Here is a 120,539-nt window from a genome sequence, read left to right on the forward strand (position 1 = left end):
TCGAAACGTTAATAAAATCATTTTTAGGTAAAATTGTGGCTTATTTCCCATTTGAATATACTTAATTATAAACACAGCATATCAGAAACTACGGAACAAATAATAGGACCCCAAGAAAATAAAAAATCGACAGCATGGGTTGATTAAAAGTCAACTAAAAAGCTCGCCAGAAATAATGGATGGCAGGAACAACTAGAAAAATACCAAACCGCAAGAAACTGCGAAACTCTTTAGAAAGAAGAAAGAGCCATGGATCTCTCAACAAATGCAGGTTAGAAATAGATAATAAGGACAACAAGAAACTGCTCGAATATAGATAAAACAACAATAATATTGTATAGTCCCAAACAAATAAATAAAAAAGATTGGGACAAACATAAATTTTAATATTATCCAAGACGAGGAGTTTCTCACTGCCTCTTATACTCTTTTGTATTCCCTGAATACTTCATAATTTTTTTAAAAATTGTTGAGTAATTTTTAACTGCTTCTACAGAAGAATTTACTCATTTAGAAAGTATGAAAAACATGGTGATTAGCGGTCAGTAGAAATCATTAGTATAAGTTTATATTAGTTTGTTTTTCAGTGTATACTGAATTATGTTATACCAAAACATATGGTCGTGAAGTAAAACTTTCAATTGGGTAGTACATTTTTTACTAAATATTGACTTTTTTTGACAACTGGATATGCATCTCATTGCCACTATTCACCAATGGATTGTCAATCATAGGGAAAAATAACTATTTTTAGCGCAGACATATCACAAAGTTGGTATAAGTGGTATAACTATATAAAAAAGTGACTTGGAGCAAAATCTGAACAAAATGACGGATAGATTACCAAATTGGTGATATTTCTGGAAGCACTAAAATAACATTTTGTTTGAATCGATGGGAACGGTATTGGTTTTAAGTGGTCAAATCTCATTAGAGCTCAAAATTCCTGTAAATTTCAATGTGCATTAAGTGAAATAAACGATAAAAATATTTTTTATTTAATACATAATTAAATAAATATAATGCATATTTATCACTCCTAGCTTCTAGCGGACTCGAACACATTATACCACACCACATCTTTTTCCAGATTAACAACGACCTCGTTATGCTTGTTTTCATGAACTCTTTTATGTACGGATAATTGCCCAGACTGCGAATAGCTGTTTCCGCAAATATTACAAAGATACGGTTTTTCTCCGGTGTGTATTCTATAGTGACCCTTCAACGTTCTGGGGTCCCCAAACGCTTTACCGCACGTAGAACAAATGTAGTTTTTGATACCTAGATGCGTTCGTTTATGGGCGGCTAAGTTACTGGAAGTGATGTAGCGTTTGTCGCATTGGTCGCAAGCGTAAGGCTTTTCACCTAAAAAATAAATATTGCATGTATAAAATAACTGACTATTCACTGTACACTTATTGTATGTATAAAATTCATAGGTACTATCTATTCAGTAGGCTAAAGTTGGATTTATAGTTTGACGTAGCGTAGACGTAGACGCAACGGAGACGGAAGAAACGGACTGGAGACGTAAGAAAATAATATGCCAATTTATAAATCGACGTAGCGGAATTTTTGCGCATGAGTAGAAAGAGTAAACAATGACTTAATTCTAATTCAACAACATAGCCTATAAATTATATAACAGTAAACAAACTTTGTGTTTATTTATTTATACTTATACTATTATTTATTATAACATTTATCTGTTTTGTGTGTTACATGGATTAGGAAATAAACGAAGGTATGCTCCTTGGTGCCGCATGCCGTGGGATTTCCAACTATTTTGTTTTATTTCCTGGTCTTTAAAATGTTTATTGGATTTACCTATCGTATAATATGTGTGGATAACCCCGAATTAGGATAATAAACAATTCATATTTATATGAAATATTAAAATGACTCTATGATATATATTATTTTTATTAAATTAATAACTTAACATCCATTGTATTAACAAATAATTAACAAAATTCGAATACTGTTGATAAACAACTTCTTTACAAAATTGATGAGGGCGTGTCCACTTTGGGTGACAGAACAAAATTCTTCCACTTTTGATTGGCCAGACGTAAGAAACGTACTGTAAAAGATGAAAGTTGGTGAACTCTTCCGTTCCGTTACGTTTCTCTTACGTTCCGTCAGGCGCTTGCGTTCATTTATAAACACGAGTACACAAAATTCGGTGTTGATCTTTTCCAGTGCGTCTCCGTTGCGTCTACGTCTACGCTACGTCAAACTATAAATCCAACTTTACACCGGTCACGGATTAAGAAAGAAATGAACGAATTGACTGGTCCGCTGTAGTTTGACTATTTACACATGGGCGCAGTAATTTTTTATTTGACGGGGTTCTTATATAAATCAAATAATTTTAAATTTTACGTGTTTGTATAGCCTCAGAAGCCTAAACGATATAATTTCATGATTCTATATAACAGTTCATTATCCGTAGCCAAAAATCAATATACCTAATATTAATTGTTGCATGAATATCAATATAATAAAAATAAAACAAACGATAACTTATAAAAGGTAGAAGGCTAAACGTTGCTGTATTGTTGATGTTTTAATTTAATCTCTAAAATGGTTTTATATAAAGTCACAATCAATTCAAGTGATATATTAAAGCGGCCGCAATGCAGCCTATATTTAGTCAATAAGTTGGATATTTTCAAATTAAAGTCAATTGACGCGTGTAAAAAGATTATTATTTTGATACTATACAGTATGGTGCAAATGAAAGGAATAATTATTTCGTAAACCGGCGACTTTAAGGAAAAATCCTGAAACAGGTCGATTTTTATTTTTAAATTATGATATTTTGCCATAAATGTCATACTAGTGACGTCATCCATATGGTCGTGATGAAGTAATCGATGATTTTTTTAAATGAGAATAGTTGCCGTGTGCTAGCTCATTTGAAAGATCCTTCAATTCTCTATTTATTAATAGAGAAATTTATTTACATAATTGTTTATACAGGGTGCCCAAAATTTTTTTTTTAATTTAAATTATTTGACAAAAAAAAAGAAGAATTTATATAATTTATTTAATTCAAAATACATTTTATGGCTGTTAGAAATCCGTAAAAAACTGTTTATATCACAAATAAACATTGCTTTTCGCTTAAATTAAATGTTCAAACTTCCTAAGAGGCAGGTGGCTGGCGGGAGCTGGCTTGAACATTGAATTTAATCGAAAAGTAATGTTTATTTTTGAATTAAACATTTTTTTCTGTTTCTGGGCAACAGTAAAACGTATTTTGAATTAAATAAACTACATACATTCTTCTTTTTTTTGGACACCCTGTACAAATAATTGTGTATTATATTACTAAATAGAGAATTTAATGACCTTTCAAATGAGCTATCACTCAACCTCTATTCTCATTTAAAAAAAATAATCGATTACGTCATCACGCCCAGATGAATGACGACACTAGTATGATATGTATGCCAAAATATCATAATTTAAAAACAAAAATCGACCTGTTTCGGGATTTTCCCTAATGTCATCGGTTTACGAAATAACGAATTTATTCCTTTCATTTGCACCATACTGTATATACGAGTAGATGCAAAATTTACTGAATGCATTAACATTATTTAGTGGTGGCCGCATATCGAAATAACTACTCTGTGATAGACCACATAACGAATTAGCTACTCTGCGGTAGACCGCATATTGGATGGTAGACCGCTAATCGAATCGGCACTAATCTATATATTTTTTCGTATTTAAAATATTACTTGCGGGTAAATCCTAATTGTTCTTTTAGTCAAGGAAGTCAAGCATCCGCTCGGGAAAATATTCTAGTCGGGTGTTTTGCATGATCTTACTCCTAAGTTACTTAGTATTAAGTTTTTGCTAAGAAAGTTATTTCTAACAAGGGTGCATTGTATTTTATTATCCATCTTATTATTTTTCCTTACGTTATCTTGTTTATTAAATTTTAATCAAAAAATTACTAAAAATTTAATAATTAAATAGATATTGGCCCTCTACGCACCCGAGGTCTACGCTTATGTTACTGGTATACCTAAAATATTACAATCGACCTGCCGATTCGTTTGTTTCTTTATTAATCTCCAACCGTTGTGAGTCAACCGAATAGACAGTACACATAAAAAGTAACATAACTATACGACCAGTGCCCCTCCTGTCAAACCAAGCTCGGGCGGTGAGTTGATGCGACGATGTCATTTAATATTTTTCTGTAGCTTTTTTTACGTGTCATCTTAAAGCAATTTACTATTTTTATTGGGAATAAGCCAGACCTTGACTTTAAAGTAAGTTTATTAAATTTGACGTTTGTATTCGCTCGCAAAATACAAAACATTAATAAATTTTATTTAATGTTTTGTACTTTGAAAACGATTTCCCAAGTGGAAATCAAAACTTTAAAATAAACTTATTTTAAAGTAAAATTGTGGCTTATATCCAATAAAAATAATAACCTGCCATTTAAATCTAGTCGCCCACAGGGTACCCCCATTAAGATAGCCAAATGCCCGCACTCCCAGAATTCAATTTTTTACTTTCTTATGTGATTAAAGATTAATACTCAGCTCGATTTTAACCCTATACCTACTTCCTTCTCCATCACCGTCAAAATGGGATGCAATCAATTTAAAAATTTCAAAAAATGCTCACGCATAGTTAGACTAAGCTGTATCGTCGCCCCCGTTAGGTAAATTATTCCGATTAGTTTTTTTTTGCGCAAACTAACTCAAAAAGAGGTCGTTATAACAAATCCGCAGGGTGCCGGGAGGTGCCGCGGTCGGAAAATTATTGTTTAAATAAACAATTTTTTCAAACAAATTCAAAAAATCAATTTTTTGACTTCGTAGAAATGTTTTTTTAGATTTTTTGGGTCATTGTGAGCAAAAAAGGCATCTTGTGATTTTTCTCTAAAATTGATTGTTGTCGAGTTATACGCGACCCAAGTAGCACAATAAAAACATTTTAGTTTTATTTTAGATGTATAAAGGTTTTATTGTGGTAAATAAGAAGATAATGGTTTTAAAGTTACCTTGTAGACATACTGCCAGAACTTTAAAACTGTTAAGCATTTGTCACTAGTTTTAAAGTATCTAATAAGAGTATCAAATAAGACTAATTAATCTTAATAGATAATTTGTCTTATTGTAGTTTTAAAATGGTTTATTCTCAGTTCACTTTAAAACTAATCAGTTTTATAAAGAACTTCCGGACTGTTTGATTTTATTAGATTCTTGTTTGTTACCTTTTAGTTTTAAAGCAGTTTTACAGATTCTTCTAAAATGACTAATAAAAGCTATTATTAAAACTACTTAATCTCGAGATTATTATGTCAGTAAAACATATGCCTTAAAACTATTTTTGTAGTTGTCTTTAAAGTTGCTTTCATAAAAGCAATTAGTAGGCTATATTAAAACCAAACGCTCTTAACTGAATAAATTTGGTTATCGTATAGACTAAACTATGCTTCTTATTAGAAACACTAAAACTAAACCCATCCCCTCTTCTTTCATGTCCAAAATGGTCGGCCATTTGTTTTAGAGCGAAACAGTAGTGTAGTGTGTTGCAAAAAGTGGAATTACAGTTAGTATGGAAAAAATACGTCGCAAGTACTTAAAATATAAACGAACTGGTCATTTTAAAAGAAAAATACAACACACACAGCACTACGACGCGCGACGCCTCGATTTTAGGTTAGATTCACATTAAAACCGAGTGGCATTATTGACAGCAGCATTAAAACTAAACGGTTTTAATTCCAAGGCAACCTTGCTTTTATGTAGGATATACGCTCTTGGCAAGATATAAAATAAAACCATTTGATCTTATCAATTCTCTGTCGATAGACCAAATAGTTTTATTTGGATTTCGGCCATATTGCTTTCTGGAGATGCTGAAAGCCATGATAGATTACAATATAAGGCTTACATAAAAATTATAAATAATCGACTTAAAGACATAAATTCGATTTATTTTAACATTTAAATATTAAAATTGTAGATAAAATTAATTTTCTTTCAAATTAATATTTTTCGGATTTAAGTTTTTTTTAATATTTTTATTCTTTAGTCGCCAAAAGTCAGAAATTTTAGGGCGCGTGAGTTATTTAGACCTCTTTTTGTTAACATTATCAATAAAGTTGGGTGCGCAAGTGTTTTTCTACCTTGACAGTTCGAAATAACCAAGCACTTTTTATTATTTTATGATTACAAATGCGTATGTACCTATCATAACATAACACATGTAAAAATTTGTTGGCCTATATGGAGTATATGGGTTTAAACAATCATTTAATATGGTAAATCGTCTTTAAAAGTCTCCATTTACGAAACCTTTTTAAGTTTGCTATAAAACTGTCTGCACTTAAAGTGTCTTTTAACATGGCTTTAAAAGCACCTTCACAGCAGCTTTAAAACCAGTTGCTTAAGAAAACAAAGTTTTAAGAAGGTTTTTATTTTTGGTTTTATTGACCTCTTTCAAGGTGGCCCTTTTATGCTGAAAGCGGTTTTATTGCAACCTTAAGGTTTACTTAAAAACCAAATGGTTTTAATTTTAGTTTTATTTTATAGTTTTAAAGCATCCTTAAAAGACTTAATAAACCCGTTCGGTGCTACTTGGGGATTTAAAAGTTGAAAAAGGCGAAAATGGCTATTTTAAAACTCGGTTAAAAAATATTATTATGAAAGTAAGAAAGTGACTAAATCAAAGTTTAAACCCCCCCCCCCTACATGATCCTGAAGAAATTTGTATCATTAATTTATTACTAAAGCTGTTATTTTTAATTGGACTACCGGAAGCGATTTTACAAAACATACCCGCTCTCAGCACAAACTCCGCCTACTACGCATACGTCATTCAGAACTGTAAGTATCCCTAACCGATATCAACACATTTTACTAAATTTACCCAAAGAGGAAATTTCGGAGGGAATAATAATGCAGTTTTATGGTTTGATAAATGTTATATTCTTTAACCCTTTAACCCGCTTTAAAGCGTGCACTAAAACTTACAGATAAAAAATAATTTTAGTGGGTAGGCGCAAAATTTGCTTACAATGTTCTTTAAATGATTTAATTTTTTTCGAACCCCGAGAAAACTAATTAGTATTTTTGAAAAATTTAAACGCAGAATAAAAGATTACATTACCGAGGTCCCTGAAAACTTATATAATGTTTATTTTAATAAGTTACAGGGGTAAAAAAAGAGAAAATTGAGTCTAATTTTTAATTTCAAATATCGTATTTGTATCGGAGCTTGTGCTGAGAGCGGGTATATTTTGTATAATCACCTGCCGGAATGATGCATCTCTTTCGCACTCACATTAACGGCTGCCTCAATACGCTGTTAGTGCTCACTGTTATTAATTAAAAATAACAGCTTAGTAATAAATTAATGACACAAATTTCTTCAGGATTATGTAGGAAAGGGCTTTAAACTTTGATTTAGCCACTTCTATACTTATATATATATAATCATATCCCTTCTACCATACAATGGTGTAGGGTTATACAATGGTGTAGGGTTGCTATACTTTCATAATAATAATTTTTAACCGAGTTATTAAGTCTTGAAAATAGCCATTTTCGCTTTTTTCAAATTTAAAATCGATGTCAAACTAACGTCAGAACGTGTATGTATCGATCTGTAAATTGGTGCCGAAATGTGTAATTATTACTGTAAATACTACATAGTTATCAAATTTAGTTTTCGCTCAAATAGTGACTAATAACAATTGTGTTACGTGTTAATCATCAAGAACAAGCTGTAACTTCGGTCAGTAAGAGATGTTTTACTTAATAATCTTCCAACTTAAACACATCCAGTGTCAAACTGTCAATAGTTTTTCACTGTTGCTATCCCGTCCCAACGGACGCCAACGGTTAGGCAACCAGTATTGCAGTGATGTATCCAAGGTTATCACTTATTTCCAGACATCCAAAGCGTAAATATAAACAAATTCAAGTTACTTTTGACTACATGAGTAACAATTTAAATCAATGTTCCCCCACTGTTAGCAACACCATGTCTGGACCCAATTCTTCCAATTACCAGTAATCTTACCAATTCTTCCAGTAATCTTACTAGTTCATATGCAACTGCTACTATGACTAAACAACGTCCGAAGTATCCCAAGTAAAAAAGTAAACAAAAGTAAACAAAGTATCCCAACTAAACAAAAAAAATCTATACCTTTGGTAGAAAGTTATCTAAGTACGGTAAAGTACAGTGAAGTTATCTATAAAAGCCAAATTTCGCCTTACTACAGTGCAATGACAAAAACGTTATTTTCTAACAAGGTTAAAACATGTTATTTAAACTCAAATTTACCGCCAAATATGTTTGATATACTTATTAGAGAAAAATGGTTAAATTTTCAGTACATATTTACCGATGGGTCAAAAGACGCAAATGGAACGGGCTGTGCAGTATTCCACGAAAATAAAAATTACCATCATCAATATAGCCTACCTATTGAATGCTCAATATACACAGCAGAAATGATAGCAGTAATGTTTGCTGTTCAGTATGTACTTCTGAATCCAACTAGCAATTATGTTATATTTACTGACAGTAAAGCGTGGTGGACAGATTGAGTAACATTCAAACAGTCAAACACATAAACCACATTGAATTGAATATTCTTAAAACTCTGTTTGAAATTATACAATTAGGAGTAAATGTAACAATTGCTTGGATTAAGGGTCATTCGGGAATAAAAGGCAATGAAATAGTTGACAATTTTGCTAAATCAGCTTATGTGATCGGAGAAAAAATAAACAAAAATTTAATTCCAGCTTCAGATATTGATACTTTTAGCAGACAAAAACTTAAAAATAATTGGCAATTGCATTACAGAGAATGTAATACTGGATCAAATTTTGCTCATTGCAACCCTAGGATATTCTCAAAAAGATGGTTTTACACAGAATATAACAGACATTTTATAAAGACTATTAATCGGTTGAGAGCCAATCATGCTCTTACGCCATCTTACATGCATAGAATCGGCTTGGCAGATACTCCCAATTGTACTTGTGGCAAAATCGGAGATCTAACACATGCCATATTAGAATGTCATTTAAACATAAATAACATAAACGACCTTTATAAGGAATTAAAAGATTTAAAATGTTTCTTCCCAATAAACCTAAATACTTTAATATTTACAAATGATATGGAAATTCTTCATCATTTATAAACATGTTAAATTATGTAAATACAAGTTGTAAACGTAATATGTAATAAATAGGCATAATTTGTTAATGTGGTTTGAAAAAATTAAAAAAAAAATAATATTAAAAAAAACACAAAATAAAATAATAAAAAAAAATAATAAACAAAAAAAAAAGAAAAAAAAGGAACAAAAATAAAAAAGAATAGAAAAAAAAAGAAGTAAAAAAAAGTGTTTCGCACAAATTAAAATATATATTAAAAAAAACACAGTAAAATAATTAAAAAAAAAACAAAATAAAAAAAAAGCTACACAATGTACCAATGTGTCTATAAAAATAAAATTGTAGAATGTACTTATGTTAAGAAATTTATGACTATGAATCTGCAATCAATCAGAAACAAGTCTGGCTAATTGGCTCTGCCAAAGCCATTTTTCAAAAAAAAAGTATCCCAAGAAGACCGAAGCAATTTTATAATTAGTTGTACGTCTCTATAGTATCCAATGATTATATTATATCCAATTTTTTTTTCTTCATAATTTTTACCTAAAGTTATTTAAGATTTAGAAATTAACTGTTATGATAATTAGTTTTAAGTCCTTATTGTAATTAATTATTGTATAACCAATATTGTTTGTGTCAATGGCCATTGCTGCCGAGACACATAAATTTAAATAAAAAAAAATAATAAATTTAAAATCGATTATAACTCGACAACAAACAATTTGAGAGAAAAATCACGGGAGACCTTTTTTTGTTCGTAATAACTCAAAGAATCTAAAAAAAATTGTACGAAGTGAAAAAATTTATTTTTTGAATTTCTTTAAAATAATTGTTTAAACAATTTTCCGACCGCGGCACCTCCCGGCGCCCTGTGGATTTGTTATAAGGACCTCTTTTTGAGTAAGTTTGTGCAAAAAAAAAACGAATCCGAATAATTTACCTAATGGGGCGACGATACAGCCTGGTCTAAGTGGGCTCGTTTACAAAACAAGTCTATTTTTTTGATAGAACCGTAGATTGACTGTACACAACTACAAAATTAATTTTTACTTTTTTTTTTAAATGCGTATAAGTAACTTTTTTGGAGATGGCTGCAGGTCTATTTTTTTGTGTATTTTCTCAAAAACTATATTTCTAATTTTTTCAGACTTTTTTGTAAGGTGCGCCACCTTCAAAAATTCGAAAAACTGGTTTTAGGGGTTTTTGGAGATTTTCCCCATCTTATAGATTTCAAAATTGACCAAATCAAGGTTTTTTATAGATTATATATGTTACAGTTCAAGTTGATTATCAGTTAGAGTTGACTATTCCTAGTTTGAGTCAACATAAACTAAAACGAGCAGTAAGAGTTGATCCAACTTTTACTAGTTGAAGTAGCCTCTTCCTAACCCTCGAGAGTGAAAGTAGATCACGGAAAAAGAAAATCAACTCTTACTCTTACTATTTTGAGTTGACTATTCCTGGATTGATTCAGTAAATGTAAAATCTGACGTGCTCTTTTGATGAGTGCGCATCTTTTTGTTTTGAATGTTTCATCAACTACTTATCACGATTTGAACATACCCATTTTATTTCTAGAATCGGTTGTGTGTGTTTGTCATGGTTTTCGTTTGATTTTCCGTTTCTTGAGATTTTCAAATGCCAAGTTTTTATGTCTTTTTTAAATTTTAGTCAAGTTACATTTGAAGAGTGGACATATATTATAACGGGCTAAGTGACAAAAGTACACGATCTAGGAAAATGAGTTTTTTTCAGGAAACTGAACGCTATACTTATACTGGACGCTATCTGTAGAATTTATTTAGACCCGTTTCCAATGCAATTGTCACTTGGCCCATAATACAGGTTAACGGGTTTGTTTCATCGACCATTATATTGAAAAAAAAAACAGATATATTCATTTAATAAGAATCATTCGTGTTGATTGTTTTTAAAATGTCACAAACCTAAGCGGATCTTTTTCATGAGAAGCTAAGAGATGAGCGTCTGAGGGAACAAGCAAATAATTTGACACTATCACCTTGGGTTTACTCTTTAGACGTATCATCCTAGTTGAAGTGTACTTTGACTAGTAAATGTTGACTTATTGATTAGGAAAGAATCAACTCTTAGGGTAAGAACCGAACAAGTGGGTCTCGGTGGAGGTCAGGGTCGCGGTCGATGTCGACATCCATGTAAAACAAACACATTGTAGTGGATGGAAGAGAACAGAGCAGGTAAGTCGCGGTCGAGATTTAGCTCGATGCCATCCAGGAAGTTTACATCGATCCTTTTGAAAATAAAATGAGTTTGTTTTACAAGGATGTCTACTGCACGGCCTACAAGGATGTTTCCCTGTAATTGGTCCGTTCGAAGCCAAGTTGTCATTACCTGCGCAATCTGAGTTGATACTTTTTATATAATCCCTTTTTTGTATTCAGTTTATTTTTGAATTTCTAAAGTAATTAAATTCAGTAAATTTTTGAAATATGAAGGAGGATCTGATTATTTACAGCTGACATTTCATCACTATCATCACTTGACTGACACAACATCGCAAAAACACACTCTTTTTGTCATTCAAATTTCAAACTATTTCTCTTGATAGTGGTTCTAGCTCAACTGACAGCGCAAGCACAGGTGACCTCCTTGCTATGTGCTGTCGACATCGACCGCCACTTAACTAGTGGCATCCACCGCGACCTACACCTCCACCTCGACCCACTTGTTCTGTTCTTACCCTTACTAAATGGCTTTTGGAAGAGTATACTTGTTATAGTTACAGTCTACTTTTACTAGGAAATGTTAAATAAAAATCTTAATTTTATATTCAAAATCAATTTTTACTAAAACCAGCCGTTTGAGTTGACTCGAACTAGGAATGTCAACTCCAACTGGATAATCAACTTGAACTGTACATATATAATTTGAAGTAACTGAATCCTTAAATATATTCAAAAATGGGAGAAATCCGTTCAAACGCCAAAAAATTTACTTCCAAAAAACTCTCCACGATTTTGGGGAAATCACTAAATCGTCGGCCTAATATGAAAAATGCATAAGTCCAAAATATTCAATTTTAGACTTATGATGGCATCTGTTAGCATTATCCAAAAGCTATGAACTGCTCTGTTTTCTTCTGATATAGTTTACTAGATTTTGCTAAAATTGTCAAAATGATATCTGAATAAGCCTATTAATGTTGAAAACCATAATATGAAATCCGCACAAATCCTACAAGTCCGCTCTTGTTAGTGGCCAAACCGTTCAAACGTATCGGCGCTTTTCTGATGTTTGTACCGGGTGTCCCAATAAGACTGGCTCTCGGCCATATCTCAGGAACCGTTTATGTTACAGCTTTGGGAAAAAAATTTTTATAACAAAAGTTGTCCCGAGAAAAGTCTGGAAATTATTTTCATAATTGTAAGTCACCGCTAGAGGGCGTAATTGAATATCAAAAATTAAAAAATCGAAATTTTACAAAATTTGCCTAATGAAAGGGCCCTGGAAATCCAGTCATCGTATTCTTCATACAATTCTGTGCATATTTTATTTCACAAGTTTAAGTCTATCTGTGCAAGTAAGAGGTGGGGGTGAGTGGGAACCTTGTTATGAAAAAATCGCTGTAAGTCCGGTTCTGCTTAATCGATTTTTACAAACTTGGTCTTGTTGAAAACAGCTCTTTTTCGTCAATATAATAAAACTATTTTGAAAACAGCCTACTACGTAATATGCCAGCTAGAAGGCGCTATTTATTTTTTTTTAGAAATTTAGTTTTCTTTTTAAAATATTAAATACAAGTATGTATTTTTTTTCCTGTATTACAAAATTAGACCAAATTAGCAACAGAATACCGAAAACCGCATGTCGATACCTTTTTTCTATCTCGAGATATCTTAAGAAACGTGTAAATTTTAAACATAACTGTCGCTGTCATATAAGTGGAAATATATAGAAGCACGTAGTGTGCTATGGAAAAAACAAAGGAACATTGTCCAGATGTCACCGTATATAATGAATCAAAACAACAATAAGGCAAATAACACTATAAAATATAACAAAAAAAGAGTGTATAATTTGTACGCGAGTAAGAAGTTATACTTCTATTATTATGATTTTAACGAAATAAATATATTTTAAACAGTTTAATTTTATTTTTATTTAAATATTACACTAATTTTAATACTTAAAATAATACCAAAAAAATAGCGTTAATATGTAAATTTTTATGAATTGTTGCCTCCGCGCATTTGCTTTTCTCTCGATGAATCGTAGAAGATGTAAAAACGTCAGATTTTCTACACAAATTTTTAATATTTATTTCATCATATTTTAATATCAAGTATCCTATTCCCAACTAAGATAAATACATAACTGTTATTGTCACCGGTAAACTAAGTTAAGGAAGTCAAAGTGGAAACAAGTAGTGTGCTATGGAAAAAATAGAACTATTAGAAGTATTAACTTCAAAAAGTCATCATGTGTCAAATTATGTGTCAAATCAGTAAAACATAAAAATTTGTTCATTGATGGTTTGTTGCGGTTTGTTTCTATTAAATTTTATATAAAATTTATACAGAGTGAAATTCAAGATGATTCTTACAAACTAAGAAGCATTTGACATGATAGCCACATTCTTTGAATGCATAAGAAATGCAAATGTTGCGGCTAGAATATATGCAATGAAATATCCCCAAAGACGTCACCCCAGTAGTAGAGTTTTTCATATTTTGTTTTGATTTATTATATACGGTGACATCTGGAAAATGTTTCTTTGTTTTTTTCATAGCACACTACTTGCTTCTATACATTTCCACTTATATGACAGCAACAGTTATGTTTAAAATTTACACGTTTCTTAAGATATCTCGAGATAGAAAAAAGGTACAGACATGCGGTTTTCGGTATTCAGTTGCTAATTTGGTCTATTTTTGTAATACAGGAAAAAAATGCATACTTGTATTTAATATTTTCCAAAGAAACTAGATTTCTAAAAAGAAAATAAATAGCGCCTCCTAGCCGGCATATTACGTAATAGGCTGTTTCCAAATTATAACAACTATTACATTGATGAAAAAGAGCTGTTTTCAACAACACCAAGTTTGCAAAAATCGATTAAGCAGAACCGGACTTACAGCGATTTTTTCATAACAAGGTTCCCACTCACCCCCACTTCTTATTTGCACAGGTAGACTTAAACTGGTGAAATAAAATATGCGCAGAATTTTATGAAGAATACGATAATCGGATTTCCAGTGCCCTTTCATTAGGCAAATTTTGTAAAATTTCAATTTTTTTATTTTTGATATTCAATTACGCCCTCTAGCGGTGGACTTACAATTATAAAAATAATTTCCAGGCTTTTCTCGAGGCAACTTTTATTATAAATTTTTTTTTCCCAAGCTGTACTATAAACGGTTCCTGAGATATGGCCGAGCGCCATTCTAATTGGGACACCCGGTACAATAAAAAGCCTTTTAATTGTAAACGGGTGAGTACCTAGAGGGTACAGGTTAAATTGAGATAACATATTGGTTGATATTTAAACAAATTGATTACTAAAAACGTGAATATAAATTGTTCAGGGGCATATGCAATTTTTACTTATATTTAGTTGTATACAATTGGAGTTATGCTCACTTATAAATGATGTCCTGTAAAATCAGGTATTTTGGACTTACATTACATTTTGGATTTTTCACATTAGGCCGACGAAATTATTTAAAGATTTTAAAGTATTTTTTTACTTACCTGTGTGGGATCGTATGTGAACTTGCATGTCTCTAGATCTACTGAAGGTTTTTCCACAAATAGAACACTGATGTGATTTTTCTTTACTGTGAATAACTTGATGAGACAATAGTCGAGTTTTGCTTATAAATGACTAAAAAGAAAACAAGTATATTGACACATAATCAAATATTAAATTTAGTAATAATTTTTTTACGAGTATATAACTTTCTAGAGTATAATTGGCTCAGCTAAGCCACACATTAAGAAACAATATAAAATAAACTAGACAAGGCGAAAACGGCGGGTTCGTTGGAAAAAATATTCCTATGAAATTTTTTTACATAATCACATTCGTGAGACATCCCAGAATAAGGTTCAAGAAGTCGCCCACACGAAAAGTGGTCCAAATTTTTTGGAACAATTTTTTTTTGTTCAACTTGCAGCAATCAATATTTTCGGCCCGGTTTTTTGGACTATTCTAGACAAAAAACATTTCTCATAATTTTTCTCGTAAAGTTGATCGTTTTCGAGTTATAAGCAATTTGAAATTAAAAAAAAAAACGAAAAATGGCGATTTTCAAGGCTTAATATCTCGGTTAAAGTTATTATTATGAAAGTCAGAAAGTAACTAAATCAAAGTTTAAAGCCCCCCTGCAAGACCCTGAAGAAATTTTTGTCATTATTTTATTACTAAGGTATTATTTTTAAGTAATAATAATGAGCGGTAAGATCGTATTGACCTGGCTTTAAATGTGAGTGCGAGTAAGATGCACGATTAGACTGCCGGAATGGCATCTCTTTCGCACTCACATTTACAGCCGCGTTAATACGATCTTACCGCTCATTATTATTACTTAAAAATAATAGCTTAGTAATAAAATAATTTAAACTTTGAGTTAGTCACTTTCTGACTTTCATAATAATAACTTTTAACCGAGTTATTAAGCCTTGAAAATCGCCATTTTTCGTTTTTTTCAATTTTAAATTGCTTATAACTCGAAAAAGATCAACTTTAGAGAAAAATTATAAGAGATATTTTTTGTCCAGAATGGTCCAAAAAATTAAAAACAAAATTAGTCCGGACCGAAAATATTGATTTTTGCAATTTGAACAAAAAAAATTGTTCAAAAAAATTTGGACCACTTTTCGCGTGGGCGACTTCTTGAACTTATTCTCGGATGTCTCACCAATGTTATTATGCAAAAAAATCTCATGGGAATATTTTTTCCAACGAACCCGCCGTTTTCGCCTTGTCTAAACCGACATTTATTTGAGTGAAGATTACTCAAGGAACATAATATACAAGACCAGAGAAGAATAGTTAACATCACTTAAAAGGAGTAAGAGGAAGGGGTCAGAAAACATCCCTGAATTATAAGCTAAACATAGACGATATAACATATACTGTGGAAAGCTTAGGATAGGAGAGGAGAAAGCAGACACAAAGCGAAACCGTGAATACAAAAACACCTACAGGAAGAACATCCACTGACAGATCACCTGGAGGTAACAAAAATAAATTAGAAAATATGGCGAAAATCACCACGACTATAAAAAATACTGTTGCGAATACTGTGATTATACCGGGTGGTGAATCGTCAAACGGACCATAGGAAAATCAATGGAACATTCTAAATTGTTGAACTCCTGCTTCCATAATTATTTTACGTCAAAAGTCGTAAGAAACTATTTATAGAGAATTGAAATCTCTATTAAAAATGGATATTAGATTATTCTACAAGTTAAACACATTAAAAATTTTTACAAAAATATAATACATTTACCAGAGTGTTATTAGTCCAATCGTGAGAGATTTGACCTCTAAAAATCATAGGAACAAGCCGAAATTTGCTGAGAATATCAAACCCGAAAAATATACTCAAAAATTTTGTCACTACTACTCCCGGGACTCCCCCTAAAATCCCCATATAAATCGTAAAAAATGGCAAATATCGCGCAATGTTTGTTTATTTAACATCTGTAAAGAAACTGACTTCATTTGCGATATAATGCAAAAATTGGATATGAAAGCTGCTCTTTTCACCTTTAAAATGCATTTTGTTTTTCGTCAATAGGACACTCCAATCAAAAAATATCGAATTTTTACCGTCGCGCGTCGAGTTGATCATTACTCACTCTATAGTTATTTTCCTAACTAGTGCGGAAAGTGATACTTTTACGCACGAGACTGCCGTTGACCCGAATGACGCGATAGCGGAGTTCAGGCAAGCAGTCGAGTGATGGGCTTTCAATATAATGGGTTACCACGACGACGATATTGGTTTCCATGACGACGATTCAAAACCATTGTAATTGTCTACTGATCTGACTTTTAAAGATTTTGTCAAAATAATTTTATATCATCCAATTACCGCACTAATTTCATTTAAACATGGAAACAATAAGATACATTTAAAATAAATTAGTAAATAATATCTAAATATTAGTTTATTGCATGTTATATAATATATTATAATTCCATATTACAAGATATTTTAGTTTCCCGCACGCCGTGCGGGAAAATTTACTTTTACGCACGCCGTGCGGGAAAGTGCAACTTTCGGAAACGAAATGCGTGCGTGAAAGTGGCTCTTTTAGCACGGCCGTAGAAAAAATCATTTTTTTTTTTAAATAAAATGTGTATAAACTCGACGGTAAAAATTCGATATCTTTTGATCAGAGCAACAAAAATCAAAATGCGTTTTAAAGGTGAAAAGATCAGCTTTCGTATCCAATTTTTGAGTTTGGTCGTAAATGAAGTCAGTTTCTTTAAAGCTGTTAAATAAATAAAAATTGCGCGATTTGCCATTTTTTATGATTTATATGGGGTTTTAGGGGGAAGCCCGGGGGTAGTAGTGGCAAACTTTTTTTGCATCTTTTTGGAGTCCCAAAACTGGTATTCTCAGCAAAATTCAACTTGTTCGTATGATTTGTAGAGGTCAAATCTTTCACGATTGGACTAATAATACTCTGGCAAATCTATTCAATTTTTGTAAAATTTTGGAATGTGTTTAATTGTAGAACAAATTTAACATTCGTTTTTAAACGCTTTTATTTAGTTCAATCGATTGCGTCAAATCTTTGGATGTTAATTTGACTACCTTTTCTTCCATGCAAATGAATGAAAATTTGCAGACATATGCATTCGCGGTGACAATACACGAATATATATATATATATATATATATATATATATATATATATATATATATATATATATATATATATATATATATACATTAGCACTTCGAGCCAAGCAGGCTCATGGCTTGGTTTACAATCTTCCTCCATTCTTTCTTGTTCTTCGCTTTTTCTTTCCAATTGGTTGCATTGAGATACTTCAGGTCATCATTAACTTCATGGCTCCATCTGGTCCTAGGTCTTCCTTTTCTCTTTTTACCACCTATTGTAGCGCTTAACATGATTTTAGGCATTCTAACTTGGGCCATTCTTTGGACATGTCCTAACCATCTAAGTCTTTGTGATCTTACAACTGCAATTATATTAGGCTCCTTATACAATTCTTCTAATTCCTTGTTTGTTCTTCGTGTCCACTGATTGTTGATTATTTTTCCCCCAAATATCCTTCTAAGTATTTTTACTTGTAACATTGATTGCTCGGTTTTTGTCATAGTCCAAGTTTCTGAGGCATACGTAACTATTGGTCGTATCACAGTTTTATACGTTCTTAATTTAGCTGCTTTGGATATATTTTTGCTTCTGAGTATTCTATTGAGTGCATACATGCAACGATTCCCTGACATTAGTCTTTTGTGTATTTCATCCCGGATGTTTGGTTTACTAGAAAATAAGGTCCCTAAATATTCAAATCTGTCTACCTTTTCAAATTTATACATTGTTCCTTCATTCGTTGTTATCATTAAATATTGCCCTTGTTCAAATTTTTTGTCGGTCCATTCCATATACTTAGTTTTTGTTTCATTTATATAAAGTCCTTTTTCTCGAGCTGCCTTTTCTAGTCGTTCTACTACCTCTTTTAATTGTTCCTTGCTTCTGGATAGAATTACTACATCATCCGCGAATGCCAAACATTGATGTTTTTTGTGATATATATGTCCTGATCTGTTAATATTAGCCTCTTTTATTATTATTTCCAATACTACATTAAATAGCAGTGATGACAACGGATCCCCTTGTCGTACTCCTTCTTGCACTTCGAAATTTTCTGTTAGTTTGTTATTTACTTTTACTTTATTTTCTGTTTTCGTAAGTGTAAGCTTTATTATTCTTATTATTTTTGGTGAAACTTCTAGATTTTTTAACGCTTTATATATTTCTTTTCTTTTTATTCTATCAAAAGCTTGCTTAAAATCTAAGAAGAGTGCCATTGTTGGTTTATTATATTCATAGCTCTCAGCTTGTATTTCTCTTAAAGTAAAGATGTTGTCTATAGTACTTCTTCCTTTTCTAAAGCCACACTGGTATTCACCTATGCTATTGTTAAGACTTCTTGCTAGCTTGTTTTTGATGTGTACTGCTAATATCTTATATATTACATTTAATAGTGCCACGCCCCTATAATTTTGACATTCTGCTTTGTCCCCCTTTTTATAAAGAGGACATATCACTGCTTGCTTCCACTCCATTGGTAGTTCTTCCTTTTCCCATATGTTTTTTAGTAATTTGTGTATTTTGTCTGTCAGCTGCGCTCCTCCATATTTTAACATTTCCGCTGTTATAGAATCACTTCCAGGACATTTATAGTTTTTTAGATTCTTAATAATAATTTCAACTTCATTTAGGGATGGTGCTATATCTTCCGTACTGTCTCTTTGCATATTCATTATTTCGTCTGTGTATCCTTCATTTCCGTGATTTATGTGTTCTTCATTTCCATCATCTGTGTCTTCTTCATTGTGATTATTTGTGTACTCCCCGTTTAACAATTCATCAAAATATTGTTTCCATCGTTTTAATATTTCTTGGTCATCAAATATCATTTTTCCTTCTTTATCTTTGTAATAAATGGGCTGTGGTTTATATTCTCTTTTTTGATTTTTAATGCCTTGATATAAATTTCTAATAAGATTATTTTTGTAATTCTCTTCAATGTCTTTCAACTTATCTTCGTAAAATTTTCTCTTTTTATTTCTTAAAATTGCGCTGGTTTTTCTTCTTTGCTCTATGTAAAGTGTTTCCGCTGTTTTTGATTTCAGTCTTAGACTTTCTAATCGTAGCTTGTTCCGTTTCTCTATTTCTAGTTTGCATTCATCGTCGAACCATGCCTTTTGTTGTTTCTTGATTGACTTGTCAGTATCATCTGCTACGGCTTTTTTTTTTTAACATCCCATTTATTTACAATCTGTAATAATGATTACAATAAGTAAATTGTTTAACAATTAAAAGAGACTTGCAGGAGACTGTCCAGTGACAATAACCTATAAAATCATAATTTTAGTACTTAACAAAATTATTTGTGACTAATAAATAAAACCCTATAAATAAAACTCTATAATAAATAAAATATTTTTGAAAATTTAAAATTTAAAATCTTGTTCGTAGATCGCTTGGAGTGTGGCGCTTTAGCCTTCTGTTTGCCTGGGGTCTCATTAGGTTCTTCGCTAGCCTGTTGGGGTGGTTTTGTAGTCGGATGTCGTATTTTTGGGCGTAACTGGCAATTTCTTCTTTGACAGTCTTCATTTGGAGATCACGATTGATGTGTTCATTGGGCATGTACCACGGTGCATTTGTGATAATGCGCAAGGTTTTCGATTGGAATCTCTCCAGGATGTCGATATTGGATCTCGACGCAGATCCCCACAGTTGGATACCATAGCTCCATATTGGCTTAATCACTGCCTTGTATACTAAAATTTTATTGTACAAACTCAGTTGTGACCTTTTTCCTATCAGCCAGTACATTTTATTGAGTTTCAGACCCAACTGTTTTCTTTTCGTGAATATGTGTTTCTTCCACGTTAATCTGCGGTCCAAGTGCATACCTAGGTATTTTACGTCATTCTTTTGTTGTAGTACTTGATTATTTATTGAGACGGTTGGGCACGTATCTTTTCGATTAGTGAACGTTATATGTACTGACTTGCTTTCGTTTACTTTAATTCGCCATGTTTGTAACCAGATATTTATACTGTCGAGATTTGTCTGGAGCAATTGCGAGGCGATGTAAGGGTTTGAGTGAGCTGCAATGATTGCTGTGTCATCTGCATATGTGGCTGTGATGATGTTTTGGCTTGTAGGAAGATCTGCTGTGTAGAGTAGGTAGAGAACTGGTCCAAGGACACTACCCTGAGGTACTCCAGCGTTGATTGGATATAAGTTAGTGCACTGATCTTTAACTTTTACAAGGAAATGGCGGTCGGAGAGATAGGACTTGAGGATTAGAAAGTAGTTGAGAGGAAGGACTTTTCTTATTTTGTATAGGAAGCCAGTGTGCCAGACTTTATCAAAAGCCTGCGAGACATCCAAAAAGGCTGCAGAGCAGTATTGCTTCTCTTCTAAGGCTTTGTTTATGGAATTGCAGACTCGATGAATTTGCTCGGTGGTAGCATGTTGTTGTCTAAATCCAAACTGGTGGTTGGGTATTAGCTGCTTTTCCACGAGGATTGGCTGTAATCTGTCTAGTAAGAGTTTTTCAAAAACCTTTGACATCACTGAAAGTAGACTGATAGGTCTATAGGACTTAACTTCTTCTACAGGCTTGCCTGGTTTGGGTATTAAGATGATTTGTGCCACTTTCCACAAAAGGGGATAGTAACCAGTTCTTAAGATTGCGTTAAAAATCTGTGTCAAATATTGCACGCCTTTCTTGGGAAGTTCTTTTAAAATTCTTGCAGTGATTAAGTCGAACCCTGGGGACTTTTTCGGATTCATATCTGTTTGGATTTTGTTGAAAACTTGTTTGGCTGTGAATTTCTCCAACGGTGCTTCTAGTTGGTATGGATATTCTAAATACAATTGAATATTATCTTCTGCATCAGAGTTGTTGTTTTGGGCATGTGGTTGGAACACTTCCTCCAGGTATTTGGCAAAGACTGTAGCTTTTTCGTTGTTACTTTTAGCCCATCGTCCGTTACTGGCCCGGATAGGCGGATTAGAGAGTTGTGGTCTGTTAATCTTTCGTGTTGCCTTCCATAGCGAGTATTCGGAGGTTTCCGTAGCAGATAGATTTTGTAGATATCGTTTTATGTCGTTGTTTTTATTGTTGTTTAACAAAGTTTTTAGTCGCGCTGTAGCTTGGTTTAATCTATTTTTATCCTGGGGTGCACGGGTTCTTTGCCATACTTTCCTTAGTCTTCTTTTTTCTGCGATTTTTTCTTTTATTTCGTTGGGTAAATCTTTGTGTATGATTGTTCTTGGTTGTTTAGGTGTTGACTGCCAGCCAGCTTCCTGAATTATCCTACTTAATTGATTTACTGCTTCGTCAATTTCGCCATCCGATTTTAGTGGGATGTTTAGGTCCAGTCTCTCATCAAGGATAGCCCGGAATTTAATCCAATTGGTATATTTACTACTTAGATATGGTGGAGGTTGTGTTTCGAGGATATTCGTAGATATCATGACCAAGACAGGAGAGTGGTCGGATGAAAGATCGAAACAAGATTGTGCTGTCTGGGATTCAAGTGGTATTCCTTTAGTCACACAGAAATCAACCAAATCTGGAATTTTGTTTGTGTCTGTGGGCCAGTATGTGGGTTCGCCAGTAGATATGTATTTAAGGTTGTTGGTTTCCATTGCCATGTATAATTGCCTACCTTTCGGAGTTATTAGCCTGGATCCCCAGTGAGTGTGTTTTGCGTTATAATCGCCGCCTGCTAGAAACCTGTTTCCAAGTGTGTTGAAGAATTCTTGGTATTGATTTTTGGCTATAGTATGTCGTGGTGGACTATATATTGCAGTTACTGTTAAAGGACCGTTCCAGTCTTCTATGCTAATACTTGTTGCTTGTATATAGTCTCTTTTAAACTTATTTAACTCGTGGTGTTTTATAGATGACTTAATTATGATTGCAGTTCCTCCATGTGCAGTGCCATCTGGATGTTTGGTGTTATATATTGCATAGTTGGGAATTCTCAGATAGCTTCTATTTGTAAAGTGTGTTTCAGATATTAACATTATGTCGATGTTGTGTATTAGTATAAAAGCTTTAACTTCTTGAGCATGATTTGTTAGCCCGTTGGCATTCCAAATAGCTATTTTCAAGAATTTGATCATTTTGTTAATTTAGTGACGACGGTGGTGAGAAGGTTTAACAGTGTACCCATTTGTTCCATCAGGACTTTTAACATATTCTTTAGTTCAGCCATGTCATTTGAGGCGGGAGTATTGGTAGTAATTACTTCTGTTTGGTTTGTATTACTATTCGTAATTTGTTGTGAGTTATTAACGATTTGGGCGTAGGTAACTCCTGCTTGGACATGTTGTGCATGATTAATTGGCATGCTAGGCCTGGGTCTAATCGTTGGGAATTTTTTCGTTTGTAGCTCCTTGTATACCCTGCAACCTTTGTAGTTTGCTACGGCTTTTAAAGTATTTTTAATTAAGTCCCATGTTTGTTCTACATTGTCATTTTCTGTAATAAGTTCCAGTTTCTTGTTAAGTGTCAACTGGTATACCTTTTTTTCTTCTTCTGTTTGTAACCTGACTAGCTTGTTCATCATGCGTTTTTCTCTGTTTCTGTTTCTATTTATAGGTATTATTTGGTTCATTTTTATTCCCACTAAAAAGTGGTCTGAATCTATATCTGGCCCTCTATATGTACGTATATGCATTATGCTTTTTTCTACATCCTTCTCTATTAAAACATGGTCTATTTGGTTTACCGTTTGACCGTCCGGCGATCTCCAAGTACCCTTGTGTATTTCCTTTCTCTGGAAGTAGGTACTTTTTATTAAAAGGTTTTTTTCTCTTGCAAAGTCGATGAGCATATGTCCATTTTGATTCGTTGTTGGATGCAAGCTGTATTTTCCTATAGTAGGCTTAAATATGTCCTCTCTACCTATTTTGGCATTGGTATCTCCAAGGACTATTTTGAGATCATATTTGGGGATGCTTTCATATACTTGGTCCAGTAGGTTATAAAACTCTTCCTTTACCTCTATTTCTTTTTCTTCTGAAGGTGCATGAATATTTACAAATGAAATTTTTTGGAATTTTCCCTTTACTCTAAGAACACTAAGTCTATCGGATATTGCTCTGAATTCTACAATTGATGCTCTAAAGTTTTTATGTATTAAAAAGCCTGTACCCAGCATTCTATTTTGCCCTCCACTATTAAAGAATAAGTAATCTTCTATTTCCTGACTGTATTGCCCTAATTGCTTTGTTTCTTGTAATGCGACGATCTGAAAACTGTATCTCTTAAGTTCAAGTACCATTTGTTTTAATTTTCCTTCTTTGTGACTTCCTCTTATATTCCATGTCGCCATACGTATTACTTCGTTTGATTTTATTGTTTTCTTTTTTGTTTCGTCTTTTCCCTCTTGTCTCCTTTTTCTTTGCCGTGTCGTCTTTATAGTATTGTTCTGTCCGTTATTGCTTATTAGTTTTTTGAGCGGTTATAATTTACTCTTTCCAACTTTTCTCTTTCTCTGTTCCATTTCCATACTTTATTATCCAAAATTAACTTTTGATATCCCACCTTAGCAATTTTCCCTTTGGCCTTCTCTTCTTTAGCAGTTGCTCTAATTTTGGATTGTATTTCTCTTTCACGTTTTGTTAGATCATCATTTATGTATATGCGGTTCGGCAGTTCTTTGAGTTTATATATGTTTTTCATTATTTCCATCTTTTCGTATTTGCTATCCAGTTCGACTAAGTATATTTTATCTCCCAATTTCCTTGCTTCATTTATTTTTACTTCTATACCAATTTCCTTGTCGATAAAATTTTTTACTGAATCTCTTCATACCTTTGGATTATTTGTAGTTATCGGGATGCCTTGTATAACTATATTTTTCCTTCTTTTGTCGCTTTCAAGGTATTGAATTCTCTCGTTGCAACTCATTATTTCTTTCTGCAAATTATTAATTTCTTTTAACATTTTTTCATTATTATTCTTCATTACTGATATTTCGTTTTTATTTTCAATCTGTTCTTTTTTGAGTTCTTTTAGTTCCTCGGAAATCTCCTTCATTTTCTTATCTTGTTCTTTTTGTTGTTTTCTTATTTCTTCTGTGTCCTCTTTAAGATTTTTTAACATAGACATAATTTGCGTTAGCATTTCTTTGTTGGAACCGTCATCTTTCTTTGGAGATCTGGTGGTTTTTTTAGATTGTTGAAAAGCATCCAAGACATCTGTAGCTTTTCTTTTTCCTGATTCATCTGCTGTAGTTGGGTCATCGGAATCATACATTTTGATTACACCGCGATAGAAACTGGTATCCAGGTCGACCCTTTAAAAATTGCCGTTTCTCACAGTGTAGCAATTTCTGTGTATTTTGAGTAATTAAAAAAAATTATTATTCTATTTTTAATAATTAATTATATCAATTCTTATTGTAGTTATTTTGTAACTTTTAAAATTATTCGTTCCCACCTCTACAGATCTACCAATATTTACAAATTTTAACAGTTTTTGTTAACTTTCGTGCTTTTAATTATTGATAATTAGTTTCAACATTAATGGAGTTTATCAAAATATAAAGCTAAATTCAATTTAAAACGGATGCTACTGTAATACTGGTTGCCTAATCTTTAGGAAGTACTCTCACAATTTGTACTTACTATTGTAGTTCCCACGTCACTGGGTTCGGTGTGAATTACTGGTTGCCTACACAGCTTCGCACAGCTAGCGCCAGAAGTTAGTTACAATTCAACCTTGCGGATAACTAACCTCTACCTACTGTTAAAAATCACGTTATTCGTCGTCGAACAGTTTCTTTTACAACCAATAATAATTCTGAGTCTACCTTACCCGTTAAATACCACTTTCACTACAATTTTTCACCAATTTAGTTCGATATTACTCGATAACGAATTAAATATCGGAACACCTATTTTTGTGTTGTTGTCTGGACAGTGGCGTATCCAATCTCCCAATACACGAATAGACAACAAAAAATTTTTGTTTATGTTTATTAATTGTTTAAATAAAAAAAAAACGATTTTAATGGAAAAAGGCCTAAATTCTCTTGTTTTTTACAATGTACAAACTTGAAACTTTTACGGATGGTAGCTAATGATATAACCTATACATAATTTCACTTTTTACGTTAATTGTTTACGTTATGCGTCATAAATAAACAATAAAGTTTTAAATTTTGAACACTCATATATTTGTTTATACAGTAGGATGCAAGTGAAAGGAATAAATTCGTTATTTCGTAAAAAGGCGACTTGAACCCTGGAATGTTACCTGGGGTACACTTGTACCCCAACCTTGTTTGTAAGTTACACCAATTTGAAGTAGTGGGTGTAGAAAATATGAAAATAAACTTGTGAATAATAATATAATAAAATATTTTTGTTTACAAAATAAATTCTTAGCATGTTATCTTAAGATTGTTTTTGTCATAAGTTCTTAAAACATACATATATAAATATTTTAGGTTGATTTTATTTGGGGTACCACTGTACCTCGATGTAGCAGATTGAGTTTAGAAAATAAGTGTAGCAATCCAGGGTTAAGGAAAAATCCCGAAAGAGGTCGATTTTATTTTTAAATTACGATATTTTGGCATATATGTCATACTAGTGACGTCATCCTTCTGGGCGCGATGACGTAATCGATGATTTTTAAACGCTTTTATTTAGTTCAATAGATTGCGTCAAATTTTTGGATGTTAATTTGACTACCTTTTCTTCCATGCAAATGAATGAAAATTTGCAGACATATGCATTCGTGGGAACAATACACGAATAGACAACAAACAATTTTTGTTTATGTTTATTAATTGTTTAAATAAAAAAAAACGATTTTAATGGAAAAAGGCCTAAATTCACTTGTGTTTTACAATGCAGAAACTTGAAACTTTTACGGATTATAGCTAATGATATAACATATACATAATTTCACTTTTTACGTTAATTGTTTACGTTATGCGTCATAAATAAACAATAAAGTTTTAAATTTTGAACACTCATATATTTCGTATATTTCGAATAAATTCGTTATTTCGTAAAAAGGCGACTTTAAGGAAAAATCCCGAAAGAGATCGATTTTTATTTTTAAATTACGATATTTTGGCATATATGTCATACTAGTGACGTCATCCATCTGGGCGCGATGACGTAATCGATGATTTTTTTAAATGATGATAGGGGACGTGCGATAGCTCATTTGAAAGGTCATTCAATTCTTTATTCAGTAATATAAAAATTTATATAATGATTTGTACACGGTGTCCAAAAATAATTTTTTAATTAAATTATTTGACAAAAAAGAAGAATGTATGTAATTTATTATTAAACACTTTTCTTTTAGTTCACTCGTTTGTGTCAAATATTTAGACGTTAATTTGACTGCCTTTTCTTCAAAGAAAATGAATGAAAATTTGCAGACATATCCATTCGCAGGAACAATACACCAATAGTCAATAAAAAATTTTTCATGTTTATTAATTGTTTAAATAAAAAACACGATTTTAATGGAAAATGCTTAAATTCCCTTGTTTTTTCCAATGAAGAAACTTGAAAGTTTTAGAGATTGTAGCTAGTTATATGAACTATACATAATTTCACTTTTTACGTTAATTGTTTACATTATGCTTCATAAATAAACAATAGAGATTAAATTTTTTTGCCGATTCCGACTAATTTTCATGATTGTTAATCATGTGATGTTTTATACATATATTTTAATAATCATGATATATTTTAATGTTTGAAAACTGTTAGACTAAAAAGTAAAAAATAAAAAAAATATAAAAAAAATTTTTTTAGGAACCGCTTTTCTTTAGTTACGAGTGACTAAAATTAAAAATATAAAAAAATCAACTAAAAAGCAAATAATAAAAAAATTCAAACACATTCGTTAAAGAAAAGCGTGGGGCGCATCTTCATCGAATAAACGGTTTTCTCCCCACGCTTTTCTTAAACGAATGTGTTTGAATTTTTTTATTATTTGCTTTTTAGTTGATTTTTTTATATTTTTAATTTTAGTCACTCGTAACTAAAGAAAAGCGTTTCCTAAAAAATTTTTTTTTATATATTTTTTTTAATATAGGTTTCAATTCTCTAGAAATAGTTTCTTATGACTTTTGACGTCAAATAATTAGGGAAGCAGGAATTCAATAATTTAGAATTTTCCATTGATTTTCCTATAGCCCGTTTGACGATTCACCACCCGGTATGTAAAAGTGGCTATGTAAAAGTGTCGCTATGTAAAACTTGCACCGACAGAGGATAATGAATTAAACATAAGGAAAAGAGATAGAAAAAGAAAAATACAGCAACACTAGCAACCTAGAACGTTCAGACCTTATTGAGACCAGAGAAAATTAAAGAGGCAGCAAGAGAAATGCAAAGATACAGAATTGGCATACTTACACTACAAGAAGTAAAACGGAAGAGAGGAAGAAATTAAAAAAGAAAAAGACACAATATTTTATTGGGGAGAAAACAAGCAAGGGAAAAATGGAACAGCATTTATGGTGTACAATATGATAAGATAGCTATTCCATCAATCGTCGGATATAAGCCTCCCTTAGGATGTTGTGAGTTTAGGGTACCGTAAATTCTGTGAAATATCAACAAATATTGCGACTTGCACTTTTCAGGAAGACGGAGGTTGTACGACCAGAAACACAAAAAACTGGTTGGAAAACCACAATATAAACATCCTTTCTTGACCTTCTTACAGTCCTGACGTAAATGTCATTGAAACAGTATTGTATAAAATAAAATAGACACTAAGGAACAACCCACAGCAGACATTACATGAACTTAATGCCAAAATAGAGCAGAATTAGAATGAATTTACTCCTGAACAGTACTGATCATTAGTGGAGTCGAATCTACAACAAAATACTAGCATTCATACAATCATGCATATGCTACTCGCATCGCCTTTAGATATCGCAAAGACATTAGAAAAAATAAACTGTTAAACTATCTGACTTTTGCTTGTATTTTAGTTTGTCCGAATACATAGCTGTTAGGGCCAGTTATAATAAATAATAAAAAAAAAGAGAGAGTAAATAATCATTCGACTAAATATGATTTTAATATACAGTGATGAGCGCACTTTTAACTGGCAAAATAATGCAAAAGATGGAAACATAATACATTGTGAAATAAAGAGAGATACAACTACTAGAGGTGTAAAATTATCGATAGGAACCTACAAATTTACATTACATTGCATAGTTTACCACCTTTAGACGTATTGGAGCAGTATGACAACTGACAACTGTCACTGTGACAGGAGAATTTTATAAAATTTTATAAAAGATTTTTATAAAATTCTCCTGTCACAGACGTCTAAACGTGGCAAACTATGTAATGTAATGTAAATTTATTGGTTCCTATTGATAATTTCAAGATGTACGAATCATAGAAAAATTATACTGGCGTCAAACAGCGACAGCTTGCATAAATGGAAAATCAACAGAAATATGCAAAATACAAAGAGGCGTCAGACAGGGTTGTATACTGTCCCCACTGTTGTTCAATTTGTATTCAGATAGAATATTTAAGGAAGCGCTGCATAATTTGGAATGGGGTGTGAAGGTTAATGGAATTCTGATAAATACAATCAGATATGCAGACGATACAGTTATTTTAAGTGATGATATGAATAGATTACAACACCTTTTAAATGCCATTGACAGAGTGGGAAGAGAGTTTGGCCTAAATATAAACTGTTCAAAAACAAAGTACATGGTATTTAGCCGTTTGGCCCATCAAGATTCACGGTTATATGTTGATGGTCATATGATTCAAAGAGTACCCAGTTTTAAATATCTTGGTTGCCATATTACTGAACAACTAGATCCAGATAAAGAGATAAAATGTAGAATCGAGATAGCCCGCACGACATTTTTAAAAATGAGGTCATTCTTCTGTAATGATACCTTGCAACTTCAACTTCGAAAGCGCATGATTAAATGCTACATTTGGTCAGTCCTCTTGTATGGTGTCGAAGCATGGACATTAAAAATATCCACCATTAACCGTTTGGAGGCCTTTGAAATGTGGCTGCACAGACGTATTCTAAAAATACCATGGACTGCTATGCTGACAAATGTGACAGACCTTAAGAGAGCAAATGCTACCCGCGAGCTGCTTGATAACATCAAATATAGAAAGATGGCATATTTTGGACTAGTAAGGGGAGACCGGTATAATATTCTTCAACTTATTATGATGGGTAAAATCGAAGGACGCAGAGGAATTGGTAGAAAGCAGGCCTCTTGGTTGAAGAATATCCGGGAGTGGACAGGAATAAAGAAAGCAGAACACCTATTTAGAATAGCTCGAGACAGAGACAGTTTCGCCATGTTAATCGCCAACGTCAAGGGGACTTGATAGGGCACGTTAAGAAGAAGATTGATAATTTATATATAAAATACAACCAAGAACAAATCGAACATACCATTGAGAACAATAGAAGTATGAAAGTATTGAGAAGAAGACTAAGAACGGGGACAAGGCAGATAATAAAGATTAATGATAGAAATGGTCATCTTACAACCAACATAGAGGAAACCCTTAAAATAGTTGAAGACTTCTACAAACTGCTGTACACAAGCCAACACAAAGTAAATAGCAAAGAAGATCAAGTACCAGAAATATTAACAAGGAAAAAGGGCACTGTCAACCAAGGATCAGAACTGCTACCGGAAATCACAATAGACGAAATAAAACTAGCCCTAAGAAAAGCTAAGAATAACAAATCTCCAGGCGAGGATTGTGTAGTTACTGATGCAATCAAAATCGGAGGCACTAGTTTTCTTAAGTAAATAAAAAACCTTTTTAACATGTGCCTTTTAGAATTACAGACCTATAAGCCTTCTTAGTCACTTATACAAACTCCTTACAAGAATAGTAACGAATCGTCTTGAGAAAAAACTTGATTTCTACCAGCCAATGGAGCAAGCGGTATTTCGTACCGGATTTGGAACAAATGATCACCTACAGAGTATTAAAACGGTAATAGAAAAGACTATCGAATACAATCGACCACTCGTTTTGGCTTTTGTAGATTTCCATAAAGCCTTTGACACGGTAGAATTTGACAAAATTCTGGAAGCACTACAACCATGCCGCATTGACTACCGATACACAAGGTTAATTTACAATACATACAAGAACGCAACTATGTCGGTGAAACTACATAAAAACACGGACCATATCCCAATCGGCAGAGGAGTCCGACAGGGCGATACCTTATCGCCTAAATTGTTTACCGCTGTACAAGAATATGCTTGTAAAAAACTTAACTGAGAAGAGCGAGGCCTGAATATTGACGGTAGAAGATTAACAAATTTGAAATTCGCAGACGACATAGTTTTATTCTCTGACAACCTTAAGGAGATATGTACAATGCTACATGAACTTCAGTTAGTGTATGCCAGTGTAGGTCTTAAAATAAACATCTCCAAAACAAAATTCATGACAAACCTAGTACCTAGCGGAAATATCAATATTGGAGACAACGAAGTAGAGCTAGTGGAAAAATACATATACCTTGGACAAAGATCACAAGAGACAACCAAACATGCGAACTACAAAGAAGGATAAACCTAGCATGGGCAGCCTATGGAAAACTCAAAGACATATTTAAAAGCGATATACCAATTTCTTTAAAACGTAAAACATTTGACCAATGTGTGTTGCCTGTGATGACTTATGGTGCCGAAACTTTGACACTGACAGCTACAACTTACTACAAATAGCCCAGAGAAAAATGGAAAGATCAATGCTGAGTATATCGCTTCGTGACCGAGTTAGAAATGAAGACTTAAGACGAAGAACAGGAGTTACCGATGTAATTTCCCGAATTGAAACCCTGAAATGGAACTGGGCCGGACACGTCGCCCGAATCAGTGATGGGAGATGGACGAAGAGATTACTTGAGTGGAGGCCGAGATTAGACAAAAGAAGTAGAGGAAGACCACCTACTCGTTGGACTGACGATCTCAAGAAAATGTCTAGAAATTGGATGCAAAGTGCTCAAAATAGAGCACAATGGACAAAAATGAGGGAGGCCTATGTCCAGCTGTAGACGCAAAGGGCTGGAGGATGATGATGATGATGATTGATAATTTTACACCTATATACTAGTTTCATCCATTTTTATCTTACAACGTATTACGTTTTCCATCTTTTTAGTTATTTTGCCACTGTATTTCTCGGTACACAAATTTTTGCAACTTACCTTTGAGCAGGTCTCACATTTGTATGGCATTTCCTGCGTATGAATCCTTTCGTGTATCTTTAAATACGACGAAGATCCGAATGAAGCTTTGCACGTACTGCATTTATACGGTTTTTCTCCAGTATGTACTCTCTTATGCGCTGTCAGAACAAACGAGTGAGCAAATCTTTTACCTACAACAAAAATCCCGTGTATTTTTTCAAACAGAAGTCTACTGACATAAAATTATAGTCTTACATTTTTTAATCATGAGCAATTTTTTTTACCTTCAACCTTTTCTTTGGATATGGCATAGGTACTTTATAAGAACACCAGAGGAGAGCCAGAGGATGCGGGATCTCAATGAGAATAGTCCAGTCGGGTTAGACGAATAACAGGCCTAACCTTGCATTAGGAGCTGCCCCAAATTTTATTTTTATAATCGTTAGGGGGAGTCAATAATAGTGTAAATTTAAAATCTCGACTGAACTCCGCCGTTGCGTTAGCCGCATCTTGATTTTAAACGAGAACCGTTTTTGCTCAATATCTCCGCCATTTTCAACTTTTCGACAAAAAGTATAACAACCAAAATGTAATTTTCTATCATTTCTATTGTTACAATTTTTTCGGGCCGTCGATATTTCCAGAGTTATGGCGGAAAATAGTGACAGTTAGATTATAATTATTGAAGTATCTCATTTATTATTAGGTTTACGACAAAAATGTTCCTATACAAAAATAGAGAGAATTAAATTCTACACAATTTTAATCTCTTTCATTTTTTTGCTAAAGTTAATATTTAAGCTAGTACGTATGCGATAATGGATAAGACCTGATTGCTTTTGTTCAATATGCTATTTTCAACTAAAATTTTCCAAATATGATTTCCTACAATTTCTTTTTAACAATTTTTTTCATGCGGTTGATATTTTCCGAGTTAAGTGGGAAAATAGTAAAAAGTGGTGGGGGGAGCATAATTACTGAATTCAATCTTGTTTCCCAGCTGCCCCAAATTTTATAATTCTATCATCAATTTTATCGTAAATTTAAAATCTCGACTGAATTACGCGGTTGCATTAGCCGCCATATTGATTTTAAAGGAGAACCGTTGTTGCATAATATCTCCGCCATTTTCAACTTTTCGACAAAAACGGCAGGAAATAAAATTGTTGGAAACGCAATTTCCTACAATTTCTTTTCCACAATTTTTTTATGCGATCAATATTCTCTGAGTTCAGGGGGAAAATAGTGGAAGCGAAGGGGAAGCATAATTATTGAATTGTCTCATTTATTATTAACTTTACGACATAATTGTACATAAACAAAAATAAAGAAAATGATATTTTATACAATTTTTGAAACTTCCAATGTGTTAAATTAATAAAAAACCAACCAAACTAATTACATTTAAGACATAAATAATAACTTATATGCATTGAGTTCACTTAATTTTATTAACTAACAGGATTTATTGGTTGAATTTGTCTGTCGATAATTAAGTTTCATGTCAGCTAACATATTTTAATATTTCAACTTTTTTTTTTTAATTTTGGACCCTGATGGGGGGAGTTTTCCCCCCGGTAGACCCGCCACTGGTTCTCTCGAAAAATTCTAGTAAATCGTAATTGCAACAATTTCAGCCCTTAGACTTTTTGTCGAAAAGTTGAAAATGGCGGAGATATTGAACAAAAACTATTGCTATAAAATCAATCAGGTCTCACGCTCGCGCCTTTACCGCATACGTACTACCTTAAATATTGATTTTATCAAAAAAATGAAAGTGATCAAAATTATACAAAATTTAATTCTCTTCATTTTTGTATAGGTTCAAATTTGTTGTAAAACTAATAATAAACGAGATACTTCAATATATCAATAATTATGTTCTAACTGTCACTATTTTTCCCCATAACTCGGAAAATATCGACCGCACGAAAAAAATTGTAATAAACGAAATTATAGAAAATCGCATTTTCAATAATTTCAGTTTCTACACTTTTTGTCAAAAAGTTGAAAATGGCGGAGATATTTAGTAAAAACGGTTCTCGTTTAAAATCAAGATGGCGGCTAACGCAACGATCAGTCGAGATTTTAAATTTATATTACTATTGACCCCCCACGAAAGATTAGAAAATTAAAATTTGGGGCAGCTTGTAATGCAAGGTCAAATGCTATCCCGACTGGGCTAGAATGTAATACTGGGGATAGGGAGAGGCGAGGTTGTCGAGGCGTTAAATAGGATGAAGAATGTTGAGTCAGTAGCAACTGATGGAATATCTGTGGAGGTTTGGAAGGATCTAGGAGATGAAAGAGTTGATGTTTTGTGGTAAATGCAGAGCAGGATAAATGAGGAAGAAAAGATGCCCCGTCCATGGGGAGAGAATTGCATCATTATATCAAAAAGTGGACATTGAGGACCGTAAGGACTATAGAGGGATAAAGTTAATGTCGAACATAATGAAAATTTGGAAGAGAACTGTAGAGCGAACGTTAAGGAGATACATCGCTAGGAGAACAGTTTGAGCAGTTTGAGTTTATGTCAGGAAGGAGAACAACGGATGCTTTGCTTGCTTTGAGACAGTTGATAGATAAGTGCAGCAAGAAAGAAAGATAACTACATTTGGTATTTATAGATCTTGAGAACGCATACGACATAATTCCTAGACAAGGGCTATGGAAATTTATGACAGAGAAATGGGTTCCTGAGAAGTATGTAAGGCTCGTGGAGGATATTTATGAGGGAGCATACATCAAAATAAGGACTTGTGTTGGATTAACCGAAAGTTTTCCAGTTGACGGTTGGCTTACATCAAGGCTATTCACTGAGGCCCTACCTGTTTGATCCTATTACGAATGTACTTGCAGAGAAGGTAAGAAAGGGAGCTCATTTAGTCCATGTGGTGAGACAGCTCCCGTTCGAAAAAAATTCTGATTCGGTTTCTTTGCGGATTCCTATTCAAAAATGTTTCCTTTAATCAAATCTGAAGGGTGCCGGGCGGAATTTTTGGGCAGAAATTGTTTAAACAATTTTTTTTAAACAAATACAAAAGATCACGTTTTTTGATTTGGGACATATATTTTTAGGTTTTCTGGATCATTCTAAAAAAGAAAGATATCTTGCAATTTTTCTTAAAAATTGATAGTTTTCGAGTTATAGGAGATTTAAAATCTGAAAAATGCGAAAATATGGATTTTCGAGGCTTAAAAACTCAAATTTAAATTAGTATTTTTGAGGTTGCTAGATACTTAAATTGAAGATTAAACCTTCATCTTCAAGATTCTGAAGAGTGATCGTGTCTAACCTTAATTTATACCGTTGGTTTTTAATTGTTAAATATGTGTGTTTATCCGATTTTTTGCCGGTGCGGCGAGCTGTATTTCAAAAATCTCCTATTTTCCCCCGAAAAATATTTTTTCTATATTCTTTGAGATATTCTAAATAAAATAAGTTTCCTGACATTTTTCTCAAAAGTTAATTAGTTTTAAAGTTATAAGTGATTTAAAATCCGAAAATTGCCAAAACAACGCATTTTTGGATTTTAAATCGCTTATAACTTTAAAACTGTTAACTTTTGAGAAAAATGTCAAGAAACTTATTTTATTTAGAATGTCCCAAAGAATCTAGAAAAAATATTTTTCAGAGGAAAATTGGAGATTTTTGAAATAGAGCGCGCCGCACCGGCAAAAAAATCGGATGGTTATGCTTATTTAACAATTAAAAAACAACGGTTTAAATTAAGGTTAGACGCAATCGCTCTTCAGAATCTTGAAGCTGAATGTTTAAACTTCAATGTAAGTATCTTGGAACCTCCAAAATACTAATTTAAATATGAGTTTTTAGGCCTCCAAAATGCGTATTTTCGCATTTTTCAGATTTTAAATCGCCGATACCTCGAAAACTATCAATTTTTGAGAAAATTTACAAGATACCTTTCTTGTTTAGAATGACCCACAAAACTTAAAAATATATGCTTGGGAGCAAAAAAACGTGATCTTTTGTATTTGTTTAAAAAAATTGTTTAAAGGTGACATTTTTGAATAGGAATCCACAAAGAAACCGAATCAGAAATTTTTCCAAGCGGGAGCGGTCTCACCACATGGACTAATTGGTTAATCCTCTTTTGTTGATGATATCGTGAAAATGGGACACTAGGTTGAGAAATTAAGACTACCAGGGAAGTTCACGAAAAAATAGCATATTTAGTATCATACAATATGCTGACGATTTTGTCATATACAACACTGACAAAACGATTGAGGGCTGTATAAGAAATCTAAAATCAAATATAAATTCTCTTATTTCTAAATTTGATTCAATTGGTTTTTCAGTATCTCCAGAAAAATCAAGTACATATAGTGTTTTTTACAAGGCATAATAAACTACCATTAGGTAATATTGTGATCAATGAAATGCAATTTTCCATAACAAATATAGTAACATATCTTGGCATAACACTGGACAAAAAACTTACTTGGAGACCATTCATCAAAAAAATGTTATAAAGGAATAAATTTTCTTAAACTTATTCGGAAAACTTGGTGGGGATGTGACACACACACCTGTTTAATGTTTTATAAAGCTTTTATCCGATCGATAATAGATTATGGGTGTATTTTTTATGGTTCGGCCAGTAAATACATTTTAAAACGGTTAGAAGCAATACAAAATACTGCTTTAAGACTATGTTTGGGAACAATGTGCTCTATTGCCTGTGGAAGCTCTAGAACCTCTCTTAGAACTCGGAAGACAATTTTTATCTGAAAAGTTTATTCTAAAATCCTATATAAAAGATCCAATATTAAGTAAGAAAATTTCTGCACTAAACTACTTTGATTTAACAATAAAACATTGGTCTAAAAAACCTCTCCCACCTTATGTTCAGCATTTCGTAATACTTGCAATATTAGCAAAATTATTAAAAAGCCACCTCAATCAGATTTCTTTCAGGCTTTAGAAACATCAATAATTATAATTTCCTCATATTCTAAACTTAGCAAAACTACCACACACTTAGCACACACTTAGCAAAACTACCCTTAATGATTACACTGCAAAATACCCTAATCACCTGCAAATATATACCGACGCTTCAAAACAAAGTGATGGTGTGGGATGTGCCTTTTATATACCATCACTAGATGTTAAAGAAAAATTTAAACTTAATTCCAATACCTACATCAATATTTTCAGCAGAAACATCTACTATCATAAAAGCAATCCAATACGCCGAAAATAAAAATCTCAAACAAATAAACATACTATCCGACTCATTATCAGTTTTAAAAAGTTTCTCTAGTCAACTAGACGAAAATTCTGTTAACGTAAATCCCTACATCAAAGAATTAAAAATACTATTATCTAATCTAACTACTATGCAGTGTAATATAGTATTCACGTGGATAAAAGCTCATATTGGTCTTGAAAATAATGAAAACGTAGATTAGTTGGCAAAAGACAGCATTTTCAGTGGCGAGGAAACATTGAATGATATTGGACTTCAAGAATGTATAACCATAAGTAAAACCAGACTACATGATAACTGGAAACTTCAATGGAATCAGTACTGTATAAATTGTCCGACAAGGTATACTCTTTTACATCCGAAAATCCCGACAGTTTATTGGCATAAAAATAATTTAGATTTTTCAAGACACGATATTGTTACTATCTCTCGACTAAAATTTGGCCATGCCTGTTATTCTGCACATCTAGATAAAATCAATGTAATACAGTCGAATTTGTGCGAAAGTTGCAATACAATAAGTGACTTGGATCATATATTTTTGAATGTGACAAATATGTGATATGTGACACAAAGAAATCTATTGATTATGCAGCTATTGTAAGGAAAAGTTTATCTACATATAATCTGATGAACTTACTAGCTTTGAACAAACCGTCAATCTTTAGGATTCTTCTAGATTATGTTAAGTCGTGTAAACTGAAACTTTAGATCATAAAATTAGTGGTGTAAATTAAGAATACCCCGTGTCCCTACTTAGTCTGTGGTTAGTCACCCTGAACGACATGGGTGCGAAAAGTTTTTTTTTGCACGATTGATCATTTTTGACTGTTTACCGTGACATATTTTACGTCAGTAGGTGACATTTACTAGCAACTCGACGGTAAGTAATCCAACTCGACGGTAAGTACTCCAACTCGACGGTAAGTAATTCACTTACCGTCGAGTTAAAAAATCTCTTAATTTTAATTTATTTTTTGAAAGAATAAAGAAAACTAACGAATTATTTATTAATATTGAAACTTATGGTACAATTTGTTAATTTTTCTCTTCAAATACGCGATCAAAGTTGAAAACTTGTAAATATCAATGCCATCATAAAGAAAAACGGTGGATTTAATCATTGAATATTCTGCCCAGAGGCTTCCAGGAGCTTTCAACTGCATATGTCTTTGAACGAAATATGCCAATAGAGTCTTTTCTTCGATTCTTAAATTCTTGCCTTCGCACCATTTTTTAAAACTTTGGTAGGTATTTTGATAACGGATTTTGGATTTTTCGGGAATAATTGCGGAACACCCTTCTTCCCAAGCCCGTTCAATTTCTTCAAATTCACTTTCGCTCATATTTTAATTTATAATAATCAAAATTGTACTTTAAATTATTGACAACTAAATAAAAACTCAATTCTCCATTGTTCTTGTGCACCCTAGTTACTACCTAACAACCAAAGTATCATGAATGAAACTAGTCAATATGACGAAAATGTTTAATTTTATAATTTATAATGGTATCAATCGTGGAAAAAACGTTATAAGCATGTCGAACGTTAAGGGTAACCGATCTCAGACAATAGTTGTCTTCGATCGGTATAAAACCCTTACCGTTCTCCATACTTAATATACTATTTCCCTTCCCTACTCTTGATTGTTCGATTTAATTTGATTTTAAGAAGTGTTGCTGGCTAAATGGGTGCAGTTCTCAAAGGCCAAAAAAGAAGAAAAAAAATGGTTTGGTCAGGTCAGACCTAGAAATAAAAACTATGTGGGACAAATGATAAAGCAGTAAGGAGTTGATGGATAGAGAGATAGAGGTAAAGGAAAACAGAGGAGAAGATGAAGGGACTGTGAAGCTGAGGACTTGACAGAGAATGGTTTAGGTGAAGAAGACACGATGGACAGAAATCATTGGTGAAGAAGTGTAACGAACAGCGACCTCTGACAAGGGAAATGCTGAGGAAGAGGGGGATGTAAATTATATCATCTATATGTCGCTAATATAACCGTAGAAGCTGATGCGACTATGTTTGTTAAAATAAAAAAACTAGAAATAAATAAGTAATGTCACATCAGTCATTACGGCAGTATCCCGAATAAAGTACGTGCCTCCTAGTGCCGGGATACGGGCAACAATACATTGGCTTATAGGACAGTCCTTACAGTAGGGATCCTGGCCTATACAGAAAAATGCAGGCGGGTGTGGGGTAATACTGCACTTTGGTTGCATTGGAGGTGTATTGGCTAAACGTGCAGGGCAGAGTATGGTGCTGATAGAAAAGGCATTCAGGCATCAAATATCCAAAAAATCTTTTCAGGCCATAATAACGAAAAGACCTTCTCCAACGCAATAAAAACTTATACTGAAATGATGGCATCTCCTGATGTAAGATATTCCGGAAGTAAAATGAGCCTCCGTTCGGATCTCCGGGTGAGGACTATCTCAGGGGGAACACCATTACAGGTTAGAAAAATTAGGATAGAGTCTTGGAATCTTGGTAGTCTTACAGGTAAGAGTTTGGAGTTAGTGGATGCGCTCAAACGAAGAAGAGTTCAAATTGCTTGTATTCAAGAAACTAGGTGGAAAGGACAAAGGGCGAAAGAACTAGGCGAAGGATACAAATTGTGGTATGTAGGGAGTAGTAACACTAGAAATGGAGTTGGTATAATTGCTGATAGTGAAATGAAAGACAACGTAGTAGAAGTTGTAAGAACGAGTGATAGAATGATGTCAGTGAAATTTGTAATTGATAAAGAGGTATTGAATGTTGTGTGTGTATGCTCCTCAAACAGGTCTGGGTGAGAATGAAAAAAGAGCTTTCTATGACCAATTAGGAGACGTACTGAGTGATATTCCAGCAGAGGAGAAAGTTATAATAGAGGTGATTTCAATGCACATGTGGGCCAAGCCAAGACAGGATACGAAACAATACATGGGGGATTAGGCTCTGGAAGTAGAAATGAAGCTGGAGATGACATGCTTGAATTAGCAACAGCATTGGATATGGCGATTGTTAACACATTCTTTAAAAAGAGAGAAACTCAACTTATTACCTACAAAAGTGGACAACATAAATCCCAAATAGACTACTGCATGATAAGGAAAGAAGACATACGTGAATGCAAGGACTGCAAGGTAAAAGTTAGTGAGACAGTAAGCCAACAACATAAGCTGCTTGTTCTGGACATCGAAGTAAAAAGCGAAACTAAACAAAAATATCGGAGAGGACCACAAAAAATCAAGTGGTGGATGCTAAAAGAGGAGAAAGAAGGTCTATTCACGGAAAGAATAGTAGAAAAAATATGCTGGAACATGAAAGGAAGCCCTAACACAATTTGGAGAAAAATGGCCAATATTGTTAGAGAGACGGCTATTGAAATACTTGGGAAAACGTAAGGAAAGAAGTTTGAGGATAAAGAGACTTGGTGGTGGTCAAATGAAGTACAAGGAAAAATAAAAGAGAAGGGAAAATTATATAAAAAGTGACAAGAAACCAGATCGGACATAAATTTTCAAAACTATATGGTCGCCAAAAAGGAAGCAAAAGTAGCAGTAGCAAAAGCTAAAGCAGAAGCGTATTTAAACCTATACGATCAACTTGATACCAGGGAAGGCGAAGCAAAGATATATAAAATAGCCAAAGAGAGGCAAAGAAAGCAAGAGATTTTAATCAGATTAGATATATCCGAGATGAAAATATTAAAATACTAATTAACGAAACGGATGTCAAAAAGAGATGGAAAAAGTATTTTGACAGTTTATTAAATGAAGAATTTGACAGACAGCCTGTGGAGTTAACGGAGACAGTAACAGCAATGGTTCCCGGAATAACAAACGAGGAAGTGGCTCAAGCGCTTCAAAAAATAAAGAAAGGAAAAGCAGTCGGACCAAATGATATTCCTGAGAAAGTATGGAGAGCATTGGGAGAGACAGGAATAAGTTGGCTAGCAGGGCTATTTAATAGAATTATGGAAGTTGGACAACTGCCAGACGAATGGAGAAGCAGTATATTAGTACCTGTCTACAAAAACAAGGGAGACATACAACAATGTACAAACTACAGGGCTATAAAACTACTTAGCCACACCATGAAAATATGGGAGAGAGTAATTGATAGACGGATACGTGAAGAATAGGCCAATCAAGTTAGATTTTTACTAGACATAACGGAAAAGACGAGGTTTGACAGTTGAAATGTGTAGTATGAGATATTACAAAAATACTACCATCTTGGGATTCATCAATTTTTTAGTGGAACATTTTTTAAATAAACAATCAAAACGTCAAACTTAGTTTTTTGCTCATACCTTAAAAACTTGTTTATTTAGAAATTTGACGTCTACAGGTAACTTTTTCAGAAAAAAAAGATACATCGAATGAGATAAGCTAAATGAAAATCGGTTAATAAACAAAAAAGTTATTGCAAAACGGATGACAAAATCAATGTTTTTGAATATTGTTAATAACAATTTTATTGTTTATTAAAATATGTTTTAATATACCTAAAATTGGGGGCATTATGGTGTTTTAATGGTGTGCAAAAAATGGTCCAGATCTGTTAAATAGTTTTCGCAAAATTGAATTTGTTTATAAAATTTTTTGAAAAACGAGCTAATTTCTGAGGCTGGTCCAGTTAATATGGCTGAATGTATCTCAGTAATCCGGGGCTCATTTCCTTCGTTAAGATGTATACTAACAGCCTATGAAAAAAAAAATTAAAAAAAAATTACATATACGTACACAAAATTATTTGTTAATAAATAGCAGTTTTTAAGCTTATAAACAATTACAATAATTTCGTAGAAATTAGATCAAATTAAATGGCAATAAAAATACGGAAAGCTGGTTAAAATACACAACTTCTAAAAAAAATTTTAGGTCCTACGACCCTTGGGGTCTGAGATGGCCCCTTTTTTTTGAAAAAATCACTGGTACGTTAATTAACAACACTAAGCGCTGAAATTAACCAATCTTTTATAAGAAAAGTCAAAGTTTTTAACAAAGGTTTTAGCAAGAAAAAATGTTAAAAATTGTTTAAATAGGAATGTTATAAACAAAGAGTATTTTGCGTTCCGACTAAAGTAAAAAATAGCGGGCGTAGTCGACTGACTGATAAGTGGGCGCGGTTGGCGACCGGCAGCAACTCCTAAAATTAAGTTATACCGACCACAAAAATCAACTTTCAGCTGAATGACAAGTTTTCGTCATTCCTTATGTTTTCGAGGTCTCTGAATCCTAATATGGAGTTTATTTTTTTCTAGAATTAGTGGAACATGTTCAAAAATAAAATTTTATGCAAAAATGCGAAAAATCAATTTTGATGATTTTTCATTTTTAACTCACTGTATTTTTGGTCGCTGTAAATATTTCCTTTTGAAAATTTTACTGTGTTATCTTCGAGGCATTTAGATAACAATGGGATTTGTCCAAGATGATAAAATACATTAAAAGAGAAGTTGTTAATTTTTAAACATTTTGTCGTCAGATTTCGTTAGTCTCATGTTTACTTAAAAAAGTTGAGTGACAAACTTTTTAGTTTATAATTTTAACTAACACAGATATAAAATATAATTCATGAAGAAGTTTTCCAAAAAAATTTAATTTAAAATATGCAATAGGAAAAATGTTATGTGACTTTATAGACGAGCACCCCAAAAAAAGCTTATTTCTCGAGATACTGATACTAATTTTGGTCATACTTTATATTTTTGATGGTGCTGAAAACGAAAATTAGGGTTGTTTTGAATTTTACGTGGGGAAACATTATCAAATCGCAATTTTACCCTAAAAATAAAAACAATCACGTTTTTTTGCATTTAACTTGCTACAACTCAGTACCATTGTAATATTTTTTTCTGAAATTTTTATAGTATATATTTCTCACCCTTCTGAAGACAATGGGACCTGCTTCAATATTTCTGTCTTGCTATAAAGAAAGTTATAAATTGTTTGAAGTAAAAGGTGCAGATTCTTGAATTGCAAAGTTTAATCGCAAAATTGAGTGACAAAATTTGAAATTTAGCTGTTTAATTAATTTTATGTTAAAATCTAGAGTACACAGAACAAAATGTTTTATAGAAAAAAAAGTGGTAACTTTTAATTTTAAGATAAACGTGATTTCATTTTTTTATTTTTAGCGTAAAATTGCGATTTTGACAATGTTTTCCCATCTAAAATTCAAAATAAAACTCATTTTCGTTTTCAGCACCATCAAAAACATAAAGTAAGACCAAAATTAGCCATTCACCACACCGTGGTTGATATATCGAGAAATGAGCGTTTTTTGGGGGGAGTCGTCTTTTAGGTCGCGTAACTTTTTTTCTGTTGCATATTTTGACTTGAAATTTTCCAGAAAACTTCTTCAGGACCTATGTTTTAATGCTGCGTTGATTAATAGTATATTGTGCAACAAGTGCAGAAAGGTACTAATTTCTCACGAGTTTGAAAAGTTGCGGTACGAGCGCAAGCGAGTGCCGCAATTCAAACGAGTGAGAAATTACCTTTCTGCACGTGTTTCACACTATACTTTTTCTACAAGCACAGTTTTTCCTAAAAATAAAAATCACAATTTCCAAACGACGCGACGATTAATTATAATAGGTACCTATGTGATAAATTTTAAACTGTATTTAATTAATACCTACTAATCAATTTAAATTCCTTATACCTAAATAAATTGCACAGAAATCAGTTAAAAAATTAATGCACTGCCTTAATTTGTTTAAATTTAAACAATTATTACACATTATTGACATTATATTTATGCAGTCACGGATTTACACAAAACCTACTTCATTCGACGTCTCTTGCACAGGTTGCTAAATCCTTATTGGTTATTTGATAATTATAAAATGTTTAATAAGACTAAAATTGTAAAATAAAACAGTTGTTGTAACATCCATAATTTAGTTTCTATGCTATAGTTAAATATAATAATTGTCTTATAGGTTATATATTTGTCTAAAGTTTAACCACGGATGTAAACAGAATATAACGTTACTCAGAATGCGGTAGTCCAATAAGCATCAAGTTAGCTAAACACCTATCACAAATCGATTCGAAAGTAGGTGGATAATTTGCCGCTAATTAGTCGTTAATTAGTTGTGAAAATACCGATTTTGTCGTTTCTTTTTTTTTTTTATTTTTTTAGGTGCTTTGCTAACTTGATATAAAGTTAGCAAAGCACACCTCCGAAAAATGACTTTAGAGCGTTCGTAGGAGAATCGGAATAGGATTAGTTTTTGCCGCTAATTAGTCGCTAATTAGTTGTGAAAAAATTAATTTTCTAAATTAATTTTTTTTTTGTTTTTTTGGGTGCTTTGCTAACTTGATATAAAGTTGGCAAAACACGCTTCCATAAAATGATTTTAGGGATTTCGTAAAACAATGAAAATAGAATGAGAATTTGCCGCTAATTAGTCGCTAATTAGTTGTGAAGAAATGAATTGTCTAAATAAATTTTTTTTTTGTTTTTTTGGGTGCTTTGCTAACTCGATATAAAGTTGGCGAAGCACGCCGCTATAAAATGATTTCAGAGTTTTCGTAAGGGAATGAGAATAAAATGAGAATTTGCCGCTAATTAGTCGCTAATTATTTGTAAAGGAATTTTATTCACAAAAAATTTTTTTTTTGTTTTTCACGGTGCTCCGCTTACTCGATATAAAGTTGGCAAAGCACGACTCCATACAATCATTCTAGGGTTTCCGGAGAAGAATAGCAATGGAATAAGAATTCTTTGCTAATTAGTCGTGCATTAGTTGTGAACACACCAATTTTGTCGTTTTTTTGTTTTTGACGGTTCTTTGCTGACTTGATATAAAGTTCGCAAAGCACGCATCCATAAAATGATTTAGGTTTTTTTGTAGTAGCATGAAAATAGGATCAGAATTTTCCGCTAATTAGTCGCCAATTAGTTGTGAACAAATTGATTTTCTAAATTAATTTTGTTTTTGTTTTTTTGGGTGCTTTGTTAACTTGATACAAAGTTGGCAAGCACACCTCCGAAAAATCATTTTAGGGTTATCGTAAAAGAATGGAAATAGAAAAAAAATTTGCCGCTAATTAGTCGTGAATAAGTTGTAAGAATACCGATTTTGTCGTTTATTTATTTTTTTTTATTTTTTTAGGTGCTCTGCTAAATTGATATAAGGTTAGCAAAGCACAACTCCAAAAAATGACTTTCGAGCGTTCGTAGAAGAATGGGAATAGAATGAGAATTTGCCGCTAATTAGTCGCTAATTAATTGTAAAGAAATTAATTTTTTTGATTAATTTTTTTTTGTTTTTTTGGGTGCTTTGGTAACTTGATATAAAGTTGGCAAAGCACGCTTCCATAAAATGATTTTAGGGATTTCGTGAAAGAATAAAAATAGAATGAGAATTTGCCGCTAATTAGTCGCTAATTAGTTGTGAAGGAATGAATTTTCTAAATGAATTTTTTTTTTGTTTTTTAGGTGCTTTGGTAACTTGATATAAAGTTGGCAAAGCACGCTTCCATAAAATGATTTTAGGGATTTCGTGAAAGAATAAAAATTGAATGAAAATTTGTCGCTAATTAGTCGCTAATTAGTTGTGAAGAAATGAATTTTCTAAATTAATTTTTTTTTTGTTTTTTTGGCTGCTTTGCTAACTCGATATAAAGTTGGCGAAGCACGCCGCTATAAAATGATTTCAGAGTTTTTGTAGGGGAATGAGAATAAAATGAGAATTTGCCGCTGATTAGTCGCTAATTATTTGTGAAGGAATTTTATTCAGAAAAATTTTTTTTTTGTTTTTCACGGTGCTCCGCTTACTCGATATAAAGTTGGCAGAGCACGACTCCATACAATCATTTTAGGGTTTCCGTAGAAGAATAGCAATGTAATAAGAATTCTTTGCTAATTAGTCGTGCATTAGTTGTGAGAATACCAATTTTGTCGTTTTTTCGTTTTTGACGGTTCTTTGCTGACTTGATATAAAGTTCGCAAAGCATGCATCCATAAAATGATTTGGGTTTTTATGAAAAAGCATGGAAATAGGATCAGAATTTGCCTCTAATTAGTCGCTACTTAGTTGTGAAGAAATTATTTTTCTAAATTAATTTTTTTTTGTTTTTTCGGGTGCTTTGCTAATAGTCTAAGAGCTAGTGAACCTTTTGACTAACGGTCGTCCTGTAAGGCTAGTAATTTGTAGAGTGATAATTCATAGCACACCAAAGCTAAAAACCATGACCTGGCAGGCCTCAGCGGTGCACGTGTATCTACCAGGTGAATCGAAAAGTGCAAATTTAGGGGGTAAAATAAACTTTCTCCTGTAAGGTTTAAATTTAAGTATGTGTTTGAGTAAGTCATTTAAAAGAAATGTGTAAAATGACAGGCGATTCTGAAGAGCATAAGACCTTGCCAGGCGAGGGGAAAGATGAGGGGTTTTTCCTAAATTTATTTTTTTTGCATCGAACAAATTTTTTTTAAGTTTTTTGAATCATTCCAAACAGAAAAGGTCTTTGGTGATTTTTCTCTTAAGTTAATAGTTTTTGTTATATAAGCGATTGAAAATTTTGAAAATTGCGAAATCGACCATTTTTAACCCCAAATCGGATATTTATCTAAAAATCTCAAAGTTGCCAAGGTAGGTAGATATTCTTTAAACATTGATTGATGAAATCCCAAAGAGTTTTTTGCAATACAATATCGGAAACCCCTTTGTTTTTTAATTGCTAATCAAGCGGACGCTTCACTGTAGTATAAGTGAGGACGTTTGAGTTGGCATCAATTCATTATCTCGAGAATTGGCAAATTTCAAGAGCAATCTTCAGACAGGTCGATTTTTATTTTTAAATTAGGACTTTTTGGCATATATATAATACTAGTGACGTCATCCATCTGAGCGTGATGACGTAATCGATGATTTTTTTAAATGAGAGTAGGGGTTGTGTGATAGCTCATTTGAAAGGTTATTTAATTCTCTATTCACTAATATAAACAATAACATAATTATTTATACAGGGTGTACAAAAAAATTTTTTTTATTAAATTAACTTTGATTAAATTTGACAAATAGAAGAAAAATTTTTTTTTGTACACCCTGTATAAATAATTATGTTAATGTTTATATTACTGAATAGAGAATTAAATAACCTTTCAAATGAGCTATCACACAACACCTACTCTTATTTAAAAAAATAATCGATTACGTCATCACGCCCAGATGGATGACGTCACTAGTATTATATATATACCAAAAAGTCCTAATTCAAAAATAAAAATCGACCTGTCTGAGGATTTCTCTTCAAATTTGCCCATTCTCGAGATAATGAATTTATGCAAGCTCAAACGTCCTCAATTATACTACAGTGTAGCGCCCGCTTGATTAGCAATTAAAAAAACAAAGCGGTTTTCGTTATTTTATTGCAAAAAACTCTTCGGGATTTCATCAATCAATGTTTAAGGAATATCTGCGTACCTTGCCAATATTGAAATTTTTAGATAAATGTCCGATTTGGGTTAAAAATGGCCGATTTCGCAATTTTCAAAATTTTCAATCGCTTATATAACAAAAACTATTAACTTAAGAGAAAAATAACTAAGGACCTTTTCTGTTTGGAATGATTCAAAAAGCCTAAAAAAAATTTGTTCGATGCAAAAAGAATAATTTTAATAAAAACCCCTAATCTTTCCCCTCGCCTGGCAAGGTCTTATGCTCTTCAGAATCGCCTGTCATTGTACACATTTCTTCTAAATGACTTACTCAAACACATACTTAAATTTAAACCTTACAGGAGAAAGTTTATTTTACCCCCTAAATTTGCACTTTTCGATTCACCTGGTAGATACACGTGCACCGCTGAGGCCTGCCAGGTCATGGTTTTTAGCTTTGGTGTGCTATGAATTATCACTCTACAAATTTTTAACCTCACAGGACGACCGTTAGTCAAAAGGTTCACTAGCTCTTAGACTATAACTTGATATAAAGTTGGCAAGCACACCTCCGAAAAATCATTTTAGGGTTTTCGTAGAAGAATAGGAATAGAAAAAAAATTTGCCGCTAATTAGTCGTGAATTAGTTGTGAGAATACCGATTTTGACATTTATTTTTATTTTTTATTTTTTTAGGTGCTTTGCTAACTTGATATAAGGTTAGCAAAGCACACCTCCGAAAAATGACTTTAGAGCGTTCGTAGGAGAATCGGAATAGGATTAGTTTTTGCCGCTAATTAGTCGCTAATTAGTTGTGAAAAAATTAATTTTCTAAATTAATTTTTTTTTTGTTTTTTTGGGTGCTTTGCTAACTTGATATAAAGTTGGCAAAGCACGCTTCCATAAAATGATTTTAGGGATTTCGTAAAAGAATGAAAATAGAATGAGAATTTGCCGCTAATTAGTCGCTAATTAGTTGTGAAGAAATGAATTTTCTAAATTAATTTTTTTTTGTTTTTTTGGGTGCTTTGCTAACTCGATATAAAGTTGGCGAAGCACGCCGCTATAAAATGATTTCAGAGTTTTCGTAAGGGAATGAGAATAAAATGAGAATTTGCCGCTAATTAGTCGCTAATTATTTGTAAAGGAATTTTATTTCACGAAAAAATCACGATTTTTGAGCCTTCAACATGAAAAACTATGTTCGTACGTATGAGCAATCGTCGATTTAGGCTCAGACAATCTTCATTTTGCAGGACACTTTGAAAACACGGAAAGAAATAAATTGTCGAACTCTGTGAAATCAGACTCACAGCTAGGCCTTTGACGAAGCAAACTGTCTCAAGGAAATGATGCGACTAAGAAGAATGCATTCTTCTTAGGTGCAACCAATGGTTAGCTTTTCCGGCTTGGTCCTCAGGGAGCAGCGGGCTCACTGGGTCGTTGACCATGCATTTTCAGAGATACATACAAAAGAATAATCCAGAACTTCCGTTCGGGATAGTCAGATATAATCCTACACGTAAAATAGTTCAGAGAATCATCCATTCGTGTTCTTCCAAGGACTCGTATGACTAGTATATTGAGTAGAGACAATGTCTACAACTTTATTTTGTTGTAAACAACTATTTTCTTATACTAAACATCAGTCAACTAAAATTTTTTTTGAACCATTTCGTGTTTTTTTTAAAAAATACAACACAATATCAGAGAAAATAAAAGTTTTTAACTTTTTATTGTCAAAAATGGTAAATTGTTTATAATGAAATACGTTCCACTAAATTTCATTTATAACTATTTTGTTATTTTACTCTTTGTTTTTCCTTGGGACTTTGAGATTAGATTGGAAATTACACATAATAAGAATTTGGTGGTCGATGACCATCGAAGTCAAAATCTATTCATTTTTAAAAATTACTACTGTAGAATAACTTTTATATATGAGTGGTAAAAAGGCGGGCGGTCGGGCAAACTTTATATGAAGTCAGCAAAGAACCGTAAAGAACAAAAAAACAACGACAAAATTGGTATTCTCACAACTATTGCACGACTAATTAGCGACAAATTCTTATTCTATTCATATTCTTTTACGAAAACCCTGAAAAGATTGTATCAGGGCGTGCTTTACCAACTTTATATCGAGTAAGCGAAGCACCGTAAAAAACAAAACAAAAAATGTTCTGAATGAAGTTCCTTCGCAACTAATTAGCGGCAAAATCTCATTCTATTCTCATTTTTTTACGAAAACCCTTAAATCATTTTATTGAGGCGTGCTTTGCCAACTTTATATCAAGTTAGCAAAACGCCCAAAAAAAAAAAAAAAAAATTCATTTAGAAAATTCATTCCTTCACAACTAATTAGCGACTAATTAGCGGCAAATTCTCATTCTATTTTTATTCTTTTACAAAATACCTAAAATCATTTTATGGAAGCGTGCTTTGCCAACTTTATATCAAGTTAGCAAAGCACCCGAAAAAACAAAAAAAAAATTAATTTAGAAAATTAATTTTTTCACAACTAATTAGCGACTAATTAGCGGCAAAAACTAATTCTATTCCCATTCTCCTACGAACGCTCTGAAGTCATTTTTTGAACGTGTACTTTACTAACTTTACATCGAGTTAGCGGAGCACCTGAAACAACAAAAATAATATCAAAAAAATTGCTAAAAAAATTCGTCCACAACTAATTAGCGACTAATAAGCGACAAATTCTCATCCTATTTCCATGCTTTTACGAAAAAACTTAAATCATTTTAAAGATGCGTGCTTTGCCTACTTAATGTTGAGTAAGCGAAGCACCGTAAAAACCAAAAAAAAACAGAATTTATGGATGAAATACCTTCACAACTAATTAGCGATTAATTAGCGGCAAATTCTGATTCTATTTTCATTCTTTTACGAAAACACTAAAATCATTTTAGGGAGGCGTGCTTCGCCAACTTTATATCAAGTTAGCGAAGCACCCAAAAAAACAAAAAAAAATTAATTTAGAAAATTCATTTCTTCACAACTAAGTAGCGACTAATTAGCGGCAAATTCATATTATATTTTCATTCTTTTACGAAACCCATATTTTATGGGGGCGTGCTTTGCCAACTTTATATCAAGTTAGCAAAGCATCCAAAAAAACGAAAAAAAAATTCATTTAGAAAATTCATTTTTTCACAACTAATTAGCGACTAATTAGCGGCAAATTCTCATTCTATTCTCATTTTTTTACGAAAACCCTTAAATCATTTGATTGAGGCGTGCTTTGCCAACTTTATATCAAGTTAGCAAAACTCCCAAAAAAACAAAAAAAAAATTAATTAAAAAAATTATTTTTTTCAGAACTAATTAGCGACTAATTAGCGGCAAATTCTCATTCTATTCCCATTCTTCTACGAACGCTCGAAAGTCATTTTTTGCAGGTGTGCTTTGCTAACCTTATATCAAGTTAGCAAAGCACCTAAAAATAAAAAATAAAAAATAAACGACAAAATCGGTATTCTCACAACTAATTCACGACTAATTAGCGGCAAATTTTTTTTCTATTCCTATTCTTCTACGAAAACCCTAAAATGATTTTTCGGAGGTGTGCTTGCCAACTTTATATCAAGTTAGCAAAGAACCCGAAAAAACAAAAAAAAATTAATTTAGAAAATTAATTTCTTCACAACTAATTAGCGACTAATTAGCGGCAAATTCTCATTCTATTTTCATTCTTTTACGAAATCCCTAAAATCATTTTATGGAAGCGTGCTTTGCCAACTTTATATCAAGTTAGCAAAGCACCCAAAAAAACAAAAAAAAAATTAATTTAGAAAATTAATTTTTTCACAACTAATTAGCGACTAATTAGCGGCAAAAACTAATCCTATTCCGATTCTCCTACGAACGCTCTAAAGTCATTTTTCGGAGGTGTGCTTTGCTAACTTTATATCAAGTTAGCAAAGCACCTAAAAAAATAAAAAAAAAAGAAACGACAAAATCGGTATTTTCACAACTAATTAACGACTAATTAGCGGCAAATTATCCACCTACTTTCGAATCGATTTGTGATAGGTGTTTAGCTAACTTGATGCTCATGGTAGTCCACGGATGTAAACAGAATATAACGTTACTCAGAATGAGGTAGTCAACTGTGCAGAAAAGAACTTTGCGGCACAGAAACGTCACTTTGCGGCACAGAAACGTCACTTTTCTGCACACTAATGTCAAATATCTTATACTGTGAGAAAATATCAAGTTTGCTAACATAAAACCGTGCAGAAAAGTGCACTTTGAATAGTGGTTGTAGAAAAAATTATAAACTAAACAGTTTGTCACCCAATTTTTATAAGTTAACATACAACTAATGAAAAAATTGTTTAAACAATTTTCCGGCCGCGGTAGCTCTGGTACCCTCTGGATTTATTATAAGGAACTTTTTTTGAGTAAGTTTGTGCAAAAAATACGAATCGGAATAATTTACCTAACGGGGTCGACGATACAGCCTGGACTACACACGAATTCACAATAGAGAAGAAAAAATGGCCTATACCTACCAATCGGGTTCTACTGTACCAAGTTTACTATTTTTTTTATCTATGGTACCACATTAAAATAATAACGTTTATCTTATTTTCATTACAAAATTATCCAAAACAAAGCAGCTAATGGGATGTATAAACCTTTTTTGAAGTGGCCTTTTTATTGTTATTTTTTAAATTTATTTATTTAAAATATAATTTTACTAAATAAATGTGCAACATAATAATATTCATAAAATTCAAGTTTCTACTAAAATATATAAATATAATATTACGCTTCAAATCCGGTATACTGTCAATGTTTAAAATGGGCTGCAACGGTCTAGCGCTAGCGAATGGTAGTCCGCGAATTTATTCTCATTCGGCTACGCCCATTATTTTTTTTACTTTAGTCGCAACGCAAAATACTCTTTTTTATAACACTACTGTTTAAACAATTTTTAACTTTTTTTCTTGCTAAAAACTTTGACTTTTCTTATAAAATATTGGTTAATTTCAGATCTTAGTGTTGTTAATTAACGTAACAATGATTGTTTCAAAAAAAAGGGGCTATCTCAGACCCCAAGGGTCGTAGGACCCAAATTTTTTTTAGAAGTTGTGTATTTTAACCAGCTTTCCGCATTTTTTATGGACATTTAATTTGATCTAATTTCTACGAAATTATTGTTATTGTTTATAAGCTTAAAAACTGCTATTTATTAACAAATAATTTTGTGTACGTACATGTAATTTTTTTTTACTTTTTTTTTCATAGGCTATTAGTATACATCTTAACGAAGGAAATGAGCCCCGGATTATTGAGATACATTCAGCCATATTAACTGGACCTTCCTCAGAAATTAGCTCGTTTTTCAAAAATTTTTATAAACAAATTCAATTTTTCGAAAACTATTTAACAGATCTGGACCATTTTTTGCACACCATTCAAACACCATAATGCCCTCAAGTTTAGGTATATTTAAACATATTCTAATAAACAATAAAATTGTTATTAACAATATTCAAAAACATTGATTTTGTCGTCCGCTTTGCAATAACTTTTTTGTTTATCAACCGATTTTCATTTAGCGTATCTCATTCGATGTATCTTTTTGTTCTAAAAAAGTTACCTGTGGACGTCAAATCTCTAAATAAACAAGTTTTTAAGTTATGAGCACAAAACTAAGTTTGACGTTTTGATTGTTTATTTAAAAATTGTTCCACTAAAAAATTGATGAATCCCAAGATGGTTAGGCCTTTAGCCTTTTTGTAATATCTCATACTACACATTTCAACTGTAAAACCTCGTCTTTTCAATTATGTCGAAAAACGGCTTATTTTTTACTAACTTGATCGATCTAGAAACCGAAATATCCGATAATCAATTTGGCTTTATGCAGGGTAGATCAACAACAGATGCAATTTTCATTGTAAGGCAACTGATGGAAAAATACAGGAATAAAGAGACCAACGCTCATATGGTATTTATTGATCTTGAGATTCTGTGGTGGGCACTCAATAAGACAGGAGTCCCTGGCGAATATGTAAAGATTGTGAGAGATATGTATGAGGGAGTAACTACTAGTGTTAGGGCAGGTGTGGGAGAGACTGATAAATTTCAGGTGAAAGTAGGATTGCACCAAGGCTCGGTGCTTAGTCCTTATTTATTCTCATTAGTGTTGGACCAGATAACAGCGAAACTACAGGGTAGCATTCCATGGTGTCTAATGTATGGTGATGATGTAGTGTTAATAGGAAATAGCGAAAGAGACTTAGAACAAAAACTGGAACAGTGGAGACAAGCTCTGGAGGAAAAAGGTTTAAAACTTAGTAGGACAAAAACAGAGTATTTGGAATGTTCATTTAAAGATGGAGTTACTACAAATAAAATGGTATCTTTGGATGGTGAAATGATTGTGAAAAGCAATAGTTTTAAGTACCTAGGATCGGTATTAAAGAGTAATGGAGAAATAGATGGAAATGCATGCAGTAGAATTAGGGCTGCAAGGATGAAGTGAAAAGAAGCGAGTGGTGTGTTGTGTGACAGAAAAATTCCAATGAAACTGAAGGGAAAATTCTATAAAACCGCCATAGGACCGGCCATGATGTACGGCAGTGACATACTGAATGTTGGGCAGTGAAAAAGAAAGAGGAACAACGAATGCATGTGGCGGAAATGAGAATGCTTAGATGGATGAGTGGAGTGACAAAGAAGGATAAAATTATAAATGAGTAGGATTAAGGGAAGTCTAGGTGTGGTACCAATTGATGCCAAAATGAGAGAGCATAGGTTAAGATGGTTTGGTCATGTTCAACGTCGAGACGTTAATCACCCAATACGAAGAATAGCTGAAGTGCAGAGTAGGAGAGGAAGACCAAAGAAGACCTGCGGGAGACGATAAGGCAGGACATGTTGGTAAAGGGGATTAAAATTGATATGACCCAAGACAGAATTGTGTGGAGAAATGCAATTAGGGAAGCTGACCCCGCATAGCGATAAGGCAAAGAGAATGATGACATCAGTCAGTACGGCTGATCCTTAGGTTAGGTTAGAGTTAAATTATGACGGAAAAGAAAATTTTTAAAAGAAAATTTCAGTCAATAATAGGTACTATAAATAATAATTGTTTATAAAAACGAAAGACTTACCGCATGTGTTGCATTGATACTTCCTCTCCCCTGTATGTACTTTATTATGAGCCACTAATCCGTGCCGATTTGTAAACCTTTTCCCACAAGTCATACAGCTCAATGGTTTTTCACCAGTATGAACTCTTGAATGTATCTACATAAAATAACACGAGTAAGGGGTGACAATATTATATTTTATGAGTTTATGTATCGAAATAAGTAAGCTCGACAGTTTCGATCACAAACTTTATTACGTTGAGCAATTCTTTTGCAGTTTTTACAAAAATAATAAAAATTATTTTTAAAGAGGTTTAAAACTAAAATATTAATTAACTATTAATAACGTAAAAAAATTAAAATCTTAAAAAATCCAAATGGATTACATAAATGTTCAAAACGTTTCCGGACCTATCAGACCATGATCAGTGAACTCGTATTACTTGTTTAATAGCCCCAGAATCAAACAGTGGTTGAATTTAATATACAATTTACATTGCGAAATTGAAACGGCTTAAAACCGATGTTAATGGATAACTACCGGGAATATGAAGAATCACTACCCTAACATAATCAACACAAACGTTTTTACTAACTAAAACTAAAACGTTTGTGTCGATTATGTTCGGAATGGGTTCATGTTCCCGGCAGTTATCCATTAACATCGGCTTTAAGCCGGTTACATTTTACAATTTCACAATGTAAATTGCATGCATATTAAATCCAACCACTATTTGGTACTGGGGCTATTAACCCGGCATCCGACAGGTGGGGAGTAGTACACCCCAACAATACTGAAGCGCCTAAAACATAACGAAATTTTGCATGTAGTGGAACTAGCGGCTAGATAGCTTTCTATTGGATATTCATCTATTAGATGACACATAGTTTTTAGTCGTCTGTTTAGTTTCCGCAAGTAGATTTGGATTGAAAGTGGTCACACACACTCTAGTGTCGAATTTTTTACCTTCTGCAGAATTGTTTTTAATTTGTTTTACTTCTATAAATAAGTAAGTATAGGTAAGTGAATAATACTTATTACAGATTTTAACATATATTTTTATTAGTTTAAGCTAAAATGAGTTACGAACGAAAACAAACACGTCATTAGGCCTTATGGGATGAACCAGACAGTGACGAATGTATTGGCAAGAGTGATTCGGAATTAAGTGAAGAAATAGAGAATGTTAGTGTAAATAGTGACTATGCTGCCCAGATTCAAGATGTTGACGTTCGAGATATCACATACAACTAAATGTAAAGATATTTTTTGAGATTCTTTAACTCTTTCAGTTGCTGGGTTTTGTCACAGTGTCTGTCTGTCTGTTAGTGGCAAAAATATTCACCTGTCGGATGCCGGGTTAAGCAAGTAATACGAGTTCACTGAGGATGGACTGATTGGTCCGAAAACGTTTTGAACATTTATGTAATCCATTTGGATTTTTTAAAATTTTAACTTTCAATTAAAACTATATCTATGTATTACTAAGGAGTTTTTTACTTCGATGTTAAGTGTTATTTAGCTATATGATATACAGTCAACTCCCGGGAACTATCCCGTTTTAATTTAAAATATTAATATTTTTTAATACATTTCAATAGCAACTGATTTAATCCAAAAAATATTTAGATTGTTTAGTGTTTGATATTGCTATAACTTACCAGTAAATGGTTTGGCTCGTAAAATCTTTTGCCACATACAGTACAAAGATGTTTTCGTTCCCCTCCATGTATTCTCATATGTTTAATTAAAGTGTCAGAGGCAGCGAAATCTTTGCTACAGTGGGCGCACTTATATGGACGATAATCTGGATGTTTGGATGTCATATGAGACTTGTAAATTTTCATTACTAAAATTTAATTCAGAATATGACTACAGCAGAACGTGGATAATTCACAGTGGTACATTACCGTTAAACTGTTGATGGCAAACTTCACAAGCTATTTTTTTACCATGAGTCACTAAATGTGACCTTAAAGTGGTTTCAAATATAAATTCTTTATTACAAATTTCACATAGAAACAATTTAGACTTATTTCTTTGACTAGCTTCTTTTGTTTTTGCTTTTGGATAAAATTTTATAACTGATTGATTGTTAATGCTTGCCATATTGTCCAATACTGCAGGATTCGCCACTTCTGTGTCAATATTTTGTGATACATTTCTTATATTATTGATATCATCAAAGTTCTTCACAATTTGTATTCTATTATCTGCTGCAACCTCAACATTATTTGTATTAGGGACATCTTGGTCGTCATAAATCTCCAGGCAAAGATCATTGGAGTTATTGTTGTCCAATATGGTAATAGATTTATATATAATTGTTGATTCAACAGGGAATAATACCGCTTTTAAATGACTATCAGACTTCAAGCACTGAGTTTTAAAATTAATTGCTACATTTAAAGTGTAACAACAATTGTTGCAGATTAAATATGGCAAACCATCATTTTCCTGGACCTGAAAATAATATATATACGATTTTAACATAATTTGATCTTAATATGGTTTACTGTAAAGAGGCCGAAATCATTTGACTGAAAGCCAATAAGACCGAACTCATTAGACCGAAAAGCACTTTACCGAAACCTCACTAGACCGAACAGTAGAAGACCGAAACGCATTAGGTACATAGTACAGGGTGCTCAAACAGGATTGTACATAATCCGAGCAAGGCTAACGTAAACCTCCCTTCACCCTTTATCCAGGCTTAGGACTGGCAGCACAAAGTACTGGCGAGTTTAGAGGTTGTTTTTTGCTTTGTTATTTGTTTTTGGATTATTTTTTATTTATTATGTACAATACTAAAAATTAAATACTAAAAATAGTTTAGAGGTTGTTTTTTTGCTTTGTTTTTTGTTTTTAATAATACAATAAACAAAAAGACAGATTTAGTCGGTTTGCTAAACTCAGACAAAATTGGCTAGTGATTTTAGTCGGTAATTTTTTTTGTCAATTTTGCTAAAATTGGCAAAATTACTAACTATTTAGTAATTATTAACTATTTAGTAATTTTTTTTTGCCAATTTTACCAAATTGGCAAAATTACTTACTGAAATCACTAGTCAGTTGTGTCTGACTTTAGCGAACCGACTATACCTATACAAAATCTTAGTATAATTTACTACAATCTTTTTTAATGTATATGTTACGGTACAAGTAGATAATCTGGCAATTGTACACAATTACCGGTAATTGTATACAATTACCAGAGTCGACGGTAAATGTAGGAAATATTATTTAAAAACCATTTATTTCCTACTTTTACCGGTAATTGTATACATTTCCCAGATGATCTTGGTAAAAGTAAGACATTCAAATTATAACGAACGATACGCAAGCGGAATGCCACAATACATAACTGTATAAATCATAGCGATATATTTCGATATGTGTAAAATTTACCAGAAAAAATCTAAAGTTCCCAAAAAAGGTTTAGTAGTGAAACCCCTACTGTCAAAAAGAAATGAATAGTAGATGTCAAATACATTTGATAGAATGGGCTTGAAGCCCAAGCAGATAATTGATTTAAGTTCAATCCGCGAAGATCACGTGTAGAAGAAGTTGCATTAGTTCTTCTTGACATATTTTGTGCCTTTGTAGCTCCTAGAATTCTTTACAGCGACAATGGACGAGAATTCTCCAGCATAATTATAGAAGAAGTGTGCGCCATGTGGAAAGATTTGAAGATAGTGCATGGTAAGCCAAGACACAGTCAGACACAAGGATCTGTTGAACATGCGAATAAAGACATTGAAAATACACTAAGTTCCTGATTGGAAAGCAACCAAACAGACACGTTATCAGAGGGTCTTTGATCTGTATAATTCGCTAATAACCGAGCTTACCCTTCTGGCATCAAGTGCAGTCCGTATGAAGCTATGTTTGGGGTTCCTCTCAAAATTGGTTTTAAAACTTCATCACTGCCAGCAGATGCTCTAGAAAATATTTCAACTGAAGAAGATTTGGAAGTAGAAGGACAAGTAAAGGAAAGCCAGTCAGGTCCTGATTCCGAAGGACGTGAAAAAGAAGAAGTGGATGAACCAAATGAGCTTCTAATAAAACAAGAACCATGGTTGCTCGCTGAGCAACCGCCAGTTAACGAATCTAATGCGATTCTAGAAACTACTTTCTAATCAAATTTCAGAGAGCCGAGATTATGTTACAATTAAACGGGCACGTGCAAAGGAAGGTCTTGAAAAGCAAACGAAGAAAATGCTTATAACATCAAACTTGAAACTGGTAATGTCGGTGATACGATACGGTAAAGTTGTATTCCAGATTTGACAGGGCACGAAGTGATTCTAAAAATGTTTGGCTGTTCTTATGAGTACATAATATTTAAAATGAAATATACGAATTGGGTACTAAAGAAAGGCGACTGCCACAGTTGTATAGCAGAAGTCAATTGACCATCTGCAAATAATCATTCATTTTTCTAGACATGGTTCCAAAACTAAATATGTCACTCGAATATGTTAGAAAAACGTCTTTCTCGGGTGGACAAGGCTATCAGCGATGAGCTTGCAAAAGTAAATGTAAAACAGATTAGTGTAAATGTAAAAAAAAGAACTATTGGAATTTATTGTTTTTATTTCAACATTTTACTTACTTTTACAGCTGGTCCTTGGTAATTGTATACAATTACCGGTAAAAGTAGATTATTGAAAATAATTTTCTACATTTACTGACGGCTCTGGTAATTGTATACAATTACCAATTATCTACTCTTACCGTAACATATGCACCATTTCGGTCTAATGCTGTTCGGTCTAGTGAGGTTTCGGTAAAGTGCTTTTCGGTCCAATGAGTTCGGTCTACTGCGTTCGGTCTAATGAGTTCAGTATAATTGTCGTGTAGGTACCCTTAATAGACAGGGGCTTTTTAATGGCATATATTTAGATATATTAATCATTTAGCCAATCGCCATCAGATTATAGTGTAGTGTGTGTGTGTTGAGCAAATGGTCTCGTCACTTAGTAAAGTCAACGTCCCTGTCTTTACAAAGAGACACTTATTGTATCTGAATATCTGCAATCCCTCAGGTGAGTACGGATTTGGACACTGTCCCACAATTTTACATACTTGATTACCAATTTAGCAAAATGTTATTTAATTTATTGGAAAGCTTAGCAAAAAAAATGTGCAGAGAACTTAAAAGTTTAGGACCTACATGATACTCAATAAGATATAGGAACACTGTTCTTCTTCAAGTGCCTTCTCCTCAATGGAGGTTGGCTACTACCATTGCAAACGCTTAACTCTCTTCAGCTGTTCTTATTAGCTATTCAAAATATAGCCCTGTCCGCACTGTTGGATACTTCTTAAACTGGCATGGGTCACTAGGTTGGTTGTTCTTACTTTAGTCGTGCATGAGATTTTGTCTCACACATCTAACTTTTGCCTTTTTTTACGAAATAAAATGTTCAAAATAGATTTTAAACTTTTTTTTTAATAACTAGTGAAAAAAAAGATACAAAAAATAAATAATAGGAATTAAACCCAGAATTTTCATCAATCTTCATATCCACATAATTCACTAACGAACTTTGGACAAGTAAAAGAAGAATCCTCTGGACAAATTATTTGCTATTAAAAATTACAATTATTTTTAACTTTTTTAATTTTTCTATTTTTACTATATAATTCTTGTTATAAATATAGCCACCTTCAGGAGGCTCGAACTCATCTTCAACTGGCTCGCAATCTGACTGTTCACTGTCCGTATCATGTTCTCTTTCTGCGTCACATTCGTGTTGATCGTGTCTTTCAACCTGGTCATTGAGACCTTCAATTTGTTCAATTCTATCCAAAACTGTAGAAATAATAGTAATTTTATCGTATGCTTCATCCAACAGTGAAAGTTCTAATATTCTCTTTTGCACGATTTATATTACAAATACATTATAACATAATGCTATAATATAATATATAATGCTATAAAATACTGCTAAATAGTAATATACACTGTTGGTCACACGATGAGCGAATATCTTACGTGAAGTATGATGACTTAACAATCAGGCAGTACTAAGACAACTGAACCACCATCTGAGCTGACAAGCCTATTCGATTGTAGAGGGAGGATAATTAGGAGACTAGAAGGAACTAGAGCGTGTGTAATTTATTAGGGAAAAAGTTGTGTGTAATATTTTGAAACCGTGAGAGAAAGTCTCATGTAAGGTTAACCTATCTTTCCTTTCACTATTAGTTGAACATATTGGTCCATTATTCTGTCTTAGTATGTGGACTACGTATGCAAGCGCGGCTCCTCCTTAGGGTCAATTGGTCAATGACCCCCCTAAAATAATCTCATAAAAATACCAATTTTATTAAAAATATCTTTTATCTAAAACTTCACTCTGAAATATAAAATTCTCTCTCAGCAGTCTGCATTGGCAAAACAAATATAATAGATATAATAACGTCGCGCCTCGCGCTATACACAAGCCCGTGGCTGGGCCGTATTTTAAATTGTCTATATACAGTTCTTATGGCTTATGGACAAATGCATGTAAAATAGAAAAGAGACGGCAGATAGCAATTTCGTGGGCGAGAGTGGGAGTGACCTTTCCGTCGTATACCTCTAGTAGAGTCGACGGCCTCACGTTTAGTTAGTTACCGTCTGCTGACCGCACTTCACGGCAGGTCTATATCGATCGCGGCGTATTTGCGTAATTTATTTTGTTTTGTTGGATTTTTTTGTGATTGTAACAAAAACAAGATGAGTGTTGTTGACGAAATAATTGCCTTAAAATCTGCTGGAACACTAAATTATGAACGGCGGCTTGAGAAAAAAGAAAGTGGTCGACCAAAACCAAACATGAATTTAAAACAAACAACAAAGGATAGGGGTAAGGACATTCAAAGATATTTTAAAGAATCAATGTACAATTTGTGTGATTGGATTTGTGGCTGCAGTGTGAGAAATGCATTTTTTTGCTATCCGTGTTTACTGTTTTCGAATGACGCTGTATGGGCGAAAAATGGAGTAACTGACATTAAGCATTTAAAAGTGAAAATTACAAAACATGCCTCTTCAACTACTCATATAAATTCATCAATGAGTTACGCAAGTTTAGGACGTGTTAACATAAGACAGCAACTTGATAGTGTATATCGTAAATCTGTGCATGACTTTAATGAATTGGTATCTAAAAATAGGTATATTTTAAACAAACTAATCGACTGTGTAAAATTTTGTGGAGTTTTCGAAATTGCATTGCGCGGTCATGACGAAAGTGACAGCTCCAATAATCGTGGAATTTTTCTGGGCCTTATCGATTTTGTTTCTGAACTGGATTTAATGTTTAAAGAACACATTGAAAAAAGTACAGTATTTAAAGGAACATCGAAAACAATTCAGAACGATATTTTAGAATCAATGTTAGCCATTGTGCATACTCATATCATGAAGGAGATTGGCCAGACAAATTTTGTGGCCATTCAAGTAGATGAGACCACAGACAGCTCCAATAAAACGCAGATGATTATCATATTGCGATATGTATTAACTGGTATTGTACATGAAAGATTTTGGAAATTTGTTAACCCCCTAGGTACTACAGCACAACATTTAACTAATGTAATATTGGAAGAACTTCAATTATTAAAAATTAATGAAGCACCTGAAAAATTGATTGCCCAAAGTTACGATGGTGCATCAGTCATGAGCGGTAAACTGGGAGGAGTACAAACAAAAATTAAAGAAATATACCCAAATGCACACTTCATTCACTGCTATGCCCATCAATTTAATCTTATCCTCCAAAAAGCGGCGAGTCAACACAAACCGATAAAAATATTTTTTGCAAATTTACACGGATTTTCGTCCTTTTTCGGCCGATCTCCAAAACGTACGATGGTTCTGGATAGAGTGGTTAAAGTAAGGCTACCTAAAGCTGCGCCTACTCGATGGGCTTTCAATACAAAATGTGTTGAAATTGTATACACTTATAAAGATGATTTAAAATCTTGCTTAGAGGAAATTATTGATGAGGAGCAAGATGGTAACAATATAAATCAAGCAACTGGTTTAAAAAGACATTTGGAAGATGAGCATTTTTTATTTTGGTTAAATTTTTTCCATAAAATAATGCCCCATGTTGATATATTGTTTAAACAATTGCAAATGCGAGACATTGATGTTATATCTGTCAAAAATTGTATCCTGTCTTTTAACAACAATATCCAAATAATTAGAAATACTATTTTGGAATCAGAAGTACCAAGCACATCAACAGCAAAAAAAAGAAAAACTACTGCAGAGGATCCAAAGCGACGAACTGCACTTGAAATTTGTGATATTATTATATCTGAAATAAATCACAGGTTTAGTTTCAATGATCATCTCATGATTTCACAGTTATTCTACATAGAGAAATTTGAAGCATACACTACCAACTTTCCGCAAAATATTTTAAAAATGGTGACGGCTAATTATCCCACAGTGAATATTTCCAAACTAAAATCGGAACTTGAAGTCTTATATTGTCGTGAGGATTTTCGCAATAGTGCTGGTGCAGTAGCCATACTTCAGCTTTTTATTAACATGAATTTGTCTGAAACATTTTCTGAAGCAGTGAAGTTATTAAATATTTTGTGCACACTCCCTATGACAACCGTGGAAAGTGAGAGATGTTTTTCTACTTTAAAAAGAGTAAAAACATTCCTGCGTAATACGATGGGACAACCTAGACTTAGTGCCTTGTCTATGCTGAGCATCGAGAAAACGCTTGTCAAGAGCATTCCAAATTTCAATGAGAAGGTCATAGACTATTTTGCAGAACTAAAGGATAGAAGAATTGACTTAAAATATAAAAATATTTAAAGTAAGTTTCGTTTTAATAAATTTACAATTTATTATACTATAAATATTCCTATCTATATATCAGTCAATAACCTGTTCATACCATTTTTCCTATATTTTTTAAAAGATTTACTCTAAAAAAAGACAAATTTAATTTTCGGAAAACTAGGGTAAATAGTATTGAGTTTTATCTAAGTCTGTATTTTTTATCTAAAATATAAATGCTAAAAGATCTTTTAAATACTTTAAAAAATCAACAGTTTGAAGTTTTCAAACCAAAATGACCCCCCTGAAGATTGACCCACGAGCCGCCGCTGTACGTATGATGTTTTTCTAACTTTCACTGTGTTGAAAAGTTCCCGTTCCTTGCATATTCTTTGCAGCACTTCTTCGTTTGAGGTATGCAATGTCCATGTAATTTTCAGAACTCACCTGTAGGTCCACATTTAAAAGGCCTCCAATTTTTTTACACTCGAGGTTTAAAGGGTCTACATCTCAACTGCATAGAGAATAGTTGAACATATGTAGCATTTTGATAACACAGTCCAATTTTGCGTTTTATTTGAGGCGAAATTCAATAGGATTGTCAGGGTATCGCTCAAAATTGATAGCCTCTGGAGGGGCCTGAGACGAGTGCAGTTTATTGGTGGTGTGAACATTTTTAAAATAAGGGCTAATAAACAAATAAATATATGCCACTTGCCATCAAGTATTTACGAAATACAAAATGTCTGCCCTGACAATCCTATTGGATTTGAAGTATAGCAGATCTTATTTCTAGATCAGGGTCAGTAGGCAGTTGCTATTGGTCCAACATCCCAGGTATTTAAATTTGTTAACCTGTTCTAAAATGTGCCCATTTATTGTGCAAGGATGAGGTACTTTTTGCTTTTTTTGAGATGACTTTGGTTTTCTTAATATTTATTTTCATACCAAATTGCTCATAGACTGAGTTGGTCCTGTCGATGAGTAGTTATAGACCCAAGTTAGAAACCTCAATCAACATTGATCGCGTTCACCAGATAAAAACGTTGGCAATCAGTTTGCGCTTGACAGCAAACGTTTATTTATTTATTTATTCACGGGCAAGCCCCATTCAGAAATAAATGTTACAGTGTTCTAAATTATCATAATATAACATAAATTATCATAATATAACATAACAAAATGGTTTGAGAAAAAACAATTCTGAGTAGTACAGTTACAAAAAAGAAAAAAAGAATAAGATAACATATAGTTCAGGACAATTACAAACAAAAGATAACACCTAAATCAATTCAGATATGTTCCAAGGTACCTATAACAGTTTTGAGTTATCTAATACATACAGGCCATGTAACACTAATCACAATACAAAAGCTCTGGCCGAAAGTATTAAAAAGTTAGGGAAGAAATATGATTTTTAAAGCGGGAAACTGATATATTAAAAATTTCGAGGTTATTTAATAAGTTAGCTAATCGAAAAGTTCTAGGAATAAATGTGTTATAAGAATAATTGAATCTATGAAAAGAGACATAACAGGTTTGCACCTGCCTAGTCGAACGACTGGGGACAAATAGAGATATTTTGGAGAGAAGTTCGGGACAGTTACACAGCCCGTTGATAATTTTAAATAAAATTATTAAGTTTCTTTGTTTTCTGCGTACCTCAAGAGGAGGTAAGTTCAGTATGCGCTCTAATGCAGAATAGTCGTAGTATATATGCATCTTAGTGGCAGTATATCTCAGAAAATTGTGTTGGACAGCCTCAAGTTTCAGTTTATGAGTAAAGCAATAGGGGGACCAAATTGTGGAACAGTAATCGAAATGAGATCTAACCAGGGAGAAATAAAGGGATTTAATAGCTGAGATGTTAGTAAAGTCTCTGGTTGTTCTTTTTATAAAGCTTCATCTTTATAGACTTCTGTATTGTACTGGAAAGGTGTGATTTATAGCTAAGGGCGGAGTGAAGGATCACATCTAGATCCTTAGTTTCACAGGAAGAATATAAGGTTAGATTATTTATACTATATTCGAAGATGATTGGATGATGAGTTTAATGGAAACGAAGAATATGACATTTGGATGCATTCAAACACATACCATTTTGCATACACCAGTTAGATAGGCGATCAATATCACCTTGTAGACTAAGTGAATCAGCCTCACATGTGATTATTTTAAAACATTTTAAATCATCAGCGACATTTTAAAACATGTTTGGAAAGCGATCGCCATTTTTGCAAGCATAGAATATTTATGCTGAACTTTGCAAAGGTGTTATTATTATCCAGATTTAGCCATACGGCTCACACTCCCTCTAAGGGGAAAATTGACTCATCCCAGATACCTACGGTATCAAAAGGATTGAGCTCTGGTGGGACTCTTTCCGTGTTATCGAGCCCTAGGTGACTTGGTATGCAGGTGTATCTCCCAAAAATTTTCGTACACATCTGGCCGTTGCGAGTAGTACTGCTTTCTGCATGGTCTTATAAAGATGTTCATTAAGACCCAGCTTTTTTATGCTTTCGAGGAGGGTCTTCGGAATGACTCCAGTAGTAGACATAATAATCGGTATCGTCTGGGTACTTTGCATTCTCCATTGTTATTATTATTATTATTATTATTACAAAATAAGGAAAGGCAGAGGAGCAAGCTCCTATTATGCCCAAAAACAAAGAAACATTTTATTATAAAATTAATAACAAATTCTCAAGTTAAGATCAAGATGGATAACAAAATTATGGTAACAGTAGATAATGCAGTCCTAAAAATAATAATGTCCTATTATAAATCAAGCAAAGAACAATCAATTCTATTTTTGAATATGTTTACACTAGGTGCCAATATGGTATCTTGGTCCAAGTTATTCCAGATATTAAATATTCTGTTCGGCAAGAAGTTCACTCTGGATCTTGCTGTTGTCTGTTCCCTCTTTAATTTGTAACGATGGCCTCTTCCGATAGTCTTTCGTCTTGATTTAGAGTAAACATGGTATTCAGGTTTCCAATATTGTATTTTAAAATACGGAAAGACATAATTAGGTCACCGCGAAGACCTCGATGCTCGAATGTTGTCAGATGAGCCATGGAGAGTCTATCTTCATAATTGGGTCTTACACGGCCAAAAGCCAGTCTTGTGGCTTTCCGCTGAACATTTTCAAGTAGGCTTTTATCGAGACCGAGATCTGGATTCCACACTGGCCCGGCAAACTCAAGAATAGGTCTGACGTATATTGTGTAAAGTTTACTACTAACAGAGGTTAAAGATAAACGAGTAAAACATTTACGGATCAGAAACAATTTCGAATTTGCACGTTTACACACCGACACTATGTGATCAGACCAATTTAAGTCACTATTAATTATCACTTCAAGATCGTTGTGAGACGCTACTGACATGATGGGATGTCCATGAATAAAGTATGGTAGTGATGGATTATTTTTGCCGATATGTAGTACAGCGCATTTTTCAATGTTAAGCGGAAGTAACCATTCGGAAGACCATTTGAATATTGCGTCAAGATCGTGTTGAAGGACATGTTGGTTAATAATAATTGGATTCACATATAACTTGGTATCGTCAGCGTAAATGGAAACATTACTGGATAGAGTAATGGCCCAAGTACTGATCCTTGTGGGACTCCGCTCTTGACTGGTTTATCTAGTGAATAGGCTTCCCCAACACGAACCCGGAAGTATCTGTCAGATAGAAAATTTTGAATCCACATTTTTAACTTTCCTCGAATACCAAAGTGATCCAATTTAGCAAGTAGTCGACGTTTAGGAACACGATCAAAAGCTTTGGAGAAATCTAAGTAGACCACATCAGCAGGAAGCCGATTATTTAACGCTGACGTCCAGTCGTTTACACAATGAAGAAGGTTTGTGATGGTTGAACGACCCTTGATAAAGCCATGCTGTTGTTGGGGGATAACATTTTCTTGAAGGAGAAACTCAGACATGGCTTCCGAAATAATGGATTCCATGACCTTGCCGACAATAGCAACTAGGCTTATTGGACGATAATTGTTGCAATCAAGTTTATTTCCTTTCTTAAATATAGGAGTAACCGAAGCCAATTTCCAGGACGAGGGGAGATACCCCTGATTAAAAGAAACATTCATTATGAGAGATATGGGGATGGCTACAGATTCTGCACATTGTTTAAGGAAAAAGGATGTTAGTCCGTCTAATCCAGGAGATGAATTATTGCGTAATTTCCGTAAATAATGTTTAATTTTATCCGGTGTGAACGAGATATTATCAAGTTGAAAGATGCCGTGGACACATTATTTGAGGAATGGTATCGTTCAGTTCATCTGTAAAAACCTGAGAAAAAAATAAAGATAAACATTCCGAAGATTCATGATTCGAAGAACATAAAGACCCGTCAGCTTTTTGAAGTAGTGGTATGGACACTTTAGAAGATAAGGATGTGCGTATATACCGATAAATCTTTTTACTATTACCACTTGCAATGATAGATTCTTCAAATTCTGTTCTTAACTTTAGCAACGATTGCTTGACTCGGTTGGAGAAATGGCGGTGAGCTAGGAAATCATCGCGGGAACCAGTAAGTTTATATGTTCGCCAAAGCTTTCGCTTATGCCGAATTAAGCGGGTAGCTGAGAGGTTAATCCAAGGTTTTAATCGATTTCTGTATTACTTGCCGTTCGGTTGTATGATTAGAAATTGTTGTAATAGCAGTACGAAGAAAAGAGTCCCACATTGACGATGGATCTGGGTGATTAAGAAAAAAAGATTGCCAGTCTATCTGGGACAAAACAGAATTAACATTAAAGAAATCAGTAGTGGCATAGGTTACGAAATTATTTTTGCAAGACGGTGTTAAATTAAATTGAATGTGAGCAGTAATAAGTGAGTGGTCAGAAATACCAACAGGAGAGGACACTTCAAGTCCAGAAATCAATTGATCGTCATTTGTCAAAAATAAATCTAAAATTGAAGGATGATTGTGGACTCGAAACCTTGTAGGTTCAGTAATTAGTTGCATTAAATTAGAGTTCATGATAAAATTTTTAAACAAATTTTGGGAATTGATAGTATCAGTTTTGGAAATAACGGGCCAACTATCTCTGAAAAATTGAAATCTCCAACAATAATGAGATTTTCAAGAGATAACAATTCCTCAAGTTTCTCGATAAGCATATTGTCCTGGGTGAGTACTGTATCCGGAGGTCGGTATATGCAAACTATGTTAAATGTAAAAGAGTTATTGGTGATAAGTAAATTGATAATTTCTATACCTGGCAAGTCAATTGTTTTATTAGATATTGAAAAATTTTTACTAATTACATTTGCTAAATAGATGCATACTCCTCCTCCCCCTCGACGAGTACCTCTGTTTCTACGAAATATAGTAAAATTATCAATGTTTAAAATAGCACCGGGGATTGAAGAATTAAGCCACGTTTCAGTCAGGAGAATAATATGAGGTTCTAAAAGTTGAACAGTACTTATAAATTCATTAAATTTGGACAAAAGAGAGTTTAGATTTGTATACATAAGAAGTCAGTCTGTGAATTTTGGTGCAAGCGAGTTATGAACGAAATTTCATTATCTTTGGACAGCCATTCACATATTTGATGGTAAGGTCATTTTCTCCATTATTTTTACGAGTTTCAAGCTCAGTATGAAGTTCCTTTAACCGGAGTTGCTGCATGGGTGTCTTGTCGTCAATAACAGAATAAGTTTCAGTGGATTTGTTTTCCAAAAGTTTATTTTTGTTGCGAAGAATTTTTCGAGTGTGGTGTTCGGAACTCATTATCACTTTTATCATGCGAGGGAAACGTTCATTTTGATTCGGTTTACCGACTCTATAAAATATTATAGGACTTTCCTGACATCCGATCACTTCCAGGGCTAAATTGATTTTATTCGTATCATGTTCTTTTTGCTTTGTGGATCTCCTGTAGTTTCAGGGACGCCCCTAATCAAAAAAATTTTGGAACGTGATATGCGGTCAGCGGCTTCATTGACAATACTATCGGTAAATTCTGTTGTTTTAATAGAATCAAGTTGATTTAATTTATCGCTGAGTTCAGATAGTTTGTCATGGAAGTCGTCAATTTTCTTCTAAATATCTGCTTTAAATTCCACTAGAAGACTCTTGATTTCATTAATATTTCCGATGTTTGAACTGCATGCATTGCAAAGTATACATATTCCACGCACTTTCTGCCTAGTAACTCGATAATCGACCGACAAATCCGTACAAGCGATGTGTATTGGCTTCTTACAGCCATCACACTGGAGCTTTCGATCGGAGGTAGAAGTTGGCTTGGAACAATTTGCACAACACGATGTATTCGGCATGATCCAGTTGGTGTTGGTTGTAGATATGAATTTTAATTATTGGACTGATAAATGAACAGCAAATATATCGTTATCACTTAAAGGTTTAAAAACACTATCACAAGAACTGTTTTTTCAAAAGCACATTTAATATCAATTAAATATAAATTTATCGTAGAGTAGCAAATACGACTGCTTTGATCGAAGTCTGAATGTAGAATGTTGACTGTTGAAAAAATATGGCGGGAATTTAAATTGTATATATTATAGAATATATTTTTATAATGGTTTAATATATAAAATAACGGTTACTGAAGACATTCAGTTACGTTATTATCTATTAAATCCATTTTCTTTTTTCTTTTAATAAAAAAAATAATTTTAAAAACTTATTTATTGAGAAAATTTATTTTAGGTTATGTTCAAACCAAACAAGCAAAATGTCAAATTTATTGCTTATTTAAAAAAAATGAAGATATGGCTAAATGTATATATACACTCACCGGCAAAAAATTCCGCCACCCAAAATTTGAGAATCTATAACTTTATTATTTGTACTTCGATTTTCAAGATTCTTGCACGAGTTTGTAGGTAGGTACATGCATTGATGTCAATTGCTATTATTCCGGTAAGAAAAATTTTTTGCTTAGATGGCATTATATGGGGGTGAATGTAAGCGTTGTTTTTTCTCCTAACTTTAAAAAATTCTGTGGAAAAATTGGAGGGCTGCTTTTGTTTCATACTCCTTTTGTATTATCCTAGAGGTATCACTAAGGTCTTGTTTTTTGAATTATCTGAATATCTCTTGTCTTGTAAGAGCTGTAATTAAAAACACTGCTTTGAAGGTTTATTTAATTAAAAATATCAAACGCACTAAAATTAACAAAACAAAACAAATTTAACAACAAAACAATTCAATAGCGGTTATGTCCACCTCTTGCAGCAACGACTGCTCGCAATCTGTTTAGCATCTAATAAAGATGTGTTTTCCTTGCCTGGGGAATAGCCCGATATTCCTCTACCAGGGCCATAACTGTACCAAATTTTCTGGAGGCCTAGGATGATGGCAAATAGTTTTTATTCATCCCATAAATGCTCAATATGATTGAGATCTGGGCTACATGCGGTCCGTTCTAATCTTATCAATCCAACCTGAATTGTATGAGTCAATCAGTGTTTTTATTTACAAAAAATCGTACAGCTCTTACAAGAAAAAAGCTATTAGGATAATTCAAAAAACAAAATGTTGGTGATGCCTCCGGGAAAATATGACAGGACTATCAAACAAAATCACCTATTCCATTTTTCCACAGAATTTTTTAAAATTAGGAGAAAATACAACGCTTCCTTTCACCCCTGTACACTGACATGCAAGCAAAATCTTTTGTTACCGGAATAATACCAAACAATATGAATACATGTACCTACAAACTGGTGCAAGAATCTTGAAAATCGGAGCACAAATAATAAAGTTGTAAATTGTCAAACGTAATCAAAAATTTTGGGTGGCGGAATTTTGTACCGGTGAGTGTAGCTTCAATAATATCATTTTGTATATCACTTGAAACTCTCGAAAAAACAGATGTTTCTAGATGTTGACAAAATTTTTGATCTTTTTTGGCAATTAATGTTAACAAATCCCTGTAATTGCCTCGATTGTCAGAGTCATCGCACTCAAAATGACCATGAAACGCCAGTTCTTGTTTGGCCCAAAAACATATACAGTATCTATTATAAGTGTGCTAAGGATATACCTATTTATTTTTTTAACAAACTCATTATGTTTAGCAATATTTGCTTTAAAAGCTTGGTTAAGAGAACTTTTGATTTTTGTTTTGCCAAACTGAATCAAATTGGGTATACATCTTACATGTAGGTAACGGAGAAATGTCATGTCTCCTTTTTAAAAATCTAACACTATTTCAATCGTGAACCTGGTCCACCCATTTTTCTGTAGAAACCAGAAGACATGGCCAACAATACAGTATATTTTTCTTGCAACCATAATATAGCCAGGGATTTTCACTGTTCCAACTAAATTTAAAATATCGAACTACTTTTGTTGATTCCTTTTTTAAATTGTTTAAAGTAGGTCTTTCATTTTTAATCTCATTTTTTTCTTCAAAATTATACAAGGAGAATTACTTTTCAAGTAGTTGATCGATTAAGAAGCGACACTCATCCATGGTTAACTGCACGCACACTTTTTATAGGTACTGTCACCAATTTTAAATCTGGTAACAGCGCTACTGATACACAGCACGCTTATGCCATCGCTTCTTCAAAATTTTCAGTCACTAGCTGGTCCCGGGCGCCAACGTGGGTATATAACCATTGTAACCAGAAATGAGTCTGGTAATAGAGTATAATAAAGTGCAACTGAGTCACATAAACTCGCCAATATTTTCGTCTCTACGAGTAGTTGGCTATTTACTGAGTTAGGTACTATTACCACATAATATAATAATATATTTCTATTGGTAAATAGAATTATTCATCGTCATAAAATATTTATTTGCAAGATTTTTAACTGTTACCAATGGTAACAGTGGTTACATGGACGCTTCGCCAGTGCTAAACAACCAACTGTTCAGCTCGCTGTCAAAAAGTTTAAGAATCAAAGCGCAAACAGTTGTGGACGTGTCTGCATCTGGTGAACGTAGTCAATGTATCATCTGCATAATATTATCTATGTTGTTGATATTTACCCCATTCCCCGTGATTCCATCCTTGGAATCCTCTAGTGTTTCTTTAAATAAAAACTAGGAGTAAAGTTGTAATAGCAGGGGTGAAAGAACACATCCTTGTCTAACCCCCCTCCTAATTTCTTCTTCTGCGGATGTGGAACCTTTCATTCTAACTATGGCGTTTTGGTTCCAGTACAAATTTTTTAGTAGTCCTAGTCTGATGTCTTTCTCATCTAAACCGACTTTTTGCAAACGTTTTAATAGTAGGTCGTGTCTTACTCGTACTTTATAGAACCATTATGGGCAAGCAATAAAATATTAAAAATGAACATGACCATAAAAACCCTATACCTATTATTTTCATTCCAAATCCTTCATATTTAAATATTTTTCTGATGGAAATTAATCTGTAACTGAAACTACACTTAAAAGATTATCTTACCTCAATAGAAGTGATTTCTTTTAACTCTTGCCTCAGGGAATTCTCAGAAAAGGATCTTAATTCATCTGCAGTTTTTTCATTCAAACATGTTCGACATAAACTATCTAAAGACGTAAAAACTGTGTCCGGCTCTACCATTTTGAAAAATATTACATACGCATGATTTGCAAGATTTATTATTTATATTTTTGTCTAGGGGTTATTTAAAAAAAATATTGTAAATATTTATTGTACTTGTACAGCTGATTCGTTGACAGTTGCTTGCTGACGCTGACATTGACAGTATATTTTTGTAAACACCGAATTTATGTAACGTAATATACACCCAATGTCATGTCAGTTATCTATAGAGTAGGTAAATTTATAGTTTTTATGTCTTCCTTTTTTGGACAAAGTTAAAATTGTTAAAATGATAGGATAACGGCAGAGTCTATTTTACTTTAAATCAGGCCCGAGGCACTACACAATTTTCGGGCCCCTAAAAATATAATTTAATAATAATAATAACTTTTTTAAATGTGTTAATTATTTAATAGAAATATAGTTGAACAAGAAAATAAAAATTGTATTAACAATAAATAAAATTTATATTTAAACAATTAAACATTCTTTAAGGGGATAGGCGCAAACTTTCGGCTTCAATGATATGCATTCGTTTTTTTTTCGAAGCCTGAGAAAACTAATAAGTATTTTTGAAAAATTTAAACGCAGAATGAAAGATTACGTTACTACCGAGGGCAGAAAGTCCCTTAAATCTTCGATAATGTTTATTTTAATAAGTTACACAGGGGTGAAAAAAAGAGAAAATTGAGTCTGATTTTTAATTTTAAATACATATCTTATTCAGAAGAAACTTTTTATTTATTCTAAGGGACATTCGTCCCTCGGTAATAATGTAATCTTTCATTCTGCGTCTAATTTTTTTTAAATATTCAATAGTTTTTTGAGGATTCGAAAAAATGAATGCATTTAAAGAGCATTGAAGACGAAAGTTTGCGCCTATCCACTTAATTATAACTCTTATGGTTATCATTAATTTATCATTGCCTGTTCGTAAAATGAAAGAATTTTGAAAATTTGTTTTGTTATTGTAGTAAACATGTTTTTTTGGTGATCTTTCTGGGCCCCATTCAAATACGGGCCCGAGGCAGGTGCCTCACGGGCCTACTGGTAAAATAGGCCCTGGATAACGGTAAGATAATCTGGGTGGATTAGGATTAACGATTAAGAAAATTAGAAACAAAACGTTTTGGAAATATTTTATTAATAAATAAATACACAAAATTTGACTAGTTTAGAACTAAGATGTATTCTTTACATGCTCTATAATCTATAGTACATATTAAAAATTACAAAAATTATCAAATTCATGTTCTGTTATTTGGTATCGTAAGTAGTATTTTCGTTATATTAGTTAAACAATTAGACCCCTAACAATAAAACTGTCTTTATATAAGTGGTTCAACATTTTAGAATTTCTCAATATAGGTATTTACTTTATCATCAATTGTAAGAACAAATAAAACCATCTTATACTCTCTGTATATGGGATCGTGGATGTAATATGTTATAAGATTATCATTATTGGTTTAATATAACATTTCTTATAAAGCTGAGCCAACCATTAATAGGGCTATTATTGGGACCAAATTGCGGTAACCCGGGTCTTTGCCACTGGCGTTATTTATTGGGGACTTCCATATACATACAATAAAGCTTTTTATAGTGTTCCATAAAAATAGTCTGGGACAAAAATTAACATACCTACTTAAATCATTTTTCTTATATAGTCTTAAAATATGGTTTAAAATATAACGAATTTTTCGTATGGAAATTTGTAGATTTATAAAATAGATAATCGTAAATTACCTATAGGTATAGTTTTCTTCAAATCGTGTGGTAGACAATTTCTAAGAAATGTTTTATCATCATTAAGAATGTTCTTGCTTTTTTATTATGTCAAGATCCGGTCATCAGCAAATATAAGGTACCTACCTACCTTTCTTTTTTAATTGTATTACCAATAATTATTGTTTTACAATGGTGAGAGATAAAAAATATAATCCAATGATATAAATGATTATTTTGAACATTGACAGAGATAGACAACATATTTATCTCAGACTTTTCTGTGTTTTCTGTACTTCCTTCTTGATTTTACAGATTTACTCCCGGTCCCCGATCTTTTCACCTCCGGATTCGGATCGGATAGCTAGTTTCGGGAATCGGGAAGTTTATCTGACAGATTAGCATGTACCTACTCATGTACCCTCCCCCTCCCAGTGTATTACCTTGGAGTATTCTTTGTCGATCCTCGATCCTCCGGCCTTTACATTCAATTTCTCGTAACGGCTAGGCACCATAGGAAGAACACAGCTGATGATTTTTTCATACAGATATTTTGCCACTTGATTTAGATACATTTTAAGAGTATTAAGGTTCGTTTTTCATTTTATTCTTGTCTACATTTACCCCCTCTTTAACCCCCTGCTGTTACCCCCTCTTTAAAAACTTGTTTATTTAAGCAAAACGCTCGTACAGGTCGATTTTTAAAATAATCATAGTATATTATAGTATCAACGTTTCGAACTTTACGCGATTACTCTTCAGATGACAGGCACAACTTTTATTTTTTTAATGTGAAAGATACATCATGTGACACCCCATTTAAAAGCTTTTGAAATACTGATTACAAAAATGTATAATACTTTAGTCCTTTTTGAGAGCGTAGGCGCAAAATTTCGGTCGAAATCTTTTTAAATGTAGGTATTCAGTTTTTTCGAATCTTGAAAAAACTAATAAGTAGGTATTTTTGAAAAATTTTAACGCATAATGAAATATTACAGTATTATCGAGGGTAGAAAGTCGCTAAGAACTTCTATAATGATTATTTTAATAAGTCAGAGGGGTGAAAAAAAAAAAAAGAAAATTTAGTCTGATTTTTATTTTCACATATATTTATCTCATTCGAAAGAAACTTTTTGTTTATTCTAAGGGATTGGCTCTCAGTAATAATGTAGATTATATTTCACTCTGCGTTTAAATTTTTCAGAAATACTTATTAATATTAGTTTTCTCAGACTAATAAATGAAAAATAGTTTCTGTCCTTGTGGGATCGGTACTCACCGGAGGGACCGCAGACGTTCGGAAACAATTAGCGTCTCTTTGCAAAGACAATGACGTCGACTTTGCAAAGTAACAAGACACTTACTCAACACACACACTACACATTACTCCCCTGACTTAGTGATAAGTTATACAATTACGTGGCTAAAGGTTCTAGTTCTAAACCAAAGCCAGAATCAGAGAAAAAAAAAGTTTTCTCAGGATTAGAGAAAAAAATAAATGCGTTTAAAAAGAATTTGACCAAAATTTTGCGCCTACGCTCTCAAAAAGGATCAAAGTATTATACATTTTTGTAATCAGTATTTCAATAGCTTTCAAATGAGGTGTCACATGATGTACTTTTAAAAATTACACTTTTATAAAAAAGAACTTTTTTATAATAAAACGTTTTTATTATTTATAGGAGAGAATATAAAATAATTTGACGATATAAAATGCTTAAAATTACAAAAATTACACTATAATAAAAAAGTACTTTTTATAATAACACGGTTTTGTTATATACAGGACACAACATGTTTCGAAAGAATAAAATATGAATTCTTAGTAGGTGTATTAACTGTTAAAATTATAATTCCAAAAATTACACTAGTATAAAAAAGTACTTTTTATAATACCACGGTTGTTTAAAATGATATATATATATATATATATATATATATATATATATATATATATATATATATATATATATATATATATATATAATATTTATATATAATAATTAACTTATACAATATAAATTTTAAGTATATCAACTTTTAATTATTTATTAAAAAAATTAAAAAAAGATACGCAACAGCCGTGTTAGAACTAGGGAACTCTCGATCTGCAGTCTAATGCCATTGACCCACCATCAATTTGTAGATATCGATTTATTAACGTACTTTAAAATATCATTGCATCATATAATATCGTACTTTAAAATATCATATCATCGTAAATTGTCAGTTTTAGACAATTCAGTTAAGACTTACCTAAAATTTGATGGATTTAGACCCGTAATTAATAATTTGCTCTGAAAAATGAAAATATCTCGAAAAATAATAAATTTAGACATAGGGAATGTTATATAAAAATTAAATACGGCAATTGTATTTTTCGATAGTGATATAAAATACAGGGTGTTTCATTTAAAATTACTGAGAAAATAATGTACTTGCGTTTTGACTCACCCTGTATTCAATATAAAGAAAATTAGCAATGTCGATCATTTATGAAAATTTTGACAATAAATAAAAAAATGTGGCATCAATTGGCTACAATTTTTCTTATTAACTTTTATCGCTATCCATTACTATAACGGATCTACGGAACTTTACCCCACTAATCAATCACCCTATATAATACCAGTTAAATATTGCATTGTTAGCTAGTTCTAAGCTATTCTGAAAATTTCAGGTACCTAGGTAGCCTAGAACTATTTTTAAAATGAATTACAAAATTTGCGGAGACCGTGACAACAACCAAGCCAGGTATATAAAAACGTTTTAAAAAAATCAAAGTTGTGCCTGTCACCTGAAGAGGGATCGCGTGAAGTTCGAAACGTTGATGCTATAATATAGTATGATTATTTTTAAAATCGACCCGTCCAAGCGTTTTGCTTATGTGCTAAAAATAAATAAAGTAACAGGGGGGGGGGAGAATAACACTTATTCCAGCGCACTATATAATACAAATTTATATCGTCATAAAAACTGTTTAGGTTGCATTTAGGCTCTAAATATTTTGTTCTTTTTTTCAGTTTTTCTTTTACATGTTTATATTTTATGAACGTTAGGTAAGTGGTGGTCCGATCCAGAACTTTTGTAATCCACTTCTATGCCCGTTACCGTAGTTAGTTATTGTTTATGCTATAAATCATTTCTTAGAGTTTCTCACCATACAATTTCAATTTGACTGTGGAATCATTGACAATTAAGAATTTATTTTAAATTGTACATCTTTGGATCGTCATTATCTGTTGATAAATACCTACCTAGTTTTGATATATAGGTACTAAAACTAAAACTATAAAAAAATGAAAGCAATGCACTAATTGATAAATTAGTTCAAAGGTAAGGTAGGTACTTCTCATCAGAATCGTAATAGGTAGAATATATTAAAGTAATTTTAGTCAATTTAATGTTATTACTTAGACAACTTATTATCAATTCACTTTTCAATTACACATTAAAGTACTAAAAAGTACTACCAAAATACTAGTCTTTCCAAAACCATTCAGTTTATCACAGCAATGCCAGTCTTTTTCAAACAGCCTTATCATATTTTCGTTCTTAACTGTACGGTAAAATATGTAAAATTCGAAGCACCTATTGATTGTAGATATTTATAAAAATTGTGTACGAAAAATTCGTTAGTTATAGAAAAATTACATAATGTAGTACTTAAGAGGATTATGAATTCTCAACCTGAACCATTTTCGTCACTGTGCGTGAATTATGTCCTAACTATGGGAGTACCTAAGTGATATATTATGCAGCCACTTTGAACGTTCAATTTCCCCAAAAAAGATAAAATGCATGGTTATAACAGTAAATCCAATAAGATGTAAATTAAAGCTGTAGGGTCAGATAATAGAACAAGTGATGAAGTTTAAATATCTAGGCATTACACTATCTATGACACTATCTAATGACACAATATGGAGAAATAAAAATATCGGAAAATAAATACGCCAGTCAATGGTAGCAAGAATATGATATTACCTCCGAATTCTATTCTACTGCATGGATTTTAATGAAATTTTGGGCCTAGCATCTCCTAATTCAAAGTCTACCCTATGCCGATGTGTGCTTTTATCTTGGGGGTGGGTCCCACCCCTTCTTACGCGTGGAAATTTTTTTTGGTTAAAATTACCACGAAATTCGCTAGAAAACCTAATTCTAAGCAAAAGCTGTTCTATAATTTTTATTTTAAACCCAATACTATTTGAGATATTCGTGGTTGAAAATTGGCCATTTTCATTGAAACATAATACCTTTTCGAACGGTTTTTTGCGAATACCTTAAAAACTATGCATCTAACTAAAAAAAACTATATTAAACGTTTTTGTAGGCTATAAAAAATAAAGAAACACTTGCCTTAATAAATCTTCTAGTTATAATACAAAAAGAGATATGGTAGGTGAAAATAGTTTATTTTTTGGTACATTCTCAAATTGGTGTATTCAACTTGAAATTACAGAGAAACGGTCGATTTTATTTGTATAATGCTGCTAATATCTTTTGTAGTGCTTGAAAAGACCTTTAAAATGAGCTATATTAAAGGTCTATTACATTATAACTAAGCGAGATATGCTGCAAACAATATGTATTGATAACTAATGTATTTTAAGAAAAAAATAAGAAGTAATTTTAACCCCCAACCACCAAAATGTAAATGCATCGTTTTCCTGCCACAATACCTTTTACTATAGTGTTATTTTTATGTTTAAAAAGTTGGAAGGGTTTAAAATGAATGGTTTTTGAAAAAAAAAGATCAAATTATAGAGCGCATTTTTTAATTTTCTTAAAAATCTTCCTTTTTCTCCATGTAACTTGAAAATGATAAGAGATACAGTAATGAAAAATAAAAAGGAAATTTTTATCTAAAAAAGCCCTACATTTTTGTGTGGCATTTTTTTCGTATCTCTTATCTTTTTCGAGTTACATGGAGGAAAAGTAAGATTTTTAAGAAAATTTAAAAATGCGCTCTATAATTTGATCTAATTTTTTTCAAAAACCATTCATTTTAATCCAGTCCAATTTTTTGAACATAGAAATATCACTATAATAAAAAGTATTGTAGAAGGAAAAGGATGTATTTAAATTCTGATGGATGAGAAGTTAAATATACTTCTCATTTCTTCTTAAAATACATTAGTCATCAACTTTTTTGCAGAATATCTCGCTTAGTTTAAATGTAATCGACATTTAGTATTACTCATTTTAAAGGTCTTTTCAAGCACTACAAAAGTTATTAGTATCATTATAACCTAAAATCGATAGTTTCTCTGTTATTTCAGGTTGAATACACCGATTTGAGCATGCAGCAAAAAACAAACTCTTCTTACCTACCACATCCCTCTTTGTATTTTATTTAGAAGATTTATAAAGGAACGAATCTCTTTGTTTTTTTATAAGCTAAAAAAATGTTTTATATAGTTTTTTAGTTAGATGCAAATTTTTTAAGGTATTCGCAAAAATCCATCTGAAAAGGTGTTATAATGTTTCAATGAACATGGCCAATTTTGAATCACGAATAACTCAAAAAGTATTGAGTTTTAAAAAAATAATTATAGAACAGTTTTTGCTTAAAATTAGGTTCTTTAGCCTCTTCCGTGGCTATTTTACCCAAAACATTTTTCGCCCCCAAGAAGGGTGTGAGGCACCCCCAAGATAAAAGCGAACATCGGCATAGGATATACTTTGTTTCTTGAGCTATTCCCTACTTACTGTGAAAATATCAAGTAAATGGATGTAGTAGGATGAAATTCGGAGCCAAATACCCTCATTGACTGCCCTAAAATGAAAGGATGAATTTATAAAACAGCCGTCAGACCAATAATGGCATAAGTATTCGGCCGAAATACGACCTGACACAGACAGGACAAAAAGATTGCTCGAAACAGCGGAAATGAAAACCTTTCGAAAAATCGATGATAAATGATAAGACAATATGGAACAGAGCTAGAAGTACGTATGTACGAAAGAGATGCAAGGTGGAGAACATTAATAACTGGGTAAGAAACAGAAGAGTAGAATGGAATGACCACATACCACATAAGCCGAAGGACAACAAATAGAGTAGTCGGGATGACGAGAGAGTCAAGAGTGGGATGACCCTTACTGGACAACTTACTGGAGGCACATTGAAAAAAGAGACAGAGTCATGTCTGTACAAAAAGAAGAAGAAGACTTTGACCGTATTTCCTTGAATATTTTTGATCTTTTATAATGTTTCAAATTTATATAAAGTCGACCTTTTAACACTAGATAAAAATATTGTTCTGCAATAATGTTCTGCTATTTTTTGTGGCATTTTGTGCAATTTATTATTCTAATTGTGAATAAGCCACAATTTTAGTTTGAAATTAAGTTTATCTGACGTTTCGATTTCAAGTTCGGAAATCGTTATCAAAAACGTCACAAGTCTTCTACTTTAAAATGGATGTTATATGTCTGAATTGCCGTTATGAATGAGTTTGATTAAATTAAATTATTAGAAGAATTTTTTTACTTAGCAACAACATTTTTGTGTAATTTATTAATATTTTTTATTTTGACAACGACCTCCGAAGTGGAAGTCAAAACGTCAATAAAATAATTTTTCAAGTTAAATTATTGTGGCTCATTTCCGAATTAGAATAGTAAATTACCTAAATGCCACAAAGAAATAGCTTCAGAACAATGTTCGATTTTTTTTTCTATTTAGTGTCCACTCTTTTATACTCATCAAATTACATTTTGTTATCCTCTTCACTCCTTATTCGGTCTCTCAGTGTGTTTTCTGTAATTTTTCTGAGTATTCTCATTTCTGCTGGTTCCAACACTCTCTATATTTTGACTTATTTCGAATGCTTACGTCATTACTAGACTTATGTTCCTCATATATTCTTAATTTTTATCCCAGAGTTAATGTGTCGCTTACGCTATATATTATATATAGTGTTATAAGTCACCCTGCTAATCTATTTGCCCTTTGTTCTCGAGCTTTTACTTACTTTTCAACGTCTTCATTGCTGCAGAGTGTACCTGCCAGTTTACATCTTATTGGTTGTTTACTGATTACGAATCTTCTAATTTTCTGAGTTGAAACCGTCATGTTAAGTTATTTAACTGTTGTGTCCCCTAGTTTCATTGTTCCCCGTTATACATAATATATTCTCTCAGGACGCATAGGAAGGGAAACAAGGAGAAGAGGAACTGTTAACGGGTAGTAGTTAATTACGAAGAATAATTAGAAAGTTCGATGCTCTACTCTAACTCTGTAACCACAGTGAAATGATACAGGTTATAGTGTAGCAAACATTTTGGTTAACTTTAGTTATCACTTTAGATATCCTTATAATATATTAGAACGATTTTTAATGTTAATTTTGTCCCTGAGTTTATTTACACATATACTTTTTAAACATACATTCCGATATTATGTTTTACCAATAGCAAATATATCTTTATATTAATACAACTTCTTAATATGCATATTAAATATGGCATAGTTATTTTTATAATAGCACCAATATTTTTCTATTGTCTAGATTTTATTACTTTATACAGAACAATTCGTATACAAATTTTGTCAGTGGATGAAGTACATAGCTTATCTTCACGACCACTGTAGGGAGCGTGTGTTAAAGAGAGGTGGTCTCAGTTACGAAGACAGAGCAAGTAAAAGTACTGCTTTTTAAAGTGAAATACCAACATTCCTAAAAGTATAAAATAGAATAAATAATAAGAGCTATAGAGAAAAATCAAGATCATGTCCAATCAATAAGAATGTAAGTTTCAAATTGGGACCGAAAATTTGTGTGAAATTTTACAAAAGTTTTTTCCAAAATTATACAGGGTGTCAAGAAACTCTCCCGACAAACGAAGACCGGATAAAGGAAGACCTTAAATAATTTTAAGATAATTTAACCCAATTCATCTAGTCCGAAAATGCTTTTTAGGGGAGCTAATAGAGCTCTTTAAAGATGGCGTCTTTCAATTAGTTTTTTTTAAAATAGCTCCAGAACGCTTCTAAATATATATATAAAAAAAAATAATAACGAAGACTGGTAAGAAAATTGTTAAAAAATCGAGTCTATCAATTACGAATATCTAATACCGGTCATAGGCGTCCGTTTTGGGCAGGGCAACGGTTATTTTATCGCTTTATTGGTTTCGTCTTTAATTTTTAAGCATTTGTGACCTCTAGACTATTAAATAATGAGGTATTCTAGTACGAAAAGTTACTACTGCTTTATTAAGTCGATAAAATACACCGTCTTGATCTGACTTTTTTTTTTCAATTTCAAAGAACGAAAAATTATCAAATCGACTTGAACCTTTTAGTACTCAGAATTTAATAATCCAGTGTCAAAAATACTTAAAAGTTAAAGACAAAAAAGTTATGCGATAAAATATCCGTTGCCCCACCCAAAACGGACGCCTATGACCGGCACTAGAAATTCGCCATTAATAGAGTCGATTTATCTCTGGAAGATAAATAGGCGTACCAGCTTCCGTTTTACTAAATACAGTCAAACCTGCCATATCCGGATCAATGTGGCGACAGACCGATCCGGATATGAAAAAATCCGGATATCAAGACCACTACTTCTTTGACAGTCTCTGAAAGGTTTTCTCCTTCATACTTTCCAGTAAACAACGCCGTCAATAACTTTTGTCGATAGACACGTTTTATAGATTCTATAATATGTACATTATTTCGCCATCTTTTAGTTCTTCTTTTAGTGCGTTGCCCAACAGCAGGACTGCCTTTCTCGGTAGATTTCGGTAGATCCGGAAGGCGCAGAATCGTCCGGATATGGGGAGGTCCGGATATCGCAGGTCCGGATATGGCAGGTTGTACTGTAGAAGCATTCTTGAGCTATTTTAAAAAAACTAATTACAAAACGCCATCTTTAAAGAGCTCTAGCTCCCTTACAAAGCATTTTCGGACTAGATGAATTGGGTTAAATTATCTTAAAATTATCTGAGTTATCTCCGGTCTTCGTTTGTCGGGAAAGATGCTGGACACCTTGTATACATATATTAAAATATTAAGTTACTTATGTCTGGTTGCACCTACAAATTTTAAGCCCCAGCTTAGCCCAGATCAGCTTATAGATAGGGTCACTTTAAGTTTCACTTACGTTGCACCATAATTTTCGATTCTTATCTCAGCACTCCACGTGGCAATCCATTGTGGAATGCTGAAACTTGATCTGACTCAATGGTGCAACGCGTATGTTTCGTAAGCTGAGCTGCGCAAATTAAACCTAAGCGTGTCACAACCTGCGCCGGCGGGACGGGTGACCCGTGCATTTATTTTTCTAGCGTGCCGCATATTGAACACAAGCCAGCCCAACCGTTGGTCATCGACGTGGCGAATAGAGACGGGCAAAATCAGTGCGGACATGTAACGGTTACTTTTGATACCGGTTCTAAGTGGTACTGATTATAAAATACTGATGTAGTATCTGTTCCTTGTACTGAATTGAGTAGGCAACTTAAAATCGGTAGTTCCGTACTTGTAACTAATAACGTTTTAAAAATATCTTACACGTCCCTAGTAGTCGTAGCGGTATGACTTTCGAAAACATCTAATTTGATCATAAGCGGGTGCATAAAAAGATATCTTACACTCAGTATTTTATTTCTACATACCTTTATAATAACAAGCATACGTTAAACACTGCATTGATTGTGATTCCAAAAACGGTTCGCATGTTTTAAATAAGATTTTTGCTGATTATTTATTTTGCTAAAATATTAAATAACACAAAAAATACAATTCACAACCATCATTTAATTTTTAACGATAAACAAAAGTCTAATCTGATGACAAGTTTGAAATTGATCCACTTTGTCGATAACAGTGTCATTAACAGATATTTTTAAATACCATGAATCATTTTCCAATGATTGTGTGAATTTAAGAAATACATACTAAACAATTTTTTTGCCTGTATAAAGGAGATTATAATTATGACACATTATGGTACTCCTTATTTTTCAAATAATATGCTCTTGTAAACGCATAACTTTGATTTATTGGCTAAACCTACATTAGATACGTCACAAGAAATTAAAAATAATTAACATGTAATAAATTCACTGTTTTATCAGATATATTATATTCCCTAATATTGCAATAAAATATTAAAACGAATAAACGAAAACTTGTTAAGTAGTGCTGATTGATACAACATAGCAATAAAATGTTATTCATAAAGATAGTGTGAAATATATCGCCGTTTATCATAAATACCATCCGTATTCATTTCAGATACTTCCATCTCGCAAACAAAAACACGTAAAAATAAACATCTGGCGGTGAGTCACGCGTCCCAAGGCCCAAGAAAACTGTACGCCGATTACAAACCTTCCCAAGCGAGACCTGCGAACGCATGAACTGATAGTAGGATGCGCAGAACGGTCTACGCAGTCCGCCGACGCAGGTTGTGTCTCGCTTAGGTTCAATTTGCGCCGGGCCTAATGCACGTCTTCAGCTTAAGACATGTTCGTGCAACCAGGCATTAAAAAAATATATTCTTGAAAAATATGTTGAATTATACACTGTGATTAATAACTACATGGTAAAGCAAATATACAATTTTTAAATAGGACTGCAATATAAAGAAGGACAACATAAATAATATGTTCTAGTTTTCAAATTCATTCATTCAACAGAAATCATTGACGAATATTCTTACCTATACAGTGAACTACAAAAGAAAATTACGATTTTCTCATATTTTTTAAGTGTAATCCTTTATTTTATTTTTTCAAACTATTTCATTTGTATTTTCTTTTGTAGTACCAGTATACTAAAGTATAGGTATAGGTATTAGACAATGATTTCTGTTAAACTTATTATTATGCAAAATGTAACTTATTATGTTACCTTATTATGTAAAATAAATACTTATTTATTTATTCCTTCTTCCTTCTTTGTTGATTTTAAGAAAAATCGAAATAAGTATGAGAAAATATATAGAGAGGCCAAATGTTTAAAAACTTGTTCTTGGTCGGACACTAATAGGTAGGTACTTTTAGATGATTTTATGAAAGTGATACTTAGAAACTTCGAATTTTATACATTTTGCAATAAATTCCATTTAGGAGATGGAAAAATTGTATATTCCAACTTTGTTTTCAATGAAAATTCCTCTCTGAGGCATTTCTATAGTGGCAAAAGCAAAATACTTATAAAAGTTTCGTACTTCAATTTTTAATGTTTCTCTACAACTCGATCTCTACATATCTGATAGTGTAAAACTGAACACAATATTGGCAAAATAGAACACATTTTTACGCACATGTGGCAATAAATAATAAGCAATTTGCTATTTACAAATCTATCCTAAAATACTGTATGTTTTGTTTATTAAATTACAAATCTCTTATTTACATATACATGATTTCTGTTACCTACTTTGCATCGAAATTTTAAAATCGTTATTTATTGAAATTATTTATCTGAAAGTACCTACTTTTTGTAAATGGACAATTCAGAGGTATAAAAATTTGTTCAATATTTTTATTTTATTGTCTGCGAGAAGTGTCGTAATACAAGGTAATAAAATGGAAAAGTACTGGAAGTTGCTAATAGACGGCGATGCCATAATTGTCCAGAAAATTAAGGACAAAAAAAAGGATTAGGAATGACGTGATTATAGGCGAGCGGCAGCAACCCCTAAAATGACGTTATACCGACCACGAAAATCAACTTTAATGTGAATGAACAATTTTGGTCATTCTTTATGTTTTCGAGGTCGCTGAATCCGAATATGAAGGTTATTCTTTATCTAGAATTGGTGGAACATATTCAAAAATTAAATTTTATGCAAAAATGCAAAAAATCAATTTAGATGATTCTTCAACTAGCTGTATCTTTGGTCGCTGTAAATATTTCCTTTTGAAAATTTAACTGTATCATCTTTGAGGTATTTAACTAACAATGAGATTTGTCCGAAATGTTTAAACAAATTAAAAGATGAGTTCTTAAGTTTTAAACATTTAGTCGTCAGATTTCGTTAGTTTCATGTTTACTTAAAATAGTTGAGTGGCAAACCTTTTTGTGACAAAGTTTTCTGGAAAATTTCAGGTCAAATGTAATATTATGAAATAAAGTTATGTGACTTTGGAGATTGGCATCGGCCGCGCGCATGGTGGGCAACACATTTTTTTAAAGCTGGTTTTGGAGAAGATAGTTTATCGATACATTCATTTTTATAAATAGCTATTAGATATCTTAAAGAAGTGATATCTGTTTGTGTGACTTTGGAATTTTGTTAACCACAAAGGAAACAAATAAAAAGGGTTACTATTTCTATTGCTCTTTCAATTTGCACGTTGCATAGATCAGGTAAGTTTTTCAAATCATCATTTGATATTTTTTTAATGCCGCAAAGTCGTAAAGTAATGCCAGTCATTTTTAAAACCTTTTTATATACTTGGCTTGGTTGGTGTCACGGACTCCGCAAATTTTGTAATCCATTTTAACAATAGTTCTAGACTAACTAGGTACTTGAAATTTTCAGGATAGCTAAGAGCTGACTAACAATGCAATATTTAACTGCTATTGTATGGATAAATGGATTCTTTTTTAAATTTCAAATTGTTTTAAAAATGTAATTTTTATGACATTTTATATTAACTATGACATTTGAATTCCATTTTAACGTAAGTCAAAACGTCGAGGGCCGATAGCTCAGTGCTAGAATGTTAGGCCGGAGATCTACTGGTCCTGAGTTCAAATCCTACCTCTGGCTTACCTTTTTTTATTTTTTTCATAATATATATTTCATTTTTTTCATACATAATTAAAACTTAATACAGTAGAACCCCGCAAATCCGAACTAATTGGGGGGACAGCCTGTTCGGATTCTGAAAAGTTCGGATTATTCGAAAGTTAGCCTAAGAAGCTAACGAAGATGATTTTTAAAAGATTTGGACTGCCACCGATCCCTTTATGAAACTTTATCCGCACGTTTATGCCTCCAATATTCTAAAGCTTAAAAATATTTAGATTTATGAAATAGATCACTGAAATATTAAATCGCTAACGCTAGTAGTTTTGTTTCGTCACGGGACATGGGAATTCTGCCATGTAAATGATTCATTTAATTTGTAATCTGGATATTGATTACACTATGTTTCTCATGTTTCTTATATTTTTCAATGTTTTCGTTCATAGTACCTATACCATGGGAAATGTGTATTATGCACATTCCTTTATTGATTGTGTTTAAGTTTTTATAAGTATATACTACGTATAAAGTATATAAAGTATATAAAATAAAGTATATAAAGTACGTATTTATTTTTAATAAATTTCACATGTCCAAATTCCTATTAATTTTACATTGTTAAATTTTCTGGTTCTCTGTACATATAATAAGCATGTTTTTAAATTTTTATTTTGAATTTTTAAAAATTTTTTCACTTTCTGTTGGTTCGGATTTGCCGAAAGTTCGGATTTGCGGGGTTCGGACTGGTTCGGATTTGCGGGGTTCTACTGTATACTTAAAATTCATATTTTATAAGTTAATTATTACATTATGCCATTGTAAACAACCGTGGTATTATAAAAAGTACTTTTTTATACTAGTGTATTTTTTGGAAAATAATCTTGAACTCGGAGGTAAACAACTACACTATGTTATTTCGAGTAGGTAATTGTGTTTAGCGTGTGTTTGTAATAAAGTTAAGAGCACTTAGGATGTTAATAAAAATCTACAATAATATATCCCATAATTGGTTGAAAAACCATTACCTGCTATTGTATGGATAAATTATTTTTTTTTAATTCCAAACTATTTTAAAAATGTGACTAAATCTATGACATTTAAATTCCATTTTAACGTAACATAATACATCGAGTCCTGATAGCTATGTGCTAGAACGTTAGGCCGGAGATCTACTGGTCCTGACTTCAAATCCTACCTCTCGCTTACCTTTTTTTTTTTTTAAATTTTTTTAATACATAATTAAAAGTTAATATACTTAAAATTCATACTTTATAAGTTAATTATTATATATGCCATTTTAAATAACCGTGGTATTATAAAAAGTACTTTTTTATACTAGTGTAATGTCTGGAATTATAATCTGGACCTCGGAGTTTAAACTACACTATATATTATTTCGAGTAACTGTGTTTAGCGTGTGTTTGCAACAAAGTTAAGAGCACTTAGGATGTTGATAAAAATCTGATATATCTCATAATTGGTTGAAAGACCATATTACAACGACAGAAACCGCAGCCGGCTGCGTTAATAAAATAATGCAGTGTTGGTTCTTGTTATTTCGCCGCGGCTTTATACAAAAGATGACGCTTCTAGTTTACTCGGTTGATGTTTACTTTTAATAGATGGCGTTACTTTATATGTCATATTAATTTCATATTTTATTTGTGAAAACTATTGAATATTATTAAAACCTTTTTATATACTTGGCTTGGTTGGTGTCACGGACTTCGCAAATTTTGTAATCCATTTTAAAAATAGTTCTAGGCTACCTAGGCACCTGAAATTTTCAGAAAAGCTCAGAACTAGCTAACAATGCAATATTTAACTGCTATTATACAGGGTGATTAATTAGTGGGGTAAAGCCACGTAGATCCGTTATAGTAATGTATAGCGATAAAACTTAATATCAAAAATTGTAGCGAACTTTGAGCTGCACATTAAAAAATTAGTTAGAATGTTACAGGGTGGTCGATAACATAGTGGCGGACCAAACTTATGTTTTTTTTTTAAATAGTACACCCTGTATTTTATTGTATATTCGAACTCTTCATAACTTTTCCATTATAAAAATATAAAGGTTTGGTATGTTATACAGGGTATTTACAAAGTTATAACCAATTTTATATGAAAATCGTAACAAGTTCAACTCCCTGTATAAATAAAAATAAGCACAAGGGCAATGGTTTATTAAAGTCATATTATTTTACTTATTGTCAAAATTTTCGTAAATGATTGATATTGCTAATTTTCTTTATATTGAATACAGGGTGAGTCAAAGTGCAAGTAAATTATTTTCTCAGTAATTTTAAATAGAACACCCTGTATTTTATATCGTCGAAAAGTACCATTACCATACTTTAATTTTTATATACCTAACATTGCCTATGTGTAAATTTATTAGTTTTCAAGATATTTTCATTTTTCAGAGCAAAATTATGAATAAATACGGGTCTAAATCTTTCCAAATTTTAAGTAAGCCATGACTGAATTGTCTAAAACTGACAATTTACGATTACTGATTATCAATCTATAATCAAAGTTACAACTTTTATTACTATCTATTACTATAACAAATCTACAGAGCTTTACCCCACTAACCAATCGCACTGTATGGATAAATCGATTTTTTTAAATTTCAAACTATTTTAAAAATGTGACTAATGCAATGATATTTTAAAGTACGTTAATAAATCGATATCTGCTACATAAAACTTGATGGTGGCTCAGTGGCATTAGACTGCAGATCGAGAGGTCCCGAGTTGGAACCCGGCTATTGCGTATCTTTTTTAAATTGTTTTAATAAATAATTAAAAGTTTATATAGGTACTTAAAATTATATATACTATTTTAAACAACCGTGGTATTATAAAAAGTACTATTTTATACTAGTGTAATTTTTGGAATCATAATTATAAATAACAAAATACACCTACTAAAAATTCATATTTTCTAAGTTAATTATTCCTTCCAAACATGCTGTGTCATATAATATACAATAACAAAACCGTGATATTATAAAAAGTACTTTTTTATTACAGTGTATTTTTGGAATTTTAAGCATTTTATATCGCTAAATTATTTTATATTTTCTCCTATAAATAATAAAAAGATTTTCTATAAAAAAGTTCTTTTTTATAAAAGTGTAATTATTCCTGTATAAAATAACGATGAAGTTTTTGATAATACTTGAATAGGTATACTAATATCGGCGCAAATCGGTACGAAGTGAAACTTTTTCCAGTGAGAAACAAATTTGTGGATTTTTCTCAAATAGATGACTCAATAATTTATACTGTAAGTTTTGAAAACAACATAATATTCGTTTATACAGGGTGTCCAGAAACTCTACCGACAAACGAAGACAGAAGATTCCTCAGATAATTTTAAGACAATTTAACCCAATTCACCTAGTCCGAAAATGCTTCCTAAGGGAGCTAGAGCTCTTTGAAGATGGCGCCATGTAATTAGTTTTTCTTAAATACCTCCAGAACGCTTCTATTTAGAAAAACGAAAATTTGTATACATATTTACTTTCCAGAAATGAATCGATTTCATCCATTGCGAATTCCTAGTACCGGTCATAGGCGTCCGTTTTGGGTAGGGCAACGGTTATTATATCGCATAACTTTTTTGTCTTCAACTTTTAGGCATTTTTGATACTGGATTATTAAATTGTGAGGTATTCTAGTACTACTCTTACTTTAAGTCGGTAGGACACATCGTTTTCTAGAAAAATCGATTTGAAAATTTTTCGTTCTTTGAATTTAAAAAAAAAGATTAAAAAAAACTATTTAGAAAGATGAAAACTGGTACATTTATTTATATTCCAGAGATTAATCCATTTCATTAATGGCGAATTTCTAGTACCGGTCATAGGCGTCCGTTTTGGGTGGGTAAACAGTTATGTTATAGCATAATTTTATTGTCTTTAATTTTTAAGTATTTTTGACACTAGATTATTCAATTATGAGATATTCGAGTACTAAAAGTTACTCTTGCTTTAAGTTGGTAAAATACATCGTTCTATTTTTAATTTTTTTCAAGTTTTTTTTTTTCAAATTCCCAAAACTAAAAACTTTCAAATCGATTTTTCTAGAAAACGGTGTATTTTACCGACTTAGAGAAAGAGTACCTTTTAGTACTAGAATACCTCACAATTTAATAATCCAGTATCAAAAACGCCTAAAGGTTAAAGACAAAAAAGTTATGCGATAAAATAGCCGTTGCCCTACCCAAAACGGACGCCTATGACCGGTACTAGGAATTCGCAATGGATGGAGTCGATTCATTTCTGGAAAGTAAATATGTATACAAATTTTCGTTTTTCTAAATAGAAGCGTTCTGGAGGTATTTAAGAAAAGCTAATTACATGGCGCCATCTTCAAAGAGCTCTAGCTCCCTTAGGAAGCATTTTCGGACTAGGTGAATTGGGTTAAATTATCTTAAAATTATCTGAGGAATCTCCTGTCTTCGTTTGTCGGTCGAGTTTCTGGACACCCTGTATAAAGCATCGAGTTTCGATTTGCCGCGTTGTCAAGTGCGCTGCACACTATGCGCGCAACGAGCGCGGGGCCGTTACCGATCTCTAAAATCACATAACTTTTTTCATGTTGCATGTTTCGACTTCAAATTTTCCAGAAAACTTTCTCATGGCATATACTTTAATGCTGTATTGATTATAATTATAAACTAAAAAGTTTGTCACTTAACTTTTTTATGTGAACATGAAACTAACGAAATCTGTCGACAAAATGTTTAAAAATTAACAACTCCTCCTTTAATTTGTTTTATCATTTCAGATAAATCTCAATGATATCTAAATTAGAAATGACACGGTAAAATTTTTAAAGGGAAATATTTACAGCGACCAAAGATACAGCGAGGTAAAGTTGAAAAATGATCAAAATTTATTTTTCGCATTTTCGCATAAAATTTGATTTTTTAACATGTTCTACCAATTCTTGATAAAAATAAACTTCATATTTGGATTTAGCGACCTCAAAAACATAAAGAATAATCAAAATTTGCCATTCCCTATCATGGTCGCTTTTTCGATTTCTAAGCCTATTAGGGCTCAATTAAGCCTATTAGGGAATGAGTCAGCGTGACTACCGTTTTAAAGGTTCAAGAACAAAGACTAATGGTTTGGTCACGTCAGACATGAAGTCGAGGAAATGAGAGGTAGAGGAAAACCGAGGAGGAGATGGAAGGACTGTGTGGTAGAGGATTTGGGAGATAAAGGTTTAAATCAAGAAGACACGATGGTCAAAATGAACAGATACCTACTTACTTGAAGTATCATTAAAAATTTCAAAAAATGTTCACTGGTATTTCAGGCGTTTGTAAATCAAATCTATTTTTTTATAGACATGTAAAAGGTTTAGGTTGAGTTTACATAACCTCAAAATGCATTTCTTCGAAAAAGACGTATACATTTTTGGAATATAAGGTGCGCCACCTTCAAACACCCGAGAAACTGGGTTTTTATAGTGCGGCAGATTCGTGCAAATATTATAAGAATGGTGCATTTAATGACAGAAGCATATGATTTGGACCACATATACTACACATATAAAGGTTCAAAATTAGATACGATGCCATCTCATATTTTACCTTTTACAAAAATGGCGGGCATCCAAAATGGCGACGATACATATGTGATTAATAGCACGATAACTTTTAAACGAAAAGTCCGACTTCAACCAAATTTGGTATAAGGGTTCTTTTTTCGATGCATAAGATCAAGCCTTTGAATCGGAAGGATCGGTTTACCAGAAGTTGTGTTTTTCCTGATTATTTATGTAAAAATATGTTGTTTTTTTGAAGTTATACTTCTTTACGATCGAGAGTGAAATTTTATAATGCCGGGCGCATGCGCACACAGACAGTATGTAGTTCGTTGCTAGTCTTTCAAGATATGTATGTATCAACGCTGTCAGCACAAATAAGTCATTAAAAAGATATATTAGTGTTTTTAGTAAATGTATTATTTATTATAATTTTTGTGTTTTTGGATTTGTCTTCCTCGGGAATAAGATATTTTATAATAATATTAAGTATATTTAAAGTATTTTTGTATACTTCACTACTTCACTTGGTCTATTAAATTTGTCAGTATGTATGAGAAATCTTGTAACCTGTCAAAGCAAAGGGAATATAGCTCACTGGTAGAGCGTGTGACCGGAGATCGAGAGGTCCCGGGTTCAAATCCCAGACGATTCATATTCTTTTTTTTTTTTAATTTTTGGTATCGTTTTAATAAAATTTTTTTAAAAGTGGTAGGTAAGAAAGTTAGTTTAATATTTAAATAAAATACAAATAACCTGTTAAGTTATTTATTTCTTTGAAATTATATAATAGAAGTATAACTTCTGTTGCGTACAAAGTACACACACATTCTTTTATTTTCAATTCTTTCACCCTGTATATATCAATTTTTCAAAAAGGTAATACCAGCATTGAAAAGAGCTTAAAAATATTTTTTAGGAAATATTTTGAACTTTTTAGTTATGTTAATTACCATGTAATAAATGCATAACCTATCTTCACATGTACCTATGTGCGGCAGATTCGTGCAAAATATTATAAGAATTATTGTGCATTTAATGGTAGAATACCACAACCACAACCTTTGCATACAAAGGTTCAACTTTAACTATGAGGCGACTTCTTCAAAATGGCGACTATACACATGTGACTAATAGCATGATAACTTTTGAATGAAAAATCCAATTTCAACCAAATTTGGTATTTCGGTTTTTTATGTATAAGATCGAGCTCTTAAACCGGAAGAATCGGTTTACCAGAAGTTGTGCTTTTCCTGATTTTTTTGTACAAATATGTTGTTTTTTTTTTAATTCTTTTACCCTGTATATATGAATTTTTCAAAAAGGTAATACCGCCATTGAAAAGAGTGTATCTAACAATATTTTTTAGGAAATATTTCGAACTTTTTAGTTATGTTAATTATCATTTAATAAATTCATAACGTATGTTCACATGTACCTACGGGCGGCAGATTCATTTTGAATGCCCGCCATTTTTGTAAAAGACAAAATCTGTGATCGCCTCATATCTAAATTTGAATCTTTGTATGTGTAGTATGTGTAGTCCAAATTATATGCTTCTACCATTAAATTACCATTAAATGCACAATAATTCTTATATTATTATTTGCACGAATCTGTCGCACATGGGTACCTACATGTTAAGATACGTTATGCATTTATTAAATGGAAATTAATATAACTAAAGAGTTCAAAATATTTCCCAAAAAATATTTTTACACTCTTTTCAATGGCGGTATTACCTTTTTGAAAAATTTATGTATACAGGGTGAAAGAATTGAAAAAGAAACAACATTATTTTTATATAAATAGACAGTAAAAACACAACTTCTGGTAAACCGATTCTTCCGGTACAATTTTATTCTTCCGGTTTATTTTTTCAGTTCTTTCACCCTGTATATATTAATTTTTTAAAAAGGTAATATCGGCGTTGAAAAGAGCGTAAAAATATTTTTTAGAAAATATTTTGAACTCTTTAGTTATATTAATTACCATTTAATAAATGCATAACGTATCTTCACATGTAGGTACCTATCTGAGGTAGATTCGTGCAAATAATAATATAAGAATTATTGTGTATTTAATGGTAGAAGCATATAATTTGGACCACATATACTACACATACAAAGATTCAAATTTAGATATGAGGCCATCTTTAATTTTGTCTTTTACAAAAATAGCGGGCATTCAAAATGAATCTGCCGCCCATATAGCCCGATCAAAGAACAAGAGGGTTTTTTGAGAATACCTCGAAAAATATGCATTTAATCAAAAAAACTGTTGATATCAAAATTGTATCTTTTAGTAACACAAACCAAATTCTTTTTCTGTAATATCTTTAAGACCAATACAAACCGAGATACGGCATGTTAAAATTTAGCTTTTTTCGTCAAATGCATAATTTGAAATATTCAAAGTAAAATAACGGAAAAACTTTGCCTTTTTCGAGGAAAACTTAACTAATCTGTTTTCAAGTATACAGTTAGACCTTTTAAAAAATAATAATTAAAAGTTTCTAGCCTAAAAATTAAGCGACTTATGATCAAAAAAAGGTCGGTACCTGCTTTTCTCTATGAAAAAATCAGTGAAAACAACCCCCTAACTACCCTCCTAATTAAAAATTGGTCTTCACCTTTCTGTAATTCCTTTTATATTTGTATTATCAATACACTCAAGAAGTTTGACTTATTTAAAAGGCCTAATTTTAGAAAAATTGGAGTTTAATAAAAAATTAATTTTTTGAAATTTCCCATTTTTTACCTTTTACTTCAAAATATCTCCGAAAATACTGGAGATACGAAAAAAATGATAGCCTATTAAATTGTAGATTTTTTCATAACTAAAATTCCCTTGTGCATAGATTTTCATTACAGTGAACAGTTAGCGAGATATAGCTGTTTAAAACCTCTATTTACGAGCAAACACCCCCTTATTCGCGCCCTTTAAACCTACCCAAATTAAAAACTAAGGGATCTTACGGAATTTTGTTTACACAGTCTTTTACACAGTTTACTAACTCTTCAAAAATCCTGAAGTCATTTTTGAAAAAACTTTTTATCGGCAAAAATGAAGAAGCTATGTTTATAAAACAAATTTTTTTTTTCGAAAAATTCGGATAGTCCGCTTATGGATAATTTTCAATATATGTATAATACCACAGAACCGGTTCGTATACTGGAAGGTGACTAAAAAACTATTTGTATTTGTATCTGTACATATTTGTAGATTCGTATTTTTGTGTAAATAAATGTTTTTGTAATTCAAATAATGAATTGTTTTTGTAATTCTTTAATTTTACTTTTTTTCTGTATAGATCTATTAAAATGTCTACTTATAAAAGCTGTAATGTTATTAAGGGTGGTTTTTAAGGGTTGAAATATTATGATATCCTAAATGGTTTATCCTAAAGCATAAAATAATTATTATTTAACCAATCAAAACCAAATTTTACCCATATTAAAGTTTAGAATGTTTTTATATAATTTTTGGCAATAAGGGGTAGTTTACACCCCTAAAAATAATCAACGCCCTTAAGCATGATATGGAATATGAAGTACAGGGTGAGATGATCCTAATCCTAAATTTTTATGTAAATCGCTGCAAGCCGAAATTATTCTTTTAGGAAAAGTAAATTTTTTATATATAGCTCCAACAATGGTGGTTTTAAGGGTTGAAATATTATGATAGTATATCTTAAAGCATAAAACAATCATTATGTAACTAATAAGAACCAAATTTTGACAATATTAAAGTTTAAAATGCTATTTTATAATTTTTTACAATTAGGGGTAGTTTTCACCCTTAAAAAACCAAAAGCGTACAACGGCTCAGTATAGAAAATGAACAAGAGGGTGTACTGAGCCTAATCCCAAATTTTTGTACAAATCGATGCTGGACGAAAAAATTGCGAGGTTTTGCCATTTTTTCAGCTTCATTTCCTCGACTAATAAGTAAAGTAACTTGTAAAGCGATAACGATTAATTTTATTTGAGAAGCTAATTAAGGGGTGATTTTTGCCATTTTTTTATCAAAAAATAAAAGGGACCAACAATATTTTGAGCGTAACTCTTACTTTTAATGTTAGAAGTTAAAAAAAAAAACAAAAATAAACCTTTTTTTAAACACTTTAAAAAAGTTGTAATGAATTTTCCCTGAAAAGTGCTCCGTTTTTGGTTATCTCACATTGAAATATTCGATTTGGAATTTGACGAAGATGAACCTACATTTCATTAGCTGCAACTCTGCTTCTACTGGGTCTGCAGACCTCGTGGTTAAAAATGAACACATTCACTCGCAAATAACTCGAAAAGTATTGACTTAGTAAAAAAACTCTGTAGAAAAAAAGTTACTTAGAATTAGTCATTTTATGCAATTCCGGACTTATTTTAAACGTATATTTTTTCACCCTCGAGAAAAAATTTTTCACCCCATATTATCCAATTTTTGTAAAATGGAGGGGATGTAGAATTGTAAACTTTTTCTTATATAATAATAGACAATTTCAACTACCTATTGCCAAATTTTCATCCTTCCTTTATTTTTTTGGAGGTTTTAGTAAAATTTTGCGTTCCCTGATCGGGCTAATAGGTACATGTGAACATACGTTATACAGTTATTAAATGGCAATAAATATAACTAAAAAGTTCAAAATATTTCCTAAAAAATATTTTTACACTCTTTTCAATGGCGGTATTACCTTTTTGAAAAAAATATATTTACAGGGTGAAAGAATTGAAAAACAAACAACATATTTTTACATCAAAAAAACAGTAAAAACACAACTTCTGGTAAACCGATTCTTCCGGTTTAAGAGCTCGAGCTTATTCATCAAAAAGGAACCTATATTATCAAATTTGGTTGAAATCTGACGTCTCGTTCAAAAGTTATCGTGCTATTAGTCACATATGTGTAGTAGCCATTTTGAATGCCCGCCATTTTTGTAAAAGGCAAAATCTAAGATGGCCTCATATCTAAATTTAAACTTTTATATGTGTTGTATAATATGTGGTCCAAATTATATACTTCTATCATGAAACGCCTAATTGTTTCACATATTGGCTGCACTATTAGGAGTTTTTGGGGACTTTCCCTATCTTATAGACTTCTAAATAGATCAAATCAAGGATTTCTATAGATTATAGATTATTATAATTTAAAGTAACTGAGTTCTTAAAATAGAAGTAAAATGATAATTTATAATAATAATAATAATGATATGATATTGTAATGTATTAATAGGGAAGGAAAATAAACATATGTTTAAATAGAGTAATTAAAATTTATGTAAAAATGATGGGCGAATGGACCCTAAGGTCCGCAGTCATACAAACCAAAGAAAAAAAAATAATTTTTTATAACATTCAAAAGTTTATATACGAAATACCTTCAAACTCCCAAAAAAAAACCACAAAAAAATCCTCACGTTTTTGGGAGGTTTTCTCTAATTTTTTTAATATCTTAAAGGACCCAGTTACTTCAAATTATATACATATTACGTATACAAAAATTCTTCATTTGATCTATTTTGAAGTCTGTATAATGGGGAAAGTCACAAAAATACCTAAAAACCCGTTTTACGGGATTTTTAAGATGGCGTACTTTACGCAAAAATCTGAAAAAATTAGAAATATAGTTTTTGATAAAATACACAAAATAAAAATTAGACCTCCCGCCATCTCAATAAAAAACTAATATACTTTTTTCGAAAAAAGATGCATTTTGAGGTTATGTACACTCAACCTGTGGATCTATGAAAAAATAGGTACAGGACCTAGATTCCGTGCACTGTAGATATCTACATGTCGCTTTCTATCGATATTTGAATATCAAAATATATGAATTTTTAGCTTTAATTGAATTATTTTCTAGTTTTGCTCTAGTTTATCAATTAGAGTATAACCTAGCAAAACTAGAAAATAATTCAATTAAAGCTAAAAATTCAAATATTTTGATATTCAAATATCGATAGAAAGCGACATGTAGATATCTACAGTGCACGGAATCTAGCTGCAGGTTTTATAAAAGCCTCAACTATGCGTGTGAATTGTGTGAACTTTTTCTTCGGAGGATTTAAATTGCGCTAAGTCTTATTTTTTAATCACCTATAACGTAAAAAAATGAAAAAATTGAATTCTGGGAGTGAGAGCATTTTGACTATCTTAACGGGACTATCCTTTACACGCTACCATTGAACTACCCTCTTCTTTCGTTGCAGACTCCTCTGTACTCTGTACTCTATGTTTTGAAATGGTACTCAGATAATATTATTGAATTTCAGTTACACGAAGTTGTCCAACTCATATAAATAACATTTGTTATAATTTGTACATACAGGGTGGCCGGAAAGTCCCTTTACAGTTTTAATGACACTGTTTTAACACCGACCCAATACTGTTAGCGTTCCGTCGCATGAACCGGAATTGAGAGCCCAGGGAACTGCTGACACTTTATTTTCAACAAGATGGCATTCCACCCCATTTTGCTCTCACTGTCCGCAGCCGCGTAAATAAAATCTTCCCGGATCAATAGATTGGACGAATTTCTCCAAAATGTCATATTATACCAATTGCCTTGGCCTCTAAGAAGTCCAGATTTGGCAACGCCGGAAAAACACTGTGGTGTTTCATTCAAGAGAGGGGGTTAGAAAACGCAGATATGTTTCGAATGGGAACTTGCGAAACAGAGTTCGCCAAGCTTTTTTTATCAGTTACTCCAGACATGAGGCGGATGAACAGTTTTGTTGAGACAATGGAAGTAAGCATGCCGATGTTTTGGATAAATAAATAATTATTTTCTACAATCACTTGATAAAGAAGACTTTTTTGCTTGTCAGTGGCAACGAAAAGTTGACGTTTCTGAGTACCGTCACTTTATCGCTCTAGCGCGTAAAGTGAGATTTTACGTGCGTTGTCCGTAGCAACCCTACAACCATACAATACAAACACATTGAACATTCAAACTGAAAGATATGAAAGTTAATGGTATGACATTATAATGACAGATATAAAATAGTTACAATTAAGTTAATTATTTAAAAATAGAAAATAGTTTCATTTTATTAAGTGATTGTAGAAAAAATGTTGCATGAATTACAAGCGCAAAGTGACATTATTGCTTTCGAGTAATTACCACTCTCCGTTACGCGTCGAGCGGTAACTTTTACTCTCAAGCAATAATGTATCACTTTTCGCTCTTAATACATAAATAACTATTAAATAACTCACAAACAAAATTTTGTTATTATTTTTTTCCTGTGTAGTATCACAAAAACAATTCATTAATGTAAAGGGACACCTTATACATGAACCAAAAGCTTTACAAACTGTAAGTGCTCACTTATTGTGTCAAACGTATATTTCCCCACTAGGTAGTTTTTCTCCGTTGATTCCAGCAACAATCTCAATCGGAGCTCTGACGTACACGTTTTTAACTAAATTCTTCCCAGGAACTTTTGATGTTTCGTCCTCTTCCTTAACCTCTTTGAGACTACTGGACTGCCTCGAATAGGTTCTGCTACTTTTGAGGAAAGTTTCTGATGTCTGCTGCGAGGAGGTATGCGTTGAAGAGCTTGTGCTTTTTCTAGTAATTTCTGGTTTCTTCAGGTACCGTTTTCTTAGACTCTTGGCGCCGCATAACTTAAAAAAACCTCCACGAAATTTGGAACTCATGATATTGTACAAAATCGGATTAACTGCCGAGTTAATGTGGAACATAATTCTGGAAAAATAGAGGATGTTGTAGTATCTTTCGAAGCCTAGCTCGAAACTGGAACCTGCCGGAGCGATGATTATCCACAAAGTAAGTGCTCTAAACGGCAACAAACAAATAAAAAATGCCAGAACTACAGTACCAAGCATCAAAATCACTTGCTTTCTGTATTTAATGACGTTTTGGGCTGGAGATGTCAAGTTTCTAGATGCTATCATCGCCAAAGGTTGTGACATCAACGATGTGGCTATCAGGGCGTATACACAAATTAATATGCCCAAAGGGAAGACAAAGAAGACTACAACGGAACCTATGAAGAATATACAAGGAAATAAGTCTTCCACTAAGCTAAAACACACGAAAACTAGTGAACCATCGATATATTCTTCGGTGCTGTATTGAGTGATCGCCAAAATAGGGCTGCAAAATAAAAAATGAGTTAGTATTGTATTTAATATAAATTACACAATTACCACCTACTATTATATATTCTTAAACTGTCTTAATATTATATATTCAATAAAATATATAATTTATAGTAAAAATAAGTACATCATCTCGAAATCAATTTCATAGAATTTTAATATATTATGCAATGCAACGAAAGAGTTAATTTCAACCGAACTTAACCCATTCGCTGCCGATCGAAGAGGATGGAACTTGGCTAGGAGCCAGTTTGTTGAACGACACCTAACTGACGTAACCGTATCCTCGCTGGCGCGTGAACGGCACCTGACTGAAGTAACCACATCACGCGCTGGCTCGTGATCTGCAGCGAATGAGTTGAGTAACGGTTTCAACTGGACATAGCATGGAACCTTATGGACCGACCACTTTATGTACTAGTCACAGCGAGAAGCGACTGTCAGAATACAGGTACTAAAGATGATCGGAATTTTCTGGAATAACGCATTATGTATAAAAAACTACAAATTGGTCGACCTATGGCATTAACGTTAATGGCAACAAGCTAAACCACCTCAGATTCGCTGACGACATTGTGATTATAGCGAGCTCATTCGATAACTGCAAATTATGATGGATGAGCTCGCAGGCAGCTCCTGATACGTCGCACTAAAAATGAATATGAGCAAAACAAAAATAATGACAAACACAGATGACCCCAGACGTATAACTATAAATGGCAGTGAGATAGAAAAAGTCCAGGAATATAATATCTACCTAGGCCAAATCCTGAAACTTGACAATGAGAACCAAAGTGCGGAAATTACTAGGAGAGCAAGACTGGTATTAGCAGGATTTGGAAAACTTACTTGGATACTTAAGGACCGCAAAATACTCCAATACTTGAAGAACAAAGTGTTCAACCAGTGCATCCTTCCTATCATGACATATGGATGTCAAACCTGGACCCTAACCAAGGCAAATATGAATAAACTAGCCACAACAGAAAGAGCAATGTTAGGTATACGACTGTCAGATAAAAAGAGGAACGACTGGGTAAGATCAAAAACAAAAGTCGAAGACATAACAACAAAAGTTGCCAAACTTAAATGGAGCTTCGCAGGCTACACTGCTAGACAAAAAGACCAACGTTGGAATGCAACAATACAACACTGGAGACCTTACGAAAGTAAACGACCGAGAGGAAGACCACAAATGAGGTGGGTTGATGATATTAAAAGAGTAGCCGGAACACATTGGAAATATGTTGCTCAGGATAGAGACCTGAGCAACATATGGAAGGAGTTGGGAGAGGCTTATGTCCAAACGTGGATGATAGAAGGCTAAGAAGAAGAAGAAGAAGTAAAAAAGAGGAACGTCTTTGTTAGTAAAGTAGAGTTAGTTATAAGAGAAATTGCGAGTTGTAAACTTGTTAAAATAAAAATAGTCGTGTATAAATCCGAATCGTGAGTTTATTTACCGTACTTATTAAACTCACTACAGTTGTTGTACGGTGTGTGGAGTAATAATTTAAAATAAATATAAACTAAAGGTGACTTTAAAAGACTTTTGAATATCGAAACGTATTGTTTGTCGGGATTAATCGGAGTGCGTTAAGTATTCGGTATTCGGAAAGACTTTGTAAAAACAATTTAAAAAGACTTTAATGAAAGATTAATGGAGGCAGTTTTAAGAGGTCTAACATGGAAAACATGCCTGGTTTATTTGGATGATGTAGTTGTGTTTGGAATATCCTTCGATTGACATGCCAAGAATCCAATGGAAGTCTTTTAATGATACGGGCAGTGAATTTGAAGTTAAGTCCGAAGAAATGTCAGATGTTTAGACGAGAAGATAAGTATTTGGGACATATTATATCAAGTAATGGTTTAACAGCTGAAAAGACTGCAGCGATAAAGGATTGGCCAATATTAAAAGATAAACACGAAATTAGAAGTTTCCTTGGCCTATGTACATATTATCGACGATTTTCCAGTATCTCCAAGCCCCTAACAAAGTTAAGAGCACACAGTAGCGATCAACAGGTAGCAACAAACGCGGCCCAAGACTGCGAAAGTTCTGCGAACTTTCAAAAGTGAGGCAACAGTGCGTCGGTAATTCGACACTGACAGTGACGTTTATATTATCAAAAACAATAATTTTTATACACATAGACTCGAATTGTTGCCAAGTCAGTGACGTTCGATTTCTTGTTATAAAAAAATCGATTTTTAGTAGTTCCAATATGACACAAAATCTAGGCACGGGATAAAAAAGTTTATTTGAAGAAAGTGTATTTTTTGTCTTTTTTAATGGCGGTACAGGCTCCTTTTATCAATATTTTATTTAGTTATAGAGTAATTTCCACATACTAACATATTTCTGAAATTGGGCTCTGTACCGCCATCCTTTATTATATTACGAATTTGTGTGCCAAATGTCTCGACAATATATTTAAAATTAGAGCCGCAATCTTGGAACGTGTTTGTTGCTACCTGTTGATCGCTACTGTTTGCTCTTAACAGAGGAGAGAAAAGAGTATCAAAAAGTGAATTAAAAGACAATTTATGTTTCATTTCGATTCAGAGGCAAGGCATAATCGACAACCGATGTTAGCAACAGTGCAATAGGAGCTGTTCTCTCCCAAATCCAGGACGGATAGGAAAAAGTCATCGCCTACTTTAGAAAAGTCCTGTCGAAACCTGAAAGAAACTATTGCGTTACCAAAAGAGAACTGCTAGGCGTAGTGAAGGCATGCGAACATTTCCGTAAATACTTGTATGGCAGAAAGTTCCTTCTTCGAACAGATCACGCTGTTCCTTCTTGGAACAGATCACGCTGTTGCTTCTTCGAACAGATCACGCTGTTCTAAAATGGTTTATAAAATTCCGTAATCCAGAGAGCCACATGGAAAGAGGTATAGAACGATTACAATAATATGATTACGAGATAGAACACAGAACTGGAAGAGTTCATTCAAATGCTGATGTCCTTTCGAGACGAAGATGCAGTGCAAATTGTAATCACAGTAAAAATGTATACCATTTTTATTCAGTTGCAATGCGAAGGCAAAACAATCTTACTTTTCAATTAGAATACGGAGTGCAATCTAGCTCTCTGAATCGCGATTTTCGATTCTTATTGGAATCTCATCGGAGAGAGCGCAGGCTTGTTCTCCATATCCTAACTGACCAGCACCGAGAGCCTCTCCCACACATTGCAACTGAAACAAATAGGTTAGGTAACTAGCGTCATCTGGCAAATGAAAGATGAAGTTTTTCAATCGTAATAGCAACATTAATAATATTGAGAATATTAAAAATATTACTAAAAGATTTTTAAATTAAAAAAAGGAAAGTGTTCCAATAAGTTTTTCAATTTAAAAATCTTTTAGTAATATTTTTAATATTTTCAATATTATTAATGTTGCTATTAGGATTGAAAAACTTCATCTGTAATCACAGTGTTAAATTAAAGGAATGATTTTGCTTCTTATTCCTACCACCGTCATTAATGATCAACGGTAGCCTCAACAGTTACAAGACGCCCAAGCAGATGATCCATATTTAAAAAGAGTATTGGATGATTGGATGCGTTGAGGTGAGAGACCTTCTTGGCAGGATATTAGTGCATGTAGTCCAGAAGACAAGGCCTAGTGGAGCCAATGGAATTGCCTGATACTAAAAGATGATTTTCTGTACAGAGCCTTTGAAAACGGTAATGGTACAGAGCGGGTAGCGGATAGGAACTCCTTTGGATAGTCCTACCAGGGAAAATGAATCAATCCCTGCCCTCCGTAGATTCCAGGGGTTTTCTGACCCGGGAAACTAGTACCTGTTTAGGGTCCCTTGTCCAAGGTTACGGATGAAGTCCACAACGGCAGCCATGGCGGAGAAAAACACCTTCGGTACGGTATGGATGGCGGACGTGGGAACCCCTTGATTTTAGGGTTTGTATGGAATCAAAACAGCGCAGCGTCTGACTCAGAATGAGCGGCTGACAACAGCGTCTGACCCAGAATGGGCGGCTGAATGAAAACTCGCCAACCCGCCTGACAAGCGTGGCGTTTTAATGTCAAAAAACCCTCTTCAAAGAAAAACATGTCGAATCACAAAACAAACGGAATATTACCCCAGGTGGGTAGAGACAACAACTCACAGTCCCACACCGACAAACCGGTCCGCCTCAAGGATTCTGGGGGAGGCAAACATTCGACTAAACTAAACGTAGGTACATATAACATCAGATCCATGAATGAAGACACTAAACTCCACGAATTAGAAGAAGAACTAACTCATATACAATGGGATGTCATCGGTCTGTCAGAGATAAGAAGAAAAGGAGAACAAAAAATACTATTAAACTCGGGAAACATGCTTTACTACAAAGGTAATGAAGATAACACCAACAACGGAGTTGGTTTTATAATAAACAAGAGAATCGTTAGATACATACAATCCACCAAGGGTATATCAGACAGAGTAGCCTACATTATGCTTAAATGCAAAAGAACGTCGTTGAAAATTATATAGGTATACGCACCAACAAGCACATATAAAGATGAAGATATTGAAAACTTCTACGAAGAAATAACACTCGCTGTGGAAGAAAAGAAAACTAAATTGACGCTAATAATTGGAGACTTCAATGCCAAATTAGGGGTAAGAATAGACGAAGACGAACACAGAATAGGACAATATGGATACGGCGAAAGAAATAATAGAGGACATACATTAATGCACTACTTGGAGGAAAGACAACTTTTTGCTATGAACTCGTTTTTTAACAAAAAACCGCAAAAAAATGGACATGGATAAGTCCCAACGGCAATACTAAAAACGAAATAGATTACATCCTTACAACAGAAAAAGCCATCATCAAAGATGTTACAGTGCTGAATCGTTTCTCAACCGGTAGTGATCATAGACTTGTCAGAGCCAATATCAGCATTAATAGCCAATTCGAAACAAAAAAGAAAATGGAAAATAGATCGAAACTAGATATGGGAAAACTTAAGAAAGCAAAAGAGGAATATAAACAAAAAATAAGGGAAAGTATACCGGCCACTAGAGATTTCGAAAACAAAAATATCGATGAAATAAATCAGCTATTAACCGATACATTAGCAAAGGCGGGAAAAGAGGTAGCACAAACAAGAATAAAAAGGAAAACTATATATCCCAGAAAACAAAAAACCTCATGAGCAAAAGAAAAACATTAATAGAACAAGATAGGAGAAACACAGTAGATTACAAAGAGGTAAACAAAGCTGTCAGAAGGAACATCAAGGAAAGTCAAAGGAGAGTACAGGAAGAAAAAATAGAAAAAACCATTGAACAAAATAAAAATATGAAGTGCTTAAAACCACAGCTTGGAAGCATATAGATTAATAGTATAAAGAACAAAGAAGGCATAGAGACCAATAATATAGAAGAAATTATACAAATAACACAAGAATATTATAAAAACCTCTACAATACAAAACAGAAACCAACACAAGAAATCCTTAAGCAATTACAAATAAAAATAAAAAATGTCAATTCCGACTTACAACCAGAAATCAGTAAGAATGAGATAAAAAGAGCACTCAAGGAGATGAAGAATAATAAATCGCCAGGAAAAGACGGGATAACTGTAGAAATGCTAAAAAATGGTGGGAAAACAACTAGAGAAGTTTTGTACACACTTATGAATAAAATATTAATGACAAAACAAATACCCAACACTTGGAACGAAGCAGTAACATTGTTACTATTTAAGAAAGGAGACAAAAAGGATCTAAAGAATTACAGACTCATAACTTTACTAAATGTGATGTACAAACTATTATACCCTATTCCACGAACATACGCCTGTTTTGGATTACTTCGATAACGAATATTTTACTGTGCAAAATAAGAAGAACGAAAGTAAATTGCAAATTACATTGTTGTTTATTGGAATAATTATTAGCGCCATTTACTTTCGTACTTCTTATGTTGCACAGTAAAATATTCGTTGTCGAAGTAATCCAAAACAGGCGTATGTTCGTGGAATGGCCCATAACCAAGATATTAACAAACAGATTAACAACTAAATTAGATGGATACCAGGCAAGAGAACAAGCCGGATTTAGAAAAAGCTTCAGTACAAGTGACCACCTTTTAACGATGAAGATATTAATCGAAAAAGCTAACGAATATCATATCCCGCTATATATGGCATTTATTGACTTCGAAAAAGCATTTGATAGTGTGGAACACTGGGCAGTAAAAAATTCCCTACAAAACAGCAGAATAGACTACAGATATACCGACTTAATTACAAATATATATGATAAGGCAACAACAACTATCAAGCTAATGAAACAAACGGAGCCTATTAAAATAAACCGAGGAGTAAGACAAGGAGATACCATCTCGCCCAAGCTATTCAACCAAGCGCTAGAAGATGTGTTCAAACAACTGCACTGGGATGGTTTGGGTATAAACATAAACGGGCAATATCTGAATCACTTACGATATGCTGATGATATTGTATTAATAGAAGAAAGAATTGAAGAATTACAAAGAATGATGGAAGAACTAGATAGAGAATCGACAAAGATAGGACTGAAGATGAATTACAGTAAAACAAAAACCATGACCAATCAACAAGAAGAACTAGTAATTACAGTGGCACAAACAAGAATAGAACAAGTAAAACAATATGTATATATCTAGGACAAATCACTAGATTAAATACAGAAAATCAGACCGAAGAAAAAAAGAGAAGAATAAGGTTGGCCTGGGCATCATTCGGAAAACTGTCTTATATTCTAAAGAACAGAAAATACCCGCAATACCTAAAAACAAAAGTCTTCAATCAATGTATACTCCCTGTTTTAATATATGGCTCTCAGACATGGACGTTTACAAAAGAGAATATGGAAAAAATAGCAAAGACAGAAAGAGCCATGGAAACACAAATGCTGAACATTAAATTATCAGACAGGAAAAGAAACAAATGGATCCGTAACAAAACAAAAGTGAAAGACGTCTCTACCCAAGTAGCAAAGCTTAAATGGAAGTTCGCCGGACACACCCTACGGCAGAAGGATGAAAGATGGACTAAGATGGTAATACATTGGAGACCATGGAACCACAAACGAAAAAGGGGAAGGCCACAGATGCGATGGTCAGATGACCTGAAGAAACACACTGGGTCAAAATGGATGCAAATTGCCCAAGATAGAGAGGCATGGAAGAAGGAAGAGGAGGCCTATATCCAAGGATGGATGTTTAGGGCTGATTAGATAGAATGGTACAGAATCTAAGCTTCAGTTGATTGTACTTAAAAGTAAAGTGTCAGGAGTATTGCGTCAGTTGCATGACGGTGCATCAGGTGGACTGAAGACTCTGAAAAAGGTTCGAGAACGGTTTTGTTGGGTGAAATGATGATGTAAGAAGATGGCGCTGGAAATATGAACTATGTGCAACCAGGAATGGTCCAGTTGGTAAAAAGAGAGCACTTACGAAACAGTACCTACAATGTTGGTAATGCTATGGAAAGAGTAGCAGTCGACATTGCTGGTCCATTTCCAGAAACGGATGCTGGAAATACATATATCCTGGGCTATGGATTATTTTACGAAATGGACCGAGGCCTTTGCGGTACCAAAGCTGCTACCGTTGCAGAGGTACTTACTAAAGGATTCGTCAGCCGATTTGGTGTTCCCTTGGAGATCCACTCCGACCAAGGGTGAAACTTTGAGTCAATCGTTTTCCAAAATGTTTGTAAATTGATTGGTGTCAATAAGACCAGAACGACACCCTAGCATCCTCAATCAGATGGGATGGTCGAGAGGATGAATCGAACGATGGGTAAACAAAGTTGTGTCCGAACATCAGAGAGATTGGGACCAGCGCATTCATTTATTCTTGATTGCCTACCGCTCGGCCATGAATGAAACTACAAGTCAGACCCCAACCTGCCTGATGTTAGATCGTGAAGTTCGTTTACCCTGCGACCTAGAGTTTGGCTGCGGACCTTCCGAAGAACATATGTCAACCGCCTGAAGTTAAGAATGATCAACATTCATGAACTTTCCCGACAACATATTCAAATAGCCAATGATATAATTAAAGATCAATATGATTCTCGATGGCAGAATGAAAGTTTTGATGTAGGTGATCTTGCCTGGCTTTATAATCTACAACGTCGTTGAGGGTTGCCTTGTAAACGTCAAAGACAATGGGAAGGTCCGTATGAAGTTAAAAAAAAATGGCATAATATACGGAATTAAGAAGATGCCAAAGGGTAAACCAAAAGTTTTTCATATAAATCTTCTTGCACCATATTATGCTGGCTCAAATGAAACGAAAGGAGCACGAATCCTCCAACATGACATGTAAGATGACGGAAAGCCAAGTTTTAATGAATTTATATAAAAATTACATACCTATTACTCAGAAAGAAAGAGTGCTAGATTCGGTGTGAACACAGAAGTTCAGCAAGATCTTTTTTTAGTGTTCCTGAAAACGTCTTTTTAACTAACTGTATTGTCCAAGACCTCGAGGAGGTCTTGGTCCTAACGGAATCTCATCCGTATTCAATAGAAAATTCGGTCGCTTGGACGAGTTTAAGAAATCAGCAGCCTAAAGTTGGAAGATTACTGCGATTAGAAGATGGTCCTCGATCTTTGCTGTATATGGTGACCAGGAAGTCTTATAGAGACAAGTCAAGCTACGAGAACATATGGAGTGCTCTAAATCATTTCAAGAAAATCGTGTGTAATTATGACATCAAAACTTTAGCTTTACCAAAGATATGCCATGCACTAGAAAATTTAAATTGGCAAATTGTGATACTATGCTTGAAGTGATACCATGCTATCTTCCGAGAAAGCGGCGTACGAATTACTGTGTGTTGCAGTAACCCAAAGAGGTCGTGCTCTTCAAAGACAGTAGTCCATTATTTCTTCTTGGGGGCTATATGCAGAGCTGGAAAGTCCTGTAGATTCCGCCATTCTGGGCCTTCATCTAGAGTTGCTGATTGAGACGCTCAGATCTAACAGGGAAGCAGTGTAACGAAAGAGTTAATTTTGATCGACTTCAAGTAACGGTTTTAACTCACATAGCCTGGAACCTTCTGGACCGAACACGTTATGTAGAGTCTGACAACTTATATAAGAAAGTGATTAATATTTAGTGAGCGGGGTGCTATTGTCCGAGTTTTGAAATTCCATAAACAAGGGATCTACCTATTTTTTTTAAATGATCCCCTGTTTATATAATTTCACAACTCGGACAATAGCACTCCGCTCAGCTGAATATTTGACTTTCTTATATACCTTGTTAGACTATACTAGATGAAGCGAGAAGCTAGAGATGAGCGGAATTTTCTGGAATAACGTATTATGTATAAAAGAGGAACGTTTTTGTTAGTATAGTTTAGTTATAAGCGAAATTCCGAGTTGTAAACTTGTTAAAGTAAATAGTCGTATATAAATCCGAACCGTGAGTTTTATTTAATTATTAAACTCGCTAGAATAACAAAACTAATGTACAAAGTCATCAATAAACCACAGGAATAAATTAATAACGTAGATATACTAGATTAATATTATAACAACCTTAAAAATAAAACAAAAACTGGAGAAAAGAGCATGAAATAGATCAGAATGGAAAAGAGTCCTGGAACAGACCAAGATCTAAAAAGGGTTGTCGAGCCGGTGATGATCATGACATAGCATAATTATGATATTTGTTTTGTAGGGATTGTAGGATGTGGCTATTCTTTATGTGGTATTTGCATTGCTGTCAAATTTTTTGTTTTTCCAACAATACAGGAAATTTTACCTTTTCTAATAATTCAGCTGTGTATTTTACTCTTTTTAGATTACGTACCGAAGTAATTATGAATACAAAAGATTTTCTTAAGCGATATAATAATTATATATAGCATTTTTGTTACTATATGAACAATATGTATGAAGTTAATTGAAATAAGAATCAAGCAATTTATGAGGTTGGTTTGGCTTGAATGACATTAGTAGCTGAACTATTTGATTGTAGGTGATAATTGTGATAAGTTATTGCATGTTCAATGTACGGTTTTCCAATATGGTTTACTACATGTGAAAAATATATACAGGGTGAGTTTTTAGTGTGACATTGATCGATAATTCCATTATGGTATAGAATATCCAAAAAAATTATTTAGAAAAGTGTGGACTACATATTCTTCAGGCTTGGAAATATGCACAATTCTATAGGATTTAATAACTACGTATATAACATCCTATAAATATATTTTCTTATATTTATATTTATATCATAATTCTTGTTCTTATAATATGAAGTTTCACACTACTGTACACAATATTTAAAGAGTTATTTTTATTTCAATATTGTTATGAAATAAACACCATGTATATAAAGTATGAGTACATAAATATTAATTCTTTTTTACATAATACGGTAAACAATATGTTTTAATTTTCAAATTAAGATTAACAGATATAATTGAAAAATATTCGTATAGGTACTACAAAACAAAATTACGAATTCCTCATATTTTTTAAATAGGTAGATATACAATCCAATATTTAATTTTTTCAAAAATGTTCATTTATATGAAGCATTTATACTCATTTATTATGAAGCGTTCCCTATCCTCAACTCATAACTTTCGGAGATTATGTATTTTAAATTTTATTCATATTTTCGGAATACGTTTAATTTTTGTAAGTTCATAGAAATACATTAATTGCAAAAGAAACGCTAGAGAAAATTTAGAAATCTGTCTGATTTCCTTGGAAAACCTTACATTTCGCTGTAAATATTAATTCATATATATTTCAATCAAATGAGATGTATGTGACAGCTTTACTTTTTACAGCATTATAAAGTAATCAAACGATTCTATACCTACTAGATACACATAACAAAACTACGGTTTTGGGAACACATTTTATGTTTATAATAGGTTCTAGTGAAAAAGTGCTGGTTTTTATATACATTAACAGAGCAAATGGAAGGTGGACTTTTATAAGTGTATGTACAATTTTGACGTGGTTGAAATAGTAGAGGTAGATACAATTTAGACATGTCACAAAAAGAATTACAAATAACAGATATAATTAAGAAATAACTACAAATATGTAATGGTTCCTTTGGATATAAGGGGGTACATAAATATACATATAAAAAACCAGTTACCAATCAAAAATAAATATTAGATTATGTAATGTTAGACCAGACTCAATGATGAAGGTTGAAGAAACGAGAGTATATAGAGGAGCCACCTGTCGATCAGACTACCGTTTGGTGAGATCAAGAATATACATTAGAAATAACGATCTCAACATTCTAATAAAAATTAAATGTAAGAGGTGAAAATATGAAATCAAAAAGGTAGCCAAACGAAAAGTCGATCAAAATCGAAAGATATAATACTTACATAGAATAACAAAAAAAAACAGAACGATATGGCTAAACGAAAGAGCAGAAAAAAAGATTTTTGGCAAAAATACAAAAAGCTTAATGAGCAGCTAAATGGTAATGAAGGCATGGAAAATGCATGGTAAAGATAGAACCAATACAAATGGAAGAAAATATAAGAAATGCGCTAAAAAGGGTGCAAAATAACAGAGCAACTAGCCCTGGAGACATATTACCTGCAGAACTGCAAACTTAATACAAGATTTCAAACAAATTTAACAAATGCTTATTTGATGGAAAAATACCGAAGGCATTGAAAATCGGCCACATAAGCTCCATAAATAAAAAAGAAAGAAAAAAGACCCAAATAATATATTTATTTAATATAGGGGAATATGCGTTACATTTGCGGGTAAGTTGCATAGGGAAATCATTAAAGAAAGGATGGAGAAACAGGTGCAAACTTTAGAAGAGCAGAGTGGTTTTCGTTTCAGACGTTCATCTACTGACAATATATTACCTATAAAGCAGCTTCATAAAAAACAATAGCATTTGTCACATTGTATTCGTGTACCTCCGGAAGGCCTATGATAGTATCCCAGTTAATAACCTGTGAAAAGCAATGGAGAACCACGGATCAGATAACTCCTTTATAAATGCAGTAAAACCACTTTACGAAGACAATGTAGAATAAAAGTCAGACAAAACTACTCAGAACCGTTTAAAATGGATAAAGAACTTCGACAAGGATGCTGCCTATCACCAACCTTATTTAAACTTTATATACCTAGATAAAACTCTGGAACCAGAAACGTGGACAGATGAGAGTAAAAATTGACGACAGCTATAATCCGTAGCCTTTTGTTTGCCGATGATCAAATAATTTTAGCAGAAGGCAAAGATCACATCGCCTACATGAGAAAAAGTTGGAAGAAGAATTTGGAAGTTTGGGTTTAAAAACTAATTATGATAAAACGCAATATATGGTCATTGGAAATACATACCGCAAAACATATGGAGGTAAATAATAAAACAAACACAATACTTGGGGGTAACTGTAACAAATATAGGATCAGGTGAAGTGGATAAATAATAAATTTAATATAATAAAGAAAGAAAAGACAATAAAACGACAATGACACTTGATTATATGGAGTCGGTGACGATATGGCAAGCAAAACTAAACACCAAATCATTAAGACAATAATGGAAAACTTCTCACTGTATAGCTCTTTAAAAAATTAGTTCTGTATCTAGAAAACTATTGTAAACATATTGAGGTAAAAACAAACAAATCTAACTACGGTATCCAGTAACTAATCTAGCAGTATATACAATTCTGTAGATATGCAGGGTGTAATAAATTTTAATAAATAAGAAATTACTATTTTGTTCACGTGTAGTGTAATTGTACATAGTTTGCTTGTATCTACATTTCTCAGAAAATATGATAAAAATTTGCAAGAACTTTGGATCACCTTTAACTTCAAGACATGTTTTATAGGACATTGCAAACTAGCGGAAGACTTTTTTAAGCTTTAGAAACAAAATACCTATACAAATTTGAACTTCCACACGGTCATGAAAAATTACATGCTCATATACAAAAGTTTCCAATTATAATATATCATTAAGTACACAAAAATTTCAATAAAAATGTGGTAAATAAGAAGTTACATTTTTTGTGGAAGCGTTCAAACGCTTACGGTCAAAAAATGCTAAACATCACGTCGAAAGGTAACAAGAACAATATGAAAATGTGTAAAATACACCAAAAAGGGCATTAATATCCTTCCTTTGATGTTAAACTATTTTTATTTCACAAAAATCTTAATTGGACTTCGTACTTGTATACTGGTAAAAACTCAATTACATTAATACTTAATATATTTGAATTTCATACTTATATTTTTATATGCTATTGATTATGAAGGTACTTTAGAAACGAACTACAACTTTAACGGGGTTTTATTGTTTCATATGTACAATGGACCTCTAAATATAAAAAAAACCGTGGACTGCGTTCATTTAAAGGGGTGCGTTTTTGGGAAAGGGGTGAATTAGTCCCTAGGCACAGGGTGCATTAGGGTGAGTTCTATGCACTTTTGTTACAAACAGGTCTACACAAAAAATTGTTCCAGATTAAATTTACTATTGAAATATCACCTAAAGTCAAAAATATTTTTTTCTACGAGCGTGCAAAAATGTCTACTTTCGCGCACGCGTTTTAGTTTAGAACGTTTTAATTTTCCTCATTACTTTTCCGCACTACTCTTCCGCACTGAATTTAGATATTTTAATATGGCCTTAAAATAATTATAATACATGCAATAAACTAATATTTAGATATTATTTACTAATTTATTTCAAATGTATCTTATTGTGTTCATGTTTTAATGAAATTAACGCGACAATTCGATGAAATAAAATTATTTTGACATAATATTCGAAAGTCAAATCAGTAGAAATAACAGTGGTTTTGAATCGTCGTCGTGGAAACCAAGATCGTCGTCATGCTAACCAATTATGCTGAAAGCACCTGAAAGTTTGGTTTTGACAACCTTGTCAAAGAATTAATTTTTGTATGTATTTTCATATTAATTAAATTAATTGATTAAGATTTGGTCATTTTTTAAAGACTCGTATAAAAAATATTGTTCCTAACTCTTGCAGAAAGTATCTTTTCCGCACTCGATTGCTTGCCGAACTCCCGCTTTGCGTCGTTCGGCAAACTGCAGTCGCGTGCCGAAAAGTATGACTTTCTGCACTTTGTTAGGAAAATAACTATTGTTTACAAAAATATATTAAAAAAAAGCACGAAAGCAATTTTGTTTTTTACCCCAAAACTTTTTTTAACGGGGATATACTCGCAGATATAGGTATTGCTTCACAGAAAAAATTTTTCCATCCTTCCTCTTTAAAATAACGTTTCGTAGAAGTCTCTAGGGTTTATAGTTTCCGAAATATGATTTTTCAAAGTTCGCCGCTTACAGCATTTTTGGGCCATTCTCCCCAATATTTCGCAAACATTGTTCTGTAACTTTTTTCTACGCATTTCTAGGTATATACAATGGTACATTTAGTAGGAAGAGAAGTCAATTACCAATAAAATGGCATATAACATAAGGTTGTAGGACTATTTTTAAGCAAGTTATGGTTTTTCAAAATTTTATACTTTTACGATTTTTGGTTTTCTTACGATTATTTTTTAAATTTCTCATTATAACATTTTTTCTTGTACATTTAGGTATACACTTGTGGAATAAAAAAAGCTTACTTTCTTTACTTTAAAATGGTATGCATATTGTAAACAATTCTAGGACTATTTTTAAACAAGATATCCGTAGGATATCCAAGGGTATCCGTAATTTGAGAAAAATTTTGAAATTTTTTTTGAAGTTATACTTCTTTAGGCGCGATTGGGAGTGAATATAAATGTGCGCGAATTCATCAAAATTATTGGTGCTACGCGCATATCAGTTATAGGTTTGCTCTGATTGGGTATTCAAATAAAACTTATCCAATATGGCGGCTGTGGTAAAGAATGTATTGTCATTTTTATTATTATGGTTATGGTTGTTAAGTTGTGTTTTAAAAGTTGTGAGAACAGAGAAAAAAGTGAGTTTATAGTTGTACTGACTTTTTAAATAGTCAGTACATAGGGTCACCACTAACGCGACAGAAGATTACAGCGAAATGGTAAGAGATTTGAAAAAAAAATTAATAAGTGGTTTGTAAGTTGATAAAATCTACATTTTAAAATTATTTTGAAATATACTGGGTGTCCCAATAAATGGCGGCGTATCAAAGTTATATTTTTTCTTATGGAACACCTTGTATTTTATTGCATTTCAAATTGTCCTCAAAAAATAAGGTATAGTTTTATAAGGCTTCCCTATACCTATGTACAGAGTGTTCTGAGTTATGTTGACTTTTCTTAAAATGTAAAATTTTATAAGAAGGCTTATTCTCAAGTTATTTAAGAAATTATAAAAAAATACTTTTACATCTAAGTACTTGGATATTAGTTGAATGTATTCCATGATTGATTATTACACATTTATTTACAGGGTGTTCAACATTTACAGTTTCATTATTGGATTATTCAATGTGTCATATGGTGCTTATTTTAAATGGAACATCATGTATATTAATTATTAATTATATTAGACGAATGGTATATGGATGTCCTATACCTAGATCTAATAGTTTTTGCGTAATTTACAATTATTTAAATTCTTAATCTGTAAATCGATTTTAAAACAAAAGATGTATCTCATTGTATGACATCGTCATTTTATGACAGTACGGTCTGGTAATTATCAAAAATATAAACATCCATGTATGATATTCAAATTTAATTGTTCCTAAAAATGAATATCTACGTTATCTACGACAGAGTAGACATGGTACTTTACATTGGGGAGTGTTTGCAAAAATTGTATCTTAATTTCTAAAGTTTACGCTCAAAAGTAGGTATCCTGATAGAAGACACCCAAAAAAGGACGTTTTTGAGAAATTTTGAAAAGTAAAATAAAAATAAACCAGTTATTTGTGATCACGTCAAGGAACTTTATGTCCTGCTTTCTGTTACGGAAAACCCAAATACTAGTAAAGAAAACATTCCGGGTAAATCAGTCAAACGACTCGACTGTTAGAATACTTAAGAGAAACCACTATTATCCGTATAAAACTCAACTACACCAATATTAGACCGAACAGGATTATGATAAATATTTAACTTATCGTTGTTCTGAAGCTATTTCCTTGTGGCATTTTTATAATTACGTATTTTTTATAAGAAATAAGCCACAATTTTACTAAAAAATGAATTTATTAACGTTTCGAAGCCCAAATCGGGTTTCGTTGTCAAAATACAAAATACAAAATACTATTAAAATAAAACAAACATGTTGTTGCTAAGTAAAAAAATTCTTCTAATAATTTATTTAATCTGACTCATTTATATTTTAAACTGAACGCAACTCATAAATATTGGCGATATCATTTTAAAGTCTTCTACTTTAAAATGTATAATATACGTCTGAATTGCCAATATAAATGAGTCAGATTAAATAAATTATTAGAAGAATTTTTTTACTTAGCAACAACATGTTTGTTTTATTTTAATAGTATTTTGTATTTTGTATTTTGACAACGAAACCCGATTTGGGCTTCGAAACGTTAATAAATTCATTTTTTAGTAAAATTGTGGCTTATTTCCCATAAAAAATACGTATTTAACTTATCGTTTATGGACTTTAGACTTTGGAGCAGATCCTGATTTCTTTAAATGTATTGTATACAGACCAATCTACCTCCTTTTCATAATAATGGTCTAGTAAATAGACATAATTTTCATTTCATTATGATACAGTAAACAAACATTTATTTCGTACAGTTTAGAAATCGAGAGTGCATAAATATTATTTTTAAAATCAATTTAGGTACCGTTTAAGAAAATTGTAAATTACGCAAAAACTATGACTCCTAGTTATGGAACATCCCTATACCATTCGAAACAGGAACCTGTGTTTAGTATAATAATTTATTAACATACATGGTGTTTTATTTAAAATAAGCATCATATGACACATTAAATAATCCAATAATGAAACTGTAAATTTTGAGCACCCTCTAAATAAATGTGTAATAATCAATCATGGAATACATTAATTATAAAATAATTACCAGACCGTACTGTCATAATATTACAATGTCATATAATGCCATTAATTATATGTATAAACTACATCTTTTGTTTAAAAATCGATTTACAGATTTAGAATTTTAATAATTGTAAATTACGCAAAAACTATGACACATTGAATAATCCAATAATAAAACTGTAAATTTTGAACACCCTGTAAATGAATGTGTAACAATTAATTATGAAATACATTCAACTAATATCCAAATATTTAGATGTAAATCAGTTCATCAAAAATGACGGATTAACATTATTATTGAGAATTTACCAATTTTAATGATTTTTAAAATTTGACGAAAATACAGCAGAAAATCGAAAGGCCAGAAGAGACCATGAAAAAATTATAGTATAAATATTTTGTCGAGCAACGACGTTTTTAGAGTTTATAAGATTCCTCACAAAAAAAGCAGTTGTGGGGACGCTCCAGTTCATAAAAAATAACCTATTAACATTATTTTTAATTTCTTGTATTATTTTAAGTATTAAAATTAGTTTAATATTTAAATAAAAATACAATTAAAATCTATGTGTTTCGTTGAAATCATAAAAATAGTAGTATAACTTCTTACGTGCACACAAAGTACACACACTCTTTTTTTTTCAATTAGAAGAATATAATTGTATATTAGAACATAGTTTTTAATTCCAAATAACTTTTCCTAATAACACTGTTCCATATTGTGAAATATAAAGGTAATACTTTACTCTTGCGCAAAATTCATATTTTTTAACATACCCCGTATACCATTGATAAAATCTATATAATATGATAATTGCATCTTAAGATTTAGGCTGTGCAGAGTATTTTATGAAGAATATTTTTTTTCACAAAATTAATAATTCAACAGTTTTCCATATGGTTCATGGTTCCACCTTAGTGGGACATATTGCATGTGTATATGTCACACTTTAAAAAAGCATAATATCTTGTATAAAAATAGTTCTAGAACTTTTTACAATATGCAATTTTCAAAGTAAAGAAAAAAATAAGCTTTATTTTGTATGGGGCAATGTGTACCTACAAGGTGTTAGTAAATAAGTATGAAACATTTTAACGCTAATTCTACATGAAAAAATAATGCCGGTTTGCTCTATAAACACATGTCCGCAAATGCTTCGTTTCCGAGTTTAGGGGTATTGAAATTTTTATTTCAATACCCCTTAGGTAGTAGGAGTTTTAGGAGATAGTTATTGTGCATTTTTTGACATACAAATAAGAATTTTGTATTCATCATAGGCGCGCATACGGGTGATAGTCTGAATTTTTTTAAAGAAAAAATAGTACGCCACCGAGATATTTCAAAATAAAAATTATTTTTAAATTCCACGTTTAATTTTTAATAAAAAACCTTTCTTGCCTTTTTTCATATGGTGCACCGTTTTTATGCAGAAAAATAAAACATATTGGCGCGTATTTTCATTTCTTAATACATTATCAAGAACTATCTAAGATAATAATACTAAACTAGAACAATAACAGAAAATATTACTAATAAGATTTAAACTAGGTGCAAATCTGCAAGAAATGTTTAAAATGATCTCCTTTACAGGTAACAGAAGAATTTTATATTCATCATTGGCGCGCATACGGGTAATGGTCTGAATTTTTTTAAGAAAAAACTAATACGCCACTGAGATAGATCAAACTAAAAATTATTTTTGAATTCCTCTTTAAATTTAGCACAAAAAATCTTTCTTGCCTTTAAGGCAAGTAAAAAAAAGTAAAACATTTTAACGTTTACAAAGTATTTGAGGTAGTTTCCATATGCATAGAAACTTAGTTCAAATATTTTGTAAACGTTAAGATGTTTTATTTTTTTGTATAAAAACGGCCCCACATATGTAAAAAAGGAAAGAAAGATTTCTTGTCGTAAATTAAACCAGCAATTCAAAAATAATTTGTAATTTGACATATCTCAGAGGCGTACTATTTTTCTCTTAAAAAAATTCAGACCATTACCCGTACGCGCGCCAATGATGAATAAAAAATTCTTCTGTAACCTCTAAAGGAGGT

General features: G+C 32.5%; 2 protein-coding genes across 2 annotated transcripts; both read right to left on the reverse strand.

Moving 5' to 3' along the window:
• Positions 1 to 977: 977 nt before the first annotated feature.
• Positions 978 to 73,430, reverse strand: LOC114328433 (zinc finger protein OZF-like). The gene is made up of 7 exons (XM_028277283.2): positions 73,165 to 73,430; positions 56,838 to 57,390; positions 56,589 to 56,776; positions 54,948 to 55,083; positions 32,194 to 32,366; positions 14,913 to 15,045; positions 978 to 1,368 (listed from the first exon to the last, which is right to left on the reverse strand). Exons 1-7 carry the CDS (start codon positions 73,300 to 73,302, stop codon positions 1,040 to 1,042), a joined length of 1,650 nt encoding a protein of 549 aa, XP_028133084.1. The 5' UTR covers positions 73,303 to 73,430; the 3' UTR covers positions 978 to 1,039.
• A 27,067-nt stretch (positions 73,431 to 100,497) lies between these two features.
• LOC114328435 (thyrotropin-releasing hormone receptor-like) lies at positions 100,498 to 107,969 on the reverse strand (the record flags this gene model as incomplete). The annotated part of the gene is made up of 2 exons (XM_050649322.1): positions 100,498 to 101,430; positions 107,922 to 107,969. Coding segments are annotated over 2 exons (834 nt in total), but the record flags the coding sequence as incomplete, so codon positions are not given.
• Positions 107,970 to 120,539: the final 12,570 nt, after the last annotated feature.

This window comes from Diabrotica virgifera, chromosome 4 (assembly GCF_917563875.1).
Source record: "Diabrotica virgifera virgifera chromosome 4, PGI_DIABVI_V3a".
NCBI classification, from domain to species: domain Eukaryota; kingdom Metazoa; phylum Arthropoda; class Insecta; order Coleoptera; family Chrysomelidae; genus Diabrotica; species Diabrotica virgifera.

What these genes read in the sequence shown, in the direction of transcription:
- LOC114328433 (XM_028277283.2), bottom strand. Translation starts at nt 73,302, where the DNA reads ATGGTAGAGCCGGACACAGTTTTTACGTCTTTAGATAGTTTATGTCGA. An exon ending in ACGAGCCAAACCATTTACTG is followed by an intron (nt 55,084 to 56,588) that starts GTAAGTTATAGC and finishes TATTTTATGTAG; the next exon opens with ATACATTCAAGAGTTCATAC. An exon ending in GTATCAATGCAACACATGCG is followed by an intron (nt 32,367 to 54,947) that starts GTAAGTCTTTCG and finishes TTTTTGTTGTAG; the next exon opens with GTAAAAGATTTGCTCACTCG.